Here is a 131,501-nt window from a genome sequence, read left to right on the forward strand (position 1 = left end):
GGTGAAACAGCGCTGGCAGCGGGCAGAGTCAGTGCCCTAGCCCGTACGTACGTGCCCAGGGTCAGGGCCATCCAACATCAATCTCTGACCACCATGTTTATTATTACACTCCTGCACTCACTTACCGTGAGGGGAAGAGAACTGTTGACTTATGCTCCCTGAAACTTTTCTTCCCATCCTCAGTGATAGCCAACACTTCCACTGTATTCTGCCGCTTTCAACTCTTTATTTGGCTTAAGAAAACCCAACTCAATCAGATATTGTAGTATTTCTCTCTGTCTCGCTCTCTCTCTCTCTCTTTTTTTTTTTTTGCTCCCGTTAGCAGCTGGTGAGCATTGCCAAAACTGTTGCTAAAATATGCTCCCAACAACACCTGCCAAATTGACCTTGACTACAGATACACACTTTCTTTTTCTTTTTCTTTTTTTTTTTTTTTTAAATAATTCTTTCTCCCTCCGTTCCTGCACCACTCACATAGTTACACTAAATCAACAGTGGGGGGTTTAAAGAACTACAAGTCAAGTCAAGGGTTTTCATAAACGCACTGTATTTGCAGAATACCTGCCAGTGTTTTCACATACTGCCCTTTTCAACTTTGAACTGAGTCTCACCTGTGGCCTCTCCCCTCTGTTTTTCGTGAGGAAACAGGAAAGGAGAGAGGGAAGATTGCACTGGAAAGCACAAGGTTCTCATCCAGTGTCTATGGGAAGTGCAAGCTAAAGAAATGTTCATTTTGACCCAATGAGAACTCACTGGGGAAGCGCAACAATCTATCAAGGGTATGTTACTCATAGTTTGTAACTCAGAACAAAATATTTTCCCATAGATGCTTATAATCCTTCATCAAATCATTCTTTCTCATTCTAAATTAAGATTAAGATGTAAAATACACATGTACATGAGTGTGATTATGAGAGAAGATTACTATCGTAGTATTTATCAGGCTGATGAAGTCTGATGACAGGCTTACAAATGAAATAACCAAAGAGCCATCATGTTAAAATTGCCACAGCAACCACAGCTGCTACTCAAGAATGTAAATAAATCTTTCATCTCTAATGTCATTAAACAATTGATTTTATAGACATACTGTTTAAGTTTCTGATTAAAAATTCATATTCAGGTTTTCCTGTATGTGATAAAAGAGTTTGGGGAGATATAGTATCCTACAACACGTACGCACACACACACACAAGACACACTTTTAATGCAGCACCTGAAGACAAGAAAGAAAACTCCAAAGAGGAAAGGTCCTATGTTCGGTCCCATGAAATGATGATCTTATGTGTTGTTAAATCCATGCTAGTGCCTTCATTTCAAATACACATACATTTCAGTGTCAGTACACTTACATTTCTGTGCTATTGGGATAAACATACACCTGTACACACACCATGATGGGTCTGCCCCTTATTGATTCTCTATGAGGTATGATATTGAAACGTGATTCAAGTATAAGTGTGAAATTATTTAACATTTGTAAGGGTATCCATACACTTAGGACGCGACTGTGCTGAGAGAATGCTGCGTCCTCAGTCATTTTGAGTATGAATTCTGGTACAAAGAGAGAGAGAACAGTGCAAAGTTCACCAGTCTGTAGGCTAGTCGGAAAAGTCTCAGAACATGATGATGATGATGATGATGGTGGTGGTGGTGCTTAAGGGAATGTGGAAAGGGCATTGTGGGAGGCAATGACATCATTGTCCTTGCAGCCTAGCTTCCAGCAGCAGCTCTGGAGCCTCCTATCTGTGTTAGCCCTATTGCTCCCTCCTCTGAAAAACAGGCCACTTATCATACCACTAACATTTATTTAACCCTTTTCTCCTGGAGCATGGGGAGCTAGTGGGGGCATGTGTGTGTGTGTGTGTGTGTATGTCTGTGTGCATGTGTGTGAGCATGTGTGTGAGCATGTGTGTGTGTGTGTGTGCGCCTGTGTGTCTGTGTGTGTGTGTATGTGTGTGTGTGTGTGTGTGTGTGTGTGTGCATGTTTTGGGTGCATTGGGAGGGAGATTGACTGGCTCCACAATCCATCCGGGAGAAGCTATCACATTTCCTGACCATTACGTCGGTGCACCCAGCCCAACCTCTTCTCCAGGCCCCCCAAAAAACACTCCCACTCAAGCACAGATACACACGTGCATATGCAGACAACACCAGCCTGTCCCGTCCCAATTCTCATTCAGCATTCCTCCCTCATCAAATACAAATACACACCCTCTTCCGCCCACCAGACTCAAAAATGGGCCCCCAAAGCTTTGTTCTACGCTCCCAAACAACTTACTGCTTCTCTCCCTTGCTTGAGTCCAAGTCAATCTACTGGGAGTCTAAAATGAAACAAAGAGTGCCGATTTCACAGTGGTACATGATTCTCAGAGGCGTTTAAGACAACCTGATCTGGATCTGCAGACGGGATTCTTTCTCTCCCACATATCCTGTTTTGGGACACTTTCTGATTCATTCTTCACAGGAATAAAAACACTCCAGTGAACACCAAAATAAATAACAGTCCTTTGGAGTGGGCATGGTTTCAAAGTAAGATAGCTCTTAAATATTCGCTTGTTTTTCTACGGGGGAAGATGGGAGATTTTATCTGGTTCTGGAGAATGTCTCACTCACTATTGTCTGCTTGTTCTCACACTTCGGGCCCCTTGTGACACAGAGCACATTGTTTTGACGCACTGTTGTTACACAAATTATCATTTGCCACCAGCACTAACTAAAGTAAGATTTGTATGATAAAAAGGTGTTTTATCAGGACTTTGTGATCACGGCTGAGCAGTAATAATGTTTAGTCCATGGGTCACGTGGTGTTCAATCCCTCAGAGAAAATGGTAAACTGGTACTCAACTGAACATTTTGAGGACCCAAAGCTGAAAGTATTTTTCATTCATTCATTCATTCATTTAGTTTCAAAGCCGCTTATCCTAATTAGGGTCGCGGGGTACTTGATCCTATCCCAGCAAAGGTGGGGAAACACCCTGGACAGATCGCCAGACCATAGCAGCGAAAATATTGTGATTGGTTTAAATACACAGTATCTTGTGGGGTTGATTAATTTGAAGGTAAGATATTGTAGAATAGACAGAGGAAGTGCAAAAGTGAAAATTCATCAACTAATGCTTGATAAATAGTAATTATTGTGAACAATGTCTTGCCAATCCACTGGTTGAAGCTCCATTCAATAAACAAATTTTATAAATTAGACCCTAAAAATCATAACCTATAGCAAATAACACAGATCTTTGTGTTACACTAGAAGCACAAAATCTCTCTTTTCCTCAAACAAAGCTCTGTCAGTTTCTCTGATCTCGTCCAGAACTTTCCCACCAGTCTCGCTCAGCTCTCCACTTGGTGTCCTCTTATTTCTGTTTAACTCCGCTCCTAAACACTTGTCACTCTGTGGCCATGGGGATGTGTTTCCCTGTGTGAGGTCCACTTTCACAGCCTATTGAATATTCCCTCACCCAGAGAAATCCCCCCCCCCCCCACCCCACACCCCCCACCATTCTCTCTGCCTCTTGCTCGCAGTGCTTTCGGCAGGCCGCCCTGGCCCTGAGTCACTGGATTATCAATGATTTGTTTATAATTAGCCCTGGCACCTCCTCACTACTTGGAGAGTGATAGTCTTTTAAAGCAGTCCCAGAAGGGGTTGGAGGGAGCTCTGGAGGGAGGTGATGGATAGCCAGCGTATGGGCTCTGTGTGAACGGGGGTGAGGAGACCGCAGCAGTGCCTCGCCATCGCAGGGCCGCATTCCTGACGAGCCGCCCCAGGAGCCAAGGCTGACAGCAGCTCCGATAATGGCCACGGGGAGATAATGGCACAGGGCATGGGGTTTGGCTGAGCCCCTTCAATCGGGATGACTCAGTTGAGAAGCACACAGATGGGGGGGGGGGGGGGGGGGGGGGGGGCAGAGAGGGGTGGGTGGGGGTGAGAGGTACTGAACCACCACAGACATGCAAGAGCCACGACTGCAGCTACACAACGAATGCCCAATTAATAAGAGGCCAGTGTTTATGTAGAGAAGTGAGAGGTGTAAATACGCAATGTGTGGTCCCACAAGGTTTACTGGGCTGATGGGACTCAGGGCAACGCTTACAAATGTCACGACTGCTGTTCTCTGGTTGTTTAGCGGTAGGGACAATATCCATGGAAACACCGCGCCGGAGGCCCCATCAGCTTTGTAAAATGAGCAGAGCACTGGAAAAATAAATCATTTAGTATTCTGGGCACCGGGTTCGATTTTGTTTTGTTTTTTTATGTTTGAAGGTGTCACATTAGTTTTATATACAGTAATACGATATTTAATCTCAGTGGGACTCTAAGCCAAGATGTACTGCTTTTTGAAACATGGATATTCAGTACTTTTCGAAACACAAATTTTCAGTACTTTTTGAAACACGGATATTCAGTACTTTTTGTGCTTATACCACAGGAATGATAAAGGACAGTACTATGCAGTCTGGACTTCTCAGGATCTCCATCAAATGTTCCCATTTACTGAGTTGCTGATAAAAATGTACATTCAAACAATGGAATGAAGTATATTCACTCTGTCCTTGAATATTCAAGCTTTTTACAAAGTTAGGCAGGTGGCTTTTGTTTGAAATTTGTGGGAAAAAAATTGAACCAATAAAATGATTCAGCTTTATTATGAAACAATGGGTGTGTCTCAGAACTTGGTGAGCTGTCTTACTCCCTACTACCCGAGACAGCAGCATTTTGACCAAAATGGAAGCTTATGAGACAGGTTTACTGAGACACTCTAGTTAGACAGCTATTACCTCACTAATCTTTCCTGACCCTCGCACGCGACCGATGTTAATTCATCAGTCAGTGTTCATCAGACCGTATCAGCCTCCAAACCTATTCTTGTGGTTTTCACTGGAATCTATAGGAGCATCAATGAATCCTCATGACTCTAGCTAATTATCCAGACATAGACAGATTACCACACATAGCTGAAACAGTTGGCTAAAGTTACCCAGTTTTTAATATTGGACAAAAGGATTGTAAAAATCTAGTTCTAGCCAGCAAAGCAAACAGAGTAGTTAGCTTGTAGCCCATTTGAAACAATAGCCTGAGGTGACAGAACATGTTAACCTACTAATTCCCTCTATGTACCAAAACATGTGAAATGACCATTGACATAACTATAACCTTAAATAAAATGACATTCGTACACCTTTATGAGAAAAACACAAGCAAAATACCACACACTGGTTGAAATAACTTTTTTTAAAGACGACTTTGCCACTCACTTTATTGCCTGCAACTGCCATCTTGAATGAAAGTTTTCAAGAAAACTTGTTGATGCATTGCATTTTGGGATTCCCTTATCAATTAACAATACATCAGATGCTGCCTTAAAAATATTCAAGCTATCTAAGAATTGGGGCAGCCTTCATGTCCGGGGTAAGGATTGACCTTAACTTAAAATGCTGTCTATGTAGACAGCCCACTACATTTATAATCACACTCAGCATCTCTTGACTAGCCATATCATCAGTGTTGACTGTCAGAAGTAAAAAGTGATGACTTCAAATCCCTAACACCATCACATGTCTGATGTGAGTGTCTGAAAACCCCCAGTTAGACAGCCTGGTCTGAGTTACACTTTCATGCGTCGTTTTTGTTCACATTACCATATAATTGGTGACTATGTTTATTTAGCAAACCCTCACAAGCCTAAGAGGTTCTGTTTGACTTCACTGTTTAACCTCTGTGGGGCAAGGCCTTGTTGTGCTATCCACAGTATATCATCAATCCACAAGTGAGCACAGCGTGCTGAATGTTTGATCTGGGATCAGGCCACTGTGTCGCATTATTCACTCCTGTTATTTAGAGGAAGAAACCAAAACTGATCTCAGATCAGGGTAGCGTCCACTAGACACATTACCACCTTCACCTGCATAGACACATTGTTGCGCTGGACGGCCTCTCAAGTCTCAACCTTTATTGACCTGCTCACCTGTAGATGACCTCGGAACCTCTTTGATCTGACAAGAAGGCGTTTGTACAGTAGAGGTCACAAACACACACACTTACACACCTCCTCACACACTTTTTTTGTGACATGAATCTTCCACACAATAGACCATTTTCCTGTGTTGTCTGAGCCTGAATCAGGGATTAAACATTAAAGTCTAGTAGGTGTGAGGTAAATATGTAGAAGCCAATACAGCTCTTCCAGGCAGCGGATGTTAGTGTCAACACGCCCTGTTTTGAGCTTGTCACCTGATATTTGCCCATACTTCAGATCTGGGAGCGGACAAATGGCTAGACAGAGGGTTGGTAACTGTAGGTTCTCTATTTGTGCCTGAAATGCACAACAGAAATCTCCAAGTCTTGGGCATTCACCTGAAGGCCAAAACAAAGAATCTCAGCAGGAGGAAATAAGGGAAATCTGGATATGATTCCACAGAAGACTTGTAGGGAGTTGCTAAGGAAGAGGTTTGGTGTTTTTACCTCATAAAGCAAAGTGCTCATAAAATCCTCCTTTTCGTCATAGCTCATCAACCGTTTACTCAGCAGAGGTGGATTCCAAAGAAGGGTGTTTGTTTGAGGTAGATCATTAGAAAGGAAATTCAGAAAGGTTACTGAAGAACCACTATTCAATGGTTCTCTACAACAGTTGTTATAAGATCAGAACATCTAGGGGGATAACAAACATTTTATTAAATGTCTTGTCAGTTATCCACAACTTTACAAAAAAATGAATAAATAAAATCAAGAACTATGTCACAGTATTCCACCACTTATTTCATTCCTATACACTAGATGAGGAAATGTTTGTGTGGACAGACATTCGGTTCAGGAAAGTGAAATGAAAATGTTCCCAAAGCATTTGGGAATCTGGTTTCAACTGTGCTGTTATTCTAGTGTACATTTAAACAAGAACGCTCTCACATGAACACTGTAATTCGTTCTCACAACTGGAAAGGAAGCAGTTACTTTGAAAGTTATAAATCTTTCCTTAAAAGCTGTAATTCCTCATGGTGACAAGTACAAAATATAACACAGAAACAGTTATTCCTTCCCTGGAACACATAAATAATGAGTGGACAACAAAATTCATATCCCAAGATGATAAAATATTAGTCACCTCCCCAAAATGGAGATCTTGCTCCTCCAGAGCTATCTGTATGCCAGAGCTATCTGTATTGATTTTGGACTCCCAGTAACATTCAGCGATGAATTGAAACTGATCTCAGGTCAGCCTCTGTGTTCTAAAATATTGGTTAAGCTATTGTACTTGACACCCCTTAGACGTAACCCTACTTCAGTTCTCTAGTGTGTACAGTTCAGATAATGTCACATGTATTCCAGGAACAACAGGCCAAAAAACAAAGCTATATGGCAAGACTGAAAAACAACAAAAAAATCATTAAGAGAAAGATTGTTTTACCATACAGTCCAAGCCTTGGGAATTGAGTAATTAAGTCTGTCATACAATCATGCTCAAATTTCAGCACGTACATTAAAACACCCAACATGATCACCATGGTCACACCCAACACACACACACAACAGCTAAAACTGAATTACACTGTCAAAACATTAAACAAGGAATGCAGAAAACAAGTCGCTGGAGCTGAGTTATATTCCCAAGGCACATTCCCAGAGAGGTTTCAATTTGGCAATTTCTTTCTTTCTTTCTTTTTTTTTTTGCTTCCTCAATGCCTTGGATCCTGGGTGGAATCTTGTCGCTAACAGACTGAGTGCTAATTACGGGCTCAAAGATAGTCTCTTTGGTGGATACATTTCCAGTGTTTATCTGAACAGGGTAACAAAGGATAAATGTATGCACTGACTCTGTTAAACAATGGCCATTTTGGGCTTATTAAACACTCACATGCTGTGTGTCATTTCTCAGATGATGGTGATGGAGGATTGCCAAGGCATGTGTGTAACACATATACCGAGGGATTAGCCAATACACTGCTTCATATTCAAACACTGCCTGAAGCCACCCACCACCACCACCACACGCACACACACTCACACACACGCACACGCACATGCGCACACACACATACACACACACAGAGACACACACACACACACACACACACACACACACACACACACACTCACTTCCACCAGTTCAGTTAAAAATGCCACAGAAACCATTACACGTTTGACAATAATACCTATTATGAATTGTTGTTTTACCTTCAGCAATATATTTGTAATTTCTTTATACTAAAATATATTTGGCGTTGCCTGACCCCTTTCTGGGAAGAAAAACATAGAGAGAGAGAGAATGTTCTGATGTATCTGAGTCATGTCAAAGACTTTTTGAAGCGTGCTATATCATGCTGAGTCATTTCTTCTGACTGTATAGTGGGTGTATAACAAAAAGGCCCATCTTACTCAGCGTACTGAAATTCCCATTAACCACGCTGTACTCAGGTCACACAGGTAGAATGGGCATTAATCAAAATTTCTGCGCATTGAAAAAAAAAATCACAATATAGCATGAGTTTGAAATGGAAAAACAAAATTTGGACAGCTGATGATTTAAATACTGTAAAAATGCATGTGGCATGAGGTGATGGAGCAGTTGTCAGTTGGAGGCAGGCCCATATGATTTCCTTGAGACTGATTTTAGGATAATGCAGAAATAGGGTATGAAATTATGTTATAACACATGGTCCAATGAGGTGGTGACATGCCTCTATGTAGAAAGTATATAAACATATGGACATATTGAAGTCACCCCAAACATACTTCACAGATCTTTGCATTGCAGTATACATTATTGCATGAAAATGCATGAGGTTTTGGTTGAGGCTAAACTTTATGTTTTGTTGAGATAATATTCTGGACATTTTGACGCTTAGCGCAAGTTTCACCGATACGAAATGGTAGAATGTCAGCCAATAGAATTGTTCATAACTTTAAAAATCCATCATCTAGGTCATCCAATTGGGGCCCATTAACACTCAAACAGATTTTCATTCATCACATGTACAGTTCATTCTTTGGTGAATTTCCTAATTCCTAGCAGCTCTAGCCAGACAACACTGAGAGGGGCACACAAGGTTATTCAAAGAACTTATTTGAACAACCAGAAGATACAGAGGTTTTTTTGAGGGGGGGGGGGGGGGGGGTGTTTTTTGGGAAGAAGGAGAGATCAGATTTCAAAGGGAAGGGCTCTGATATTTAGCAGAAGTCAAATACTGGTTATGAACCCATGGAGATATTCCACACTTTTCACTCCCACTGGAATGTGATGATGAACTGATCCCTGTTCAGACTTACTGCTCCTTGTGTGTGAGCCAAGCTTTCTAAGGCTTCAGCCTGAAGGATGACTGCTCAAGGACCGGCTAGAGAAAAGATGTTTTCTGAGAGAGCGCAGAGAGAGCTAAAAATCTTAAGGAGTAGCCTCTACTTTAATCTAAAATCTAAAGTTCATGCGGTGGAGACATCACCAAAACATTAAATATGAAATATTAAATGGAAGGAAGCTAGGGTTTCCAAATGGCACAGCTAAGATCTAGTTAGGGTCTTATTTCTCAGACCATATAACCAGCCTGTCCTGTATCACAGATTCCACGGTTCAAAGTCCAACCGAGCTACACTTATTTTCGGTGCTAAGGGCTCCACAGGAACAGGGAAGAACATGTTCTTTAGGTGGCTGACTTAGCCAGAGTTATTCTCCCCCACTTGCTAAGTACTGATCACTGATGACCAGGCTTCTGTATAGTTGTCAGTAAAGTTAAGCAAATAGCACTCTCCTCCATCATATTAAATCACAATACTACACAACTCATATAGCAAGAAAAAAAAAGAGTGATTATTGGCATCTCATCTCACACTGGAAGTGAGTATTCACCTCAGTTACCTTGACTGAGGTGACTGCTGTGCAATTTTACTATACTACAAGTATTGGGAGGAAAAAAAGAATTTAGGTGCCATTTATAAGAAATGTCAATCATGGAAGGTGCCATGCCACTCATCAGATCATAAAGAAGAACAGGCCTTTAGAGCTCAAAACAAATCCTGAACCTAACTTTTTTATATTGATAGTTTAACTGAGTGGTTTAGCTACCACATAAAAAATCTAAAATCTAAATATTAAAAAAAAAGGACTGTTCTACCCACCACTAAAATATAAATCTAAAATACATGTACAGTAGGTTCCACCTAACTTTGAACATAAATCTCAGAACTTGTAGGTGTCACCTAAATATGTTTGAAATTAAATATCCATTTGTGTCAAATAAGCCATGATTGCTTGAGTTTAGATGCCAGGATACTTGAAAATAGTGACAAAGCACAGTGACAAAGCAGTAGCTGTTGCCAATGCCTTTATTTAGGTATCAGACACGGCCTCGTTCTGACGTCACCCAGACCAGCCTGTGCCATATCATAGAGCCCAGTCTGTTTTCCTTTGACCTTAACAGAAAACTGGGCACTCTACTCCCCTTCAAAAATAGACTGCTCTTCTCTCCCTCCCCCCCCCCCCCCCCCAACCAGATATCAAGATATACATTTTCCTTTAAGTTTTCAGTAACTTACTCTGTTCCTGAGATTAGCGGGGGGGGGGGGGGGGGGGGGGGGGGGGGGTTTAGAGCCAGTCTTTCACATACTGTATCTTTAAAGACTACCAATATGCAAGCACAGAATGTACTGCGGGTGCAAACTAATCTGGGTCTGTGTCCAGCGCTCTCTGTTGCATCTAGGACCTTTGGATGACAACTTGTCAACTTGCCAAACTGTGATTTGTTCTGCTGCTGGATTCATTTCCTGTTTTTTTTTTTCCATCAGATTTTGCACAGCTAATTTCCTTGTGTTCCTTGAAGGATTCCTTTTTTTTTGTGGGGGGCTGAGCCAATGATTTCTCTTGTGGATATATTAGCTATAAAGATGAACTTACAAGATACATGTCTGAAAAGTCTCAAAGAACACTCTCTTTATCAAAGCTAATGACCTTTGAATATACTCAGACTGGTCGCAAGGATAAAAATGAAACCCAAGCTCCTCGCTTGCAGAAAAGCATTGTCTGTTGTCACCATTCCCTCTCAACACATTCCATTAGAAGAACAGCTTCACTTGAGTTAAGGCCCTCTTTAAAGGAGACCAATGAATCAAAATGAGATTGACCAGCCAAGTAGTTGCTCACTGTTGCATTACAGCCAATCAGCTCTTTGCCACTATAAATACTCCCTCTATCAAGCAGATGAAACCACCAAAAGCCCAATTAGGTGGACTTCAAAGGGACCTTTTTTTGAGACTTTCCCTGGCATTTAATGTTCTGCCAGTCCTTTCATCTAACCCTGTGCCCCCTGGAGGTCCCCTCTCCCAGACTATGTCAGGAAGTCATTGGGAACGCCTGGCACCTTAAAGCTCCGAGGACAGGGGCTGCCATGGTCATAACTACCGCTTTCGCTTAGGGAGAGGGCATTTAGTTTTCTAAATACTTTCTGGAACATATATAATCGACCTGCCACAGTGTCTACCGTTCAGTCAAAAAAAAAAGAAGTTCTGTCAAAAAAGTTGAAATGTCCACTCTCCAAGTATATTAGCATATTAATGGTAAAAGAAGACATCTTGATTTATTCTTCTTCACCCATTACTCAGGTAATTATGAGATGGCAAAAAATATGGTGATGAAGTTCTGGAGAAAGTTTCAAATAATGATCTTCTCAAAGAGTAAAACCCGTTTTTTATACAAACAGTCAAATGTTGTCAGTATAAAGTGGTTGAATAGTAGCCCTTCTCTCCAAGTGGTTGTTTCATCTGTCTCAGTGTTACTATTGCAGATAAACCTTTTCTTGTCAAAGGTTTAAAGACCACAAGTTACGTCATAGTCAAGTTAAACACTAACACCGATCAAATGAAACCGCGCTAACACACAGTGTATTTGGATCTCCTCCTGTGGATCCAAGGCAGTAGAGATATGAACAGCACTGGTTGTATTCCACTGTAATGATAGTGATGCTGTTGTGCCACAGTTTTAACAACCACTGATCATTAGAAAAAGGAATATCAAAAGTATTTAAAAAAGAAATCAGAAAATGGACTGAATGGACCAAAAGGGATTCAGGCAGCCTTGGAGACTATATTTAATTAAAGAATAATATTTAGATGTAGTCATCAACTAGGCTGTATTTTCCAACTTCAGTATCTTCCAACTTTCCAACTTTTTTCCAAAAAAAGGGAAACTTCTTACTCGCTCATCTGCCTCTGATTTTTTCTATTCTGACAGAACAAGATATTTTCAAGCCTCTCCACAGTATCTGTCACACCTTATGTTCATCTTCATCTTCACAGGTTATCTTTTTCCCACACAGTCAACACACACTTTTCTCCCCTTTTGCTTTCAGTGCTGTGTAGTCAGACGGAGTCTCAGAGACAAAAGCCCTGCGAAAACTGCTGATGCTTTTTTTTTTTTTTTAAGAATTGCTCAGGCGTCGTTGCCCCCCCCCCCCCCCCCCCCCACTCCATTAGTCCCACTGAGGGAGGGGAAAAAGGAAAGCGACGCAGCCCTGTACTATGCATCAGCTTGTCTAGGACCAGGGGGTGACGATAGTTCTGTTGGTGCGACACGTGGGTGTGTATGGCATTGCAGTGGTGTGCTAGCCTCACGCCGCAATAGCACCGGCTTCACGGGGCCCATCCATAGACCTCAGCAGTCACCCAAAAGTGGACTACTACTCTGGCAGACAGAGTGTGGGATGTTGTGGAGTATGGAGGCTCGTGGCGGTTGGTGGGGGGAGTGGGGATGGTGCTCCCACTTGCTTCTGCCTTGCTGCCCCTTCACTGACAGGATCTGGTCAATGTCCTGTTGGCGGGGGAAGGGGAGCAGGGAATGGGGGTGGTCACAGCCAGAGCCTTACAAACACAAACTTATCTTCAGTACATCTGCCTGGCCGCCTGCGCAGTCAGCCTGTCTCCACAGCGGACTGCGCACTCTTTCCTGCAGCGGGGGGATGGTGAGGGGAGGAGGGGGAGCACTGATTGGTTGATGGAGGAGAGAAGGAGGTGGAATGGGAGGGGAGCAGAATGGGAAATATTGAGGCTCAAGCTCCCTCGCCAAGTCGCTGACTGAGCTGCAAAGGAAAAACACAAAGTGCCTCCAGGGCTAACAAAACCCACTTCACTTTAAAACCTCGATAAAGTTGGATACAGTCCGTCCCTCAAGCACCACTCGCTCTTCTCTGTCTGTCGTTTGGAATTCCCACACGTCGCCCCTCAAAATCTGTCCCGAGCTTGGGCCTTCTATCAGGAGTTCCTAATTTTCTCCACCATTACCCAGTAAAGGGACGAAATTTAATAATTCATCTTGGCCCTGGTGTATTTATCATTCGCTTTCTCTGCGGACCATGATGACCTTTGAGTGACCAATGGCGGAGCACATTTCAGGGCCCCGTTGGCGAGTTATTTCATCATTCTAACATCGTGTGATTAAATTCTCATGACCTCATGCAGTGTAGTATGCCTCAGAATTTCTCTTTTCTTTTTGGTTTTTTTTTTTTTTTGGTTATGAGGAGGGGTGGTTTCTTCCCACTCTTTCCACACAACAGAGCAAAGCTGCACAGACTGTACTTGGCCAGTGGAATATGACAGCTTTCTTATTTGAGCTGCTTGGATAAAGTTGAAAGCGGGATATGAAGAGGTGTTAGAGACACTAATGAACTGAGGTGATACTCATTCTGAGGGCTTCAACCACCAAAACAGACTGGCAGAAATCACTAAGTATGAAACAGAAGAAGACAAGAGAGGCTCATGTAATGTGTTTTATCTTGAGCAATGGTTCATGTTTTAGAGAACATTCTAGATTCTTTGGAGGAGGTTTTCTCTAGAGCTTTGAATCTTTGAAAGTCTCATCTGGAATCCTCCATAATATTAATAAACACTTAACAACTTCAACCCAGACAGGACTAGAAGATCCATTGCACTGGCAGACAGAAGCAAAGTCCTTCAGATCCACTTAAACTCTTAAAGTGTCACCTAAAAATGGCCCATACCCCCACCCCCTCAAAGGTATGACATATTGAGATTAAAAGCAATATTCTTGGAAACGTAGTAGTTGTGTTTAAGACTCTGACACGATCTTATCAGGTCAGAACATGCCCCTTTGTTTAACCAATGGGCATGGCTTTCTCTTTCACTCACAGACAGTTATGGTAGACAGAGAAACACGGCCCTTCAATTCAATAAATGTCTATCTCTCAAATCTGCTGCACTGTTTACATTTCACTCAACGACTTAATGCGTTCGATCGCCTCGTGAGACACAGCGGTTTCACAAGGGGTTTTCCTGACCTATATCTCTACAATACCATAGTTCTGTTTGCCTAGTCAAAACCCATGAATCTCTGGACTGGGTCACATGTTAAGCAGGACCTTGTCCTTGGCTGTAAGTACACCGTGTCATCATGTGACCGGAGCACTATTTGAGAAGGACGACAAACAATGTAAAAACTCTCAATGAAACGATGTGAAGGATTTTGCTGTGTCATTTGTTTCTGTCCTCTTTTCTGTTAGAAAGATGCTAGATTACTATCATTTAGTCAACGTACTGCAGGGCGACGCAGTTCGGGATTTCTCTGGCAATGCGTCGCCGCTGTTAACGCAAGCTGTCTTAATGTTTTATTGTTTGTGTCGCAGTTACCACAACATCATAAAAGCCATGTGTTTTTTGACGCTAAGGATGATATCAGTGTGCATGTGTGGGCCTGTGTTGTCTATTTTATGGCATTATTATTAAATAAAATTCTAAACAGCCTAAACTGGTATTGTGATGTCACAGTCCGAGGATGACCTATTTCAATAAAACTACAGCAGTGCTTTTTCCACCAGACTTTTCCTTTCTGTTACTGAGTCAAAAATATGGTCAGTTTTCACATTTCCCTGACAAGTACAAACAGTTTGCTTCTACAAAAAACCCCAACATTTTTATATGATTGACTGATCGATTGATTTTTCATTCAATAAATCATTAATTTGTTCATTCAATCATTCACTCATTCATTCATTCATGTATCTTTATTTTTTAAATTCTGTGTTATATGACAGTGAATATTTTATCTCCTGTGTCACATTATTCACGTTGTGTTGCTTTACACCATACTTACATTCTACATCTCTCCATAACTAAAATACTTCAGAGCCTTACTTTTTTACATCATGATTAATTCTGAATGTAGATCGCCCTGAGCATGCAAATATTACAGAAAAAGTGGAAAGGGTCATCTGTTTCATGTCTCTATATGAGACATGCAAGCAAGATCAGGAAGAAGATCAAGCAACATCCAGAGAATTCCGCAAAGAGCCATGGAAACTGCTGTGGATTTTCCATCCTAACAGGAGCTTGAAGTGAACACCAATAAAACTACAAGTGAAACGTCACTCAGGTGAGCTTCACTGCAGCTTTAATTGATTCCCTGTGATTGTCAGACAAAATCTCACTCACTTTCTCTCTTAACCAGTGGACTTTCTGTGCTGACATCACCATTTCAACGCAATTAAAGTCTCATTTTAACTCCTGAGCTGTGCGTGATGGGACAGCAGATGATCCAGGATCATATGACACAGGGGGTTAACTAGGCGTGACACGGAAATTGTGTTACAATGCTTTTTAGAGTTTTAAGACCTGCCACAACCACATGTTTATGATCCCTATGTTCCAAACAAATGTTCAGCTTCTACCTCATAATGAATAAAAACAAATTATACTTAGCATGTCTCTTTGAACCCCTCTCTTTAAGTGGGTGTGAACTACCTTATGTCTCCTGTAAATATCCCCAGTATTTTAAAGATCATACGATATTCACCAAAGTGCAGGCATTTTGTGGCCTTTAAGGTCACAATGAAAGTGTTTTAACAGTAAAGTTACAGCAGGGTCATTTAAGTTGTACTTCAACATGACTGCAATATTGTTCTGTCTTCCAAGGGACTTTCCGTCTATCCATCCAAACTGTATTTTCTGGAATAGGTAGTTAGTAAAGTGTCAAGTCATCTATCATGGCAGAATCACCAAATTATCACACCAGAGCTGTCAACCCAGGTAAGAGATTAGAGACACCTGATCGGACAGTTATAAGTCTTCAGTATCAAAGGATTTTTTGTCCAAATAAAAATGGATTTCCTGCAATAGCACCCTTTACAGTTACTGATAAATGCAATCAATATTATTCCTGAATTAGGACACAAACTTTTTTGTTCAGTCTTTTGGTTTTGCTTGACTCTTATCTTATCTTGTCTGTTTTGTTTTGCTCATTTTGATTTTCAAATTTGAGATGTGGACATGTCAAAATAAAAGACCCCTTGCATTCACAGTTCTGACTCTTGGTCTCCTGTGTAAGTGTTTTGACCCTCCTTCCCTGGGTGTTAACACTGTTCCTCCCAATTTTTGCATAATTTTCACAAACATAAATGAGCTTCAAACACTGAGTGCAATCACACATAGTTCCCACTCTGCAGGAGTTGAAAACCAAAAAGTTCCTCAAGTGTTGCTCATCTATTGTGACATACTGTAGCGTGGTTTCTCGTAATACGAGCTGAAGAAATGTGAGGCAGAGGTGCAGGGAGGAGAGGGAGAGAGAGAGAGAGAGAGAGAGAGAGAGAGAGAGAGAATAAGGCGTTTCTGACGATAATGTACATTCTGTCCAGGCAGCTTCTCTCCTCTCGAAGGCTGGTTGGGGTGTGTGTGTGAGGTGCGGTTTCGTACCAGCAGGTGCCAAGCACACTGAGAGCAGAGCAGCCAGCCCGTACTCCTGCAGCATTGACCCCAGACGGCCGGAGAGAGAGAGAGAGAGAGAGAGAGAGAGAGAGAGAGAGACAGATAGAGAGAGAGAGAGAGAGAGGGGAGAGAGAGACAGAGACAGATAGAGAGAGAGAGAGAGAGAGAGAGAGAGAGAGAGAGAGGGGAGAGAGAGAGTGAGAATGAGAATGAGAATGAGAGTGAGACAGGCATGATGGATTTTCTTGTCCTTTCCTCTTGTCCTCCTCCTTTTACTTCTATATGAACACTCCTCTGGACTAAACCATGAGCTGTAGGGGTGCAGGATCCAAAGAAACATACTCACACACACACACACACACACACACACATACTCACTCAGTGAACATGAGATAGAGCTGATGTGAGGATGACAATGAGCTCTAAGCGCCGTGATCTTTCCAGCTGAGGCTGTCTTTGCTAATGGGAACACTGAACCCATCAGAAGCAGAACTGTCTCTATTTTTACAACCCTTAACTTTAAACAAACTGTCTTACTGATCTAACTTGTCTAATTACCAGTCATTTAAGAGAACAGGTATAAAAATCAGCATATGTATTTTACTATGACAAAGAGACATTAAAGCCAACCCACAAACCCCCTCCATTCCACATAAGCACTAGAGGATACAGCAAAACCCATTTCAAAATTACTTTGATTTTAGCATGTTCCATGGTATTCTTATCTCCACTTAGATCCCCTCAAGAAGTTTTGCTACACTAGTCAGCGTTAGTGAACTACGAGTATACTGTGGGAATTCCCTCTCTCCTTTCCTTTTGCTGCAAGCCTTCCCACTTTGCTCACGTTTCTGACTTCCTACAGTGCTTCCTAACTCTATGGTCTCTAACTTACAGGAGTCCCCAGTCTTAAAGTGCGTTGGACACTCTAGAACCTTCCGCTCCACACTGACCTCTCCATGAATCTGGTCCCACCTCTCTGTCCTGGCTTCATAAATCCTGAGGTGGGTTTCCTGTAAGGTTAACCCACTCTGGAACTGTATTCAACCCCTTTCATTGTTTTCATTCTGTTATCGTTATCCTGCTTCATTTCTCACGTACGAGAATCAAAATATCCCCTCAAACAGTAAAAATCGCAGCATTTGTAAAACATCAACAGGAGCTCTGATGGTTTAGTGGTGTGTGGAAGGGTAGGGAACTTTGTGGTTGATGGTTCTGTAGTGGTTCCGGCTGTAGTGTCTGACCCAGCTGACACAGGCTTGGAGAACTGTTCATTACTTCACATTAACAGGGATGAGTGTGTTTTTTGTCCCCCTTGAACTTCTGCCAAAAAACAAACAAACAAAAATCATCTGAAGCAAAATTTTGTGTTTTAATACAATAAGAGGCACTGAAAGAAAATGAAAACCAAATTTGGTGAGACATGGGTTTTTTTTGTCAGTGACATAATATTCCCACTCTACACACACACACACAGACACACACACACACACACACAACACCGTCACCACCACCCTAAACTCCCTCCTCTCTAAATGAATACAAATGAGTGTTTTCGTACTGAGCTAGACAGTAAAGTATGTTATCACAAGCCCAGATATTTTCCCCTGCTTCTTCTCCTTCTTCTTCTTCATTTTCTCCTTCGTCTCACACAGGAGAAGAAAAACAAACATAAAAACTTTCGAAGATGCAATCGCAGTATGATAAAGTTGCCCTGCGCTGTTCCAAATGGAAGGAGGGAGTGTTTGATTAATTCAGTCAGTCCCTCACTGACAGCTTTATGAAGTACCCTGCTCACCAACAATCACTTAAGAGACCATAATCTCACACACAAAAGCTAAACCAAAACCAATTTAAGATGTCTATGGCATGCCCCTTCATGTGTGCGTGTGTGTGGTGTGTGCGTGTGTTTGGTGTGTGTGTGTGGCATGTGTGTGTGTGTGTGTGTGTAATTTTGGATTACATGTTCTTTTCATCCTCTGCAAGCTCTTTAAGCCCTTAAAGACTGTACATACAGAGTCAAGTTGCAAAACAAGAGTAAAATGCTGTACAATATGATGACTTCGTGTTTTTTTCTCAGTGAATATGACTGCAACATGACTCTGGTATTCAGAAACTGAGAGCTTTAGATGTCTTCATTTAATTGGCCACTGCCACATTTTGCGAAGAAGCAGAGGTCTGATTGAGTGTTTACATTCATGAGCTAAAAGGGGGATTTTAGACAACAGTTACAGAGAAGTAAACCTAATTTCCTCACTTCTGTGGAATTTTTACTAAAGCCAAGAATATGTCAGCTGAATGAAAGGGAGCCGAATAACTTTTGTGCGACCTCATTGGCTGGCTACAATGATTCACTAATGCGTCTATGTTTCTGCTTACTAGAAATTGACTTAGTCAAACGGAAATGGGAATTAATTTTCATTAACCTGTATTCTTTGAATATTGTACCATATATGCACATACACGACCAAAATTAACCAGAGATTAATTTTATGTTGCTAATATTGGATATGTCGCAAGTGTATGCGTAAAACTATTGACAAACGTAGGTTTATTTTGGCGACAAACATGGATAGGGTTGATTTGGTCGCAGCTTTACGACATAGCCTGGCTTGAATCATGAGTGAAAAATAAATAACACTCCTGTTAGTCTGTCGTCATAGCTGATGACCATCATGATCCATAACAACTGAGAAATAACCTATTTCAATCGTTATGCTATAGGCGATACATAGTTTCAAGGCACTGAGACTCAAAGAAGCTCGGTGTACTCAGTATAGTATACTTGTTTAAGATGAGCCACTTGAAGCCTTGCCTCAAATGATTGTTCAATATCTACGGCTGAAGTGGACATGTATAATTCTCCGCAGAGTGAGGGCCTGGAGTGACCCGTAGCGCTGGCCTCGTGAGCCTTTGTTTGGCAGGCGCCTCTGCCCCTCTCTTTCATCTTGTGCAAAGATAAATCCTTTGATGGACCTGGCTCGACTCTGGCTGAAAGTGCGGCGCTGCCGCGGCAATTCATCACCGCAATGCAGCGCCCCCCCCCCCACCCCCCCCCCTTTTTTTTTTTTTTGATGTGGGAAGGGAGGGGTGCGTATCACGTGGGTGGGCTTCCTCAGACCTCAGTACCACAACTATCAATCCTTCTGACTGACCGCAGACCCCCTCCACCGCCTAGTCACCTCTAGCCTCTTGACCAGAAAGAACCGACAACAGAGACACTTGGCATGGTTCTGCATGATGCCTGGCTGTTGCTCAGCGGTGAGCGACTGGTTATTCTGCACACTGAACGCATCAATCTGGACGTCCGTTGAAATTAACCAAAGAGAGAAAAGGGGAAAAAAAAGAGTTCAGACACTTTTGAGGTCCACCAGTTTTAGTCATATTTTGGAACTGAGGTAGTTCTCCTTGTGCTCTGTCCTATAACGGTGGTGGTTATATCCATTTAAATGCTCACTACTACATTTAGTGTGCTCTGATATAGGTTTTACTGAAAATTAATAGTGTCAGTTAATTATGAGTGGACCATATGTTCAGCTTTTATGTGTCAGCCAGGAACAACGTGTTGTCATTATTAGCAGCACTGTCGTTATTCAGCACTTCGAAAAAGTAGTCTTTATGATGGCCTTGTCTTTCTTTTTAATCAAAGTGAAGCAATTGCGGACTCATGTGCATCTAGGCTTACAATGAGGTGCCAAAGCACTTCAGCCGTAGGAAGCTCCACACAAACACAGGAAGCGCTGCGTTTCAAGCTGATGGAATGGGAGTCATAGCTGTGCGCTTTGCGCCACTGATGGGCACCCCTGATTACTGAGGGTGAAGAAGTCGTCTGGGCAGACTATTCATTGTTGTTCAAGACGCGTAGCCGCAAACACCTAGGCCGAAAATCTGCAGAACACACTATATTCAGAGTATTAATGGGCATAGGAAGTAATAAAACAACCACGACACTCATGGGACTAATTCAAAACATAGTAGAAGGCAGTTGGCCATAGTATCTCAAATCTTATGCAAACTCCAAATGGACTGTAGGGTAGAAACGTTCTATCTGAATCAAATGAACCCCAGGTGGGAAATGTGTCTCTCGTATTATTGTAGTTGCACTTGTTCTGTTCACAAGTGATGAATAACAAGAGAAGACAAAAATATTCATGTAACGCTAGACTTCATAAGAACAACAGAACTTTGAACCTCATGTACAATTACAGCCACCACTAAATAAGTATGTCTGTCACTAAGAAAACATGTCTGCCCTACCAGATGTTAGAATAATGTCACTGACCTCAGTGTCTTTGACTGCGGGGGTTATCTGTCGGTAAGAAACTGCGTTTTGCGTTTGAATTTTGGAAACTAAACCCAGTCATTACCACTGAATTGCACAACTGTCCTTTTCATTTCTTGACCATAAGTAACTACCCAGATTAAAAATACTGAAATGAAAATATGATGAAAAATAATCACATTAAAACATGTATGAGTATGTATTTTAGAGTTAAACACAGTACTCATACGTGGTACTACTTTGGCAGTATTGCACATGCTTGTATCTGTTCCAAATACAGTTTAAAGTCGTCAGTTCCTTCGGTTTAATTCCTTACATTTTCATACACAATCTGCTCCAAATCTATTGTTCAGGTATTGTCGCAACGTAAATTGATGTGAGATCATTTGATTACTTTTACTACGGGGTCATCTAGTGGACAATGAGTATATTGCACTGTCTACTTTCGAACAAGGAAGGAAAATTCTTAAGAACTGAAACTTCGCGCGCATGTCCTGTTGGCGTTCCTCCGAGCCACTGCTTTTGAACGTAGGTGACTCGTCAAGCCAGCAGATGGCGCAACTATGTGGGATAATAAAAGTCATAAATGTCGTTGTTGTGGGTTTTCATGGTCAGTATGATACCAAATTTGTTATAGGTAGATCCTATGACGGGTAAAAGGTAAGAAAAATGTGATAAAAATGGCCTTTTACTAGCTTAACTGTATTTTATGTGCAATGTAGAAGCACCTTTGGTTAGCTGTAACTTTATTTAAGCTGCCATGTGGAGATCTGACTGAACGGCTGATTTAAACGTGTACCATAATTACATTGAGGTAAAGAGGGCAAGACACCACAGTATTTAATAAAAGTAAAATTACTTGGCTGAAGAACTTAAATCGACGTGTCATTCAACAAGATCACTTTTAAACTGTTCTTCTCTTAAAAATAAGGGTGTTTTTAGAGTCAGAGGATACATCTTAAATGTTGCCAAAGAGTTATTAAAACCACGAAAAAATGATTACATTAAAAGGATACTCTCGCTGCATTCTAAAAACCAAAAAAATCGAACTTTGCACACAAGTTAGTTCAGTGACCGCATTACACTAGAGAGAATAAAAATATTACGAAAGAAGAAGAACAGAAACTTATTTTTACACGTCTACTGCACATCAAGATGTGTTAAAATTGTTAAGAGTGCCTGTAATTACGGATCGCAGTGTCTGGCTGTTTTTCGCAAACTATGATCGTTTTTACGTAATTTTCGGAATGCTCCGTACCAAAGCCCAGACTGGGGGAACAGGCATGAAGGCGATAAAAACACCCTTTCACATGTATCCCAGAAGCTGATTGGTCAGACCGTTTTTCCTGCTGCCACAATACTGCACACACGTGACCCACCTTTTTGTACACAGTGTAACGCTGGCACTCAAAAGACAACGCCATGGCGTTTCAGAGCCCAAAATTTGTCTTTTACCCTTTATGATACCACTCAGTTGAAAGCCCAAACACTATTTGCCCGTTTGAAACCATCTCGAGAGGCAGACCATGGCGGCTGCCACAAGCAGCAATGCAGCCACAACCACGCTACAGATGAAGCACTCCAGTATGGAGCATACGCGGAAACGCATAGACCCTCGGAGGAGACAAGCTGCGCTCTCATTTCTGAGCAATATTTCGCTTGACGGACGACCGGTGCAGGATGACGGGGACAGTAACATCGACGAGGATAATTCAAATGAAACGAGGACTAGACAGAGCCTGGTTTCTGCCGCAGAGCGTGCTCTGTGCACGGCTGGCGCTGCGGCCGCTGCCACGGCGGCCCAGGCATTGGTCGCTGCAAACCAGGCTCTGAACCACCGGGCTAGTTTTGGGATGGGTTCCTTGCCTGCTCAGACGGATACGGAAGGCGACGCGTTCGCCTGTGGGGCTCAGGTGGCCCCGTCTGTGTTTAGTTCCCCCTTTTCAGCAGTGCCAGCTGCGACCAGAGGGAGACTACAGACGTATACTCAGGGAATTCTACCTGTCGCCTACGCCAGACAAGCTTCTCAGAACTACTGTCTGGAGGGGGGACAGATAAGCAATTCTGCACTGGAACTACAGAGATCCAGGTAACATTCCCCCTCAATTAAACTGTCACTCAGTGATTTGGGAAAGGCATTTCTTAATCGTATGAGAAAAGTAGACTTTCTCTCCGAACCAGTTTTTCAAGTTATTCAGCCAAGTTGGAATTAACAGATTTATAGTGGACTAAGTAACAACTCAAAACACTTGCAAAATAGGGAGCATGGTACAGCCCGAACGGACCCAGTGCTCAGAAAATTCCATGCTTCACATTGTCATAGCATATGAATCTAATTTTTGCTATGGATGGTGATGTTACAGTTTTCACCAAAGTAGTGCCAACTGCAGTTTGTTAAAGCTCACGTGCTATGTAGTACCTAGCATATCAACTGTTGTAGCATAGTAACTTAAATTCTCCAAACTATAACGGTACCATTGTGACTGATATCTAGTTTTAGTTTTAGTAAAACACCAGTGCATAGTCACAGAAATGTTATGGTTGAGATTAATCAGTTTAAATTTCGCATGACGCCTGGAGGTGTACAGCTTCTGCATAACTCCACGTGCTCATGTTTTCATGTAGAGTTTTGATATAACGATTAACACGTATTCACTGTTAATGTGTTTGTTCCTCTGTATGCGTCGTGAGGTACTCTTTCATCGTAGAAGCCATAATATCTACAGGTGTATACGTTGCACATGTTAAATCCAGCTTTTGAGTTTTATTGATGGCCATTAGAAATAATCAGAATCGACGTGATAAGGGCTAAGTCCAGTGTATGCTATGGTAGTTCGCACGGTCACCCACATCCACAAATCTCCAAACTTTTTCTAAACTGCCTAGTAAGTTGTTTTTATCAGCGAAACTGCTCCATAAATGTGAATGTGCATGTGTTTGTGTGTTGTTTTGATATGCTCTTCTTTATACTCTCTCTCTCTTTCGTGTGGGACTTGGCCTCTCAATCCTTTTACCGTCTCTAACAGTCACCACAGGTGTTCTGAGTGGTCGCTAAAACGGAGTATATCCCCAAACATGATGCAGTGTGTGTTCGAAACATCACCTGATTAATTCCCTTTTTGGTCGTGCTTTGAGTTTTGAGTGCTTTGAGCGCTTTTGAGCATTAGTTTACACAGAGCTGATTCTCTTCCATCCACAGAAATGGGTTACATGTGACTATTTCATTAACCGACTTCACGGAAGAGTGACGGTAGTTGTGGAATCCTCAAGTGCTAATCTTAATCTGAGTAACGGCTTGTTAAGGGTCCGAGGTGTTGCAGTTGTGAGAATGTACGCGTATCTGTTGGTTTTATCTGCAGTTTGAGGTGAAACCAGAGCATGGACCGCTGAGGAGAGATTTAACACAATGATTCACGAATAGATTCGTCAGCGTTAGGGCACGACTAGTCGAGCGTGTACCTGCATGAACGTCCACCTAGAGAGAAACAGGAGGGATCTGTCACGATCTGTCGCTACTCGCACACCTCCCTCCCCATTGAGGGGAAACATGTTTGTTTCTTATGAGTGGAAATTAGGTCACTCTAGCTACTACCTATGACACCCGTTTGTATGCACAGTAAAAGAGAAATTGAGAAATGATAGCGGTGTGTTTTTACAAACTGGACATAGTAACCCTTGAGGGTATGAGAGAGTAAAGCATATGTGGAATATTTGGGGTAATGTTTTATCACTGAGGTAAAGATCTATGTTCACATGTGTTTATGGTGCTCAGTGCAGTCCAGCCCTGTCTAACTAAACACACTCATGTATCATACATATATCTTTGGCTATCTACATATATACATTCTCAATCTTTTGCACACCATTGGATTACTGACTCAGGTTTATAAAGGGCCCACAGTTTGCTGTTGTAATGCCATGAGCAGTAGTTACGCATAAGAACAGTTATATGTTTGGGCTCAGTTCAGTTTTATTTGTCACTCAGGTAAATAAATTGAAATGTGTTTACTTGTAAATCATGCAGTAAATTCCATGAATATTCATTTCATTCAGCAATTAAATTTCAGCTGAGGGGGGAAAAAACAGAATTTATCCCAAGCCTGGTTGAGAACATCTCAGGATTGACAGAAAAGAAAGTGTTGTCCTCCTCTTCCTCTCAGATATCCGTGGCACATGCTTCTCACCTACTGTCTTTTATTAATGCGAGGACATAAACGGCCTCTTACTTTAGACTCCAGGTCTAAGCATGCCAAATGGACGTCCTCTGGCCAGTGTGTCAGTGTGTTTGTTACTGGGGCATGGAGAAATCTGAGAGTGTTTTGTGAGTGTAGGCTAACAGTCTCCCTCTCTCTTTCTCTCTCTGTGTGTGAATGTGTGTGTGTGGCTGATTGTTTTCCATGAGGTCTCCACAGAGTCCTTTGCTGTTTATTTTGTTTTTCTTTGGTATCACATATCGGTTCTCAAGTTATTTCACTGCTTTTAGATGACACAACTTATTTTCAGTTTCATTTATTTTTGTTTTTCCAACAGTGTTTCACGATTCAAACTTTTGATAGTAGTTTGTGAAATCTTATAACATAAATAATACAGTAAAAATAACTACAGCGAAAGTCTCACTGCACCGATCTTAACAAAATGGTCCGAATTGTACACAGACCTTAAACTGTTTCTTTTCTACATCTACAAACACAGCTGTTTATGCTGTCTTAAGGAACACGGAGCAGCTAATGTCACAACGTTAAGTAAACACTGCCTGAGTTCAGAGTGTACAAAACCAAGACAGATTTGTCTTCATGTTCTCTGTGCAGAAAAAGCAAGGAGCTGTACAATGCTTGAAAACACAGAACTCTGAGGCGTTGGACCTTATACTCAAAACATTTAGACAACAGTGTTTGTACATTGTAAAGATGTTTCCCTAAATGACGACATGGTGCTTTAGAAAATCAGAAGTATTTGGCATCACTGAGAGGAATGCTATGTTGAAAGTAAAAAAAAAAAAAAAGTTTTGAAATTCGTTTAAAGGAGAGCTCTTTTCACAGAGCCATTGTCCCAAAGGACAAACTGGCATTTGATTATTCTTACCTAATAGATTACATGGTCATGAGCTTGTTTGTTGAATATGAATAGATGTTCTTATTTAAGCTGACCTGTTAATGTAATCCCACATGCCCCCCCCCCCCCCCCCCCCATGCTTGTACACACACACACACACACACACACACACACACACACACACACATTCAAACACATTCAAACACACTCACAGTACATGGCTTGTTCTCTAAGGAGCAGCTGGTGGAAGCAGTGGCAGGTTCCTGGAGGTGTAGAAGGGCAGGATGCCCAGTCTGTGCCCTCCCTCCACCCTCCGTTTCCTCTCCCCGCCTGCCTGGCCACTTTCAGCCAGGAAGAACAGGGTGCTCAGATCGTCTGCCAAGAGGGTTCAGAATGGGAGACTGAGCATGACTTTCCACAGTTTAGACACACACACACAAATGCACATACTTAGAGACGTTTCTTAACCAGCCTGTTCTGAATGGCTCGTACCTTTTGACTTTTCATATTATTGCACGCTTGGTGCTTTTAGTTGAGTGTGAGTGCACCGTCAGTGAAGTGATTATTACAGACAGGGGACCAGCTATTTCCTGTTAGGGAGCACTCCCGGTTTTCCCATCGATACCTATTGTTGTGAAGAATGAGGTTTATCTGGGGGCGTTGATCAGGTGGGATGCACTAACTCATTACAGTGTGCTGTAGGCCGCTTTGCAGGATAGGCTGAAGTCAGTGTGCTGTAGGCTTCTTAATATTCTGTAGCATGTGTGAAACAGGCTATGTTGAATTATAACTGGTGTTTCTTGTAATTGAATAGTTCACAAAACCGTATTCAAAAATTGAACGTTGTCCATTGTAAATGTTCCCTCCATTTTGCAAAATACTTCATACTGTTTAACATCAGCAGCACCCATTGCTTGAATTGCACCAGAGTAAAGGTGTAGAAAGACTTTAAATTGTCCTGTGATACCCTCTAGAAAGCCATAAGTCAGGTCTTTTTTCTTTTTTTTCTCTTTTTTTTGGAAGTGCAGGCAAAGTGAATTTTTCAGCACTTACTAAATCCCAAAAATAGCAGCAGATTACAGATGTTTCATCGTTGTGCAGTTCACTGAAGTTGTATTTGGTAGAACCATATGGTTACATAAGCACCTTCAGCTTTACCTCAGAACTTGAGAGGGGGGGGGGGGGTCCAAGGATTTAGTCCAAAACAGTTTTTGAATCTAAAGGAAACGCTACCAGGCATGAGTGGGTGGGGTGGGGCTATGTTCTCATGAGCACACAGTTCATGAACCCTCCAAAATGATATGTTGAGACCTTGACTGAGGAATTCCTCAACGCCATCCTGGGCTTCAATTCAAACGTCTACTCAACGTTATTTTGAGCTTAAGAGGAAGGAAATGTTGTTGTGTAATACAGCCATGCTACTGGGATGGTTAACTACGGTTTTTATTTTAGCTCTGCAGTTTCACTGGTAAGCTGTGGTTTTAAATCCACTGAAAATACCATGGAAACTGATACTGGCATACATTTAAGGATCCCTGTGGAGAGCTCTAAGTAGGTGAGCTTTTTTTTTGTTGTTGTTGTAAATGAAAGTCATCAAAAGTGTCACTTTTCATCCCTTCATTTCAACCGTTTCTGTTTTTCCTCACATTCCAACACCAGACTAGAAAGACGTGGCAAGCCGCCAGTTGGCCCAGCACAGAATGCAATTCGATAGTCATGAACACTGCACCCCGTGGCAAATTGATCGGAACATTTCCAATTAATTTTACCAAATGTTCTAAACTCCGAACATTATTCCCAGCAGTGTGTATGGCTCAAATGCGTCGCAGAATTTTTTCTCACAACTCCTTTACATCATCAGTTGGGCTGCACCAGAGCACAATTAGATGTCAGTGTTTATCGGAAAGTGACAATTAATAGTAGTGAGTGTCTTTGGTGTAGTTGGCTGTGCAAATCAATGTGATGCAGTAGCTAAAGCTTTTAGACCCATTGATCAAGCCCTCCACTTAACATCAGATGTGCTATGGGGTCAGAGAGGTGCCCAGAGTCAATGAGTTACGCACCTGGTTTGGGTATTTCTTTTCAAAGGTTTCCGTTGTTTAGTCTGGTGCCGTCAGAAAACATGCCCCACTGTTTTTGATTTGACTCAGAAAAGAACAAAGTTTTAACCCACCGCAGAGTCAGAAATGTTTTAATACACAGTTCATTTTGAAAGATTCATAAATCTCTGCTTACCTCCCTGCATTGTGGTCCAAAAAACAAAAGCAGGGAGCCCTGAAATGCATCCAGAGTTTAACTTTGTTATGAATGACCTTTCAGCTGCTCTCTGAGAGGCTATTCTTTGCCTTTTTTTTAAGATTTAACAAAGTGTGAAAATATGGAAGGAAACTGAGGATTTTAGAGGACAAGCTGGATTTTCTGCCTCAAATCTATTTGACCTTCATTCTATTTTATTGTTAAAACACAAACTAGCAAAAAAAAAAAAAAAACTTCACGGCAGTCATAGCCATCGTATCCCCATCACATTGAAAACTAAGCGTAACTAAATTAAGTGTGTTGTATCTGACAGACATCGGTATGTCTACGAGGATTAAGTCAGGGTTTGCTGTCCTGTTTCGTTTGTTGTGGGCATGTAAAGCCTGTTTTGAGACTTTCAACAGTGATATTTGGCTCTAAATAAACTCGAAACTTGAAACGTCGGTAGTGACTTCCTCTGTTTTGACCGTGGCTACAGGGTGTGCAGTCTAGAGTGTCTGTATATGTGACATAATGGAGTGGAGTTAAAGCACAGCGCTGTCTAATCAAAGAACCAAGCATTTGCTGACAGATGTGTCTGAGTGATCCAGTCTGTAGCCTACAAATTAGCTTGGATAACTTCATTTGACTGGCCATCATTTACGTGTATGAGATACTGACCTTCACATTCAGGTCAGGCCCAGTCTTACGTGTAACACATCTGTCTTTTGTGTTAATAGTTGTTTCTAATCGCGTGTCCTTTATGCTGTGTACTTCTGATACTAAACACATGTGTTAGTCACGGTATTCTGAAAGCTAGAGTTCCATGAATTTAGATTATTGTGTCTTTGGGTAATGTTCTATTTGGCACACTGTTAGACAGCTCATTGCATTGTCAGGAATTCACACCTGCTCTGGTCTGGGTTTTTTTCCCCCACTACAGTGTTTCTGTAGCCAGTATTGTTCAAGTTCAGCTAGCAGAAAAGTTCCCTTCTGCACATCCACTTTCTTATCTCTCTCGTTTGCTGTTAGTAGAAAAACGACTTTGTGCTCCAGTGACAGCTTGCTCTGTTACGTCTTCGTCCATCGGGACTGTTTTCTTTACTCGTTGTCTGTTATGTGCTGATAACAAGGTGGCAGAGATGACTTGGCAGGGATAAGACTGTAATCAGCTGTATGTTCCTGGTCCAAGAGCTCATTTGGCAAGCATACAAGCTCCACATAAACCCAAACAGTACACATGACAGGCATGTGCTCTAGGCCTGGCTAGACCTTATTACTAATGATGACAAAATATGAGTGACGTCAAGCGTGGTGGTCCAGGAATAAATCAGTGTGCGATAATGTATCAACCAATTGATAATGGTAAAGCTCATCGGACTGACTTATAGAAAATCAGTGGTGGGTAATACCAGTAGGTTATTAAAGTTGGCTCATTGTCTATGCATGAGAAAACGCATGAAATGAAGGCCCCAATATAAGAAATGAGTATTATTTGGGAGCTTAAATTTGAGGGCTGAAATTTCCACCAGAGCCTAATCTTATCCTCTTAAAATGCTCAGCTTGATGTTGGAACAAACGGTAAGACCTCATTTTACCCCACCATTACTCAAAGGTGAATAATAACCACAGTTTGTGGTTATGCACTGTGGTATGTTTGATATCAGTGGCAAACACAACCTATGCTGGATCTGGAGATAGCGTGCTAACTAACCCGTTGCTGCACTTAGTTACTTTTTTGGTGAAGTCTTAAATTTTTAATATTTTCTGAACCTTAAAAACAAGCTCGCTCAGCTCATATGCTCTAGCAGTGTCATGTGGGTGTTTGGTCATGTTTGACATGTTTGGTTGTGTTCCCTGTTAGCAGTTTTGATAATTATGGTTTTGCGCGAACTTACTGGATGTAGCACAAAATGACATGGTTGTGGGGAATTCATCGATTCCACTTCAAGTTAAGAACACATTTGGGGGGGGGGGGGGGGGGGGATTTGTGATCAAAGTAAGTTGAACTGAATTGTGATAAAATTCAGTTAGTGGGGACTGAACAGAAGTCCAACGCATTTTGACCCAGTATGGCCATTTTCAAATGTCAGATTAGCATTTGCAGTTCTCTACAGTGTTAAATGAAAAGAACTTAAAATGAATCTGGTATAAAGTAATCTATAAAGTACTGAACATAATATATTTGAATATGAGCTCATGCATGCATGTATACACAGCCCATTGAGAGACAGTTTGAAGAAATGGTGTTTAAGAGTGTTCAGCTCATGTTTCCACGTTTAGGGAAGGAAGCTGGCGTGTTTTCGTCCTCTCCGCTGTATTCGATCACTATCTCTTAACCCTTACGTTTCTCCTTTCTGTAGTTTCTGCACTGTTTTTTTCTCTCTGTCATTTCTCTCTAATTTATCTACTTTGTGTTCCTACACGAAATATACTGATCTGATTCCACTGGTCTCGTAAAAGAAAACAAACAAAAAAAAAAACATAAGATGGTGATTGTGCCTTAAAATGAGAGGGCATGCGTTTTACTGCTCTCTTTCTCGTTAGTTCATTGTGGCTCAAAAAATGAACGTTAGCAACAGCATGGCAACTACGTCTTATGGAGGTTTTCCTCCAGTTCAGATAAACTGGGAGATAACAGACAAAGTGGGAGATATTTTCCAGAGGCATCATTAACGTAGTTCAACATGACATAGCTAAAGAACATTCTTTCTTTTCACTGTAAACTTGTTTATGACACTTTTGGCTTTTGGCCTCTCTCTGTTTTGCAGACGAAGACTCATCTCTCAGCGCTCTTCTCTGGAGACTCTGGAAGATATAGAAGAGAATGCTCCTCTACGCAGGTATGGCCAGCACTGTCATCAGCCCAGCACAGTTCACTGTCACAGTGCAGTTAAGAAGCAGTACCCTTTCACGGCATTTGATCTAAACAGACGTTTCCGAATTTACGTAGGTCACTAGAACCTTGGTTTAGGTATGTCAGAGAGCATGTAAAAAAAAACAAACAAGTGATCCGTTGACCCTGAAGACATGGGAATAATGAGATGTTTTGGAGTTGATGATGAAATTGTGTTGCTTTTGTCTTTAGGAAGAGGTTTTTTTTTTTTTTAATGTTTAATGCGTGCCCACTTTGTAGATGCCGAACCTTATCGGGTTCACCAAGACCAAAGAGCTTCAAGAAGGTCCATTTCATTAAGAACATCAAACAGCATGATATGCGCAATGGAAGGTATGCATCAAGACTCCTCCTCCGAATCATACACAACCTCTTCATTTACCCAAAATAGACACACACACACACACACACACACACACACATATATATATATATATATATATATATATGTATATATATATATATATATATATATATATTTTTTTTCCAATTCAACAATCTGAATTTGATTGCAGGCCCTGTTACTTTGATTGCAATTTGACACATTTTCCTTTTTAAAAAGAAAAAAAAACCTGAATTACCCAATGACTGAAATGCCCTTTTTCTTTTTTCCAATGTTAATCAAGGAGCACAATTATTAATTACATGTCCACGTTATAACACTTACAATCGTGCAAAGATTATGCATGCAACACTTGAACAGAGGAACTGAAACAGAGAAGGCACAGTTGAGGTTTGTGTAATTTGATGGTAAACTAGCTTTGATTCTGCTATCTTCAGGTCGTTTCAAAGCTGAACTGTGAAGATGGCTCAATTGTATATCAAGTCAAAGCTGAGCTGAGTTGAGTTGCAGTTGTCGAACGTAGCTGTGGGAAGCTAGAAACCTGAATATTTACTTCACCATCTTCTCTGATGATATTGTGGGGGTTTTTTTCCACATGGATCTTAACGGAGAAAGACGGTCCTTGTTTAGAGAGAGGGGCTTGATGAGCTTGAAGTTTTAAAAGCCTTTGGGGCAAGTGTGAGTGCTATTCCATTTCAAGTGTTGCTTTTTCCTATGAACACGCGCACACACACACACACACACACACAAAATAATTCAGTGGTGATGTTCTCTTGAAATTGCTGCACAGTGAAGAAAATCTCTTCGTGATTTATATGTTTAGGGGATGAAAACGGAAAGTGTTAATATAGTTTAACTGCATAATGGTGAATTTGGTAAAACAGATATTTTTTTCAGCATGTGTGTGACTGGCTGTTTTATCGCTGCTGTAACTTCGTGATCTTAAATGTGTGATGTGTTAATTAGGCACACTGACACCTGAACAGAGGTAGACAGTTAGCTCTGTCTTACAGATGTTCACATTTTTTCAGTGCTGGCTTTTAGCTCCTTGTATTGGAGTTTGTGCCCTCTTCCATCTGGCATGAGCTGCTTTTTGTTGAGACTGAAAAATCTAGGCATTCAAAGCAGGTTGTTTTTTTAAGCACATTCACACACAACACCAATCGTCATTTTTATTTTTTCACACTGTTGTGCTCAAACACTTTTTTCTTTTTAATATTTTTACACCTACACTATTTGCCATATGCCCATTTGTTTTGACAATGTACCCACCAAAGATTTTTTTTTCCCCCTCCTTGAAAACAACATCTTCACACTTTTTGTGTCATTGACCTAACGTTCTTTTTGATGGTTATTTATTGGCCATCTCTCTTCATCTGTAGCTCTGACTGTCATATTTGACATAGTTTAACTGAATTAGTTTATGTATCATTTTGTCTTTATAGGATAGTCCTTATCAGTGGCAGAAGATCCTTCTATAGTGTATTTTCTGTCCTGCCCTATCGAGATTGTAGCCCAGCAGGGTATGTATTCTTCAGCATGCAAACCTTCTCTTCTCCATCTGCCATCCCCTCTTCTTCCATTTCTCCTCCTCAACTCTCATCCCTTCATTTTTTTTATTACAGCTCTTTGTAAGGACTGGACAGTACTGTAATATATAAGATGACATAAAATATCTCCTTATGTGAGAGCATAGGAGTTTTGCTGTGGCACAGTTTTTTCAGCACCTGTGAAAATGTTAAAACCCATTTCACACAGTATTTGCCCGATATGTTTTCTTAACCTGGAATTTGAATTCTCTGAAATTATTCTTTGTCGTCATTTGTCTGTATGTTATAGTTCACAACTTGTGAAAATGTTTTCTAGAGTGAAAAATTAGAGGCGTGTAGTTTTGGTCAAGACGGGTCCCAAGAGGCTTTTACCAAAGAGAGGTCAAAAAGACTGCTGCCACAGGAGCCCAAATTAAACATAGATGTAAAGAATATAGAAATAATATAGAATAGAGAGGTATTATGTCTAAATATTCTATATAGGATATGGAAGTAAATATGGAAGTATTGTGGTGTAATCACTATTAGATTTGTAGATCTAGTAAATAGTTGTGTATTGTATTGAGACAACCAAATTTGGCAGGTATAATCCTACATGCATATGTTTTAGTCTTTCTCTGACCGGTTCTGTGTATTGGTATGTTCTATCAGAGGACAGGTTTATCTTTGTTTCCTTTTTTTGTGGTTCAGTGCCACTCTGTTCTCGTTTGCCTTAATATATTTGCTCCTCTGGAAATGCGATCTGTTATAGCCATTTAGTTCACTCCAACATGCGTATTTTCTAACATTTGAGTCTAGCATAGTTTGTGCTCAAGGAGAATAACATTTAACTAAGGAACTTGTCTAAGGTCAGTGAACTTGCCTTGCTTTTTGGAGGGTTCTTTTTGTCCTAGCTGAGATTAAATTTTAGCTGGCCTGCAGTTAAAATAAAGCTGTGATAACATACTGTTGGTTTGTGTTGCAGCTGCAGTGTTTAAAGGTCATAAAGGTTCAGTTAGTGGGAGTTATTATTGTCCATACTGAGCATGCTCACTACATCCTGCTTTACAGAGCTAAGGTTAAGACATGACCTTGAGACTAAAGCTGTGTCTGTCTCGTGACACTGTCGTGAAGTTTTCCAAAAAAGTCTCAAGAGAGAAGGAGCTTGGGGTGAAGACAAAAACAGATAACAGGGCCTCCCTTTAAAATGATAACACACTGCTCAGCATGTTATTATTTGTTCATACAAATATGTTTTAGATTCTCAAAAAGAATATCTGTTTTTAAAGAACTGTTCTCCTTGGCACGTGAAGTCATGAATTCCCATTCGAGTACATTAAAACGGACAATATTATATTATGTATTTGTATTAGTTACCAACCATGGTTCTGACATTAAGACAGTCTTGGGTCTGTTTTAAAAATGTAGCTGATTGGCGTTGAGATATAGGTAATTCCTGCTGACTTTAAAGTCTCTCTGGGACTTGGGACTTGACACACACCTTTGTTGTTTTGTTAGTTATTAATTCTAGGTTATGTCCCATAGGTTGATCTAGTGGTCCTGGTGCTTTGGTCATGGGGGGGGGGGGGGGGGGGGGGGGGAATTAATCTCTTTCCCTGTTAATTGGACCAGGTCTCAGGAGGTAAAACAGTTGGAAGTTGCCACTATGTGTGCCACGTTAGCCTTTGAGGACTCAGTGTATGACATCTTGAAGGACTTATCTTGTTTTTTTAAATGACGGTAGCACATCACATCTGTTCTCTAGAATCCTCTAGAGTCTGTGTAGTTTCAGGGATTTAATATGTAATACTAGTTTGTTGCTGCGTTCTTTACTTTTATGTTCCTCCGTCCCTCTCTCCGTAATTTATTCTCTGTATGGTAGGATCTCATAAAGGTGGCAGTTCAACTGTCCTCTGAATAATGCCAACATTAGCATGTGTTGTTTTGAATCCAGCTGAAGCAGTGAGACAGATTAAACCAGTGTTTACTCAACCATACACTCTTTAGTTTTACTGATAAGGAAAGAGTTGACTATACACCACAGGCAAGAAGCTCACCCAAAGTCAGCGCTAGCCTGTTCGCAATAGCTGTGAACTGCACTGTCTGTCTCTCCTTTCACCTTGGAACGCACTCCCCTTTTCCCATTTCCATTCCTTTAATCTGCAGGTGGTTATTAGGAGAGCTTTCAACCTTTTCATTTTCATTTCTGCTTGTGCTTCCTGCATAGCTACCTAACTCCTGCAGTCTGAGTTTTGGTTCTGTCTCCAGCGGCTGTGTTTGCCTCACTGATGCACAAAGTACATCTGGAGTATGATGTTTAATAGCATGACTTTTTTTTGTTGTTGGTTCTTTTTTTTTTTTTTTGCTTGAAAATAGGCCTCAAACTCATAACCAGGAATGATCCTTTTTGCACTCTGACTTAACATGATGAAACACACACACAGCTGTTCTGAAAAACAACTACGTTTCATCCTTTGTGGCCAGTTATACAATTTTTTTTAGGATTTTATCATTAGGATCATCTCCAAACTTTTTTTTTCTCTAGAAAGAAAAAAAAATTCGAATGGATAGCACACAGTGCTTTTTGCAGGTTTCCGAATATCAGCAGATTGCTTTCTCTCACACTCCTGGACTGTAGCCACACTGAAGCAGTCCCCAATTTCCTGCTATCTGGAATTTCCTTCAGCGGTCTGAAATGTCACACGTTGGTGACGCAGTCTACTCAAATGTAACGGCATGCGCTCCTGTGGACCCACTTAAGCCAGTTCAGACGTGCTCCTTTTTCTCACTCTGCATTTGCTTTTTTCTCGTGGCGCATTTGGGCTTTGTACTTCTTTTACTTCATGACCAGAACGAGATCCTTTCAAAACCCAATTTCTGCTACTCAAATCAAGCAACCTATCAGCATTCACACTAATGTCTGAGCTAATGTAACCTCACGTTTTGTATTTCCCACAACTATGGCAACTTCTCTATAAAACAAATCGGGCAGGAAGCAGGTTGCTTTGGGACTGGACTCTAAGCAGCTTTTGCGCATGCATGTGCTGGAACTGACAGAACAGAATTTGAAATGGAGGCAATGAGGGAGGACTTCTGATTGGTTCTCTCACCCTTTGGCAGGGATGTGAAGGCAGAGAGCGGGCGACAACGACACCCCTCGGGTGGCGTCAGCGCCAAGGAGATGGTGATTGGCCTGGAGGGCGTGGAGCTGGGGGCAGACGGCAAGGTGAAGGAGGACTTCAGCTTGTTTGTTACATTACCACTTATGATCAACATGTGGTCTGCTACATTTTCTTACCATAGAGGTTCATATGTTTTATAAAGGCTCAGCCGTAGATGGTTCCACAGTGTATCCGCTATGATTAGTGCTGGGTACCACACTCCATATGAGTAATCATATACTGCTCTATTGCTTTTGTCTCTGTTCATTAATTCAGTGCATTCAGTTTAGTCGTAGAACAGAACACAGGTTGTATTGGGGTCTGCAGAGCTCTGAAGTGGTTAATTTACATAGCTGGACGTGTAAAATGTGTGGTGTTTTTTTTTTGTTTTGTTTTTTTCTCCGTAGACTGTATCTTACACGCAGTTCCTTTACCCCACCAACGTCCTCGGCCGTCGAAACACCATCGACTCGACTTCATCTTTCTCTCAGTCTCGGAACGCCAGCCATCGCAGCCTCATCCTGGCACGTGCCAACAGTAACCAGAGTAGCCTTGACACAGGTCTGTGCCAACGTTTCCCGTCAGCGTTCTTTCATTCACTGTCATCTTCCTCAACGAGGGCCGCTCTGTCTGTGTTTTAATAGCTGTCTTGTTTTGTTTCCTGCTTTTGTGTAGATATTGATCATAGTAAATACCTAATGTTTGTTCATGGAAAGGGCTTACTGTTTGTTCCAGAAAAGAATGAGCAGAATACTTTCGGGGTTTATACATAATAACTCAATGCCCTAACATTACAATGAGAAAATGGAGGGGGGGCTTGTCCTTGCCCCAATGGCAAGAGTCATAATATGTCAAAGTTCTATTCACTGGTGACTCAGGAGAATATGTGCAACTCAGTGATGTTGATTAGTGTGGTCATAAGCATTTAAAAAGGCCCTCCTTAATCAAGGCTTTTTAAATGTCTATAAAGCCTTTAATACAAATGTCTGCAACACCAGAAAATGCAGGCACAATGTCATACATGGACATTCCACTCAGAATGCTGAGCCCAAATATTATGGCCTGTGGGTGTGCTATGCATCCACCTTGTCCCGATAAAAGGCTTGTCCTTCAGGAGACTCTTCACGTGTGGATCTTTGTGTTTATGCAGCTGAGACAGATCAAAGAGTGTTTGTTCTCTTCTGTTCTCTGGTGACCTGCAGGGAATGACTTGGGAGACTACAGGGAGTATGATCCGAACCTGCTGGATGACCCGCAGTGGCCGTGTGGGAAACACAAAAGAGTGCTCATCTTTCCCTCCTATATGGTGAGTTTTCATTGGTCAGCAGTTGGTCATAGTTAGCCAAGCTAGGGCTATGGTTTTATTGTACTCTTTATTTTGCAGTAAACTTCACTTTTGTGTTTACTAGATCCTCTTTCAATCTGAATATTTTTATCCATTTATATTTTTATCCAATGTCTTAAGGTAGCTTAGTGTATTTTTACATGTATCATGAAAATCAAAGGACCAGTTACGATCCATTGTGCTCTTCGTAAATATTTGTGCGTTTTATATTAGGGTGTGTATTTTAGAGCCCTTCTCAAATGCAGATGTGTCCTTTTCACCCAACCAGTTCCACACAAAAGCACACTGTGTCTTTGTTTATCTTCTGGGACACTGTTAAGGAATGAAATCCCCTGTTGTCAATGATTTATCGCGGAATGTCTGTAAGGCCTGCTAGCCAACCTGCTAGGACACTCACCGTGTGAATATTTGTGTCATTTCCAAAAGCTCAGACCTGAATAGCTGGCACTAGCCTTTAGAGTGCTCTTCACTCCATCACAGGAGTTTGTTTTACGTTCCACCCTCTCTCTTTTGGCTGTAATCACTTTCTCGTGCACTAGCGGAGAGAGCTTTTTCGCCGTGTTTACATAACAGTGGACTCCCTGTTCATTTCCCTCGCGGTCTTGTTTTTGTTTTTGTGCAGAACAGTAGACACGTACTTCAACTTGAACAAAACTTCCACCCAGGCGACACTTTCATTTTTTTTCCCCGCCCTCCTCTTCCTTGTATTGCTAAATTCAAACTTGAAACAATTGCTATTGTGTTCTGTAAAGGAATGACACAAGTAATAACAGAGCACCGCCATTCTCCCACTTTCAATAGATGTGCCATGTTCATTTTGGTTCATTCATACTTTTTTGTGTGCTGTAATATTTTTATTGATTTTTCAAACCAGATATTTTACAGACTAATATATCCAAGACGAAATAGGACCACCACTCTCAATGCAGTCCATCCTCATAACGACACTGCCAGTCGATAAACATTGAACTCCATGAGTCATTCAAAGGGCATACACTTTGACAGTACATTGTGGGTTACTGTAGGGATTGCTGCTTTTGTCTCCGTAGCCACAGGGATTCTTACTCCTGCTTGCATTGTTCAGGGTTTGTTTTAGCAATTTTTGCTCTCAGGCATTCCACACTGGCAATGTATTGGAAGTCTATTAGCCACTCTCTCTTTACAACTTTTTTTTACTGCCATAAGTCCAGCACAAACAGTTTTTTCAATGATCAGAATGCAATCTAGATTGAAATTGACATTTTCCAAGTACATACAGTGCTTTGGCATCATAATACCCTAACCGTTTTTTCGAAAACAGTACAGGTTTCCAAATAGTATGGAAGACTGTCCCAGTACAGTTGGCCTGATGTAATGTACAATGAAAAGGGATTTAGAAAAATGACTAATATAATTGACCCTGCTGCTTTGCAAATAAAAATGTAAATTTCAGCGGCATCTCTTTGCAGAAGAGAGCTCTTTTTGGCAAAGCGTTATCTGCTGTTTGCCACGGAGCTCTTCAAGGTCAAGTTTTCATCTTTTCATCAGGCTGTTTTTCTCAAAACAATTCATACAAATGGAATTTGATACAAACCACCACTGCTCACTTCCTTCCCTTTTCTGCACTGAAAAATCACTGGGATTCGGACTCTCTTTAAGGCATAGTGCTTTCATGCATCCTGACCACTTCAGACTAACCATGACAAATAAAGATTCTCTCAAAGGCACAACCTTCCTCTTCTGCTTTTTTGACATGAAATGAATACAATAATACCATAAAAATGGACAGCATTGCCCATAATAATATAAAAATGGACAGCATTGCCCATAATAACATAAAAATGGACAGCATTGCCCAATGCCTAGTGGTAAAAATCAAAGTACTTAAAGCTAATGCTTTGGAATGCTGTCTGTTTTGATGCTGCAGTCTGTACCTGTGAGAGGGATTTAATGACCAAACCCACATTAAACCCTGAACGTTCAGCTGAGGGCTGGCACGCGCAAAGTAATCTTCTAAATCTACCACATTAACCCGTAGTGTGGCAGTAAATATAATCACGTTCTTTCAGCCAATCACAATTACAAAGGTCTATATCATTCAGCTGGTCTAACGGGTCACTAATCTTTTTTGAACCATTGGCTCCAATGAATAGTTATCATAGCAGGCTCTGTGAGAGGATCCTGGGAGATGAAGTTATCTTGAAAGCAGCTCTAATGTATACTGTTTACTGACAGTGATACCAGACCTAGGTGATCTTGTGTTCTGACACCTGGGAACTCTGTCAAGTGACGCAATGGAAACCAGCACCACCCGGTTCTCGCCACGTGGCTCGCCCCAGTCACATGTAAGGCCACACAATCTTATTAAACATCCGCGCTGTCTTCTTCCTTACAGACTACGGTCATCGAATATGTCAAGCCCTCAGACCTCAAGAAGGACATGAACGAGACATTCAAAGAGAAGTTCCCTCACATTCGCCTGACCCTCAGTAAAATCAGGAGGTAAGACTAACCGTCTCACATGCTCAGGAGGACCAGATTTCTCTAGGGGCTGTATTACATAAACAACCTCAGAGATTAGATCAGTGCAGGTGACCAATGGCAATGTGTTCTGGCAAAGTCGCTAAGAATTGAGGGACCGAATTCGTTTATTCTGTGGATCTATGAATTTTATTATAATGACAACATCAGGTGTGCATGGTTAGAATAGTAGTGTGAAACTGAAAGATGATTTCAAAAGTAAACCAATGCAAAAATGTAAAAATAAATCAATAAAGTAATAATGATTAAACTAGTTCAATGGGAGAGATCATCAGTTACACTCTGAGCACAGGAAACTTTCCTACCTTTTTGCATTGTACGTAGTTACACATACACAGAATGCTGTGTTCTTTACTTGTACAGTGATAGCAACAGGCAAAATGGGCATTTACCTCACGGTGACCTGTTGGGAATAATGATACTGATGTAATGAAAAATCTTACTCAACCAGCCATGTGCAGAAGGCACGTATATTTTCTAGCTAATCAACAACTGCTGGTTACATCAAAACTCAAGTCAAATATGATTCAAACATACGTTTAACATGATATACAGTGACATTGGCTACCACGCCATAAACAAAACAGTCTGCTAACTGTAGAACAGCTTGTTAGTTGAATAATAAAACTAATCCCCAAAGTATATTACTGGTTACATCCACCAGTGCTTCAATTTCAGTTATCAGATTAATGGACAAGAATAAAGAGAGTAACATGTTCAAACTTGAACAAAGATCTCGAGGAGGGAAAACTAAACTTCAAGATGTGTATGCTTTGCAGGAGAAAAGCTTTTTGCCTCATTTGTGACCCTTAATTTCATGCAGATTGGAACATCTGATTAAAATGAAAGTGGTTTTTCGCATAGTTACTGTAGAAATGAAAGGTTCGGTACTCCGTTAAACCCAAACTTGACTACTAAAAGCGTTCTTAGCGCCAGGATATTAATTCATCACCTTATGGTGTTAAGAGTGTGAAACAGATTATTTAAATGAGATCTCGTAGTAATCCTAAAACACACAGTGCAGCTGAAATCACCGCTAATGCTTTGTACCGTGATTAAGATTATTAGGTCAGCACGTAAGGATAGGAAATGCATTTAAACATTACGACCAGGTTATGCTGTAATGGAAAGACTGAGTGCACAGTGTGTTAAAGGATACCGTGCATCTGGTTGATAATTGTAAAGATGCTTTGAATAAGTAAATAAAATCACAATAATTAAGGCAACCTTAAAGGAAAGTTTCACAAACCTGGAGTCATTTATTGAACACATTCCCTCCGTGCACGGTAATACTTTACTACATGGGGACAGTTTCAGTTTATGCTATCAGCTGTTTTGGAAGACATGTCCTTTAAGTCTGCAAAGGTCATGAAGTCCTTAGAAATGTACAGGTTTACATGACGAACATCTAAGTGATATATATGCTATAAATGATATCGTTCTTTAATGGAAAATCTTACAAGCTCAGTCTTTTTTGTTTTTTAATTTCACTTAACTTTTCACAGCTGCAGTTGACCCAAACAGTGTTTAAATGACACAGACTGATGTTCTACACGGTGAAATCACTGTAACCACTGATTTTAAATCGTAACTGTGGTTAGGTCTGTGGTCACGTATGGGAGTTTTGGGATTCTAATAACGGCTATTTTAATTCCAGTCTGAAGAGGGAAATCCGTAAACTGGCACAGGAGGAGTGTGGCTATGAAGAACCTACTGTTGCCATGGCTTTCGTCTATTTTGAGAAACTGGTGCTGCAGGGCAAACTAAACAAGCAAAACCGAAAGCTGTGTGCTGGTGCCTGTGTCCTTCTCGCAGCCAAGATTGGCGGAGACCTAAAGAAACACGAGGTCAAGCTACTCATTGATGTAAGTACACCCACATAACTACACACGGGTTATACAGAGTTACTGATGATTTGCATGTTTACATCAGGTCAATATGAAATTTTATTAATGTACCCAACTCTCGACAAAAAACAAGACACGTTTTGGCTGTGCAAGCCAACGGCTAAAATGTATGTAAATCAGTTTTCCCAGCTTATGTGTGGTAATGGACTCTCGCTTGTCAGCAACACAACCTTTCTTGTTTGTTTTTTTTTCTTTTTAAGTTAAGTAAGTTAAGTAAGTTATCCTGACAGGTCTGTAGCCCTCCACCACGACATAAAAGTGCATATGTGCCCTGTTCCAAGACTCCTCTCAAACTGATCTAACTCTGTCAAAGTTTTTAAATTTAACCTGATATGAATTTAAAGGCTAGGAGGCTAATTGAAGGGCAATTATCTTGGGACCCCACATGTTGTCTTAGAAGTATGTGCAAGACTTTATTAAACTTGCGACAGTTATATGTCATTTTCATGAGTCTGTGACGTTCAGGAGTGTTTGGTGACCGGTCTGAAACAAACGTTGTCTTGCTCCAGAAACTGGAGGAGCGGTTTCGGGTGAACAGACGGGAGTTGATCGCCTTCGAGTTCCCAGTGCTGGTGGCCCTGGAGTTCAACTTGCACCTCCCAGAACACGAGGTCATGCCCCACTACAGACGCCTCATGCAGAACTCCTAGCGACCGCCCCCGGTCAGGAGAGAAGCCTCTCTCTCCTGATTCTAACCCCGCCTCCTCACCGAAGAACCGCTATGCACCACAGAGACGTCGGTTCCTGCCCGTCACTGGAATCAAGACACTATATCCCATTTTTCAAAGACTCGTTATCAGCCAAAGTGATAAACACATACTGAGTATTTGTTTCTACGACTTTAAACGACTTATCTTTAAGAGGAAGCGTTCGCTCTTCCTCAGACCTTTGATTTTTTCGACAAAGTACGTCTGTTTTAAACGTTCCTCTTGTCTTTTTTTTTCTCCTTTTTGCCTGTTTTGTGGGTTTATGACGCAGGTCCAAATGTTAAAGGGTTCAAAGACACTGCTGTGTACTCAGAGGTATTCTGTTTGTATTCAAGAGATTTCCAAAGTGAATACGAGACGGAGCACATTTTTACTCTAAGCAAGCTTCGGCTTTTTTGGATTGTGCAATGTTTTCACAAATTCCATTCTTTTTTGCCTACACTCATCTGTTTTCTACCTATTCCAAAGTATAGCCATTGGCCCAAAGTTCTTAGTTTCTCTCCTTTTTTTGGCTTGTTTTTCCTATTGTGCATGTTTCATAGCCTTAATATATGGAGATAAAATGGACCCAGATTTTCCTGGGTCTGGTTGGGACACGACTGTTATCTCTTGAAGTAACTATGCTCACGGAAAAAAAAAAAAAAAAATCATTCCTTCATTTCTAGAAGTGCACTTTCATTGTCTTGGGGACCGCAGATGTCTTAAAACATCTGCACGAAAAAAAAAAAGGGTGAAAATCTTTCATCTCATTATGATTCCTCACTTCAAATGTTCTGTTTCTAGCCAGCATTCTTGCATCTCACCATTACCACCCAAGCAGAAAAAAACCTGTTTCAGACAGAATAGAGCAGTAGTTTTGATGGAAGTTTTAGATTTTTTATATAGCTGTATGCAGTACACTGAAATACTGCAGTTGCTTTGTTCTTGTTTTGTTTTGTTTTTTGGGTTTTTTTCTACTTTTGAGTGCCGACTTGGAACATTTGGTAAAATTAATGGACAACCAGAGGTTACTACTATCCTTGTGCTCTATGTTAGAGTGAATTTTGAGCACATTTGTAGTGCTGCACTGGAGGTGAGGTAAGGATACACGGCCTATGATCACCAACATAAAAGGCACAGTGGTGGGACGGCCTGGTGTGTGTCTCAGATGCAACAGTGTTGACACTATTTGACAGACTGTAAAAGCAGTGTTAACAGGTGTGTCCCTATTATTGATCTGTAAAACAATCACGTATCATCCCTCAGAATTCTTTTCTCTCTTTTTTTTTTTTTTTTATAGATAAACATGGCAGTTCATTTTCTTCCCCCTGGTGTAATGTCAATGTGTGGAATGTAATTTTTCTTTTTTTTTTTTATTGTCGAGGGATTGGGGGCGGGGTTAGTAGTTTCTTTACGATTTGAATCGTACTCTGCATCACACCAAGTCTAAATTTAAGTGAGATCATTGATGCTATTCACCAAAAAAAGTCTTAAACCCCAGGTTTCTTAGGTTACGTTCCTCACACATTTACCAGTTCATCCATCATTTTAAAAACCATGACAGTTTGCCAGTAAAGAGAATGAGGTACTTTGGTCTAAGGAAGAAATCTAAACCGGTCATATATGACCAGGATGGCAATGTTCACTTCTACTGAGACATGGTTATCACTTTCTGGGAAGCAATTAAAGATCAGACTAAACAAAATAAATGCTGGGGGGTTGGAGTGGGGGGGGGGGGGGGGGGGTATAAACGGGACATGCACTTTAGGCCTTGTCAATTAGTAAATGGGATCTAAAAAATATTAAGGATACATTTGTAAAGTATGATACACACATGTAAATATGTTGCCTTGCTTGTTCAATAAAAAAATGACTTTCATGTAAGAGTGTATTTGGACTTTACTGTATGTATCCCTCTTTTTTTGAAGTCAGGGGAATGTGTGTTGGAGTTGACTGTACATTCTTTGTTATGCCCTTTTTTTAACACAAAAACACACTTTAAACAATCTGTAAGATTATCTCTGAAGAAATTACACAATCACACAAAAACTATTTGTAAAAATACCATCTAGATCTCATCCAAAATGTGAGTGGGGTCCACACATATATATTGCCATGTGAAAATGAAGTTTCTTCAGTTTGCTCACAAACTGAAGACAACAACTAACCAAACAAATAAATATATAAATTAAATAAACAAACAATTAGCTCAGATCTTGTTGACTGGTACTCAAAAATACACGGGGGGTGGTGGTATTCCAAGCACGTGGTTTAGTGACTAGCCCGGATAAGTTAACTCAGTGTAAGTAGTAAACCTCAGAGGAGCCTTGAAGCTTCATTGCCCTATTAGTAGGTTCACTACTTACTATGAGTTAACTTATCGGGGTTAATCACTAAAACACGTACTTGGAATAGCCCGCAAGGCCCTGTTTCAGAAAGCGGGTTTAGTGAAAACTCAGAGTTAGTTAACTCAGAGTAAGAGTGACTGGTCAGTGTATGTTTTATACGTTATGCATAAATGATGTCGGTAAATTTTGCTCAACATAAAATAAAATGCATATATGTGTTTGAAGAGTTCCCATCTAGATACACACAGACGTCTATTGTACGATCGGATCGTAGATGATGGAGGTTTCAGCAGTACAGCTAAACACAAGCCCACGGGATCCGTAGTTAAACTGAAACTCTTTCCCTAGCATAATTAAACTCAAACGTGGCCACACTGTTTACTGCATTTCAGATTATAGGCCTAGCAGGCCTTTACAAATCTTTGAATCTGTCGATTTAGTGACAAATTCGATGAAGTGTTAAATTTAATATACTAGCTGTGAATCGCTGTAGTTAAACCGGATTCCCTCAGTGCTAAAATACATCTGCGAAGTTAACTTGTGAAGACCAACAGGTGGAGAGGGCAAAAAGTGGACATATTGTTCTCATAGCTCTGATGCAAACGAAAGGATGGTTGCAGAGACAGATTTCTGACATAGCTCCAAGGTAAACAACGCCAGCGGTCACGCTAGTCTCGTGCTGCGATCAAAACAAACAGCCTGACATGAACGTGGACGTGGAGCGCACGCAGCTTAGCCAACGCCATTGATCAACTAATTCCCCTTCAGCGCGCTATAAAAGAGCGCTTTTGACGGCCTATCCTGGGTTGTGGTTACACATCACTGACCTTCATTGTGGAGAGCTATGTGACATCGATGGGGCATGCTCTCGTTTCTGTGCTTCCTTTTTTTGAAAGGATTGAATCTGGCTGAGCCTGCAATTTTTCTCCTTCCTCCTGATTCTGTGACTCAGTGTTTTTTTCTTCCATGCTTTTTAGCCATTATGTGGCGGTTTGTAAACAAGGAAGTGCTCGGCGTAACTTTGAATGGGCCTAATTGAATGCGACATTGTGCGGCGTGCCAAGCTAGGAGTGGAGGGAGATGAGCAACTCACTTGTATGATGTTTATCTGGTACTGGAGAAAGCAGCGCAGATGGTACTACAAATTCGATCTCGGCCGCAGCGCATTCTAGGCGGTTATCTAACGCCCCTCGCCTCTCTCACAGCATGTTCCCCTGTCAAATGAACTCCGATAATAGAAAGCCCGTGACGCAAAGAGTGGACATTGAATGCCCCGTTGTCTTATTTATTAATGGGGCAGTGAAACCGTTAGGCATGTTTAAGGTGCCTCTCTCTTTTCCATTCAGTACAGGCTGAACGAACTCTACAGAAAGAGTGTTAGTAAAGGGCAGCCTAACTTCTAATGGGCTTTCATCCTTATCTTTTAATTACAGGTTAAAAAATAGTGAATGAATGGCAACAGAAATGGCTTATCTTACTGACATGTCTGTAGACAATGTAATCATGAAAGTGTGCGAAAGTTAGGCTTTTTGTAAGTGAATGATTTATACTCATAAGATGCAGACATACACTTGTGTTCTTCTCACAGAAGCCTAAAGGAAAACCTTTCAGTCATATTTTTTACATTGTATGGGTAAAGACACTTACTTACTGTTCAAATTAAAAAACAAAAAACAAAACTGCATATCCATGGCATTTCATTTCATAAATGAATTTAATAACTGAATAAATTATTTTTTTCCTTATAGGTTTATGTCGGGGGGGGGGGGGGGGGGGGGGCTGCAACTTACTGAATAAAGATCTTTTACTTAAGAGTGGTACACAGTGTTGTGATCTACAGGTGGTCCACATTTTTGTTTGAGTGGAGTATTTTTATGTAATAGCTTGAATGGAAGTTTGCTTTGATACCTCAGCTTCCCTTGGCGGCCCCTCAGTTCTTTGTTTAAACCTTCTAATGAACTGCACATGAAAATACAATGTCTATCAAGCTTGCATGCTCTGGAGAGAGAGAGAGTTTGTGTATGTGAAAAAAGAAAAACACCAGCATTTTGTTATTGTGAACTTCTGGTTTTCAAGGTTAGATAGGCCATTCTAAGTCCAGACATTTTCACAACCCTTTGTTTTAAGTAAATCATTTTGCAACGTTTTTGTCTCTGTAATTAGGAGAGACTGTATATCTGACAATAAGAAGTGAAGCTATGCCAAGGTCGGAGACAGGGAGTAAGGGCAGGAATTCAGACCTCTCCTCCTGAGCTCTTTATCTCTCCTCACCCTCCCAGCGACCTTGGGCCTGAGGCTCGGCCCACTTCAGTCTTTATTATGGTCATAAATTAATCCTATGTCCTAGAATCAAATTCCATTTTTTTTTTTTCCATAACCGATCCAACACCCACTTTCTGGAGGCAGACGAATGAAAACACAGTACTGACACAATGTATACTTACATTGTCTGACCACTGAGTTGGAGATTGGAGCATGCTGGTACAAAAAGTATGATTCCGGACACAAAACACTGACATTTTAAAACAGAGTTGACCTTCTGAGTTAAACAACTACCGTTTCGTAGGTTTCCATTCAGTGTTGTATGAATGACACTTGTCAGTCTTGGTTAGGACGTGCGGTGGTGGGGGGGGAGTCCAGTTTAGGGCAAGCCAAACAACTTACATAATGAGAGAGAACCTTATCTCTCTCTCCCCTCCACTCAGCCAACGCCAAGGCAAATGAATATTTTATCCTCTCTCTCTGCTACATACACACACACGCACACACGCACACACACACACACACACGCACACGCACACACAGAGAGAAAGACTTAACCACATGAATTAATGATGGTGTAGCAGCTTGTATGACAACAGCTTTTAACAGAGCCAACCAACATAGGCAGTGGCTTTGCATGGTGTTTTTAAGCCTGTATTTGTGTCTCATTTGAACTGTCATTTAAGTTGGGTGAAGTGGTGCTGTATTGTAAAGCAGGTGATATATATATACTGATTTTTCTAAAGCCTTTGATGGGTGTAAAAGTGTTTTGGTTCCTTAAACCCCTATAACAATGCAAGCGATCTGTGCCATTTTAAAGTACAAGTCATCAGATACCTTCTCAGTTTATCATGTGTTGTATAAAATAACGTATGCTGTAATGTAATTTGTTGCTTTTTTGTAAGCATGGCTGTAAAATTTTATGAATTATATGAATTGTATGAATTATATAGTGAAATCACAGAAAATGTCATTAGAATCTGGAGTATGACCACAGAAATATGAATAAGAATATTTGCTGATTAAAGTACTGTGGATTCTTTCTGACAGTTTGTCGACATATCCAATAACAGGACCACCTGGTATTTAATCATGGGCTTGTTATCTTCACACAGCAATGAAAAGTAGGTCAATGCACCCCAGTATAGACAACACAATCACTGCCCATCACAACATATTAGCGTTCCAATAATAGGCTACCTACTGCCATCTAGTGGTAGATTTATTATCAGAGACTGCGCCTCCGATTTAGCTGGCGATCTGCCCATTAAAATCCGTACAATATCTTGATGTAAAAGCATTTCTGCAGAAACCACTAAAGTCCATTGTCAAAGACAGTATTTTAAATTGTTTGAGATTGCAGAACGCAATCATTTCTGTTATGTTCCCAGGCACAGTGGTGAAGTTTTTTTTTTTCTTAATCTATAGTCATGTCATTGGAACATAAATTCTCCTCTCCAAACCAGAATCAAAGTGGTTCATTCAGCTTGACTATTAGTGACCAAGCCCTTGACTCCTTGACTCGGGTTTGTTATTTTTGTCACGAGACTCTGAAAACAGGTGGTCAAATATGTCCACAGGGCTGAGAGTGGAAAACCTAGGAGTCAAACGATCGTTGTGGTGCACCATGTAAATGTTTTATCAAGTTGCATTCAGTCATCAGCCGTTTGAGGAAGAGTGCTGTGTTATAACAGGTTTTACGGGACATATGATAAAGGGAAATATCGAAGTACGTATTTAGTTTCTCTCCCATAGCGTCTGTAAGTAATCAGTGTTGGATGGGTGTTCACTAGCCTCTCCTTTAAACACAGCAAAGGTCGATTAAAGAAACTCCAATAGTCACGAAGACTACTCGTGACTGCATCTCCAAGCACCTTAACAACCTTTAAATAAATAAATAAAATTTTATTCGCTGATAGATGGTATGAACAGATAACCGCATACTGAAGTGTAGTTATTGTACACACAGTCTGATGGCGTTCAGTGTGTGTTTGTGTTTGGGAAAGGATGGTGGCCAGGTGGAGTGTGAGTTACTTTTGAGAAAGAAAACACAAAAGAGTATTTCAACCGCATATACAAATTTTTAGTTCTTTTATTTCAAAAATCATACAAATCTAGGATTAGATTATTTGCCACAGAATGCACAGGTGAGCGGTTTGACAATGTTCGAAAGTCCAGATGTGATATTTCAGTGGTGAAAATGAAACACTAACTGTTCTCACATCTCACCTCGAACGTTTATTTTAATGCTCAAAACTGCCAGTTAACCCTGTCTGCAGCATTTTACTACATTCAGCTAGTGAGGAACATCGTAAGCACAGACACTACTGTTCTAGCTAAGACACACCACTTATTAGTAACTGCAATGTCTGAGCCATAAAATGCCTGAGGTAACCCACTTCAGTTTGTTGATGAATTTCTGTGTAAGTTTACTACCGTCACCTGCGAAAGAGCTTTCACCAGTGTATATGAGAATGTGTCATGTTTTGCCCTTTTTCACTTAAAGGAATGTTACTTCTCCCTATCTCCACATATAAATGAAGATGCTTTTGAAAGAGGTCGCTTTCGTTTTTAGAGGTCATTTATAACTGTCAAGCAAAATATCCACCGCATTGAGAGCCAGAGTATGAGCTGATCTGAATGAGGCTAAATATCAAATCAACTCACAGGCAAGGTTATTTAACAGCCTCGATGACATCATTGTCCTCCAACTGATAAAGATTCAGGGCTGCTGGGTGGGCTGAGGTTTTACACAAGATGAGCAAGTTAAAACCACTTGCACAGAACACAAGGGAGAAAAAAACAAAAGGAGCTTTTACACACAAGTCCTGATTCTGACACCTATGACATCTTCCTCTCAAATGTTCATATTTACTCCACTTAAAACTGCAGTTAAACAGCACCAGGGTGTGTGTGTGTGTGCGTGTGTATGTGTGTGTGTGTCTGTGGTTGGGGGGGTAGGTAGTGTGTAACAATGTGATCGAATTGCACATCATATTTTCTCTATGCAGGCTAAAAGCTGCCTGGTTTTCCACAGGATGATCAGAAATGATCAGAAATCATATCCATAACCCAAAAATGGGTTCACTAATCTTACGTGTGTGTGTGTGTGTGTGCGTGTGCATTGTGCTCTAATGCGTGCAGTGGATTCGATGACGGAGGGTGTCACTTGAGGTATCGGTTTTGAAAGGGAATGTTCTTGGTGACAGCAACCGCTTAACATATTAAGGTTTTTCAGTTACAAAATTTACTTCATTTTTGCATGATCCTTCTGCAGTTACCACCATATAATGCATCCACTTTTCCCCTCATGTAAGAAACTAACAAAATAGTTAACTCAAATAAATAAAAAAAACAAAACAAAAACAAAACAAAAAAGATTAGTCACACATTTGTTATTCACAAATCTCGAATCAGCACAAAAATGCTTCAGGTTCAGTCCCATTGTTGCTTTCATACCACAGACAACCATCCAGATGCATTCCAGTTAGCTGAAGGGAATAATGAGACTATGTCTGCGTACTAGTAGATGTCAGCAGGTCTTGTCTTCATGTTTATTGTGCTGTTTAAGGAAACGGTCCAGTTCTGTTCAGCAGCGTTTGGGGCGACCGAGGGAGGGGGGGGGGGTGTTACCGCTTAAATGCCCATATTTGGAAGGGGGGGGGCAGAAAAGGCCATAAGCTCCCCCAACAAGGTCTCCTGAGTTTTGTTTCTCTGTTGGGGTGTGTTAGTGTGTGTGTGTGTGTGTGTGTGTGTGTGTGTGTGAGTGTGTGCGTCATTCATCGCTTAAAGAATCTGTCACCACACCCCTCACAGTTCTTGGCGCTTTCATGCTCGGCTGACATGGGTAGCAGTTAGAACTTGAGCAAGCGCTCTCTCTCCGTGCCGACGAACCGTTCATGGGCGGCTGCTACTTTAGCTTTATTTACAGACGGACCTGTTGTTAGGGAACAAAACACACACACAAACACACACATACAGGCACAGATTAGTCTGAGGGCAGTCGTTCAGGAATACCAATTCCTTGACAGCAGTCAGATCTCTGTTGTTACTTGAAGAAAACAAACAACAAAAAAAAACCTCAAATACTGCCCCTAGCTTTTCAAATAATTGCCATTATGTAACATATAAGTGCTACAACAAATAACAATTTTATGTACTTATTTAAAAAAAAAAATTAAACTATGTTTTATTTGCCTGGCACTTACACCTGGTATTTGTACTTAGACCAGTCAGAAAATACACACCTCTTAGTATGAGTTAAACTAAGATCAGTCAATCAGCTATCTTTTTCCCCCCTGCCAATCCAATGTAAAAAGTCTGTGTATGTGATTATGAGAGCAGACATACTGTGAGTGGGCAGCAGGCAGGGATGTGAGGGGGGGGCAGGTGCAGGTGTGTAAAACATTACCTGCATAACTGAGCAGTACAGGCAGGAAGATGAGGCCATGGGCGGCTCCCAGCAGCACTATGGCCAGATACATGCGGAAGTAAAAGATCTGAAATATCTGGGACTTGGAAAGAGCCAGGATGAGGATCCCTCCAAATTTGGTCAGAGTAATGCCACTGAACACCTGAGAAAAGACAGGTGCTATTGAGTTAAAGAGAGAAGACATCAACTGCTGGGAAAGTATGATGCTACCATTTGGATTGGGAGATTGCTTGAAATTCATACACACATCCACAAGAGACCCTCTCAGTGGAGAGAACTACATATATTTTAAAGATCTGTGTAGCTTTAACTGATGCTTCAAAACACTTCTGTAAGGATTAAAAAAAAAAAGAAAGAAAGAAAGAAAACAACAACAACAACAACAACAAGAGACTAGCTAACTGCCAGATGGCTCATAGGCTTTAAGATAATTGAAATTTTCATCTGGGGCAGAATCATCTCCAGCACACCACTTCATTCCAACCAGTACAACTCCTAACCCAAGCAATCGACTTTCTTCTGTAATGCAAAACAAGTCACTCAATGTGCTAAAGTAGCATTAACAATCAGTGGTTGCGGTGTGGCTGATTGATGTGATGTGACGTCACTTACCGAGCTGCCCATGTGAGCCAGCGCATCCTGAGCGCGCTCCACCCGAGTGCTCTTGGTGCTGATGGAGAAAGCCCGCACAATATGACTGCAGAACTCCACTGATATACCACAGCTCTGAAACACAAACACTCCAGATGTCAGCAGGTGCCCCCCTCACACTCTGCTCAGTCCACACAGGGACCAATGAGCTTTAAGAAACTCTCTCTCACACTCATTTGCTGACTTCACTCGCCAACAACAGAACCAAACCCCTCTGCAGGTAAAAAACAAACCTAAATAAAAGGAACTGTCAGGCTGAGATGCCTTCACCATCAGTATTACTGCACTATGAGAGTCCAGGGGACTATAAAACAGGATTAAGTCAGAAACACTGTCTAAGGATCTACAGGGTCATTCACACTGACTCCTGGCTTAGTATTACTGCAGCCAACTGGGAGAAGCCAATTCACAGCCAGACCTCAAGGCCTAAGCCACTCTAACCATAAAACTTGGATTTTGAATTCACATGTAATAACTGTATTTTCAACAACAACAACAACAACAACAAAAAAGCCCCCAGATATAATGGACAGACACTCTATTCACAGCAGGGGTCTCTCTCCGGGTTTTCCACTCACCAACAACCACATTCAGAGGACAAATTCATTCACCCACTCTGTCTGAAGCACTTCCACATTAGTAAGGATAACAACAACAACAATAGTAATAATGATAATGATAATAATAATAATAGTAGTAGTATGTGTGCGTGTTCCTCACCATGACCAGGTTGACCAGTGATACGGCATTGAGGCTAATGCCCCAGATCCACATCACCCCGAACATGTTGACCAGGATCATAGCGATGGTAAGACACACCAGTATGGCTGACCACAGCTCAAAACCCAGCAGAATCGTCGACACCACAAAGATGGCCGCCAAGGACACACCAAGGTTAAAGGCCGTGTCATGGGCAATGGTGAGGTACTGCTCATAGAAAACGTAGAACACGCTGTACACACACACACACACACACACACAGAGAGAGAGAGAAAGAGAGAATGTTTTGTGAAGCTACTGGATGAGTGAGGAAAAACACTACAAACAGAAAAGAATTTTTTGCCATTACCATCTTATTGTCACCATTTACGATGCTATTATTATCACTGAACTGCACTTGGTGACTTTACTACATTATTTTTGCACCACCCACCATAGTTTTATAACTCTTAGTCACATAACTCTTCTAGGCACTTTTTATTGTATTTTTGCTGTATTGCACTTTTACTGTCTTTTACTGTACTTTTTATATACTTTCTGTACTTCACATCATGGTAAAACCTTTCCTGTAGTAGTCACGATCAGTTTCCCAACTGGGAGCTGAAATGTGTTGCTTGTTGGTATTTCAAAACTGAAACCTGTTTAATTTTTTTTTTTTTTCATGAAATATTCAAAACAGCTAGCTCATGACAAATGGGAATCTAAATCCAATTTCACTTAAAAACTTTTTACGACCTTGTAAAGTGTGGTTCCTCTGAGAAGCTGACTGTGACAGAGGCCGTGACTGTTTGTTTTTTTGGTTTGCGTCCATGTTAACAGCATGTTCTGACAGGGTTTATAACCCTGCATGTAGCTGGGCTGGTCCGGACAAACCCGTAGAGTTCACAACCTGAACTTTGCCCTATAGTTCTGCTAACTAAACATACAGGGGAAATAAAAAAGGCAAAATATCAAACGTTCTTAAAAAAAAAAAAAAAAAAAAAAAAAAAAGGTCGGTCAAGTTAATCGGTAAGTTTTCTGACCGAAGTCTTGTTGTGTAAAGAGGTCATGACTCTGTCCTGTCAGATTATCTGGATGTGCCACTGAGTTATTTGTAGAACTGGTGACACGTTTGTCTTACATCCTTAACACATACGTGCTTCACGAATTACTACCACTCCGCAACAAAGATAAACTGAAAGCAAACTTTAAACGTGTTTTTATGAGAAAGCACGAAGGTAGAAACAGAACCTGTGAATCCACTGAATCTAATTAGAAAAAAAAGAATGCATCTCCCACAAACTGCGACAGGAGGTTCACGCTGAAGAACCATTCTTCTTTGGTAGCCACCACTGACGAGAAAAAAAACCATCCCTAAGAAAAAGCGTCGGTGCATGGGGGTGTGGGGGGGGTCTATGGTCAGTGACTTTACCTGTAGGGGAAGACTTTATAGCCTTTCCCCTCCAGTTCCATAGAGTGCGTGATGTTGTCTGCGAGCTCTCTAGCCATCTTCATGGCGTCTATGAAGTCTGCCGAGCTCTGCAGGATGGTGTGGTAAGTCATGAAGTACGTAGCTCCCACGTCCGTGACGTTCCCTTTGAGGTCCACCGCAGTGCTATAGGCAGCGTGACCACTAGAGGAGAAGAGAAACTCTTTGCGTCAGTCACTTCACACGAGTGAACCTTCACACGATACGGTAAGGCTTATTTTCTCACGCTATATGCCATCACTACATAAAGTTCAATGGTTGCCTGTTCAGCGCATATTGTGTGCTTGCCACACATAGTTCATCTGTGTTCAGCATATATTAAGTGAGTATCCGAACATGCAGTAGATGATAAGCCACCTGATCAAAATCATGTATTTGGTTGGCCAGATCACTTGACTATATTTTGTTGAACATGAATGCGCAGCCGTCAACAAAACATGAAAGGGCAAGTGAAGATAAATCAAAAACAACATAAGGGCTGTTTACCACTACAGTCCAAACACAAACAAACTACAGGACAATGCGATTCCTTTTACATCTTCAGTTAAGCACACAAATACATAATTAGTTCAATGCATTTCTTAAAAATGTGTTTGGCTGTGGGAAGTATTTGACAGTATTTTACAACATGGTGACAGCGTGTGGTTTCTCTAAGTGAAGCAACATTGTTCTTGTAGGACAGGCAGTGTTTTTTCACACACACCCTTTCCCACATTTGGGGTTGGGATTATCCATAAGGAACATGGGCAGGAACTTCATGAAGTCCTCTCCAGTCGGTCTCTTCTTCCCACTGGCCGTCATGGGTCTGCAGTGAATGCAGGACTTGTCCACCACTATTGGAAAAAGATAAAACAAATAAACAAACAAACCAACAAACAAACACACACACACACACACACACAGAGGGAGAGAAAAGGAGAGCGAGAGAGAATGAATGAATTTCCATCGCTCAGACAATGGTAATAAAAATATTTCTCCATGGGCCTTCTTTAAAAAAAAATATATACCCTCACACTCAGTTTATAAAGAGCAGAACTACACATTTGAGTTGTTTACTCACATACCCTGTTAGGAAATAAAAACGCAGCACGGCACATGATTAATAACATGATAGAATAAGATGCCCCTAAGGCATTTTGATGGCTTAACTGAATGTGTTGGTGTCTGAAACCATCAAACAGCGTGCACATGCAGTGACTAACAAATCTCTCACGGCAGGCACGACCCCTCTCAGCAGACCTCAGCGTGTGGTATTGACTCAGTAGCTAATGGTTTACCTGAGGCGTTGCAGAATGCTCCGGTAGTGTTGTAATATCTGCAGCAGGTAGACTGAGGTTTCACCCAGTCAAAGTAATCATCTAGCCAAGAGGAGGGCGTAAAAGCAATCCTAGTGCTGCAATCACAAATCATATATCATTAGAGTCAGTTGGGTACACAGGCAATATATATATACACTTCTATGCTACTATTGTATTGTGTAGGTTATTAGATTTCATATTTCTGACCCAAAACAATGATCACGCCTAGTGGGGGTTTTTTTTTCTACTATAGGTCCAGACACACTGAACAACCAAGAGATGTGATTTGGTTTAAAGCAGGAGGCGATGCTTTGTCTACGAAACGTTAAAAGCAGAAATCCAACAGGGTTAACTGTGCAGTGGTCGCCATGTTTTAGTACAGACACACACCATTATCACATGTCAACCATTATGGTCATCATGGCAGTATCTCAATGTTATGCAGCACTGGGAAACAGAACAATGTACCAAACAGTTGCTGTTTCTAACATCCCTGCCCATCCTCTGACTGCTACAGTAAGGCATTTAGTACCCATTAGCTCCTAGGGTAAGGTATCCCCAGCTCCCTTACCCCACTACCCTGGCACGAGAACCTAGACATAACAGGCCTGCTTTATACCTCTAACCTCAGTTAGAACAAAGTTCATAAGGAGTGTGAGTTTAGACCTTAGAGGAGCATTTACAGGGTGTGGGTTGTAGGGGAACTCACTAGTCACTGATGAGAGATGCTGAGTAGACTTGCTGGACCAGAGAGTCATTGTTACAGCCCACCCCTCCACACACAGCGTTCTGTCCCTCCAGGGTCCGGTAATCGTGGCCGTCCTCCACCACAAAGTAGACAGGAGCCCCCGTGTGCAGGTACTTACTCATGTTCCGGAAATAGTCCAGCACATACGAATCCTACACCGCACATAGAGAGAAAGAAAGGGACATGTCAAGCTATTAGCTGGAGCAAGGGTGGAACTGGAATCATCACCATTTTATCTTCACAACTGCTTCCTTTCCTCGGTTCTGCTGACAATTATCAAAAGACATGTTTCCTTCTGTAGATAGGTCTTCAATATTTATTTACTTAGTTTTTTAACACACATTTACAAATAACTACTAGGGCAGGGTACTGGCACAGATGCTCCGATTCGATTTGATTCAATTACGATTCACAAGCTAACGATTTCCATTCAGTCTGATTCCATTCCGATTCGATAGGAATGAGATATGAAATACTATAGAGCAGCTTTCCCTATTTGGAGAGATGTTAAAAAGCTCTAAAGGGAACACAAATTTACAAATGCAGAGTCACTGGAAACAAATTGTGAAAACTGCTAAAGGCCAAGGGCTTGGTTACCAAAATCTTTTTATTTGAGGAACACATGGGTATGGTTCCTTAAAAGCAAAACCAAGCTGTCTCTTTCAAAGCTTTAGACTTCTGACTGAAAAGAATAGCTGAGAATAAAAATGGGCAAGTCTAAAAGTCACATGTCATGTTTCACAAGGACTTTAATTTACAGATATGTGCCAAAACATCAATTAGAGTTCGTAATTAAACTTAAATATGAACAACAACTCAAATATAAACTTATATTATACAAAAAGGTTGGTTTTGCCTCCGCTGTTACGACAAAGAGAGATTCACTGAGTGTTTGGTCATGTGACTAAGCATTGTGTGAGATCAAAAGCCTATAGCACGCCCCACACACTCCATAGCAACAGCCCTGTGCTTCAGCTCAACTCCGCATATTAGCACGAATCCGGAATGTCAAACCAGACATCCCTTGGCAAGCGGGAATTCAGAATTTGGACCAACCAGCCTATTATTTTATTTTAGACGTAATTGCTTCTTTATTTAGCCTATTTTCAAGTTATTTAATTTGACAGGCCAGGAATGCAAAGAAACATACATTTAATGTAGGCTAATGTCTTTATTTAATTAACAACAGCAAGGCTATTTGTTTTATTTTATTGTTGTATCCTATATGTTCAGTTCGCAAAGTTTGCAAAGAGTTGAAAAGAGTTCATTTGTGCTGACTACTTCTAATGAATGATCATAGCAAGTAGGCAGATGCATTTTGGTCATTTTGCTAACAAGGGGGATGGCATCCTCCCTCATCCCCCTACAAATCGCCTACTGACCATACTGTTTGTGTTTTACTGCTGTTTAAAGTAGGCTATTATATGGCTATTTAAAACATATGTCCGGTAGTTGTTCTATATGGCCCAAATTCTGGAATATTAATGGCCATATTGGCCATCAAAAAAAACTCTAGCGTCAACTCTGGTATGTGTGTAATATATAGGTTTTCCTCTATGCGTCCGCAGGTCGTTAAACGTTAAAAGTTAAATGAGAAAGCAACAGAGCCCTTCTATTTAATTCTCTGGCTATGTTTAACCATTGCAGAAATGAACCTAGAAAACTGAGGAAAAAAATGCATTTTAGCCTAGAATATCAATTCATAAATTTTACAGATCGATATCGAATCGGATGAATCTTAAAAAACACTTAATTAATTGATAAATTATATTTTTGCACACCCCTAATAACTAGTGTAAGATTATAGTGACATCTGAACAGACATGGTTCATGATAGGAGAACTGTTTAACCTGATGGTCTTATTACCATAGATGCAAAGAAAGCTTCACACCTTTGGCGCCGCATTACTGTTGGAGCCAATAGCAATTGATAAAGGCAGAATACAACCGGTAATGGGCCAATGGCAGCCATCACAAACAAAAGGGGAATTTAGCATTAACACCTAGATTCTGGTTTGCATCAAGCAACGTTGTACACCTATTCTCTGTTTGCTTCATGGTATAAAAGGCTGATCACGGTAACAGTTCTCTGAGTTAAGCTGCGGCGCAAGCTGACTTGCTGCCGGGTTCCACCACCACCAAATAAAGCTTTTCTCCAAGCGCGCTTTTGCTCCGGTTCGTTTACTTGTAAAATCACAAGAAAATCCAACACTAGCCTACCCTCACATTCTCCGAGTTCTCTAGATGTTAAATGCAGAACTTTTTGTCTGTTCTGTTTGAGTTGATCGCTAACACTGGAGATGATTCTTTACCCACGGTTAACTTTACCATGGTTACTTTACCCAAATATCAGCTTTACCCATATTTCAGAGGTGGTTTTCACATCAGTACAAAATATTTTGGGGCAAAAAAATGAAAAAGAGAGGATAAATATTCAAAGAGAGTCTGCATTTGAAAACTAGACTTACATCAGGCATGGAGAGCGTCTGGTCCAGTCCGATCTCAACTTTATTAGTTACTGCTATGCTGAAGGAAAGGATACCCACAAACACAGCCACCTGAAGGCAGACAGAACAGAGAAATGTTTTAATCAGTTCCATCATCTCTGTAATATAGCACACAGCTGTAACTGGATTCACGGGGCACACTCCTCTGCCAAAAGTGTGGCTACCCAGTGCAGGAAGACCATCAAATAGAAGGCTACCCTTGGAGCAGGTTGGCGTGAGAAACTCGTGGGGTCTGAAGTTCTATGATTCAAATGAATGAACGATAATGACACAGACAACCCTAGACCTACCACCAGAGGGCGCATCCAGTCTGTCAGAACAAAGGGCGCGTAGACCTTCTTGAAGAAACGGAATAGCAATCCATCTGTCTTCTCCTCTTGGCCCTCAGACAGTTTCACACAGCAGAGGATGTCCAAACGGTTGCTCTAAAGGAAAGAAATCAGTGAGGCCCTACACACTAATGATTTAGACCAGTCCAAAGTTATCAATCTTTCTGAAACAACCCTCTGGTCTAAATAGGGTTTTTAGAGGGATGTTGTCTTTTCATAATGAAATCCATGTCAGGAGATGAGGTCTTGACAGGACTGTGCAAATGTTCATCTGTTCCTCATCACAGCACTGACAGATTGCTCCAGTCCTCTTAAAGGTGAACACACCTCCCAATATCAGTACGACTTTTTGGGTACATTTGCTGCTTAAAAATATTTACTCCAGTTCTATATACAGTTCTAAAAGTACTTATGCCCATTTCTGATTGAAGGAAGTTCTGGACTCGTTAAAACAAGCAGGAAAGCCTTTAGACAGAAAAGTCAATGAGTGTATCAGTGCAGAAAAGTCCAGGCTAGCCTTGAAAAGCCAGCGCAGCCAAACTTAACCCCCCCCACCCCAAAAAAAAAACCAAAAAACAAAAACTCGAGTTTACTCCTATACAAGAATTAAAGGTCATGACACTTTTCTGGCTGGGTTACTGTAGTGCTGGGTTACAATTTGGAAGAAAATAATCATCGCAATAACATCACTCCCTCATTTCCTTCCTTCTTCCCATTTTCTCTTCCTCCCCCTCCTCTGGCCTCCTCTGGCCTCCTCACCTCTTGCCTCTTTACGTCCAGACCCAGCAGTGAGACGAAGCAGCTGACTTGTAGCAGGAAGTCGATAAAAACGGCCAGGCCGGCGAAGAGAGAGAACGTCCTCACAGCGGGCATGTTGGACAGCGCACCTGGTAAGGTGGAGAAAGAGCGCCAGAGAGAGCAAAGAAAAGAAAGTCTGAAGACATTCTCAGCATACCGGAGAGAGCAAGACAGGCAAACCCTACTGTAAGAAACCAGAGAGTCTGTACACAGATGTGAACTGACAGCAAAGCACACTGTGCAAACGCTCCATCTTTGTGACTGACTGAAAGTGTGTGTGTGTGTGTGTGTGTGTGTGTGTGCGTGCGCGCATGTGAAAGCTAAACTTCGTTTTCATTTTGCTGGCTTTGCATAAGACACACAGCTGATGTCTGTAATATCAGCAGCTGATTTTTTTTTCCTTGACAGTTCTGAGCCTGTTTTTTGTGAGATATCAGTGACCCAGGTCAAATGATCAGGTTTTACAGAAGCAAAACAACAGCCACATGGCCACAATAGCAGCAGGCATCACACCCGCAAAGGGGGTGTGTGTGTGTGTGTGTGTGTGTCTTTTTTTTAATTTCTGGTTTCCTGAATAAAGTGCTGAATGAACGTTTTTTCCTACTTAAGTCAGTAAGCATGGCAAATCCAAAATAAAACCCTCGTGGGAAAATATGCTGTCATACAGGACATGGCCCTGTCTAAAGCCCTTACCCAGAAAGAAGGCCACAGTCTCAGAGAAGGAGGAAAGAAACATGCTGGGGGCCACGTCTCCAAGGATACGGCCAATCTGCTGGTGGAGCTCTTCCTGAGGCATGCGCACGTCCCTCTGATGAGGTAACAAAAGACTCACAATCAAAGCCAGAACCACAACAAAGTTTCAGTAACACTCACACGTACAAGTGCATGTGTAGGTAGTTAAGTGTTGTGGGAACTCCGGTGGAAGTTTAATTCTTCTACTGATATTGTACAAATACGCTACATTATATATTTCTGCCATTTCTTCTCCCCTCACCCAGGAGATGTAGGAAGTCTAAGCCTCTTCGTACCTCAGTTTGGCCAGTTACCTCAGTTTAGTCATGTTTCCATTGACAGTTGTAAAACCACGGCCAAACCTGTTGCTAAGCATCCCCCAACAGCATAACAATGCATCATAAGAGAGTGCTACTCATGTGACAAGCCCTTGCAAATTAGGGACCACTGCAAAGCAGTGAGAGTGAGAGAGGAACAACGACTGCCACACCCACTAAAGTTTGCCTGGTCCTGTGTGGTTTGATTGGGATTTGTACTCTGTCACACCGGTGAACTATAAAACTGCCTTACTCAAGTCAGCCACTTGGTGGCACTTTTACATGGTGATTAAAAGTAATTATCTGGTCTAGAGAAGAAGAAACTTAATATTTTTGTAGGTTTAGGCCTATAAATACTGACATGGTAAACAGAAGTTCATGCTAGAAATGCTCATTTGATGACGGGTCTACATCAAAAGCCCCTATCTTGGCCAATCTGGTTAAAAGTGGAATATTAACAGACAGGGGGGTATAAAATGCTGTCAAAAATGAGTTTAAATAAGAAGCGCTATTTGAAAAGACAATATATTGTTGATCTCTTGCTGATATCTGAATGTTCATATGTGTTTAAACATTAATATCCTGTTCGAATTGTGTTTTGTTCCATGCAAACACTCTGCAGCACTGTGTGTGTGTGTGTGTGTGTGTGTGTGTGTGTGTGTGTGCGCGCGCACACACGTGTGTCTCTGTGTGGATACGCACTGACCTGATAAGTCTGCACGATGATGAAGATGTTGTCCACGCCCACGGCCAGGACAAGGAAGGGGATGACCTCGATGACGATGAGGGTGAGGGGTACACCAGCGTAGCTGAAGATGCCAAGAGAACATGCCACCGAGCTCAGGACGATGAGAATGCCCGCGATGCCCAGAGACACCTTAGAGTCCACCTACACCCCGTCAAACACACAAACCCACAAAAATCACCTTTACTCCATTCCCAGTCCTGAGATGGCCATCCCATACACTGACCAAAGACAGCCGCTCTACACACTGACCAAAGACAGCCAGTCTACACACTGACCAAAGACAGCCAGTCTACACACTGACCAAAGACAGCCGCTCTACACACTGACCAAAGACAGCCGCTCTACACACTGACCAAAGACAGCCAGTCTACACACTGACCAAAGACAGCCAGTCTACACACTGACCAAAGACAGCCAGTCTACACACCGACCAAAGACGGCCACCCCACACACCGACCAAAGACAGCCACCCTACACACTGACCAAAGACAGACAGCCTACACACTGACCAAAGACGGCCACCCTACACATTGACCAAAGACAGACAGTCTACACACTGACCAAAGACAGCCAGTCTACACACTGACCAAAGACAGCCATCCCATACACTGACCAAAGACAGCCAGTCTACACACTGACCAAAGACAGCCGCTCTACACACTGACCAAAGACAGCCAGTCTACACACTGACCAAAGACAGCCAGTCTACACACTGACCAAAGACAGCCAGTCTACACATTCACCAAAGACAGACAGTCTACACACTGACCAAAGACAGCCGCTCTACACACTGACCAAAGACAGCCATCCCATACACTGACCAAAGACAGCCAGTCTACACACTGACCAAAGACAGCCGCTCTACACACTGACCAAAGACAGCCAGTCTACACACTGACCAAAGACAGCCAGTCTACACACTGACCAAAGACAGCCAGTCTACACATTCACCAAAGACAGCCAGTCTACACACTAACCAAAGACAGCCAGTCTACACATTCACCAAAGACAGCCACCCTACACACTGACCAAAGACAGCCAGTCTACACATTCACCAAAGACAGACAGTCTACACATTCACCAAAGACAGCCACCCTACACACTGACCAAAGACAGCCATCCCATACACTGACCAAAGACAGACAGTCTACACACTGACCAAAGACAGCCGCTCTACACACTGACCAAAGACAGCCATCCCATACACTGACCAAAGACAGCCAGTCTACACACTGACCAAAGACAGCCGCTCTACACACTGACCAAAGACAGCCAGTCTACACACTGACCAAAGACAGCCAGTCTACACACTGACCAAAGACAGCCAGTCTACACATTCACCAAAGACAGCCAGTCTACACATTCACCAAAGACAGCCAGTCTACACATTCACCAAAGACAGACAGTCTACACACTGACCAAAGACAGCCAGTCTACACACTGACCAAAGACAGCCGCTCTACACACTGACCAAAGACAGCCAGTCTACACACTGACCAAAGACAGCCAGTCTACACACTGACCAAAGACAGCCAGTCTACACATTCACCAAAGACAGCCAGTCTACACACTAACCAAAGACAGCCAGTCTACACATTCACCAAAGACAGCCAGTCTACACACTGACCAAAGACAGCCAGTCTACACATTCACCGAAGACAGCCGCTCTACACACTGACCAAAGACAGACAGTCTACACATTCACCAAAGACAGCCACCCTACACACTGACCAAAGACAGACAGTCTACACATTCACCAAAGACAGCCACCCTACACACTGACCAAAGACAGCCATCCCATACACTGAACAAAGACAGACAGTCTACACACTGACCAAAGACAGCCAGTCTACACATTCACCAAAGACAGCCGCTCTACACACTGACCAAAGACAGCCAGTCTACACATTCACCAAAGACAGCCAGTCTACACACTGACCAAAGACAGACAGTCTACACACTGACCAAAGACAGCCGCTCTACACACTGACCAAAGACAGCCAGTCTACACACTGACCAAAGACAGCCGCTCTACACACTGACCAAAGACAGCCATCCCATACACTGACCAAAGACAGCCAGTCTACACACTGACCAAAGACAGCCAGTCTACACACTGACCAAAGACAGCCAGTCTACACACTGACCAAAGACAGCCAGTCTACACATTCACCAAAGACAGCCAGTCTACACACTGACCAAAGACAGACAGTCTACACACTGACCAAAGACAGCCGCCCTACACACTGACCAAAGACAGCCAGTCTACACACTGACCAAAGACAGACAGTCTACACACTGACCAAAGACAGACAGTCTACACACTGACCAAAGACAGACAGTCTACACATTCACCAAAGACAGCCAGTCTACACACTGACCAAAGACAGCTAGTCTACACACTGACCAAAGCCAGACAGTCTACACATTCACTAAAAGCACCTGAAGGAAGGCTTGAGGCCATGTCTCAGCCTCTACACCAAATATTTTCAATAAAAAAAAAAAAACACCTAGCCACAGCTGTGACAACCACAGGTCCAAAAGGTACCTCGTCGAGGGGGAAAAAAAGAAAAATCTTTTAAAGCAGCAGCTCACCAGTTGTGGTTACGGACGCTCACAGCTGTGCTCATGTTGACTCTCTCCCTGTTCTCACACACCTGCCTTGGTTACTCACGTCTCTGCTAACCAGCTCTGAAAACCCTGATAACCATGTGCAGGGACAGATCCAAAATGTGCAGCGTGGTCTGTCTCCAGGAGCCCTGGAGAGCACAAGGCACTCACCAGAATTCTCCGGAAGCTGTGGATGTGTCCCAGGGCCAGGGAGATGTAGACGAACATGATGATGTAACTGATGACAATGGTAGCAATGTCGCTGTTGCTCTCGCGGTCGATCTCATCCTCGATGCTTCGCTCGGCGCTGAAGGATATAGTGATGTTTGGATTACTGTAGTTCTTCACAAAGCTGATGAACCTGAAACACCGATGAGAAGACAGGTGTGGGTCACCACATATAATGTAAAACAACTGTAATATTGAGTACATGCAGCAGACTATCAAATGACTATACAACCACCTAGAATGGGTTTGATAAACTGGCATTTACAAAATGCCGAACCAATGCAAGACCACAAACTCATTCTGGAATGTACCATTATTCAGACAGCATGATGTCAGAACATTACAGTTTCTCTACAGGAAGTGTCCCCACGATCAATGAATTTAGTCTCATGCAAAAAAGGGGCAGGCATGTATGTTAAGGGGGGGGGGGGGTCGACATGGTGAAACGATACACGATATAGCACCAACAGGGACATGCTTATGGGCATGATAGAGGGAGAGTTATACGAGTTGAGGGAAAGGGAAAACATGGTTCACTCACTCTTTCTCCCAGGCCAGAGCCTTGCCTATTTTCTCTGTGTCATTCAGGTAGTTGTTGACAGGGAAAGTGATAACGAGCGCTGTGGCGTTGTTGTAGTTTGTGCCTGTGGACGAGAGATGACAATTCCTGTAAGCAAACACGGAAGACAAAAAAAAAGACAAAAACACACAAAGGAAACCACTGGGGGAAAAAACCCCCCAGAAAACTGCGGTTAAGCTGGCCAATGTTCAAATGCCTCAGGTATGAAAGAAAGCTCTAAGTTCATCGTTCAACTTTGACATAATCAGAAAAGGTTTCAGGCGGTGCGGTTTTTCACTGACCGTCGTAGCCCCCGAGAACCAACCAGGGAAAGATTGGCCCTCCATAGGTGCCCAGACAGGGGTCATGTAAGGGGCCTGTGTCGTTCAGTGATGCCGGGGCACTAGGACAAAGACGCAGATAAGAGTTTGAAAAGAACACACTGACTGTGGAAACAAGCTAATGCAAACAGGTCTGATAAAGCAAGAGGAAAAGAAAACGCCGATTCTAAACCTATCTGTTCTTTGTTAACTCAACAATCAAGGTGCAAAAAAAAAAAAAACGCTTTACATGTAATCAGACACTGGGAACAATACACGTGGGAACAGCAATTCAAGTGTAATCTACAGATTATGTTTTCACAATACATAATCTTAACCAAAAAAAAGAAAATGTAAAGATTAAGGAAAAAAACTGAGTCAGTCTAGTAACAGAAACCCACTTAAAAACGGCTCCCTTTCCAATTTTGAATAAGTAAAAATTAAGAAAAAAAAATGCCACCACAGCATAATGGAAATTCAGTCCAGATGACCTACAGAATGAAAGAAGCATATGATGTTGTTTGTATATTATGTATTGCTCACCTCACACAGTAGAGGAAGTGACTGTGGTAGTCTGCATAGACCAAGAACTCATCTTGGATGATGTGGTCGAGAACCTGGTGGCTGTTCTGGTAGTAGTTGAGCACGCTCAGTATGGTACAGTTGTCATTATAAGGTGCCAGAGGAGCCAAACAGATGTCCTTCAGTTTCACCGTCTGCCCGTCATACTTGGCCTCCAGATTCTCAATGTCGGTCTGCAGATCCAACACCTGAACAACAGAGTGGTCGTCAGTATGAAAACAAGAAGACATGCCAATCAGACCTCTTCTCCACGTAATATACAGCAAACTCTTGATAGATCTTAACTTTGTGTCTTTACAGACTTTATATTGTTTTGCTTTAAAAGGTATTTTTTGGCTCTGAGACAAACTAGCCAACAAGAATTTTAGCCAACAAGAATTGGTATATGGTATATTGGTATATGTTAATGTTCCTATGTATCTATGGTCTAAAATACATGTTTTCAGGTTTGATATGTTCAAGCCTTATGCCAAGTCAAAATTGATCAATTCCAAGGTTCAATGTATGGGCGTTTCCTCTTTTTCTTTAAACCCAGCTAGCAACTTTTCACCGTAAGGATGTCTGGTCAAGACCACTTCTTTAACTACTGCAAAGGGCCGTTTCACTGGAACTCAAACCTCAGTTGTTGCTGTCAAGCAAAGATTTATATCTAAGCCCTTCAATTCACATGGCAAAATCCACTCTGACCACTGCTTTGCCTAAAAACCACCTGGTGGAGAATGTCTTTGGCCAAAGGGGGTCCAAAGGGCACGTCAGGCCCCATGTTCGGCTGGAAGGTGTCCCAGGACCCATTGACAGTGGTGATGATGAGTTGTTCAGTACGGTAGAACGGCCCAAAGTGGCTATCAAAGTAGTCCTTCTCCTGCCGGGCCTGGCTGGAGGGGGAGGACCACAGTTGCACCGGGTCCGTGGTCACCTGCATGTAGACCAGACCCGCCGAACAGCTGGCCACCAAAACCAGACTGGACAGGATCACGGGCAGCGGATGGCGCACGCACAGAGAGCCCCAGTGGCTGAATAGCTGACGGAGGGCGCTCTCGAAACGCTCGCCGACAGTCTCGCAGCACGTGGCGTGAGCTGTGGAAAAGGAACGCGAGTGGGTTTTTTTCGCTTAAGGGGAGGAATTGTGCCATTCTGACTGCTTAGTGAGAGTAAATGAAATGACAAAACCCAGTGGTATGGATGTAAACTGACTCTCTGTGTGCACCAAAGACACCAATCACTTGGAAAATAATCTGTGTACCAGCTACCAAGTCAAAATATATTTATACCTTGGAAGTGAGTTTAATCTAGAAACCACAGATTATTTGAGAGGTCCAAATTGCACCCAATTGCTCAGTTGCTAGTGTAATTAAATAAAAAGAAGTGAAAGTTTTGCATAACCATTTTGACCATCTGACTGTAAAATTAAAACAAGACTAACATCCAGAGAAATACAGGTATACAAGCACTTTGCTGACATATGACATCCTACAATATCCTATATATCTAGTTTCCTGATAGCAGAACTAAAATCACAAGTTAAGCTTGAAAGCACAACTTAGCGACCAGCCAAGCAAAACAACCAAAACCAGTAAAGTGGTTTGTACATTCTCCAACTGCAATCTGTTTCCCCAAATGTGCGTTCAAAAGTACTGTAAAAGAAGCACACGTGTGGAGAAAACAGCTTTATCTGTGTAGGGAGCAGAGGGGGCAAAGTTCCTGAATCTATGGTGTCCCTCTTAACTGAATGTGGATGGCAAAGTTCCTGGGCATATGGTGTCCCTCTTAACTGAATGTGGATAGCAAGGTTCCTGGGTCTAAGGTGTCCCTCTTAACTGAAGGTGGATAGCAAGGTTCCTGGGTCTAAGGTGTCCCTCTTAACTGAAGGTGGATAGCAAAGTTCCTGGGTCTATTGTGTCTCTCTTAACTGAGTGTGGATGCTAAAGTTGCTGGGTCTATGGTGTCTCTCTTAATTGAGTGTGGATGGTAAAGTTCCGGGGGCTATGGTGTCACTGTTGATTGAGTCTAGATGGTGCAGTTCTTGGGTCAATGGTGTCACTGTTAACTAAACATGGATGGTAAAGTACCTGGGTCAACTGGGTCATTGTTGATTGAATGTGGAAGGTTGCTGTCTTGTATGGGGCCATATTCAGACATGATCCTTCTCTTTCTAAGAGGGAGAGAAAAAAAAAAGAAAGAAAAAAGCAGAAGTCAGTATCACTCATGTGAGACTCACTAAAAATGAACATCCTCTCTTGTTCCTCTTTCATATGTTTATTTTCAGCAAGCCTATCTTATATTAATCTTTCGTGTCTAAGTGACAAGAAGTCTTTACTTGCTTCACTCATTGTAACCACACACGCAATGCCAGAGCAGATTAGCAGTCCCACTTCATCACATAAAGAATGAGAACTTTTTCTTTACAAGCATTGAGGACTTCCTGAGTGCACATTAACGCTGAATATGAGAACTGAGAGGTCGTTTTATTTTTGGCTTCCTTGCCTGTAGCACCAGGTTCCAAGAATGGTGCCGATGAAGAGGAAGAGGAAGGCCACGTAGGACAGCCACATGATGACGACCATGGCGTCCTGGCCCAGGATGGTCCAGGGTGGAGGGACGGGCGGGGCCACAGGTTTGGGCCCACAGGCTTGACTGCAGTCCTGACAGGAGCAGGGTCCAGACCCATCCTCAAGAGCCTCTGTACAGCCGTACGTCTGGTTATCCATGGGGGTCTTCTCAGACACAGGCACGTCTGACAGACACAGAGGAGAGTTACCAAAGCATAGTCATGTACATGCATTACTCTAACGATCCTAACTGGCCAATGAGGGATAAAAAAAAAACCTGCAACAAGCAAAACTTCTTACAGAAATCCTCAAAGCATGTCAAAGGCTTTAATATTAAATATGGAGAATCTAACTTCCACCTTAAAAGAAGGTTAAGAAACCAGTACGGTTGAAATCACACTGGGAAAACCGAGCATTCTAACATCATATGTGTGTTTAGAAAATGACTTAAGGGTTAGGAAAAAAACGAACCATAACTACATCACTTCTCATGAACGTCTGTGCTGTTGCTATGGTGAGTTTTGTTGATGTGGTTTTACAACTGTTTTCAGTTTTGTTTGGGGGCTTTTTGCTTCATTCATTTCCTGTATTCTGTATCATGTATCCACCCACAATGAATGTGTACATCAGTGAGGGACAAAAAACCCCCAGAAAGAATGACTTTGTGTAATGTCCATTAAAAGAGAAAATTTACCAACAACTACTGGTTATAGATTATCCCTTCTGACCTTCATTCAGCCTATGTACAACCCCCAATTCAGAGAACAGTTCTGAGGATTTGATAATGCAGAAAAGTCCAAAGGTTTCTGGTGTGTTTGGACATCACTGACAGAGCAACAAAGTGTTGTGGTGTGCCCGCTCTCTTTCTGTGTGTGCGTGTGTGTGTGTGTGTGTGTTTGTACCTGTGAAAACGGGATCAATAGCAAATGGTGCCTGTCCATTGTTGGGGTCGAACATATACTGGATCCAGTTGGTGGGTGTGCATTCGCTGGCGTCCCGCCCACACAGCAAAGACAAGGCTTTGACATTGCTGGATGGAGCCTGTACATCCTTGCAGGCATTGTACATGGCTGCCAAATAAAAAAAAAATTAAAAAAAAGGAAGATAACAAGATGAGATGTGCAAATTAAGTGACATGCGTGCAGTCACCCATGATGAGTTTTTAATCATCTGTCAAAGGTTTTGAATTGTTCTTTTACATATGTTTAGCTTTAATAATAAACTTTCAGCTCATTCACAGCCCCCCCCGAAACACACACACACATGCATACACTAAAAAAGAAGAGCCATTCATTTTTGTGTTTTTACTAAAACTAAGTGAAAGTGTTCTGGTTTTGACCTTTAGCATCACCCTCTCACTGCTCACAGTCTATGTATAGACATGTCAGGTGCTAGCTAAACATCTCTGTTCCTGTTTAACCAAAGCTGCAAGGCCCCCTCCACCTGCCCCGGGGGAGGGGGGGGGGGGGGGGGGGGACGTTCCCACATCCGTGTCCTGAAGTCTGACCGCGTGGCTCTTCCTTTCTGCGCCTCCCAGGAGCACCGTCTGACTTTCCCATTCCTCAGCACGGCAGTTTGAACAGAGAGGGAGACGGCACTTAAAGACTCACCGTTAGCGAACCTGTTGCTGATGTAGTAACTGAGCTCTTTGACATTGCTCTTGTTGTGAGCTGGGTCTGGGGAAAAATCTGTGGGGTTGAGGAACTGGCTTTGCCTGGGACTACAAGTCAGCTCACAGAACAGGCTCATGAGGTTGTAGAAGCATGCTGGACACCTGGACAAAAAGGGAAAAAAAAAACCAAAGGAAAAGGTACAGAAAGTAGGGGAAGTTAGAAACATTACAGCACCAAAGTCTTGTGAACTGTCTGCTTTTTTGCCTGTGACAGTGAGTGTGAAACAATGTCGTTTCTGTCTCCAGGCACAAGACAACAAACGATGCTGTTGGAATGGGTGATACTAAGTTTAAACAGACAAGGTCAAATAACCACACCAGAGTCATTTTAACAGTCTGACGACACATGAACAGTTTACAATAGGCCTCCTCTTTCTCAACTGAAACAAACTTCCGCCATGAGCAAAATAACTGACATTTTTAAGACTTAGGCAGACTCCCAGAATGCCGCTGTGGATGACAGCATCATGTGAGTTCATTACACGTTCAAACAGTAATCAAAAAATGAGTCTCTGACTTCTAATAAACATCATTAAAAGTAAATAATTACAAGACAAAAATGTTTTACCATGCCACTATTTAAGTTGAGTGAAACAGGGGTTCAAATATATCTCATACAGACAGTAGGGTACAGTAAAAAGCAAGAAGGCAGAATGTTGAATTGAATAAACCAGAAAGGTTAAAGGTTAAGCCTACAGAGTATAAACCATCATTACTTAAAGCAAACAAGGGTAAAAAAAAGTGCTCCACTGAAAAGCCCTCTGGGAGCAAAAACAAAAGGCTGCGTCTGTGTGTGTGTGTGTGTGTGTGTGTGTGTGTGTGTGTGTGTGTGTGTGTGTGGTGTTTGGACCGGCACCTGGATAAGAACTGAAGAGGTAACTGAAGACTATTTTTGAGGGTCTGCAACTGCTGAACATCACAACACAGGCTCCTGTTCCCATAGTCAAAGCCTGGACACAGCTCCTATACACACATACACATATACACATATACACACATACACACATACACACATACACACATACACACATACACACATACATATGAAGTCTGAGTTGTGGATCATAATCTTGATGATTAATCAGGCCTGATTCATTAACTAATCTTCACAGATCTATTTAAAACCATTTTCAATGGAACGGATTAAACTATCTAGCACAAATAACCCAAACAAACCAAGATTGGTCAAATCATGGCACAGTATAATACCAACAAGATGCTGAGGGCCAGCTGGGCTACCCCCTGCACGAGGGATGCAAATTACATAAGAGTGGGGAAGGCTTTTTAATTTAATATGACTATATGCCTGGAACTTTCGGGAAAATTCTAATTTCATCCATCTGATCTGAATAACGCCATTCAAAAAACACTGACCAAAACTAAAGGACAACCACAAAATCAAACCAGGTGTTGGAGATCAACATCAAGTGACCGAGACGCTAGATTTCCACAAAGGAGAGTTTGTTCTCACCAGTAGCAGGTCATGACCTTCCTCCGGTAGAGGGATGGGAGGACCCGTGTAGTTACAGTTATACCTTTTCCCAGGGACCAGCACCGACTCCCCACATTCTCCATACCACACACAATGCTGTGCTTGGACCTGGAAACACACACAGACCTGGCTCAGAGGGACAGAACAGCTTCCCCACATCAGCTACACTGCAAACTAGACACATCACATTTCAAATGAGCTTGTTTTATAGTACATGCTTTTTGAATGAAAAGGTTTGGGAGTTGAAACTTACTGCTTGTTAAAAAAACCCCAAAAAGAACAGATAGACCATATAGATAGACAGACAGACTTTATTTGTATGAAAAAAAAAGATTGAGAAAAAAGGAGGCTTGATATCTGAAGCTGAGTTAAGGTTAGGGGAGGTAGTCAATTCAAACAGAGCTTGGACATTCATCCTTTTGTGCTTTCTAAGTCACCAGGGTGAAAACAGTAAATAACACAAAATAATAACCCTGAAAAAACCCCTGAATCATGTGTTTTAGTAAAAATGCATCATGAAGCCACAGGGAGAAGAAACCGTTTCCTAAATAGGAGAGCTGTTTACACTAGACACTTGATTTAATCATGTGGTTTTGTTAAGTAGTCAGCCAATGTCTGCAAAAAGCCTCCATCAGACTTCCTTAGATTTCTGTACGTTTGGGGTGAAGAAAGAAACTCTGTGCAATGACTGTCTGTTCTCTTCTGTCAGCTCCACAAAAGCAGCCAAAGCAACCAACAGCTCACCTTTAACCCAGCAGCATAATACGTATTCTCAGTTCTCATTATTCAAATACGGTGGTCAACTTCTTCCTTTTAATGCCACACTCAAGCCTGATGTGGTTTTATTCCAAGAGAAACTGTAACCATTTCCCTCAACGGGCATCCACACCTTATGCTGGAGAAGTGAAACTGTAGCCCTTTGAAAGGATCATTTAAAACATGTTATCCTTTGGCACCGTTAGCTAACCACTGATTATATACTTGACATTTTATACTCATTTTATACAGTAAGTGCAAGACTGATTCCAAGTATAAATCAGAGTTTCAAAACATTCAACTGAATCTTCCTTTCATATGATTCTAACAACTTTATTAATGTATGAATTTAGATTTAAGATTTTTAGCATTTTATAGTGGAAGAGTACTCCTTAAATGATCTTTCCTTTCAGTGACTTAAAACCTTTCACTGTATTGACTTACCATTAAAAAGTTGCTACAACCTATGCATTTTATTCTAAATAACTTTTCAGCCATTTTAGAGATTCTGTTACAGGGGTCTTGCGGTCAACATGTCACAGCGTGCTTATGTCCGTGTTTCACTTGGCTTGCTACAGGTTCATACGCGTCAAAAAACAAGAATAACTGACGAACTGACATCTCCTGAGGCGGGAACATCACCAAACTGACATTAGGGGACACGCAAATAACAATAGCCATTACTGATTCCAGTTGACAAAGCGTGTGTCAGTTAGGACATAAGATTCATATGTTTTTGTGATCAGTACAGAAGGTCAAAGGTCCGCGATCACAGCATGACACTTGAGACCTTTTCATTCCATAGTTCTCGAGATGCCATTTGGTCTTGTGACTGGAATCTGCAAACATTGATAAAACACTTATTTGACAAGCCACAAGAAACAGACTCCTTCACAAGACTACTAACCTGGTTATGAAGTTCAAACTGAAAAGCTGTTAAACATAAAACTATACTAAGTGACAACAGCACATCCACTAATCAATGTTTTACGTCCATAGTGTCAACCTTAATGTTGCCATATTCACGTTTTAATTAGATATTACCAATAATCGTCACAGTGAATGCACACTGACAAGACACAGGAGATTACTGCACATCCAGCAGTTTCAATAGTGGCAGCAAGTCTGTGAGCACATGAGCAGTACCACAACAGAGCTGAGGTCAAACTCACACAAGACCACATGATTCAAGATCAAGCTCTCAGTTTTTACCCTGACTCATCAACAACAAAGACCACGCAAACGAAGTAAAACATTCTGCCTGATCTGAGTCAAACCACGTGACCACTCAGATCTATGCCAAAAGCACCATATACAGGAAACTGAAGGAAGAGATGCTTGTGTCAGTGATTGGTTTTTTCCCCTCTTCTTAACTGTCTGTAAGAGTTTCTTCAGCCTATCTTATGGCTGTCTTTTTTCTGCACACACGCACTGAATCCCTCAGTGACTGAATCGGATTCAGTTAAGTATCATCTGAGAAGGACAGTTGTGGCCTGAAGATGCTGCACACCAGGAAACATCCTGAAAGGAGGCATGAATGGATGTCTGCAGAAGCATACAAGCTGCTGAGCAGAACAGATACCGATCGGGATAATAAACGTGTCACCAGAGGGTCAGAGAATGACTGCACAAACTGATGATCTTAGGCTGAGCTTCATTCTCTGTTTCTGAGCAGATGCTGCATTGAAACGACATTTGGAGTTTAGTACTGTTTACATCCACATGTATCAAATACCAGCCAGTCTTCCTAACGAACCACAACAGAGAAGAGCACTCTTCGCGTGTTTGTGTGTGTGTGTGTGTGTGTGTGGGGGGGGGGGGGGGGGGGGGTTGGGGCATGATGTAAAACGAAATGCAAAATATTCGGGGGGGGGGGGGGGGCGCTCCAGAATGTAAAATGAAATGCAAAATATTTCGCAACATCGCTTCTATACGGAGTCTTAATCATCGCTTCCCCTCGCTTTAAGAAGAACGTGAAAATCGGGGTGAACCCCACCCTGCTCTGACTCATAGGTCAGAAATCTAAGTACAATTTACCATAAACTACAATTACAAAGTATGTCCGTAGACATTAATGAGTCAAGTAGTGAGCATGTTGGGAATGGTAGATGTAGCTAACTAAATTAAATAAGTACAATATTATGAAGAGCGGGCAGCTGTGCTTACCTAAGTTTTTGGCCACAGATTAAAACATGTATAAATATATCGATGTTAACTGAGTGTACTTATTAAGTCAAAACTATGTATGCCATTTATGAGACGTAAAACTCCACAGTTCTAGTTGAATATCAATAAAATTCACATAACTCAAAAGATTGTCCGTTCAAAGTTGCGAATAAACGAGGCCGGTGGTTATACCATATTTCATCGCGCTGACGCAGCCTACGCAAGGACGCCAGGCACGGGCGATCTATGGTAGAGTGATTCATTTTGACAGCCCTCTCGAAAGCTTTTCAATGATTCCTATTAGCAGTTATTTCGAGGGCGGTACTCGCGTGACAGTGACGGTGGGAGAATTTCGAAATACGATTTTGCTCTGAATTTAGACAGCCTCGTTTTCCCCGAGTTAGAACTCAATGTTCTAGATAGGAATTCTATGACCAGCTTTGTTGTGGGGTAAAATAATGTTAGATGACTTTGTAAAATAAAGAGTTATATAGAGGTTCGGTCTAAATCGGAAAGATTCCTGTGATTCAGTAGCACAAGTCTCACAAATAAACATTCTCAAAAGAGTTCTGAGAGCAAGCGAGGGCAAATGTTTGACCCAATTTCAAGCACACGGTTGAACTGCGGTCTGTTATGAGTTAGTCCTGTTTTCCAGTCGCCGTTTTTAAACGCATTGTCCAGCTCAAGAAACACAAAAAGACAAGAGTTGTGTGGTTACTAGTAAGATGGGTCCATAACGACAAATAGCTACAAAAATGACAGATCAAGTTGAGCCAGTTGCTATGCTAACTTCGCTTGATGTCTATCAGAACTTCTGACACCACGACACAAAAAAACAGCAGATAGATAAAGCTACTTACCCATTGATTTTGTGTCTCAGATAATACTATAAAGAGACACAGCAGCCAAAAGATTGATTTTCTTTCAGGTTGTTGCTGCATTCCTCCTCCTACAGAATCATTCCCGGGTTTGCCTGTCGGGTGCTCAAACGCTGTTGTTTTATTTCCTGTTGTGATCAGCCGGGACACAGTCCTCTTCTTCATTACATGAAAGTAAAGAATTGTTGTTCCCTGCTGCCACCTACCGTTCAGGGCTGTGAAGTATGAAGAGTATAGGAAAACAAAAGTCCAAAGGCAATGAGTGCAACATGACCTACAATATTATGGATCACTATTGAGGAAGAAGAAATGTGTCAGTGAACAGCTTTATTGTTTTGTCCAGCAGCGTTCATGGGAAAAATCATATGTGACAGAGATCGTAAAGGGAGTTTACAGTCCGACAGATAGATGAGTGAAACACGACCACTCTAAAAGGTAAAGATTCTGCTTGCATCTTTGACTGTTTCTTGTTACACTTTAGTCCAAATGAAATTTATGTCAACAGGGTGTGTTTCAAGTGTTTCTAATACGTAAATATACAAGTGAGTTTCAAGTGTTTCTAATACTTAAATATACACTCAGAAATGGTTTGCGACAGTGTAACAGGCATTTCTTACACTTCAGACTGAGCAGCACCTAAATACATAATTATCTCTCATACATCTGTGAATGAGACAGCAATGTGCTTATTCTTGTCTTCCAGTCCTCAGCTGATATAGATGAATCACCAATAACTTCACATTTAGTCTTTGTGTGTTTAACATATCATTCTGAGGAATATCATGACGATTTCATAAGCGATAAATAAAGTCATGGTATAAACAACACATGGTATAAAAACATGCGCACAAAATTCCAGTATCCAGGTCAGTTAATTACATACACTCATTGCTTTGTGAAGAACATAACTCATAGAGCTGCCATGACAAACTGTTTGTTCATGCTCGCAATAAACTGTTTTACCAGACATGGGATTGGATTCTATTAGACTTTATAATTATTTTTGTTTTTTACAGTGTTTGTCCAAATATAAAATGTTTAAAGTGTTTCAATTTAACAATCAAATCTTATTTGCTTAAATTCGCTACTCAAACTATGAGTGTAAGGGTTTTCTTGCCTCCTAAATTCAGCTCCTTAGAACCAAACGACAACTCAGTAACAAATGGCAATTCAGAAACAAATGCAAACTCTGCCCTGTTGAGATTCTGTATTGTACTCTTAAACTGACCATTGAGTCAGATATTAATGATCTGACACGCTCCCATGTTCCTGACAGTGGACATGTTGCTGCGTGCCTTGGCAAAATAGTAAACTTCCTGTTTAATCTCATCAGCTCTATTGATATCATGGGAAAGGTTTCCCCTTTCATCACATCAGGCTGCATTGTTGCATGTAGACCTTAATAACAAAAGCATTAAAAGAGAATCCTCACTGAGTTAGCGCTGGTTCAACTAGCAATCCGCTTCTGTGTGAGAATGAGCTATGCAAGGAAACATTGTGTATTTGACAGAAAAATTAGCCAACATAAAAAAAAAACCATTTTATTCAACATACTTTCTAAAAGTAATAATATGAGAAAGTTGAATACAGCACAAAAGGGAATTCATTTTCCGCTATACTGTAGTTGTCAAGAAGTAAAGGCGTAACCTCTACAAGAATTCAGAACTTTACACAAAAACCTTCTGGTTTCCATGTAACCCTTTGTATAGCTCTGTTTTCAGGCAAAGTGTCTCTGAAAAATCTCTGAAGGTTTCTCTGAAGGAACATGCCGACTCTGAAACCGTCCCCTCAAAATTCATTTCAATATATTACAGTAACCATAAGCGTGCAAGTATCTACAAACATTAGAGCTATTATATTCACAGATAAAAAGGGAATACACATGATTAACCCTGTACATAGTTTATGTGTGACGGCGACAAGAGTTAAAATACATTTCCACATATTTGTAGACAAATAAACAATAACATTCATGTCTCCTGTACAAGTACCATGTGGGTGTTGGTCTTTATCTATGCGTACCAACACTTCCAGCGTAAAAACCGAGGCCTTTTTCTTTGCTTTCACAGTGAGGAGGCGTTTCCATTCTCTCTGTGTTCTGAAACCCAAGTCTTTATCTTTCAAATCACTGAGCATATCCGCATTACTTCCTCCAGAACTGTCACTCGCAAAGGGAAAAAACAAAGGACATTTTTTAATCTTTTGTCACGTCGGTAGTGGAGATGCTCCATTTTCTCTTATTCTCGAACGAACGATGCAGTGACAGGATAGTTTGTTTGATAATAAAAGAACCAGCCTTACTCAACGGGCCAGTTCAACCAATATTAGGTTTAAGACTAAAGGAGTACAATGGTAAAGAAATTACATTTCAAAGGTGAACACAGAGCGCATTTGTAGGACTCACAAGCTGTACATTAACTATACAGCAGTGAATCCCTCACATTCTATGACAGCGCAACACACAGCACTAGGCAGTCTGTGTTTCTTAGCCAAGCATTTGTCCTTGAAAGACAATTGTCCTTGAAAGTAAATTAGTCTCGTTCTTTTTTTTTTTTTTTAAATATCCTCCAACTGTGTGAGCAAAGCTGCAGCTAGTGCACCTCCAGGCCCATGTACTCTACGTTCTCAGCAGCTGGGAGATGCCCGTTGGTCTGCGGTTTGATCTGTAGGGGGCAGAAGTCTTGTTGGTAGTCAGGGTTGTCTATGCTGTTCTGTGGGTGATAGCCTTGGCCTTTGAGGAGCGACGTGTCTGAGGAGATGGAGCACAGGAGCTGTGTGTGGGAGGTGTTGATGTACTCTGGAGGAACGGCGGTGGCAGCGGCAGACGAAGCAGACGGGCTCTTGAAGCAGTTGAGGTACTCCTCCTCGGTCTCGTCCAGGGCGGAGGCAGAGAGGGCGGCGCGGGGAGGTCCAGGGTGCTGGTAGATGGGGTTGGCCATGTCAGATACATGGCCGCCGTTTTGGTTCATGTATTCTGCAGGGAGGAAGTTTACAGTATTGGCCAAGTGGGAAAATTCCATTTAATTAAACTTAGTTCATGCATTTAGTCACATCGTTAACTTCCGCATTAAAGCCTCTAATGGAAAAATACTAGATTGAATTGTTAGTGCCTACTGCAGATGGGCGAATGAGTCAACATAAGAGACAGAAATACAGCACACAAGAGAAAATGACTAATAGAGGATCCCATTTCACAAAAGTGACATTTTAAAGGGGGAGTTTAATAAAAGGAGAGCAATATTTACCATGTCCCAAGAAATATATTTAATGAATGTACTTTGGGATGTCTGAGTTCTGATGAAAATAGCATTCAGTTTTAGAAAAGACAACATCAATTGCTTCATTTGTCTATATATCAAATCCAATGTGTCAAAAGGGAAAAAACACACAAAAATGACCCAAAATCATTTTTAACCAGTTCAGTTACATCAACCAGTGATATATTTGAGGGTAAAACAGACATGGAGTTCACAAGATGCAGGGGTTTTTTTTTTCCTTCAGATGGACCAGTAAATTGACAGGTAGGAGACGCTGATAATTTTGCTCCTGGGTTCAGGCATGTAGAGGCACGCTCGAGGCCCAGGACTGTAAATGTACCCAGTGACCCTTACCTGGAGCAGGTTGGAAATCACCGTCCAGAAACCGGTCTGTGGGGTCTGGAATGTAGCGAAGAACGAGGCTGTTCTCCCTTGCTGGGCAACCGTTCTGAACAAAGAGGAAATACCGTCTTACTCAACGAGATCATCGACTACGTCAAAACCCAGACATACCTGCGTGATTTCCTTGAAATGAAACGAAGACAGTGGTTTTGCCCTTATCGTACGAAACACAGTGATTCAATTATGTCCCAAATCACATTAGTGAGTGAGTAAGTCATTTTGTCAGCGTTCGATTGCATCTATAAGTTCACGTAATAACAGATTTGTTAAAGATCACTCATGACAGCTTCATAATAAGTGGAGCGCTGTGTCACATCCTGCTGTGGGACTTACTCCAGGTTTCAGAGTCTCTCACACAGGACATAAACAGTAATTACACTTTTGGTGACACGCTCACAGTACAATAGGTTAGCTTTACAAGAACAGGTAATAAAACAGGGCAATCTAACAGTGCAGGAAGTATTCCTTAAATATTGGGTAGGTTAGTTCCCTCAAAGCTAGCAGCACATGTTACAACAACCTAAGGAACAGGAACAGGATTTTGTTCAGGATGAACAAACAGGATGAAAAGATTGTTCATTCATTACATTTTAGTTTGTGGGATCTTCATTACTGCCAGTACCTGGACCTTTTATCTGTGAATGCTAATTAAGCCAAATGTATAACATTCAGCTCACTTACAATGAAGGCGCACAGAAATCTAACTTCAGTGCTTGACTGAAATTGTATAATATTACTTTCATTAATCACTTACCCCATTTCTGTTCTGACACGTCCCAATGCTGCTGTTGAGGCTCTGAAACAGAGAGGAAAAACAAGGTCAAGTCAAGGTCAAGTCGGGAACTCAAGTCAAAACACCGCCAGAGAACAGCCTGGACGCGAGCCCTGAGCTAAACTACCTTCACCTTCAATTTCTCCTCACATAAAACCTGATCCGGTAACATCACTGCAAAGTGCTGACATTGTTTCCACATGCAGACCAATGACAAAACCAGGGCCTGGTACATTACAATTAGCTCAGTCTGTCACTGTCCATGTCACTTACTTAGCATGAATTGAACAACATGTTCACACCAAAAGCTACAGAACTATGGGACTTCTGTGTCTCATACTGTGTTGAGTTATACTTAAGACAGACACCTAGTATTAAAGAGCATGTAACAGAAAAAAAACATACTCTCTTTAGGAACGGGTACAGCTTATTCATTTTTTTAAATATGCCTTAAAAAGAGTGCTAACAAACTGTTCGAAGTTTGATGTGACAATGAATCACAGAGTCATGTTATTCTGGCTCTGAGCTGGTCCGTATTACACTAAACCAGATCCCCAAAATAAGTTTCCAACGACAGTCAGGACAAAAGAAGTACTGTCTTTTTACAGCTGCTCTGCTGAATCTGTACAAAGTTAAAAAGGAAAAAAGGACCCCTGACTCCTGCATGTTGTTTTGAGTAGCATTAAGGGAAAGCTTGCGTGAAACTGCTATTTTTAAAGTTTAAAAAGGTTCGTAAATTCTGCTGAGAAACATTCTCTTTTAAACAAGTGTGAAAAAAGAAAAGATGAGATGGCTAAGTAGGCTACCATCTGTCTGTAACTCACAACCCTTAAATGGCTATACCCTGATGACTGTGTTATATAAGACGCCGTTTGAGCTGTGGTCCTTTTCTGCCAAAAAAAAAAAAATTAACAAGATGTGTTCTGCCTGCAAAGGCAATCAAGTCGAAAAGGCTTTTGCAGGGTTAGCCTGCACTCAGCGACAGGCACTTGGCCAAGAAAAGAATCGCGGACACTGGAGCTTTCTTCAGTCCTTCGACAGACGCATCACGATGGCCATTAATCAGAGGGCACCTGGGAGGAAGCGAGGATGAAGGGAGGGCAAGCGAAAGAGCAAATCCTCCTCCTCTCACACCATCCATCCAAACCCAAATGACAGTCCAATAGAACGTGGGCGATGAAGGTCAGTCAAAAAGCCGGCCAGGTCTGTAAACCCACAGATTTTATACCTGTCTACCTCTTTTGTTCCCCGACGTGAAATATGTCCTGCTGTCTTCAAGAAATATATCTAGTAGAGACACTGAATGCTTCTATTATAGTACATATATCATATCCTGTCTTTTTGCTGATACTGCTGCAATTCCTAAACCCTAACAGAAGGCAGATTCATAAGGTGCATTTGTTATTTCAAGCCTCTTCAACATTTGGGATTTCCAATCAACCGTGGGCTATGTCTTCCTTAGCAACTGCGGGCTTGGTGTTTGACCAAAACATAGTTGAAGACTCAAAGAAAATGATCTAACTCATTGTCTACTGCCATGATATGTGTGGAAGATTGCTGGTGTGGACTGGGTAACGTAGTTTTTAACTGTCGACATGTTCATACCACGCTGTGCAGCAGTTGGGTGCGAGAGGTGCTTGGGCTGCTGAAGAAGCTATGGTTGGGCACCAGGTACTCGTCCGCATCCACCGCATCCTCCAAGTCCACCTCGCTGATCAGAGTACGGTAAAATTTAGAGTCTGTGGGGCTGGGCAGGTGCATCCGTTCATCGCCCTGAAAGCCAAAACAAATAAAACATCATCACTTGTCTAGACTGCAGAGTTCCAGGAAAAGGACAGCTCGGAAAATATTCCCACATGGAACCTGGAATCCTTAGAGGAAGTCCTCAGAGCCTGCCTTTGTAGAGACAGATTTAATTTCTTTTTTTTCCTTTAGAAAATCTACATTATTTTTGAGAAAAAAATCATTGTAGAGAATAAATAAGATGTTGTGTTGATATTTGAGATTTGTTCCAAAGATTTCCTTTATTCCTATATGTTTCTGATTGTCACCTGAATGACAAGGTATCGAGGCGGATCCCGGGCCATCTTGGAAAACTCGGCAATGAGCTCCCGAAACCTCGGCCTGCTGTCCGCATCGATCATCCAGCCTTGAGGAAAAAAAAAAACATCAAAGGGAAAAAATGAGAGTAGAAAAAAAACAAGTAACAGATGAGATGACGACAATGACAATGAACACAAGAAAAAGGAGAAACGGAGCCATTTGTTTTGTTAAGGACTCGTCCAAGTGTTAATGAGGTAATAAAACAACTTACATTTCACCATGATCATGTAGACGTCAATGGTACAGATGGGAGGTTGAGGAAGCCTCTCTCCTTTCTCCAGAACCCCTGCTATCTCACTGGCTGGTATCCCGTCATAGGGCTTGGTCCCAAAGGTCATCAGCTCCCAAACTGTGACTCCTATGGAGGGAGACAAAAATCAGTGCCGGTCAGCTAAATCAAACCAAGTACAAAAAGGCTTATGAAAACAGATAATCAATAACGAAACTTAAGGAACCTCAGGATATGCTTGGATATCCTGCTGTGAAAATAACTGACATTCATGTGTTTAGTGATTCCTTTCTCAGAGTAACAGAGGGTTCTACATTCCTCTGTGTTTGGCTGGAGGAATCTGACTTACCGTAACTCCAGACATCACTCTGATGTGTGTAAGTACGGTGAAGAATGGATTCAAGTGCCATCCATTTGATTGGTACCTATGCAGAATGATTAAGACATATATTTTAATTTGTGACCTAAACATATTCAAGAAACCTTAAGTCTGTGGAGATCATGTAAACTTGAATAACTAACATCCAAAGCTTTTTAAGAGTTATAAACTATCTCAGATACTTTAACATCTTAGGTGGTATTCAGATGTGTTGTAATGCTCTGAAATCATTCAAATTTTCCAGCTTTCAGAATTTCACAGCACGAGTACAAATAGCTCCTTTTTTTTCTCCCCAGAGTAGGTACAAACCTTCCCACCATCTGCGTGATACTCCTTTTCATCAGGGCTGAGTAGCTTGGCAAGGCCGAAGTCTGTGATCTTCACATGCTGAGGAGTCTTCACCAGAACATTTCTGGCAGCCAGGTCACGATGTACCAGGTGGCGTTCTTCTAAATAATTCATACCCTACACAGTACACAGCCAGGTGGTTAAAACTCAGACCTGAAGTATACAGTTATGTGGTTAAAACTCAGACCTGGAGTACACCGTAAAGGGTTAAAACTCAGACCTGGAGTATACAGTTATAACTCAGACCTGGAGTACTCAGTTATAACTCAGACCTGAAGTTTACAGTTATAACTCAAACCTGGAGTATACAGTCATAAGTCAGACCTGGAGTACACACTCATAACTCAGACCTGGAGTATACAGTTAAAACTCAGACCTGAAGTATACAGTTATAACTCAGACCTGAATTATACAGTTATAACTCAGACCCGAAGTGTACAGTTATAACTCAGACCTGGAGTATACAGTTATAACTCAGACCTGGAGTATACAGATAAAATTCATACCTGGGGTTTACAGTTATAAATCAGACCTGGAGTATACAGTTATAACTCAGACCTGGAGTATACAGTTATAACTCAGACCTGGAGTATACAGTTATAACTCAGACCTGGAGTATACAGTTATAACTCAGACCTGAAGTATACAGTTATAACTCAGACCTGAAGTATACAGTTATTACTCAGACCTGAAGTATACAGATAACTCAGACCTGGGGTATACAGTTAAAACTCAGACCTGGAGTATACAGTTATAACTCAGACCTGGAGAATACAGTCATAACTACAGACCTACAGGACACAGCTAAGGCTTGACTGACTGGTGTCTGAGTGGTGTTTGGATAGCTTAATGTTTGGTCCAAGTACTCTGTATGTCGTTTTTGTTTGATCACTGCAAGGGTTTTTGTGTGTGTGTGTGTGACCATATGGAAAGTGTGAATTTCATTTCATTTCATGAAAACTCTGGTTTAAACTTTTGTTCAATGCCAGGACCCTTCACATTTCCAAAAGTTTTTTTAATATGAGTGTTAAGGTTCAGGCGACATCACATTACTGCATCCACACATTCTGTGTGCTAACTTTATTACATTTGATACACTCCAATAAAAAGTCTGGTTAACATTAAGATGCCACCATTTAAAAAGAAACAACGAAAGTTAAAGTTAATCAAAACTGTATCTGTTTGTCTCCATTACTGTGGATAACAGCATTGGAAAACCAAGGGATACGAAGTGATATGTGTGGCGTCTTCCTTTGTCCATTTTTTTCCAACTCATGTAAGAGCTCAGACAAACTATGATTCATATTTCAAGGCTATTTCCATGAAAAAATAGCACACTCTGGTGCAAAATATTCGATGAACTTCCCACCAAAGTTAATTAGTATTTATTGAGGCATGTAAATTAAGAAAGTAAACTCTAAGCTCATCAGATAACTGCACATCTGGGATTCTAGAGCATGGGAAGTCTCTGAACAGGCATTACTCAAGACTGCTTCAATATCCTCTTTTCCTGCATCCGTTCTTCTAATGAACTCCACAGTTTTTCATTACAGTTTTAACAAAACACTCCATGATGATGCACAAATATAACCACCAGAAAGTGTCCAGGTTTTTGGAAATGGACCATTTGGATCCCCCAGTATCTAGTCAGGTGTGTATCATGCAGGGGTCCACAAACGTTTAATGGAAGAACAGAACTAGAGTGGCCTCCATTGTACCAGAAAGCAAATGTTCACTGACAACTGAGGTATATTTGCTTTACAGAACAGGATGTACTCTTTTCTAACTGTTATTTGTCCATCACAGAAAATGAGTTCCAATGTCTCACCTTGGCAATCTGCACACACCAGTTGAGCAGGTACTGGGAGCCGATGTTGTCCTTGTTCTCTCGGACGTAGTCTAGCAGGCAGCCATAGGGCATAAGCTGGGTGATGAGCTGAACAGTGGAGGTCAGACAAATGCCCAGCAGTCGACATACATGAGGGTGCTCCACACTGGCCATTACATAAGCCTCCTGTAAAACACATGCATACACACGCATACACACGCATACACACACATCTGAGTTAGAATATAGCAACACTGAAGACTCACATAGATGGATTGCTAGATTCCACATTTTGAAATGCTAGATTAAGTGATGCCTGGGCTATAAACATAACAGAAATGTCCAGTAAACATTGAAGTGTTACCATAAAATGCATAGTTTTGTGATGTATCTCACATTACAAACCTCTTTGTGTTGAAGGGCAAATCAGTTGGTGAGCTATTTTTTAATTAAACAAATGAAGTATCTCTATCCTGGCTTATTTTGGGTCTAATGCTTGGCAAATAGACCTTTTATCAGCAGTCAGATATCTTCATCAGTCTCTTACCACTGAAAAGCAGACATGTTTACATTTTTGACTTCTTCCGTACAACCTTGAAGGGCAACCTACAGTCACAGATTCTTTCAGCCCAAGACTTTTTTTTTTCTCAGTATGTTCTTTCAGGTCGAATTCCAAACTCAAACTGTTAACCACCTGACACACAACACCCCCCCCCCCCCAACCCCCAACCCCCAACATTCCTAAGAGAGACGCAACATCTTGTCTGTTTTCACGCACCAATACTACAAGAGATGTGTTCCTCTGAAACACTTCCATCCTACTTCCTAAGACACTATAAACAAAGACTGACCTCTGTCAATGGGTTCTAGTAACCCTCTTTAAATGCTCAAGAACACATCTCAGATGTTTTGTTGTGTATTCTTAGCCAAGTAGCAATCAAGGTCCTAGCCCAAACCACGGGCTAAACTCATTAAGTCATTTAATCATTAAATCATTTGGCAGACGCTCCTGTCCAAAGCCATTTTAAAAAGAGCATAAAGGAAAGGCTTGAATCAAGACGTCTTTATATGTAGAACAAGGACTGTGTGTGCTTTTAGTGCTTTATTGACCTAACTATGTGTTTTTTTTTTTCTTGTAACTAGAAAAATATATAGACAAGAGCAGAGGGGTACCAACATCCATGAAGTGCTATTAAGCATCTATCACAATTGGAGAGCCCAGGGCAGAAAGCAAAGCAGGAAATTTGATTTCAGACGTATTCATAAAATCTACTGCACTTGATGCATTTTAATTCCAGTAATGGTGAGTGCATGGGCTAGAACTGATTTATAAGCATTTGCTTATTGCTTTAAAACGGGACAACAGAATGCCTTGCTATAAATTCTGTCTTTACTCTGACAATAAGATGTCACAGGGATGCTGCAGCAGAATCTTCATCTCATATAATCAGAACATACAGTCAGGAGGTGTGTGTAGAAATTCCCGCGTTATGACCTAGTAAGCTAAGCGTTTGCCAACCAATACATTGGGGACAAGGACAAGTGACCTTCAGAGTAACTTTCAGACTTTCAATATGTAATTTAGTAACTTTCAGACCTCCAAAATGCAATCTAAGGTTAATCCCTTGTCCTGAATATGAGTCCTTTATGATTGTCATTGCATAGTGTTTCAATTTTAAATGACACATACATTTAAGGCAGAACAAAAGTTAAGTATGTTGTGAGTCAGAGCTTAAGTCTCTCACTTGATTCTATCAGTGATTAAATCTGTGATTTGACTCAAGGCTGTCTAAGGAAAACCATATGTGTTTTTCAGACAAGTATGCAAGCTACCAGTAAATCAAAGCTGACAAAAGCAAAAAAAAATTGCTTCTCTCAACTTTTCATTCCTGAAAAGGCTTATTAAAAATGATTCATATATTAAAAAGCATTAATTGAGAGTTTAAAACCAGAACTCACGTCCAATATCTCCTTGTTGGCTTTGGGAGATGTGGCCTCTCTTAAGACCTTAATAGCGACTGGAATCTTCACATCCTCCCCCTCAGGAACCCACAGACCCTGCAGGAGGAGACTGGTCTTAGCCTTTAATAACTTACACCGTTCCCTATGTACTGACTCACTGAACTCAGGAATTTTTGGGAGTTTTGCCAAAGGAATTCCACAAAAAAAAAATCACAAATATTAGCAGCTCATTTGTTCTCAGTGTAGAACTGGTTGACTTAAAACAAATATCTTCAGAATGACTAACCCGAGCTTCATAAGCAGAAAGCATACGCCAGTTTATCACTTCGCGAAATAAACTTCTAGTGGTTTCTACTTTGCTTAAACAAGAAATGAAATACAATGATCGTATACCACAACAACGTCCTCTCCGTTAAAACCAGAAATGCTCATTAGGAGACTTCACCTTGTAGACCGTGCCAAATGCTCCAGATCCCAGAACTTTGACCTTCTTAAACTCCGTCTCTTTGAGGATACGAAGCAAAGCTTGGTTCGGGGCCTCTCCACTGGGTGTCAATGGCTCCACCAGCTGTAGCAGTAAAAACAAATTACGTCCAATCATCTACACAGATAACAGAATCAGTGGCACCCTATCATTCATAACTACAACCTTACAAGAAACAGTGGCAGCTGAGTCAATAACTAACAGACAAAAAATTACTTTGAAAAGCATTTTTAAATATATTTTTGGGACCTTCCATGTACTCTGAATGTTTTTCAATGTATTCTTAAGTATTCCAGCAGAGGGACTGCTGTATTAGCCAATGGCTACATCCAAAGTCCTGCATGTGGTTTTCAGTGTTGTAAAATATTTACTATAATGACGTTAAACTGAGCATTACATAAAACTTCCAACCCTACTCTACAACGGATCTGTGGCTCTCTTGTGTGCATATTAAGTATGTTCTATTCTTTTGTTATCTGATATTAACATAATGACTGCTGACCTAAATCACATCAAAACTAACTTTGTCATCTTTAATGAGAAGCCCTTGTGTTTCAGTTTGCTCATATTGCTGAGTCATTCTGTTCCACTGATGAGGCAGTGCACACACACACACACACACACACACTGTCACAACAGGAGTAAAGCTCACACGCAAAACTGCCTAGTAACGCTGATATTTACAAACCATCACAGAGAATCCACGTCATGCTATTCCTGGTATTCTAAATAGTTTTCTTTGTTGGATCACTGCGTTTTGCAGAGCAAACCAGTACACAGTGCAAAAATGCATCTTAAAGTTTTTTTGTTTGTTTGTTTATTTGTTTGCTTGTTTGTTTTAATATTGCTCAGAAGAGTAGTACTCTTTCCACAGCTCAGCTGTCGCCACTTTGGAGCTTTTCAAAGGCATTCATTTAACCACTGAACCGTAATTGTTTGGGGTTTTTTTATCTTGTGGGTTTTGAATGGTGCTGTGTGGGTGGCAGGTTCGTATTGTGGGCAAAGCGGTATTATATCAGGAGAGTGGTAGACAAGTAAGGCGAGGATACAGATGTAGTAAAGGATGAGTAAACAGTCTGACCTCTCTCTCCTGAAGGAGTCGACGGAGGGTCCTCTTCCTCTTGATGTGTCGCCTCCTCAGCAGGACAGTCACGCCCAGAGCCAGGATGACAAAGGCCAGCAGGCCACCGACCACGGCCGCTGCGATCATGGACGTCCCCGTATTACTGTCAGATAAACAATGATTAGATTACAGGCAATTTCAGCCCAACAGATTTAATTAAAAGCGGCAGAAGAGCGTAGTGTGTGTCCTCCACTCATCTTACCACCATTCTGATTAGAGTTTTGTTGTTGTGTCAGTGTTGAAAAGATTGTAATGTCAACACTCAAAATGCAGTGGTGCAAAAATTTCAGTATTACGATAGATATGGGACAGAACAGGCATATTGTCAGTGGGTAACAGTAAATGGGTCAAATTAATTGTTATCGTATTTCGATCCAAGTCTTCAGAACTCCAAATGTGGGTTTATGTCGGCTGACATTTAACTCTCCGAGGAAGGAGCGACATAGTTTCAGTACAAACGCAGCGTTTTACACCAAAACTCCAAAATGGAAATGGTCGCTCACCTTTTGAAATCTTTACAGTCTTTCAGACCAGGTCCCGTACATCTGAAAAAGCAATTAAAATACATTTAGAGTCTAAGACAGACACAAACACTCTCATCGTCCCGTGCATCTGTGCTCATGATTTCTGCGGCTTTTTGTCGCTCTCTCACCCTTGGGTGCAGTTCTTGTGACAAGGTTGGCACACCCTCTTACTGTCAGCGTACTTCCACACGAGGCTGTCCTTCTTTCCTGGCACCCCATGAGGGCACCGTGGCACGCAGTGCTGGCCGTCTTTAAAGTTGGCACACGCCACACATTTGTCAGGACCCTGCGTTTGAAAGATTGACCCGTTCAGATAATCTCATTTCTGCTTTCAAAGTCGTACGAACTTCATTTTTCTTTCAAACGGTGGCTCTTAGGCGGGAATGAAATTTGCCTGAGTGTTTCTCCATTCTTTAGATCAACTCAAGCAAAAAACTTTTAACCAAACAATGAAGAAAGACAAAAAGGAAGAAAGGTAGCAAAAGCTATATTTTTCAAGCAAAACAGTAACTAGATTTGCCCGATGACACAGTGACTCTTGTGGTCCTCATAAGGACCTGGTTTAAAGTAATATATTAAAATCCATTCATTATACAATATTCATGGACATTTGTCCTCTGTTTCCAGTCTAGTGCTCTTCATTGCATTAAGCAATGCTTTGATAGATACTTTAAGCGTGTAAAGTTTGGGTCTGCTGGAGCTGGAACGGATCAAAGGCAACAGTGTAGTAGCGGGCTGGTGACTAACTGAATAAGTGGGTCTTGAGAAGATGGATGTGTGTTTGTAGGAGTACTTACAGGCCCGGTGCAGGTCTGGGTTCCGTTCATGGGCAGGCATTCAGGATCACATTGTACACATGTCTTATTCACCTCACACTCGCGCGGATCCCTGGTAAAGGAAAAAAACAAAACAATACAAAAAAGACAGCATTTCACAACTTTGTCATCTGAACTTCATCGTTATCATCCAAATAAATACACGTGAAATTGAATCTAAGCCTGTAAGATTCTACTGGTGAGATTCTTTTGGTAAGGTGCACCGTGTCCTTCTAAACCATTTTAAAAAAGATGAAAAAAAAGAAAGACTTTGCGGTACATTTGTATTTAAGATTCCACAGCGCTCACTCCGTGGCAGGAAGTCTGTGTTAGCTTTAGTCAGCATGACAAACAACAACTATTCAGGCAGAGTAAGCTGTGAGGGCTTTTAATGAGCTCTAACCAGGACTCTGTAAGTGTTCCCGCCAATGACTGTAAACACTCCTGTCCCATTCCTATTTTATAATGTACCACAACAGTGTCCTCACACACTGACATCAAATAAAAAGCTTATTTATTCATTTACAATGTCACCATCATCATATTAGGCCCTAAAGATAAAGGCCACATAAGGGAATGATCATTAGCATTTACAATATCAAATAGTTCTATACATCCCACAGAAAAAAACAGTTCATTCAAAACCAAGTCATTGCCTAAACATGATCAGAGGTTTTTGCGTTTCCACTGAATGTATGTAGAGCACTGACCCTTCCAGCAGGTTACAGGAGGCCACACAGCGGCCCTTACGGCTCAGGTGAGTGCAGGCAAAACACATGGTTGGACCTGGACCCCAGCAGCCCTCACCCGTACACATCTTGTTACACGTGCTGTTCTTCGCAGCTGTACACACACATGGGAGGGAATTCAGCTGACAGCCAATATTAAAACATGTGTACGCACACACAAACACACACACGCACACATACATGCAAACACACATACACACACACAAACACACACACACACACATACATACACACAAACATCCACACAAACACATCCATAATGTGTGTAAAATATAAAGAATAGAACACACCAATAGAAGTCTGTGTGACTTAGTTTAGGATGAGACACTATATCAGTATGTAGGTACTGAAGCAAACAGAACTAGACTGGCCCACGCTCACTCTGGGCTTTATGACACAAACAAGTTGTGAGTTGCTGGGAACATTTGAATGAGCCTGTCCTGTTTTGCATTGCTCAGTCGTGTCTGGAAACACTTTGAGGCTTAATAAAATGGAGCAAAATAAAATAAAACAAACATTCTCACACATAGGCACATTCTGCCCCCTCAGTTTGAGGTTTTAAATGATTTTCTGTGCAGTACTAATGCAAGATACACTTTATACAACAACTGCTTCATTTCCATTTCCATTCATCATTACATCAAACTAATTAATTACAAGTGATTATGATCGCAAATGGCATTAAAGCATTACTTATACTTAATAATTCCATGTAACAGCAAACCATGTGGTATTTACAATATTCATCATATTACACAGATTGTTACACAGTGATGTAGGCACAAATGCTAGAAGACAGAAGCAGTCCAATTCTCTCACTGTGAATTTTTTAAAGATTTGTTAATTGTCAAACCACAAACTTAACTTAGCCTGACTGTGATTTGTGCGAACACTGTCTACCTTCATAAATCACTGGGAGTGGATGTCAAGCACTCACCGCACGTGGCTGCGTCTGCATTCTGCAGAAGCCGGACAGACTGTCGGTCAGACTTAAAGAGCCGTTTCCAGTGCTCCTGCTTAGTGTAGCAGAGGTTGGGGTTCTGCATAATGACCACCTCCCCGTCGCTGATCTCCCGCAGGGAACGCAGGCCCAGGTGATTAATGGGAGTCTGTGTGATGGCGAGGCTAATCATGCCTCTGAAGGGAGAGAGAGACAAACAACGCAAATATTTTTCGCCTTTCCGCCGCCACGCCGAACATTAGCTCTCCTGATTCCAGGCCTATCTAATGAAGATATCAATTAGCTAAAGATCTATCTCTTTTCCAAGAACCACTCCTGGAAGCGATAGTCCTGCATTTTTATTTGATTTATTTTTTTAATTTTGCACCATAAAAGGGCAAAGCTTAGGGTCAGTTTGATTAAAGCTTGGCATCCTTGTCAAACTACTTTTAAAAGCTGAGGGATGAGTCTGGACAATCATAATTACCCTCATGTTGGTTTAATCCCTCTCCCTGACTGGTCCTCCTAAATAAGTAAGCTTTACCACTGCCAGTCACCAACTTTGCACATGCTATGTCAACAACAGTAAACACACCCAGTCACCTGAAGTCAAACCAGAGGCGCACTGGTAAACTTACTGGTGTTTGGTCCGTCCACGGATCACCTCTAGGTTTTCAAAGGGGCTCAGGGAGGGCATGCTTTTGGGCCATTTCTGAATCAATAGGAATCCTGTAGAGTGGGATATCTCAGTCAGAAGAAAATTTAACACAGATTTGAAGATTGATCATATTTCCATGTGAAACGCTATGTTCTTATGGATATTCAAGAATAAAAAAAGAAAATTGTTCAAACAGATTCATGACCAAAGCAGAGATAGCGAAGATTTTCTTTATAAAACTGTTCTTCAACAAACTATATTTGTCTCTGATATTATTCACTGATAACATGAAACGCTGTATTTTACCCCTAAAATATCATTAAACACATGAAGATTAACCTACAAACCTACATGACTGATCTTTTGCTATGTCAATGTTGAAGAGCTGATTCTATCTCTGAAACAGGTTTTCCTTACCAGTAATTTCTTTGACCGTTTTAAAAACATTGAGTTTCTCAGGATCTAACTTTGGCGTTTTAGTGTGCTTGTCTCTGCAACATCAAAAAAAAAAAAAAAAAAGAAAACGGTTACAGAATTCCAAATTGTCACACATAAGACAATACTTATCAAACCAAAGTTACTGTCACTATGTAAAAGAAATTCAGCTGTGGCATGACAGGCACAGAAGACATAACAACAGACACATTGTAATTGTAAAAAAAAAAATTCATGATTCAAATCAAAGCCCTTTATTCAAATGATAATTGTGGGGGGATTGTAGTATCGAGGAAAGTTTGAAACAGATCATTTATCAATGTGCAGATGCTGTTTTATTCACGCAACACATTTCGTATGTGACACACTTACCCGTTAAGAGTTGTATGTAGGATTGCAACATCGCCGTTGATTTTTGTGCAGTTTTGAAATGAGTCGATGTTGCTGGCATTGATTGACAAGATACCTGAGAGATGACCCATTCCAAGTCCATTACAAGCTAGAGAAACATTGACAAAATAATAAAACGTTAACACTTTTTTCTTCTGGGTTTAAAAAAAACCAAAAACATTTAGAGTGTGAGCAAAGAACATACAGTTGTTATAAAGCCAGAGTTCTGTGCTGTAATACAAACTCACAGATGCTTCTCCTCACACAGGAGCGAATGAATGGAAAGATGGCTGCTATAAACTAATAATGTAAAATCTGGAGCAATCAATTCATGGTTTTATTGCATAGTTACAAATGCTAATAATATTTCACAATAACTGATAGACCGCTTATTTGCAATTTATGAATAGTTACTTGCGAAGTCTCTGAATAAAAGCCTGACTGACAGGTGAAGGGGACTTAATCAGAGACGTCTGGGGTAAGGTTTTACCTTTTGGACACAGGCCCTCACACTTTTTGCACTTCCTCATGCCTCCCTCGTCCACCTCGTAGGTTCCGGCACTGCACGCTCGAACACACGCTCCATGGTCAGTCACCACGTAGTTATCTGAGAGAGACATCAAACCAAGCGTCCACTGTTTACTGGTTCATACTCACCAGCTAACACAAGATTGAAAGGCTTGAACTGTGGTGATTAAGGAAGTCTCCTGGCTGAGGATTATTTCAAATTGCAAATGCAACTATAACTCAGAAACCAAGAGAACGGTTGAACAGTCATGACTCCTGATTCAATCATTGTCCCTGCCAAAGATGACCTGCTTAAAATTTAACCCTGAAGAAATGGAGCAAAGATCTGCAGACCTAAAAATTCAAAGAGATAATTCTCAGCATTGACTAAGGTCTTGAAAAAGCATGGGTTTCATTTGAAAGTGCTGCGCGTGCAGATGACAAAAAGATAAATTGTATTCAACATTTGGTGGATGTTTGCAAGTTGTAAGTACCAAGGTCCACTCATATACATTGAAAATGCTTTCAGTTTACCAACTGAACCCAAAGCCATTTTAAACTCAGGACATGAAATTTGATGAGCGCTCCCTAATGACTGAAACATAAATTAATTTTATTCAGTGGGTCTTACGCGGGCAGCTTTTGACACAGGTGGCCCCAAAGTTGTACTTCCCATCTGGGTTGACAGCAAGCTGGTGTGTGTTGGGATCGTAGAGCATGAGCCGCGGACACGCGTCCTTACACGTCCCGTCGTCCTGAAAGTCTTTACAAGCCTGTAACCCAAACAAAAACCCCTGTTAAAGAATAAAGTGTTTGGAAACCCTGAACAAAACAATAACCTAGATTCCAGGTTAGCCTATTGTTGCGTGAGGACACACCTTGAGAGATTTACATAGAGACGTTAAATGAAACCATCTCCGATACGTGCTCTGATACGTACGTTCAGGAGCTTTCATGGTACACATTTAAAATATCTTTCAAAGCATACAAAGAAAAACAGATAGGATTCTGAGGTATGGTTTCCAAACACTAAGCCTTTGCAGATGCCATTTGTAACACAGCCGCCACTCTACAATGTGAATGTAGGGGTTTGATAACAGTTTATTTTTATACACCGCCAAACCTCCCATATCCAAACTGTGTGGTAGGTACGATGAAAAACAAAATCTCTCTGAGAGGTTTAATCTGCAGTAAGACTGTACGATTGACATCTATTTGTATTATAAAGACGTTAGAGTAACGATGTAATGTACGCTGGCTGACAGAGAGAAAAAAAAATTCTCACAAAGCAGTCGGTGGGTCTGGGGCCCGTACAGCCGGCGGCACAGTGCTCATTACAGCAGTCAATGGGTTTGGGTCCTTTGCATCGCCGCGAACACTGCTCCGCACAATTCAATCTGGTCACTGATGAAACAAACAAACAAACAAACAAATAAATAAATAGACAGGTAGACAGACAGACAGACAGATAGATAGACAGACAGACAGACAGACAGACAGACAGACAGACAGACAGATAGATAGATAGATAGATAGATAGATAGATAGATAGATAGATAGATAGATAGATAGATAGATAGATAGATAGATAGATTAACAAAACATTTAGGGAATTTAAAGACAGAGCACATCTTTGAATTAGAGACATATGATACATAATCAATAAAATAAAACATCTCAGCCGCCTAGAACAGATGCTTGTATTATGTTGTGTAGCTCTGGAGTAAACCTAAGAAATATTTCTTTATGCTGCACAGTAGACAAGTATGTAAGGCACTCAAAAACCATAGCCAGCCAGAGTTCCAGCCAGTAATTGTTTGTTATATTACAGAAGAGGCGTCACCATTCAGGTGAGTCTAACTGATGCTGCTGATCTTTATCTTTACTGAGAACCTCATCTCCAGCGCTGCCTGTGGGAGTGTCTGCTGATACATTCTTAAGGGTGCGTTTTTTTTATTCGTTTCATAAATTAACTAATATCTGTCATGCAATACTTTTGATGGAGGACATAAACTCTGTAACAGTTAGAAACATCAAAATATAAGCCCCACAAGCAGCAGCGTCTCTCTAAGTTAAAAAAAAAAAAACATGAGCTGGATCACTGACCTATTTGGTGGGGGTCCACTAAAAATACAATTCATTCTGCACCCCCCCCCGCCTCCCCCCGGCAGTTTAAATGCTCTCAGCTACAAAGACACTATATTTGATATTACATTCTGCTTTATGAAAATGAATTCCTGTTCCTATTACAATCTAATGGGGTGTTTTGTGCTGTTTCTATAATATCCATTTGATTGGCGCACAGTGGAGGCTGTAAAAACAGATTCAAAGTGCAGACATTTTTTCACCATATTTGGAACAGACTTTCTCTTTTCTTTTTTTCTCCACATAACTTTCTCCAATACATCAGGCACTTCACCCAGAGTGATTCAGGAAAACTTACACGTCTGACAGTTTTCTGGGCCAGGGGCCCAGCAAGAGCCATTGTTACAGCTCGGATCACATTTTTTACCTGCCAGGAAACAAAGTTGTTACTGTTATTCAGGTTAAAGCATAACGGCTGAAATCAGTTGAAATCATTCAGTCAAAACAATGAATCAGATTCAATGATCAGTCATGAATTGTAAGCGGAGTATTACACATGTGTTTTCATGGCTGTCAGGTGAACAGACAACGGGCTCACATTGCTTGTCTGGGTTCATCACTGGGTACATCATCTGCGGACTACTCTTCATGTTCACAATGTCCGGCCACTGGATCGTCTCAACATTGCACAAGTGATGGTTGTTAGAAAATTTCACTCCTCCTCTAAGTATTTCTGAAAACAATAAACAAAGACAATAAGTTCTCAACATGTCACTGATTTTTTTTTTTTTTCATATTTATCTTTAAGAGAGTGAGAGACTCCCACAATGCGTTGTCATAAACGAGATTTGTTTGAATTTAATTAATGCAACCAAAAAAGGAAATTGGAAGACATAAAAAAGCAATCAATAAACCCACACATCATCAGTAGAAAAGCAGACTTTTACAACATTTGGCATTCTTAGCAAAACCAAAAGAAAAGCCAGTAAATGAATTTGTGTGACAATTTAGCGTTTAAATTAAGCAACATAGAGCAGGTTTCTCTAAAGTCCAGTCATGGAGGGCAAATATCCTGCCGGTTTTCATTGCAACTGACAGCTATAGTCTCTGTTTGTCAGAAGACCACACAGATTTTTTTCCAAGCAAAAATGAACCTTTAGTTGTGAGCTGAGGTCAAAAAACCAGTTGGATGTTAGGCATCAAAGAGTAGGTTTGGGGAAACCTTGGCACACATTCGTTTCCAGGTACAGAGAAATACCAGAGCACTTTTTCTGCTGCCAGATACTGAACATGAGAAGGACTCTAATGACGCAAACGCCTGTCAGATGATTTTATGATTTTTGATTCAGTGGGTACTGGTTTGCTGATTTAGGTGGGATGATCTCTTACCGGTTAAGCTGATGAGAGGCAGCTCTCTCACACCTTTTCCAACGGTGTTGTTGTAGTTGGACATGACGACCAGTGCGTACTGGTCCTCATACAGAGTGTGTCCTCGGATGATACGTAGGTTGTCCAGGGGGATTCTAACCCCTGTGTTGACAGCGATCAGGACATAGCCTCCAACTTCATGAATAGTCTAGACATGCACATACACCCAGACACACACACACACAGACATACACACACACAGAGAGATAGTTGTACAAACCACAAGGATAACTGATGCTTGGTACCAGTGGTTGGAATCACATTAATTTTCTGACACAAATAAATAGAAATGCAGTGGAGGAGTGGAAAGTCCAACAGGGAAAAACACTCTTGATCATTTATCATCTTTCTCAGTAACTTATCATAATTTCCAAACAAGCCGGTTGCCTAAATACTGCAACTGACAGTCAAATGCCACTGAAATAAGAAAAATAAATATTATAATCCGTATATTGCTACATTTTACTATTATAAAGAATTTTTTACAGTGGTTTAAGTCTGAATTCTTGTATGTTTTGGCTGCTGTTTCAAAGCAAAACGGTCAAGTAATACATGTGACACACTACACACCATATTGTTGGTTGTACTCTATTCTAACAAAACCAATCCTGAGGGGATTTTACCTTGAGGAAAGACAGGTCGTGTTCCTGTGTGGTGTAGGTAATCTCCAGGTTCTCCAGTATCACAGTGCAGTTTCCATACATCTTAACCAGAGCCTGGTAGTGGTCATCTACAGTTCCCAGCAAGGCCAGTTTGTTGTTTCCACCCTGACATACTGACAGGAGAAAGAGAGAGAGAAACAGAAATTTAATGCTTAATGTGAACACATGAATTTGTTCTTGATAACCACAAAATAGCAGTCTGCTTGTGTTGTGATTGTGAAACAGCGACACACAATTTCAATCAATGAGCTGTTTTTCACATCTTTTAAAGAGAGGAAAAAATAGCACAAGTATTGAGTTACAGCACATATCAAAGATCATTTAAGTCATACATGACTCACAGTATAAGACCAGTATTATCCACAGTATTTCAGGCGTGTGAAGGGAGCAGGAAACTACTAATAACATGTATTGACCATGCATGGTTTTGCCACGAGATGACACGCACACACCAACGAGTGTGACAAAACAGCCCCCAGCACCCAAGGAAAGCTGCATGCATGCACACACACACATACACACACACACACACACACACACACACACACACAAACACACACACACACACAAACAGAGAGAGAGAAAGAGAGAGAGGAGAAGAGAAGCGAGGGGGGAGAGACAGAGAGAGAGAGAGAGGGAGAGAAAGAGAGACGGTGGGCGTTTGTTTTAACTTGTCGCAGAGGCAGCGGAAAAAACTCAGCCACAGGCCAAGATAAATAGCGTCAGTTCAGAGACACACTCTGACTTCAGAACGAGAACACACACTGCTGAGAAAGATTCTCTGTTTTGATTAGATCCAGACTAACTCTTTACAAAGCAGTCCTATCAAACTATGACTGTGCATGAATATACAAGCAAAGACAGACGAACAAAATCATTTCAAATACATCATCGGTGATAAATATTTTTACAGTTCAGGTAGAGATATGTCATACTCCATATACTCTGTAGTTCTTCCAAAAGATTATGACTTGTTCCCTAAATTGAGCTGGTGCAAGTCTGAAAGCCCTAGAACTCAAAAAAATAATTCAATGATATATGGTTGTTGAAGTGCTATCTTTGTTTAGTCTGTTTGAATTAAAAGTCATTACTGCTTCATTTGGTTTCAAAAGGCCTGCTGCCAAAGTGAACAAACCCTTGTTGCACCATTCAGCTTAACTGTATATTTAAACAAACAAGGCGAACACACTGTCAGCCCCGCCTTACTGAGAGACTCCACACGAAAAAATACGGATCTGGAACAGAGTGGGGTTTTTTTTTCTTTTTTTCGTGGGGGATTTAAATGTCACAGTGTTTTGATGTATTGACGGTAACAGAAAATGGCAAGAGAGAGAGTGATACAGTGTTGCAACATTGCAAGAAGTAAATGAATTTAAGCATATTCTGCATTCATGTGACAGCTTACTGTGGATCAAACGTGAACTGCGATGGTTCAGCGAATGCTGAGAAATGAAGAAGAAGAAGAGGTTGAAAAACGTTATTACACACCCCAGGTCACTCACAGCTCAAACTTAATCTTAACTTTAACTTCTCTTAAAATTTACATTCCCACTGCTCCTCTCAGAACTCCACCCTAACCAAACCCCCACCCCCACCCCCACCCCTGCCCCGTATACCTCAGTTGCAGCAATCTGTCACTGTATGGGCTCTGACTTGAGCAAAAGCCTTATGAGTGGTACAATACAAACAGACTCAGGGTCAAGGTTGCTCATATTCTTTCTTTGAAGCGTTATGTAACTTCATGTTTGGATAAGCCAGGCTCCACTCCGCTTCAGAGACAAACGCACGTTTACGGCGAACATTTGGACGAGGTGAGAAGAGCATACATCTCAACACGGCGATAGCTCTAATCCCCTCTTTGTCTTTCCAAGCAAGACAGACAGGTTCAGAGTTATAGTCTGAGAATGCTGTTGGTTATGGTTCCTTTAACACAGAGGCGCAAATGAGTTTTAGATAAGTCAACACTGAACTATGTCCCCAATTCAAACAAGCCATGCAACCTACAATTTTTTTTTCCTCTCTCAGTTTGTTGCTAATTAAAAAAGAATGAACTGAAGCCACTTTGGTTTCAGGGTAAGCTTATGACTCTGGATGCAAGTCACTGGACAGCTGATTTTCCCGTCCATTCCTGAGTCATTGAATGATACTGTTCGCTTGATTACTGGAATCAGTTTCTCTGGACCCTTTTTTGGACTGCAAGTCAAGTCAAGTGATTTTTATTTAAAAGCACATTTAAAAAGAATAGGAGTTGACCCAAAGTGCTTTCCAGTCGAGGCAGAAGGATTATCAGTAAGAGCATACGTGGATAAGAGGAATAAAGAGTATGTATAGAAGCAGGACTAAGAGAGAACAGATAAAATAAAAGCACAAGAACAGAAAGAAATGCCAGATAGAAAACAAAAACTAAATAACCAAGATAAAAACAGAGATAAAACAGATGAGTGAAAAGAATAATACATAAAAGGCAAGATGAAGATGATAAATACATAAAACAGGCAAAACAGGTAAAATCAGAATCGGGCAAGACTAAAATGAAAAATACATAAAATAAATAAACTGAACATAATCAAGATCAAAGTAAAACAATAAGAAATTAAGAAAAACTAAAGTAACTCAGCAGACAAATCCATAAAACTACAAACACGCAGGGTGGATAGAATACTTTCAGTAGATCTGGAAGAATTGCATGACTGTAAGGCCACACACTCATGTTACACAATTTGAACCCTGCATAGGTTTACTGTGTTATTGTGCCAGAGATCACAGGACAATTATTGTCTATGGTAATCTAGATCAGTGGTTCTCAACTCCACTCCCAAGGGCCCCCTATCCTGCACATCTTTGTTTTAACTCTTCATTATCACAGTTAATTGAGTTAATCAAGGGCTTGATGACTAATTGATCAGTGGAATCAGGTGAGCTCAGAGGAGTTAAAACAAAGACGTGCTGGACAGGGGGCCCTCAGGACTGGAGTTGAGAACCACTGATCTAGATGAACCATGTGAATTAGGCTTGACACGCTTCAGCTAAAGCTCTGTCTAAACTCTCTGTGCACAGTATTACAGGTCTTTGGTTTTTTGTTTTTTTTGCTTTGTTTTGTTTTGTTTTGTTTCCTGTTCGACTCGCAGATTGCTGTGAAGTTTGTTGTGTTGCATTCCAGAACGTGTCTGCTCTTGACACTAAACGGCTTAATACTGACAACTCTCTGCTGCTTGTGCAGTAGAGAGATCAAGATAAGCGAGCACAAGCTCAGAGATGGGTGATATTAGTCATACATTTTTGCAGTTATCCGTCCAGGAGAAGGAGTGAGTGCTGGGAAGACAGATTTTTGGTTTAATATTGTTAGATTTCTAGTCATGTTGATATGTCAAACAATGGCAACAGAAAGCAGGTAGTGTCAAAGTCGTTGTCTAAATATTAAACTATGCACGACGCTTACTGCAGTCTGATTGGGCTAGTCATTGATTTGATTTCCATGATCCAATTACAAATTCTATTATCTTTTTTCTTTTTTTTGGCCTTGGTATGGCTTTATGACCTTTCTTACACTCCATTATGTAAAAACAATTTCTAAAGACAATAAACAGGTAGAATAGCTGAACATGCACATCTCTCTCTCCCTCTCAGTCAGAGTGTTTCGATCCTGTCCGATAGTCTAACCCCCCCTAAAGACTCACCAACACAGACTGACACAGAACACTATGCTAATGCCTTAGGCAAGGCTACAGGGGTGGGGGGCAAACCGCCCATTTAAATTAGGCCATGAGGGAGATGTAATTAGCGTTGATTAACTAGCTGACCCTGATAAAACACACTTGTTCACTTTGCGAAGACTTTTCCGTAAGAAAACATCTTCCAAGTAACAGCATCTCCCCAGAGCACAGTGCCCAGGTAATGATGACGCTATAAGCTCTAATTAGGGCGATGTCCTGTGAATCCGACTGTGAACTCACCAGCTGCCCACCTCTCTATTTCCAATACCACATTATTAACCTTATTGTCTGCTACCAGTCCGAAGTTTTCATGAGTGATCTTTGGTAACAAAGTCTTCACTCCCTCGGAAGACTGTAGGTAGTCTTGTATGCTTTTTGTTTTTGTTTTTTTAGTTTCTTCATCATGTTGTGACAGAAAACACTGCATGTTTCTTCAACTCATTCATTCAGGCACACTATTAAATTCTGTTACTGTCTGGGGGAATGTACATGCCCGTGAGTCTGGAGATAAGTGTAAGTATAGGCTGGGAGTTCTGACTGAGTTCAGTGTTCTTATTGCCCAGGCCAGCTGGGAGGAGACGCTCAGGTCACAAAAAGAAGGCTCCTTATGCTCCATGGTTTTGTGTTTGGAGTCGTAGACACTGTCAAACTTTACTGCCCAGTGTAAACCTCAGTCCTTCTCCCACACACAGGACGAGATAAACCCATATACAGGGTCATACTGGAGTTATCTGTGATGTATGATAAGAAATTGCTCCCTTCCGACAGCTGACAGTCAGCTGAATGAGGAGCTCCTCCTGGGGAGCACTGAAATCCCACTGAGGCCACTGACAGCTGAACTCTCCTGTCAGAAGGAAGCGTTTTGCTTCTTTTAAGAAAAAAATCAACTGGAGATAAAAACTCATCTAATCGAGGACTCCACTGTTGCTTCTAAGTGCTGTGTTTGGCTAATGTCATCCCTTAATCTCAGATGGATTCAGATGTCTACACTGAGATTACATTGGGAGCGAATGTTTGTTGTCTGTGGTCATGTGTCTCAAGGGACACACCTGGCCACGTTCCCTGCTGTGGGTGTGACGGAGAGAAGTTCATTCTGTTTCGAACTGGTCAGGACAACACACTCACTCTGTGTACTACGCAATGGCAATGTACACACTCACTGTTCTCGTAAATATGGACAGTGTCACGCACTGTGTATTTGTAATAAAGCCTAAACCCGTACTGTGATGATTTCCTGTTGTAGATTTTGTGACAAACACCACATGACAAGCATAGCGGTGAAGGCAACTCATTAACTTCTTGTGCAGAACAAGAAAAAAAGAAAACTTTGTCTGATTGTCTCACTTCCTTCAGGTGTCATGCAACCCTGCTGGCCAAGTGCCAAGACAGGGCAGCCAAGGTGTGGCTGTGGTTTCCTGGATTCCGCAGGGCGAACAGTCCTTCTCTGACTGTGATGTAACAGCCAGTGTGTCACACCATCAGCTCTAGGAGGTAGGTGTGCAGAACATTTCCCGTACTGTATATTATGACCATGCAACAGAGAGAGAATGGGCGAGACTCAACCAACCATTAGTCATCTAGTCTATGCAGTTTTTTACACAGTACTTTTCACAGCACAGGCACGTTAGTCCATTTCACCACTGTGTGCAGGAATTCTGAGAGATCTCTGTGACCGAGTTTCTTTCTGAAGGCTAAAGGTGTGGTCTCGTAGTCTAACAATGTCTTGGAACTCACACAGACAATCAACTGATTTGTATGGGTATGTGAGCTGCTAAGTACAGCAAAGCTTTCCAATTGCACTCCATGCTAAATTCAGTTGGTCGATTTAATAAGGGGACCATTGGTTGGATAAAGTGGACGACAGCGTTACAGTGTTGGACTCTGAAGTAACTGCTTTACCAGTCGCTCTTCATCTGGTGGTGGGAACTCATACGTTCACTACCTGCCATATAATTAGTTTCCACAAAGGGCCCATTCAGCAATGTTGACTGAAAGCACATCCATGACAACAACTACAAAAACAACAACAACAACAACAACAATATGAATTATTGTTGGGTTTTTTTCCTGTTTATTACTATCCCAGGCAGTAACAGATGATGATCTTAAATATTCAGATTGTTTGTTCGAAATCAGAGACCAACACATTATCAATAGAGTATGAGGATCCACCCATGAGGATGAGCTTGTCTGACTCATAAAATAAAATTAGCCCAGAACACAGATCTGTTCACTTCAAAGAACGCTTTGCGTGTCCAGTTGAGCTCATTTTTTTTTGTTTACTTTTGAAGATCTAAAAGTGTTCCTCTGTTCCAAGGCCTTTGTGTCATTTTTCTGTTATTTCTCTACCAGAGGGCCATTCATTTTTGTGCTTGGAAAAAAAACAAAACAAAAAAAAAAAAGAAAAAGAAAATGTTATTGTAAGGAAGCCGAATTCCTCCACACTCAATCCGGAACAAAGTTCAATGCCTCTAATTGGCAGAGCCCTGGTTTTGAAGCAGAACGTTATAAATCTCAGAGGCTCACTATAAGCTAGTGAGGAAAATAAAGCACTTCCTGGAGTCTTCCTTAGCAGAGAGCCCACGCTCCCCTCTCCCGTTGGGTCCAAATTGTTTGGAGGTTTTGATGTGAAGGAGGTGGAAGAGGAGGCGTATTCAGTTACACACGTCCACTGTGCAAACAAAGCTAATGATCTAAAAAAAAAATAACGAGATAAACATCTGTGGAATGGGACATATAACACATTTGTTGTTGTTTCATCAGAGTCACATGACCAAGCTTGATGGGTTGAATTTTTGAAGTCCCACCTTCATATGGGAAACGCAGCAAATCTTGAGGGAAAAAGTATGGGGGTGTTTTAAATGAGGAAGTAAGATGGGGTGGGGGGTGGGGGGGGGGGGGGTGAGGGCTCAAGGATGTCTCCCCCTCTCCATTCTTCTCTGCACACACACACACACACACACACACACACATTTTGGCCCTTCTGATATTTCAGGAAGTTCCTCGTATGGGGCCGGACAGAGCGTTAAGCTACAAACCCAGATGCCTGTGGCCCCACGGGAGAACGGAGGAGGTTTTGAGAGGACTGGAGGTCGGAGCTGAGGAGGAGAAAGGCACGTGCTTGAGCAACGCCAGATGCTGAGGAGCTTGCTAGGGCACTGCCACTGAAGAGCATTAGAGAAGTGGCTGATAAACAATGCTAAAGAGGCAAGTAAACAAAACCGAGGAAGTATGAGCGAATTATCATCACCCAATATGGGAATATATTATACGCTCACAGAGGTTGAAAAAAGACCCTCAAGATGATAAAAATGCACTAAAAGTCTTTACTTGGTTTACTTGCTTTCCTTTACAAAAGTGGAAGTATTTAAGATGTTCTTAATTGAGGGAAACTTGTCAAAAATATTCATTCTGAGCTTATAAGACTTAGTCTTGTTTAATTTAACCAAACTCAATGAGCTTCCTCACTAAAGATACTGGTTAAGTAATTAATTTAATGACATTCCTCTCTAAAGATGCTAGTTAAGTCATTATTTCTTTCTGCCTCTTTGCCCACAATTTAAAAGATCCACATGCGTAATCAAATTGCTATGCCATGAAAAGGGGGAGTGAGCCACTAAAAGGTTCATGCTTCAATGGAAACCCAGATCTAAGTGGCTGGGTTTCCTTTAGCATTTGGTATCTTCTCCAAAGTGCTGTCTCTGCTGACTGCGTTCATTCACAAGAAAGAGAAAACCAAGAAAGACTAAAAGTAAAGGAACCCGAACTGTTGGTCTCTTTTGGATAGGCCTCCACAGTAAGTAAGTAGTCCACTACATTCACAATTTGTAGAAGTTTGGTTGTTCAGTACTTGGTTGTGTCTGCTGACGGGTTGGTGATGAAACATCTTTTAAAACCATGCCAAGTTACCACTGGTAAAAAAACAGTGAGTGACCTTTTCTGACCGAGCCTTGGCAAAAAGCCGAGACTGTCTCTACCTTGTGGCGATATTATCGTATTTCGGTGATGTCACGTCTTTTTCAAATCTTAATTCAACAGAACGCAATGAAAGAAACACAATGCCATTATTCTGGTCTGGGGCCGCGTTTGTGCTAACAAAAAAAGGGCCCTTCTGCCCAATCAGCTTAGTTACCCTTTGAGTTGCAAATTCGATCACTAGAGTCAATGTAACGTCCGCCTCCTCACCTTCTTCACTACAATGTGGGGAAACAGGACAAACAGTGGATTTATGACCATGAGTGATGCCTTCCTGTGTGTCCTATTGAATGGTGGCAAAAAAGGGACAAATAAAAAAAATGAGGAACTATTCAAAAAAAAAGTGGGAATGATTTTATTGTTTTGGGGGGAATGGAAAGCTATTCAGCTCGCTATTCAGAGTGTGCGCTATGGAACAATAACCAATGGAACCCTCTCACCTCACGCCACCCCTACCCCCGAATTCCATCAATCAGTGATTTGCAAAATGATGTTTGAAATATAGCAGGGCTTTAGCATTGGTAGTCATGACATTAAAGCCTGTCAGAATTGTTCCACAAAGTAGTTTATAAAACATTATAACAGGCATAAAACCACGAAAAATAAAAGTATGATTTTGAACAAGTTGGCCAGCTATCAAGTGAACTGAGCAGACATTCTGGTTACATGCTAGGGAATGTTTCAAGAAAGTGTCAAGCTGTCACCATGTGAAAGTATCTTAAAAAACAGTTGGATGAGGTGTTGTCACATTATTGTCGGACAATTTACATTGGCTTTGCGTCAAGAACATCGCTGCCTAAAACTTCTTTCTGTAATAATTCTATTAAGATGGCCCTGAATCTGGGCAAGTGGATAAGATATTGGTCCACAGGGAAGCGTGTCAGTACTAGAAAGAATGTCTCTCAGAAACAAAACATTTTAGCCAAGAAAACATATGGGATATTACCACGTCTTAAATCAAACCTGAAGGTTTACTGTTATTTAAATCAAACTTAACAGCTTACTGTTACTTGGATCAAAATTTCCAGCTGCAATGCTTAAAAAGACTTCTGTGCAGGACCCAGCCTCCTGGTGAGTAATCTAAAAACTACTGCGTGTGCTTAGTCAACCACACACCACTGGATTGGCTAACCCTAATGAGTCAAGCCAACAGTGTCTGAAGGCGATGAGGAGCTGTCCACACATACAACCAACACATACCATACATACCAATACAGGCCATCATTTAGAAAAGAAAACAGAAGATAAAGCTTAACCATAGCCTCCTCCTTGGTCCCTCCCCACGCTGCACTACCCTGTCTTGTCATTCACGCGGGAAAGAGGAAACTGCCCGTGGAGGCGGTGTGTGGGCAGAGCAGGGCAAACTGCCGTGCTCTTTTCCTGCTCACCACGTTGTCCTAACTCTGCAATAAAAAAAGAAAATGAGAGGGGGAAAAATTCTCTTGGACCACAGACTGACTAACCCACACGTTTCACACATCAGTCCAGCTGGAACAAGGCAGCTGCAAATCGGGAATCCCCTACTGACCCAAACGCTCCCAAAGTTTTCTCTGTTCTGAAGCCTCATGCCACACAGCACAAAATAAAGATGAAAATGCAATTCAACATGAAAGGATGTTGAAAAGAACAAAAACAGAGAGAAACACAAACTGCTGATACAAATACAGGTAAGAAAATGACCCCTCTCGGATCTCTTGGGATGAAACGATTAGGATCGTCAGTCGCTCTTGTTAAAAAAAAAAAGAACACCACCCCCCCCCCCCCCTCCTCCAAAAACCTTTTTTTTATTATTTAATAGTAGCAGTGTTTCATGTAGTCATAACTGATTTGACACACTAGGTTTTAGTCAGTCTGAAGAAAAGCAGGTTTCTCTAAAATAACACAGATCGCCCTCCAACAGAAGTGGGTTATCTCAGGCTCTATTACACTGAAAGCAAATTAAACAAAACTGACAAAAGGAGAGACTTGGCTGCCTTTTAAAAGAATCCCAGTAAGACGTGAAGTCCAACAAAAGGATGAGATTTCCGTGAGCTGCCGGCACACCGTTACTCAGCACTTACTCACTGTTTCTCTCTGGTTTCTCCATCACGATCCGACTCACAGCCTTGCCCTAAGAGAGGAGAACTTTCTTCCTCCCCCTCTCTCTGGCCCGGGACCCACTCCCCACGATATATGGGCTGTGACCCAAAAGGCTTCTAGTCAAAAGCAGACGCGCGAGGACTATTGCAAAAGGTTTCAAACAGGGGCGTAGATTCTGTGTCATTCTGGCCGGTGTTTACTAGTGTAGTATGACCAATTGGTTTTTCACACTGAAACTCTGAAGGGCTTGTTACAGCTCGTGTGTGACGCATTAAAATGTAACTCCAGAGACGTGCAACACAGTTAGAGCCAAGAGCTCGAGTAAGACCGGTGCTCCTCGAATTTTAATCTTCTTAAAATTCAAATAGGAGATGAATTAATCAAACCCAAATGTCAGGGCTTCCTGTGACTTTTTAAAAAGGAGTCTTAACTGGTGGCCAGGATTCTCCGCCTTATTAAAAAAACTGAATGAGAGGATGTTTTCTCCATCTAATGGAGCTCCACTGTGGATAGTTTGTTCATGGTGAGTAATAATTGTCATTGTTTCCACTGACAAGACGAGACAGCGCTCTCCAAACACAGTGGGATCTGCCCATTTGAAGTTATCACCACAGCAGAAGCATATTTGATTTGAAGTCACCCACATACTCCCCAAAAAACAAAGAGACTTCATACAGCCTGTTCTGCGTCACTCAACATCAGAAATTTTGGCTCAGAATTTGGTTTTCCCTGCCGCATTCTAATTCGGTTTACGAGCAGTCTGGACCAAAATCAAACTCTGGAACATCAAGTGGTGTGTGAAGATACACGGACCTACACAGAGCCAAAAGTAGACGACCCAGAGAACCACAGAATCTCAGCATCTCAGCGAACACTTCAGAATGTAATCTCAAATCCCAATCACGCAAACTTCTCAAAGATCAAACGCTCTGAGTGGAAGCCTAAGTTGTTTGTTTGCTAATGAGTTTAACTTGTCCAAAAAGTGCAAAATGCACGTGATACTCAGATTTAACATTCTGTTTTGTTATCTGGAATGAAATCGCACAGAACTCAGATCATCCATTCGTGACTGAGAAAAGTGCTCTCTGAAGCTTCCCATCACTATTTCTATATTGTTTCAATAAACAAATAGCAAATGATCAGTGGGAAATAAGAGGGAAAAAACAGGAAAAAATAAAACTGCTGCACAAAAGCATTCAGAATCATTCAATATTCAATAATGCAATCCACAATGCTCACTATGAGAATATCTAAGTGTACATTGCTAGATTACAGCTAACATGACAGAGTCTAATGGAGAAGGACCTTGCTAATCAAACAACAGAACCAAACAACGCTGGCATATTGTGGTATGATGACATCAGCAAGCTACTCAGAACAGATGTTCAACTCTCTACAGATGTAGTGATATTTCCTGTTAAGAATGTTCCATGTTTCCATGTTGGCCTGTTGTGTTTGGGGATAAGAAGCAGAAAGAACCAGAAGTTCTCAAAAAACTCAACCCAGAACATTACAACATACAACAGAGGCCAAAACGCCGGGTAGTCACGAAGTTTGGCAAGCCCCTCGCGTTGGAAATGTGAAAGATATTAACTAATGGTAGGAAACAGGCAGGTGCTTAAATCAAAAGCAATACCATTAAAAAATCACACAGGAAAAAATTAACTGATCATAGCATGCTAGTTTGAGTTAAGTGCATCTGTCTGCTGGCCAACAACAGTTAACAAAGTCATTGAGAACTTTCCTCAAGAGTACCTCCGCTGATATTAAACACAGGCAGAATGTGTCAAACAAACCACAGGGCAAAGACATTTAGATAGTTTTAATCCCCCAACACAGACTGTAAGTGCAAGAAATACAGATTTTGTTGTCAAAAAAAAAACAAAAACAAGACAACCATCTGCATATTCTCCACAGCAAAATTTTCCATCAATAACCATATTTTGTTTCATGGCCACAAAAATGATCATACTAACCAGTCCCTGAGTCCCAGTGCTGGGACTGCTGCACCTCGGTGACGGCTGACCAGAATTCCCGTCATAGCTTAAATTTGCAACCATGCAAACAATCTCCCTTGTTTACGCGGCCTCTGACCCCCAAAGCCCTCACGCACACTCTGATCTCTGAGTAATCATATTCACCCAGAGTGATTAGAGGCCCTGCAGATCATACTGTCATAATACTGACAACAAGTATTAAAAACTCAGAGTATCCTGTGTGTAATAAGCATGAGGAGGGAACTGATGCGAGTGAATCCTGCCACCGGCTTTGTGTGGGAGTTAATCTGACTGTCTGGATGGGTTCTGGTCTGTTCTTCAGGGAGATTTTATCATAGCTTCCACACCTACCACGGGGGGGGGGGGGGGGGGGGGGGGGGGGGGAGTATGCTTGCTTTGCTGTGTTGTAAGACACAGAGCAATTGTTTTAAATAAGGCCTGTTAGGTGAAAGTCTGAACTATGAAACTATGAACTAAGTGACTTGTGAAAGTCCATGCTAAAAAAAAAAGCTACTAAACAGATCTAATCAATAAAATCAGGCATGTGGATGCTCACATGCATCCAAAAATAGCCCCATGGACACAGTGTGCTATTGAAGGAGACCTGCAGGACCTCAGAGATGGTGCCTTCAACAGACCATCACAACAAATCCCACTTTTCTCCTTTAAAATGCTTCATCCTCTTATTTCTCTTACTCCTGAAAGGAAGGTGACAGCTCGCATATATAAACTTGAGTGGGGAGGGTTTCCAGCCAAAATCCCATCACTCTTTTCTCCTCTCTGACAAAAAAAGAGAATATTTAATAGAACTGTGGAGTAGGTCCAAAGACCCGAAGATGTTTATAAAACTCAGCTGGCTCCAGTCACCATGAGGATAATAGAGACATTTAGTTAAACAGATAGATAGATAGATAGATAGATAGATAGATAGATAGATAGATAGATAGATAGATACTTTATTGATCCATATGGAAATTTAGGCATCCAGTAGCTTATACGACACATACAGAACACCAATACACACAAGAATAGCAAAAACATAGCAGTGAAGTGATAGTCTAGTCACCAGAACCACTGATATATAACTGACACAGAACCACCGATATATAACTGATACAGAACCACCGATATATAACTGATAAAGAACCACTGAGCACACACAAATAATGTGCAACTCAACAAAAATTCTTTCGATTAAAAAAAAAAAAGCATGCATGAATATGAAATGGCATTTTGTGATTTCCTCTCTGGCTTGGCAAAGTTTATTGAAGTTTATTGTCTCAGGCCGTGAACTTTCCGTCTGATGACCTTCACGGTCTAAAGACCAGATACAATGGCAAACACAAGATATTTATCTGTTGATTAAAACTGTGCCAACAGTAACTTTTCTTGGCTTTGGGCCATTATTCATTTGTTAACTTCCTCAATAGTGAATACACTCCTATCGCTTGCAGTGAAAACATGACCTGAGTATCTCAAAGGAAAGCTCTGGTAAAGTTTTAATCAGATTTGCTTTTAAAGCAACCTCTCTGTTAATGAGAAGAAAACACAAAAGTTAGAGTAAAACTACAATGTTGAATCAAATTCTTACCTTCTGGGGTTATTTGCTGAACAATTAAAAGGTTGTGTGCTGTACCCGCAGGGTGTAATATGAATTATGTTTGCAAATTCACACCTGTTTTCAGGTTTGCTAACCAACAGTGCACAGTCACATCAAGGACAGAACACACGCAAACATACACTCACACACACACACATACACACACACACACACACACACACACACACACACCATTCAATCCTACTTAGAGGTCAGACATATTATTCATTTATTTACTAGAATAGCTGCTTGTTTATTTATTTGTCATAGACAGAGTTAATGACAGATTTGCTAATGAACACAGGGAAAACAGCTTAAACCAAGGCAGTGATCGCGTAATGCAAGAGATTTTTTTTTTCTTGGCGAAGGTTCAATCTCATTAAATCTGCGAGCGGCTGTAATTACTCTCAATTGAATGAAGACCTCTGCCTCTCTTTGTTATAAGGAGGAAGTCCGTCTTATTACTGACTCTCAGCTATCTTTGCAATCCACAGAGGGGGAGAAAAGGAGCACACAGAGGGACTCAACTTCCCGCTCCTGGAGAAACTTAACAGATTCCAGAGACAGCTGACTCTGAGGAGCACGTTTTCAGAGCCATAACCCGGTACTTTAGCCTTTTAAACATGCTGGATGTTCTTTATGGTCCGTGGATGTGTATTACTGCTCTCTTAACATCGTTCCAATATGCCTCTTCACCACAAATTTAACGGTGAATGCAGGTAACAATGCAAGACAAAGTCATGTACAAACACAGCATAATACAGCTACCAGTAGAGGATAATCCTGTCTCAAAGTAGACATGTAGATCCGCAAATAAAGACCCTTTGTGTGACAGGTAACCGTTTCCATGGAAACGTGAGTACACATTCAGACATGGACTCAGACTAAGCTTTTGTGAGGCTGTATGTGTGTGAAAAGCCAAGTTACTCAAATTTCCCTGCTGCTTTCTTTCTGTCTAAAATAAACTCTTTCTTTCATTCTCTCTCTCTCTCTACTGCATGAGTGTACCATGATGGTAGAAAACACAGCACTTCCAACATCACTATTTTTGGCCAGGTCAGCTTAAAAAATTCCTGTTTTTTCTTCATCAGCACAGAAGGTTTATATAGTGAAATTAACATGTCTGAGAAAACTGAGGAGGGTGTGTTTAAAACACAGGTTTCAGTGGTTTCCACTTTGATGCCATTGCAGTGATTTTGATATTGCATGCAAAGCCACGGGGGAAAAAAACTTGAGTTTCTAGTGTAAAGTCACTGCTGAAAACTAGTTTGTCCAGTGCTAAATCCTGGAAATGCAGCATGTCGCTACAGTGTATCAACAGACACATTCCAAAGAAACGTACTGTGCATTTCCATAGTAAGTAAACTGTTAGGCATTTCTTCCTGAGAAGTATTAGTAATATGTTAACGTCAGTGTTGGCTTGTCCAGATATAAGCCTCCAGGAAATTTATACCTTCAGAGAGACCTTCGTCTTGAGACAGCTAATCTCTGCTTAGCACTTTAGAGATACACCTCTAGACAAAATATGGAGCTCTGTCTCCATTATAGGGATCCTTTTTCCTGACCGCCATTATACGTAGGGCATTTAAAAAAGCCTTTTATGGAGGTTATTAAACTCTTAAGCTTGGCTTCACCATAACAGTTCGGCCATAAGGAGTGTGTAATGTCTGGAAGGCAGAAAAAATAAGCAGGGAGAGAAGACCTGTAGAGGGAAGATATTCTGTTTGCCATATTAATATCCGGAAAATTGTTACACATGATATGAAGTACAGTAGATCCTGCAAGTTTGAGAGTCAGACAAAAAAAAAAAAAAAAGTCAGTTGTCTCACACCCAAATGAATTTTGGATACAGTGAAAAAAAAAAAACGGTTACGTCTCATTAACTCTATCAGTGATGGTTTAAATCCACTTCAGTAAAAAGTAAGAAAGTTGTTTTAAAAGACAACTTGTCTTAACAGGTCTAAATAGTAGAACGCCCGGGGCTGGAAAAACCAAATCCAGCATTACACAATTCCCAGTTCTTTATCAGCACAGATTGCACAGAAAAGAAAATTAAAACTGACAAAAACCCAAGGGTCAGAGCAACCTGATTCTGTTTAGGTCATACCCTCTCATTCATTTCATGTGTGTGCTTGACCTTACAGTTTGTCTTTTCCCAGTTTTGAAACAATTTAGTGTCTCCATAATCTGCATACCGTTGCATATGGTCACAGTACAGTCAAAAAAACAAAACAAAACAAAACAAAAAACACAGAAGAGCTCTTCCAAAAACCACAACATTGATGCGCACTGTGATTTACAGATGAATGTGGGTGTGTTATCTCTCATACATATTTTTTACACTCCCAGAATTCATGTTTGAAGGAAACTTGAAGGAAAGGAACCTTTCATGTCAATATTATAGCTTAATATTGATCAGAAGTGGACTTTAATATTGGATCTTGTACCGTTCAATGGCCATATTGCAGTAAACTGTCCTAAGGCTCTTCTTAGAATTAAATGAATATAAAGTAGAAGCACCAGTTACATGGGGGCCTAAGCTATTTCACACAACTTGTCTTTGCAATGAAGCGTATGGGGGAGGGGGGGGGGGTAGTGTTTGTTGAGCTGTACCTCAGTTCCCACGGGAGGCAGCCTGTTTAACTTGAGTGCTATTTTGAAATTTGAACCACCGAATAAAATACAGGAAAGAATATTTCTGCGCTAGACGAGAACTGATGCTGGAGACTGGTGGAGCCTCTCCACATGTTTGCACCTTAAATGGGATGTGAGGAGAGTGTTTGGGATTTGAATGGCTGTGTGTTGGTCTTTTTTCTTCTGATGGTTGAATAAGGACAAAAATCACAGGTACTGAACTGAGGAGACAGCAGCTGCGGAGAGAAAGTGGCCAAAGAATACAGACATCAGATACATGTTCCATACATGCTACGTCTTTAGCCAACACCTCTGTTTTGAAAAGAAACGTGTTTGTGTTTTACTGTTTCAGTGTTCTGGGGCGCGGGAATGAATTCTGTTCCTGTCAGCTGTGAATCGCGTGCATAGGCTATCGTGGGCGACTGACCCAGAACTGTCAGACTGTTTCTAGATTTCTCTTCTCTAAGACGTACACTTAAATATAGGTCTATACACCGTGGCACATCCAAATAAAAGCAAAATTTTTCTTTTTTTCCCTGTACTTCAAATGTCTGCAGCACTCCAACAAAGCTCTTAGTCTACAGTAAGTTGCCTGCTTGGATTGAAGTGTAAGCTGTTCATTAATGTATGTGTATGTATGCAGAGAACAGTCAGGAATCTACTCACCACTGTGTGGGCCAAGAGGAGTAGCTTACGTATTACCATAGCAGACGCACGGCGCGGTTAACCTGGTCAAGTCAAGCATTATCTGAGGGGGTCTCGTTTCTACGTTATTAAAATGCAGCAGAACAACTGGCAACGTTTGCTCATTTACTGTGGTCAAATATTTGGCTTTGAGTGTTTAACGACTAACGCAGACTTAGAGTGTGTATAGTCTGTTCTATTGTTGCTCATTAAATTTCACTTACTAGGCCACCAAATTAAATGACCGTGGGGTTTTCAAAATAAGCACATACGAGCACGAATAAACAAGACGCGCAGAACCTCGCAACTGAACGGAAATTAAATATTTCCAGTTGGCTTAATGTCACATGCACCAGGTCTTCAACTGGTAACAAAAAAAAAAAACTCAAAGAATATTGTCGAATCCGAGAGGGTACCAATCTAGACCTGTTTGCTTTTGGTGGAACAAATCCTAGCAAGATCTAAGGAGTGACAACGTTTTTTTTCCGGCCTATACTTCCAGTGTCTTTCCACAGTGGGCATAAGTGGCCTCCTTGATCATGGAAACGCTATAAACTCCATGACGCCCACCACCAATGCCACATTACTCTATTTTAGGGAACATGTCTGGCTTTAATGAACAAGATCTGGGCTGCCCAGTGAACCTGGGAAAGAAGTAGTTGTACATGTTAGTGTCAAAAAATGGCAAACAAGTCTGCTTAAAAGGTAACTTCCATCACAGAGGAGAATACTGTTCTTTGCCCCTGGGGATTTAAGTGTGAGGGAAAACTGATCGGTATAACACACACACACACACACACACACATATATATATAATTTTAAGAGTGTATGCACAGTGTATATAGGCTTGATGAATCTAAAGGTACATAACCATTCAGCACATCTGGGAACCTAAAGCCAACAGTGAGCTCAAAGAAAGTTCACAGAAATATGAGGTTTACATGCTGTCACGAGATCTCATTCACCTCCCTTGCCTGCTAGCTGTCATTACGGCTCACAAATAGCAGAGATCATCTGAAGGGCTTTAATAAACGGAAGCAGCACGGGCCAATCCAAACAGGTGATTTTCTATGAGGCCTGGGCCGTGCTCTTTAAGGACAGACGACGTAGCAGCAGTGCTGAAATACAATGCACACCATTCATAGAACCCTCATTGTTCTTCATGGACGAGGAACCCAGTCAGAGACACAGGGAGAAAAAAAAAAGGAGAGGTCTGTGCCAACTCTAGGTGCTGTTTAACAGTTTATCAAGGCTGGAGGTCCTGTTTCTTTTTTTTTCCTTTTTCTTTTCTCATTTTATTTCCTTCCAGCAGCATACTGGAGTTCACAGTAGATCTGGGCTCTTTCAGCAGATGTGATTCTGGGAAGGCAATCATCAAGGGAAGGGCGTAGAAGCCCAGAGACCTAAGGGATTGGTCACATTGTGCTGCCTCTCAAAAAACAGTTTAGGTTTGTGACCAATCATACCTTTGGGATCTAAACATACCGGACAATAGACTTTGGCAACAAACCTTTAAAGAGCATTTTCGGGGGGCGCAGGGTGTGAAGGGACAGATAGCATAGAGGCCAGGCAGGTTTAAGGGAAACCAATGTATAAACTGACTGAAATCACAGAGCAGTGCTTGGGACACTAATAGAGCTGCTATGTGCAAGGTGTGTGCAGATAGTGTGGGAGGGAGAGGACCAAAGCTATAGAGCAGAGGTTGGCAACCCCCTTTCCTGAAGAGTCATACTCCAGAAAGGCTCGGATCCTGTCATAATCTAACGCATCTGATTTTACAATTCAGGGACTCCACAGAACGCTGTTTAGCTCAATCAGGTGTGTTTTTTGTGGGACTGGACTAACAATCCCTCTGTTCTAATATTTGCAAGGGGAAGTGCTGCCTACATCTTCTTCAGAGAAAGAGAGAGAGAGAGAGCACTTTAAAAGCCTCCTGAAGATTTCACTACTTTCTGTTTAAACAAGTGTGTTTTCTGTGATCATCCAACTCTAAACTCCCCAGAGCAGCCCCAACTGTTGACTCCGTAATGGCTGACAACGGCCACATTTGTTTACTCAAGAAGAAAAGCCAAGGTCTTTCACTCTAGATACAAAACAAAGAGCAAAAAACTATTTTTTAAAGGGGACAGGTAATCTTGGAAACTTTAACTTGTCTTCATTCCAAGTTTCACGATTAAACTGCCATCCAGAGATTAAATTACAGACACGTGAAATTCACTGTTAAAAAATATAACTGCAAAGAATGTTTGGACTTAGGACCTCATCTTGAGGAACTCTGTACCAAATGTATTTGGAAAACATTCTTCTACACTGACTTATGTCAAGTCTGAAGTTATAATTTACCCCACAGATAGAACTCTCAAACTGTCCTGACGGCATGTTTGGGCAACGTGACATGAATCAAGGCGCTCTGTAGCTTCTCTCGGCTCAGTGATTAACTCACAAAAGCCACCGAGGTGTTCCACAGAGTCCAGTAAAGAGAGAGGACTTCTGCCATTTGCTTAAGATGACATCCGGTGCGGAGCTCAGCTGTAAATGACATTTCGGGGCTCTCTGAGTTAATCTGCCATGTTAGGACACAATGATTCAGATTCCGGTAATGGGGGCGGAAGGTAATTGCTGAAAAACGTATCATCCTTTCTCCGGTCGGTCTCACGGAGAAAAGCAAAACAGAGTACTGATGTATTCTCCATGCAGCATAAAAAAAAAAAACCTCTTTGACTCAATGAATTTCAGTCTCCTGAGGTTGTCCATGGCAAGACTTTTACGTCCTAATGTGGGAAATACGAGCGCTGATGGCTTTTCAGTCAAAGAGATGAGATACAACCTGAATGGAACTAAACTTGATCAATATCCACTAAATAAAAAATGGCCAACATTACTCGTAATGAAATTATTCTGGATTTTCATGTTTTTGTCAAATCAACCTGAAACACATGACGTCTTTATCATATCTTCACATTTCACATCCTTCAAGTTAATTAATATTACACACAAGCACAACAACAACAACAAAAAAAACACTGAAATGTGGATTTCAACAACTAGGCAGACTTGGATGTGTTTGCCAGGTAAGCTGTTTCTCTTTTTTCCTCACAAACTGTTAGTGTTGGAAAGACCATTAGGGTGTTCTTGGGAAACGAGCTCGTGTCTTGAAGAAACCACGCATAACAATAACATCTGTTTCATGCCCCAGGCAAGAGAAACAACAAAAACAAAATTATATAACAAACGTGTTACCCCTGTCCTCACAAGGTCTTAGGTGGAACCAGGATTTTTGAAAAAAGAAAATAAAACAGATGCCTACAAAAAAAGGGGGGTTCCAGAGAAGTAACATTAAGAAAATCCACACTGCTAATAAGGACTTAGACTGGAGCAGAGGACATTCAAAAAAAAAAAAAGAAACTGCACAAAGTTGTCTCTCTTTCCTCTTCCATTTATATGCTGTTTCCCAAGTCTGCTCACTGCTTTATAAGCAAAGGTCTCCGGTGTGCACTCTCTGTTTTGTTTAGCTGTTCTGAAATATTTGGGAGATCTGTCTTTTGGCTCACAAACACTGGCGACTTGTTATGGTTTTGTGAACACCAGCTGAGAGGAAGAGTCTAGTCAAAAGACACACAGTTCTTGATTTAATTTGATTAACTCTGTAAGGACCATACTGGGTGAGGAACCAGACCTTACAGACTGGTCTTTACCAGAACTGGACCTAGTTCTCATTTACGTGAAAGGTAAAAGCAGATTACCTAATCTGGTCGTACTCTTCAGCTCCAGGCTTACTGTAAATGGACAGAAGTTCTGTTTGCTTTGGGAGGTGAGCAGACTGTAAATTCTGGTCTTGGTTTTTAGATAGGACGGAAGCCAAGTCTGTGGAAAACGGTTTAAGAATGATGGAGCTTGGTCTACTCAAGCACTTTCTGTGTACCGAGGCACACATAGTTCACCCTGAAGTGTGTGGACTCTCGCAGTGAGGCGTCCTTCCAAAAATTTAACACATAATCGCTATTGTTGGCTTCCCAGCCGCGGGAATATACAGAGAGCACTGTGAATGTATGCTGTCCTCACAATACGAAGGTCAATAATTTCAGCATTTTAGTCTAGTAAAGCACAGACGCCGGTAAAAAAAGATGATAAACTGTTGTATGGATTTAATCAGTCCAATGCTAATCCACCGGATGTACACTCAGTGAACTACGAATCACCTCAGCACAGCCCAGAGACAGTGAGTCAGATTTGAACTGTGTGATGTGCACTCTCCCATCTAAATGTGTGTGAAGAAGCTTTGAGTAAACGTTTGGTGTACCCCAGCTCAACGTCACACAGCTGGAAAAAGAAGAATGTGCTAATGAACAGACCAAATGACTGAATGCTCATTTGTTTGACGCCTGACCTCATAAAAGCAGTTTTTGCCCAAATGCCTTATATGAAGGGTGAAATTCCTTTTGATGACAATTCAAATGGTGGTTTTCCCCTTCTTTTTCTTACAAGGAAAGCCTTACTCTATAGACCACACCAAACGCTGCAACATGAAAGGTAAATTTACCTTTTCAGTCAAGCATAACACTAGCATCAACAGCTCCGTCAGCGTGAGTGAGTCAGTGTCATACTGTACTGGAAAAGGCCTTTGTTCGTTTACAGCAAGGAAAACAAAGAGTGAGATTTATCAAAGGAAAAGAATACACTAAGGGCTTAAGGGAGACATTAACAGCTTCAGTAATCTACAGCTTCTGATAACCAGTGATCTTCAGTGACCTACATACATCATAGACTTTCTCTCTTTAATGACCCCCCCCTCTCTCTCTCTCTCTCTGTATATATATATATATATATATATATATATACACACACATGTTAGTATGTGTGTGTGTGTGCTTGTGTGTGGGTGTGAGTGTGTGTGTTCTAAACCCATTTATATTTATGTTTATTATGTATTCAAGGACTGAAACAAAGTTTTCTTTTTCAGAGGAGCCCTTTTTACACGCACAATTCTCAAAACAAAACAAAAAGTTCTCAGTTATATCGGTTTAATATCGTTTTTTAAAAAAATCAATGGTTTTGTATCTGTGCGGCTTTGCTTGCACCTTAGCACAAAAAAATTGCCTTCAAAGTGTTCAAAGTGCACTTCAGGTTATTTGGAAGTCTGTTCTGTGGGGAGCTGTCAGTGCTCAGGTCATAAACATAAAAGTTTTTGTTCTTTTCCAACTGCATCATACAACAGCTAGACCAAAGGCTTGTCAAACAAAGTGACAACGCTGCAGTGTTGAAATTAAAGTTAGTGTCTTTAACTTCAGATGGGCCTGTTTTTGTGAATTCTGCACTGATTAACACCTCTCTACACTCGAAGATTGCTTCCTCACTAACAAAAACAGTGCAAGCATCTGAACGAAAACTACTTTGCACTTTCCTGTCAGTCATATCTGTGTAACTAAAACAAGGCAGAACATTAATGCAATGCAGTTACATGTTAATGCATAATCCAATTATTGGTCTCTGGAACAATCTGATCAGACTGCTTTGAGAAGAACAGTGTGAAGAATTGCCAAAAGCAAAAAATATATTTCCACTTAAGGAGCAGAACTTCTCACGCATGACTTAGAAGCATTATAATGCAAAATAAATAAAAGGCCTTTCCTCCTTTACTCCGGAGCGTCGCTCCAATGAGGAACCAGACTGTAATAAACTGATTTGTTTACATCCCATCTGTCAATATTGGCACATGTAACTATTTGTGTACACAAGATGTTTACTACAACCTGTCAAAGAGATAAAGGCAATCAGAGACACTCTAAATAGAGTAATAGTCTGTTTTTCTCAAACGAAGGCATGCATGAAAATGAATCCATGTTATTATATCTATCATAAATAATAACGGAAAAGCATCCCACTCCTTTGTCACGTTGTTAAATCGAAAGCGAATGAAGATCCTAAAGTAGACCCTCAAGTTTCAAGTGACTCAGTCTTGCGCACAGTCTGTTTTAGATTTAACCATCTTGTTCTTGTGGTTTATCTGGTATAGTCTGTAAACCATCTTTCAGTGTAGTTATTTATAATATAGTTGCGGTGTAGACAGTGTAACTTGGTGTAAGGCAAAGAGAATTGACCAAAAACTTCAAATCCTCTTTCACTGAATATCCTGTTCCTGAAATGATGCCGGCCAGAAATGTGTATCTGACAATAAGCGAGTCAGATACACTGTAGAGAAATAGGCCTGCTAATAATTTAGGGATAGGCATGAGAGAAGATTGTGCCCACTTTACTTTAATTTCTTAATTTCATGGACTATTATCAGTTTCAAACTGGGCACACAATCCCAGCTAGAACAGTCTTTACACAGGCAGACTAGATACTGTTTCACGACAATTGTTCCTGACAATTCTTTCCAATTTTCGCCTGGAATACCACTCATAGCATTTAATCACTAAGCAAAATATTTTCAGTATAAACGTATATACTCATTGTACTAAACGGGTAGTGCTCGTTCTTAATATAAATTATGATTCACAAAAAAAAATATATATATATATATATATATATTCGGTATTCGGGAGTTGAAACAGAAACCAGGCAGTAACTTCAGCACTTTTCCCACGCTGACTGAGATTTCACAAGACTGCACATCTCCAAGGAACGCCAGACACCACTATGGCATGTCCGACTTTCCATTCCATTCCTCAGCGGGACAGTGCATACGTCCCCCCAGCTTTCAACTGCGCTCTGTTCCACTAAGCCATCTTACCTTTCTTTTCCGCAATTGCACACGAACCCAGGGATAGGAGTAAGGTGAAAAGGATCCCCGTCACCGTTTTCCTTGCCATAGTTTCTCAAATTGACGTTTTATCGTTTCTTCCTGACAGTTTTCTTCCTTACACCATAGCTACAGCTCCGTCCGAGTGTTGCGATTCACTTTTGTTTTGATTTTCTGTGTAAAGTTGCTTATCCTTGGGGAACTTTTTCTAACTTAAAGTTCCAAGTTTGACAGTTTCTCCTTCTCCTGCGCAAATCCCGACAGTACTATGAGAACACTTAGCTCTAGGCTGGATAACGCTTCGAGTATCTGACGTCAGCAAAAGGGAGGACCGTTGCTGTAAGTGAAATGTTCGGATAGGTGAGTAACCAGCATTGATAGAAGGAACGTGTACTAGGTTAACACATCGCGAGTTTTGGGAAATAGTCCAAAAGCGTGATTAAGTCTTGTCTAAAGCTTCAAAAGAAGAAGCTACCAAAGACAATAATTAAGGGAATGAATAATACATTTGATGTCTACTTTATCGTTTCATCTTGTGTTATGCGTCTTCACAGCAAAGAGAAAATACTGCTAGGACTAACTTGTATGGTAACCACGGGAATATGTGTTGCGAAATATTTACGGTCATATTCTGAAAGTTGCTAAATTGCTCGTGAGGTGTTTTCAGTGTTATTTTGAGCATGGCACGACTAATGATCTTTTTTGCGTCTGGTTGTCTTTAGTGTTGTCACTTGCCTCGAGCGATGACAGTGTCTCGATTGCATTGATCTGGAGTATCACCGTGGCCCGAAGTTTCGAAAGGGAAATTCTCCAGGAAGTTTGTCTTCCCACAAGTCACCAAAGTCTAAACCACTAACCAGTAGAATCCCAGAATCCTTCAGTCAACGTCCTTATGCGTCGACAGTCTCTGTGCATTGTAAATTTTGTCATGTATTCATACTGTTGATACTGATGAAGCTATGAATGTGCGCAAATATTTGTCTGTTCTTGGTCATAAACACATCACTATAGTGGCCTAATGATGAAATAAGCCTCCAACAGATGCTCAGGAAAGGGTGGTGGAACAATTCAATTGCCAAGGGGGTTATTATTTTCTTTCTTTTTTTCTGTATTCTTTTTATATCAACATACAGGAAATATCTGGGTGTGTAAATGAAAGTCTTTAGCTTAAAAAGACTGAAAACAGTTCTTTGAGTTATGTGAAACTCTGAGATTCATTAGTCTTAATTAAGGCATGTCTCAATTTTATTAAAGTTATGGGTGATTGGGGATTAGGTAGGGTAGAGTTCATTGTTCTCAGTTGTGCGACACCTCTGCAAACTTAATGGAAACTCGGACGCAACATAGTTGCAACCAGTCGTGAACAGTTCAACGTAATGCAACTGACTGAATGCAGTCAGTTGCATTATCAGAAAACATCAATCAGAAACCAGATGCACTCCAATCAGAAATCAGAATCAGATCAGAAAACAGATGCCCTGACCATGTTTCTAAATGTGAAACAGTTCTTTCAACGGTTGATGTTTGCTCACTGTTCACTCAGAATGGTTTACTAGGAAAGAGGTAGCCTGTGACTTCAGAAGGAAGTAATGTTAGTGTTTGTGGTTGTTAGTGGTTCAAAGGACTAGCTAGTTGGGTAGTAAAGGTGACGTGTTCCATTGTGCTCTGTAATCCCTGTGATCGCACACACACTGTTGTTGTCCCATTTTACACACACACACACACACACTGTTGTTGTCCCATTTTACACCAGAGACTCCCCTGTTTTGTATGGGGATGTGGCAGTGCAGCACTTTACACCCAGTAGTGAACACACACACAAGCAGCACACCTGCACATGGGAATCAGTTGGGGGTTAAGTGCCTTGGGTACTTCAGCCATGGATGTTGAGGGAAGTTCACCCCTGACCACATTTTTTCTGCCAGACCAGGGGATTGAACCGGCGACCTTTTGGTCACAAGCCCGCCTCTCTAACCATTAGGCTCTAACCAAAATTATGTTGATTTTTAACAGAGTGAATTGTGTAAAGTGTAATCACACTCACCTTGTGGATGCAACCAAAACTTGCGTGAACAGTAGGCCTAATTCGCGGAACACCGCATTTCGGACACAAGATCATCACAACCCTCCAAAGTTTTAAAAAACAGTGCTGACGATGCTAGAATGGATGTATAGATCTACACAAAATGTGGAGAATTTTTATTAAAGAGATTTCAGAACTTCAGATGATAATGTTAGATGTCAGGTTAGACATCATGTATTCAATAATTAACTTAAAGTGAGCAATACGGGACATAATAAACTGCTCCTCACACTCTGCCATTTTGCAGTGTGGCGTAAACCTTGTCCTTACTCTCGCAACTGTGTCTCAACAATTCACAAAACGCAACACGTTGTGAAACAGGTGTTTCTTACATACACTTACAGGCATTCAAAGAAAAGATAAAGAAACTAAAAACAAGTGTAGTCTACTGCAATTGAGAGATTTATGGCTGCACAAGGTAGGTTGCACAAAACATATACTGAAATATTCAAATATTACAAGCTGAAACTTTAACTTTAACATTAAATAACATCTGATGTTTTCATATGCGTTATTTTTTCTGATTGTTTTAGAGCAGTAATGACTTATTCCAGTAAGTTATTAGCTTCTTACAACTCCACTCTATCAAGCTTAAATCTTTCAGATGCTTATCAATAGCAAACTGGCGCAGTGTTAATTTTTCGTTTCAGCAAATCACTTACATTTCAGCAATATACATTTATTTGTGAGGTCTACATCACCGGTGAACAGCAATGATACCAAATCTTTCCAACAATAATGGCCAGCATCAATCCACATTAAGGGAAAGTGATCATTACAGCAAGCTAAGAAGGCCAGAAATCATGCTAATGACCGATGATCAGACTCTGCGGAGACCTATGTGAAAGACCTCATATGTCACTCAGTGTTTTTTACAAAGGGTTATTGCATTACAGCCAGCTAATAGCCAAGCGAATGGTGTTCATAAAGGATGCAATGAGTTTCGGTGACTTTTGATCTTCCGATAATGATAGGAACACATCATAGATCGATAACAAAGAGAAGAGGAGAGAGAGAGAGAGAAAGAAAAATGTTTCAAAATCAAAACACACAGTGTTAAAATGCATGTGACTTTGTAAATAGATGATGCTAGGCTGACACCTGAGCAGGGAGTGACTGATATTTCTAAAGACTTGTGTGTCAGGTCTTGGGAAAGAGGAAGTTTCCAGGCTTTCTGTCATCACAGCCAGCGAATGGAAAATATGTAAACAACTGCTTTGGAAAAACGGACGGGGTCTAAGAATACCTCACTGGGGTTGCCTGGTGATATCTCAGACCCTTCCCACTGCAGAGATTTTGGAAAGTTTTAATGTCAACATGCATCATTCCAGCATTTTAATTAACCAAGGGGAAAGGTGAGACCGTCCAGGTTTAACTGTGATACTTGTGGTTGCAGACAGGTGTCCGTGTCTGAAGTGAACACAGGCTGGAGGATGAAGTGCCTCTTCAAAAGTCCCTCATCCAGATCACTTGACGTCCTGTGAATTTTATATGCCTTACACTTTGATGGAACTTGAACTACTTGAACCAGTTATGCACTTCTATATCTAGTTAAAGTAGGCTTTAACGTATTTTATAACTATCTATTACAATTATTTAGGGGTCTTGAGGGTGCAAATTAACCATCAAGTTAATGAATGAATAACCTTGCAATGCATCAGTAATTTTTTTCCCCACATGCTCATTGATCTATAATCTTCAAAATTGAATTTCTCTTGTACAGACTTCTACTTACTGTGGCTCAGAAAATTCAGACTGGGTGAGGAAAATTAAAGCTGTAACATATGTGCTTGTTCCTTGAATCAAAAAGATTAAAAGAGAAAAACAGATTATTTTTAATCCGCTGAGAGCGAGCACTGATTAACTCCTCTGTGTGTCTCTCCACTCCACTCCCTCTCACTGCTCCCTGTCACAGCATGCCCCACTGACCTCCTCCTCTGCTCTCCCTAGCCAATGTCCTGTCCTGACTGAGAAAAACGGAGCCTTGGAAAATGTTTGGACTGGATGCTGAAGAGAAACTGAGGAATTTGTAGTATATTAACTAAATAAGGGGGTGTCTGAAATGACCTTTCACCTAATGCAGCTTCTTGAGGAATATGCCAGTTTTAAGTATTAAAGTGTAGGCACATCCCATACAGACATACTCTGTCTATCTGACTGCCTCTCTGTCTCTCTCTCTCTCACACACACACACACACACACACACACAGAAACACACATACACGCCCTTCAGAGGTCAAGAACAAGTTCAAGGGTGCCATCTGGGCTCACTAAATTATTAATGATTTTATTCTGTCAATTACATTATTTTTAGACCACAACACTAACAACTGTGATGCAAGCGTAAACAACACATCCTCAACGTGTCAGGAATTCTAACAACAGCGGATTCTTTTTTTTTCTCCTTTTCTTCCCTAAGAGAACAGCACAGACTAGACACTAGACATTCATCGGGACTTGAGGTCATTAGATTGTTTATTGAGGCAGAAGGAATGAAGTGTGATCATGCAGTGCAAACGCGGTGTCAGACACAAAAGGCGAGCTTTGATCCAACATGACATGCACCAGCTGGACAGAGGGGGAATAAAACCCAGTCCAAATCAGAGACATAAGGTATGGCATATAGAGTGTCATCAAAATCAGGCAAGATCTATCTAAATTCCTAGATCAGCAAAAGGCAGTCAGTGAAATGAATACAGAAATGAGGATATCAACAAACATAACAAAACACAGTACACCACACACAGCCTTACTGGACCACCTGGGATTCAAGAATTTATTCATATAATTTCTCTGTTTTTTTCCTCAAAAACTGTGCCATTGTTCTTTGTGACTAACACACTGGGTCTTGGAGGGTAAGAGCCTTTTCTTTTCTTTTTTTTTTTAACAAATTTCTGTCACAGAACAGGTGATATTGCTCTGGTCTAGCTCAGGGAATATGACTAACAACTTGCAGTTATGTTTCATCCCAGTTTGTCATGCTGGGTTTTTTTTTTTTTTACGGCCTCTTCTGAATCGAGGTTTAGGTGTTGCCCTGGCAGCTGGACTGTTCTCTCTTTAAACCAAGGATTCACAGTCACCACTTTGTGACACAGACTAATACTGTGTCAAGACTGACTCCATTAAATTGTTGGATAGATCTTTCAGAACGACCTTGTGTGTCAGCCACTGGATACTTCAACCAATGGAAACCAATCAAATGGTTATGTCTTTTCTCTGTGTCTGTTATCTTTGCAGGGTAATGTGTTACTAATATGTTGCACCATACATCTTCGTGATAAATGTTATGTAATAAATGTTTTGTATTTTAAGTCTTATTCACTCTTGGACCCAAATAAAAGTGCTGAAGGTCTACATATGTCCAACTCCCATCACTCTCCTCAAAATCTGTGAATTTCAGTTCAGTCAGTTTGTATTCACAATGTAGGTCTATAAATGTTTAATTACAGCATAATACAATTTAAATACACACATACTTATGCAATGATTACAATGACTTCTTTTTTTTTTTTACAGTTATGTTACAACAAAGTCATTTCCCAGAACTCTGCTTCAAACGGTTATGATAAATATTGCATTAGCCTTCATAATTGACCTTCTTCTAAGCCCAATCACTGATTTCTTAATAAATTATGATTAAATACTGTTTCCGCTCCAGCTTTTCGTGTAGCACTGACACACTCACTTTTCATGCTGTTCAATAACAACAGCTCTGCTGAACAGGCCTGGAGCTAAAGCGCTCTCTTGACGTTCTGATGCAAATGCCCACAACAATGCAGACACAAAAGAAGACTAATTAGTCCTAATTAAAGAGCTTGGTAAAAATGCAGCATTCCATAGCAGATGTTTACCTGTTGGCTGATTTAGAAAAATAGTTTCATTGTGATGACTGAAAAGAGAAAGGTAAAGAACGCATAACTCTGTAAGAGCATGATGGGGGAAAATACACTGTGTTTAAGCCAAATTTCAAATGAGGGTTTAATGCTGAGGTAAACTTGAGCTTTGTTACAATTTTGTTCAACCTTTCTGCTGACTTTGTTATGATGCTAGGCAATTTTGTCTGTATTTGTTTATGTGCAGTGTGTCTCGATGTGTCAGAATGTTTGAAAATAGACACAGAGGGAGAAAGACAAAGAAACAGATGGATAGTTAGAGAGAGAGAGAGAGAGAGAGAGAGAGAAAGAGAAAGAGAAAGAGATTTTCTTTGTTGTAGGCCTAAATGTATTTGCTGGACAAAAGTCAGAGTACAAGTAACCCTAGCCTCATAAACGAAAACCTTTTTTTCCCCGACCAGATTTAATATTTCCCAACAGTCTCATCAGAGGACTGCCAAGACCATGCCTGTCAGAGCTTGTGTGTTGCCATGACGCCAATCTTGGTTAAACAAAAAATACCTCAAACGCAGAGTGAATGAATGGAAGAAGGTTCTCATATTCCAAACTGGTCCCTTTCACAATCAGGAGGCTCTGCGAGTCTCATCATGTGCAGTTGGCAAAAAAAAAAAACTCATGACCCAAAACACCGATACGTCTCAGCTACTTGTCACAATAATGTCTCAAAACGTTTCCCACCTTTACACGCAACACCAACACCACTAAAAACGACTGACGAATTATGACGTTATTTATTTATATATTCATTCATTCATTTCCAACTTGACGCTTTATAGTTGTTTTATAAATTTATGGACAGGGCCACATGCAGTTATGTACAATCCTAATCTTACATTCAGTGGTGCGAGGTTCAGACATCTTTTATGCCAGTTTGTCAAACTAAAAATGCAAAACCGCTCGAGTTATTGGACCTAGCTTTGATTTACTGGACCTTGAGGTCAAAAACAGTCTCATGTGTAGGTTATACTCAGTGAATCAATGGGAAGCATGCAGAAAGCTCCGGTTGAACTGGTAATTAAAGAGCCTTTGTCTTTACATACAAGTATCAAAACTGTCCTTTGACCTCTCCTGTACTATGTCGTTATATTAAGCCATATCAAAGATAAAGCTGTTTGTATTAACCTAAATCTATTGCTGTTCTGCGGAACTTGACGGAAAATTCAAAACGATCTCAAGCTGAGCATGACACGAGAAAAATATATCGGCGCTCGAGTCCTTCATCAGAATGTTAACATCGAAACTGCATCGCCCATCGGCGGCTCTCTGTCGTTAAGGACTTGCGCTGAGCGAAAATGAAAACCTCTAGCATTTTTTCACTTTTAATGAACGGTATAAATATCTCACAGAGCCAAGGCCACAACAGACTCTTTGTCTCTTATAGAGGTTTAATGAGCGAGATTGCTCAATTAGTTTTCCCCCGAATGAATTTTCAAAGTGTTTGCAAAGTGTGATTGATTTGTCTTTACTCTTCTCCCTTATTGGTTCGTTCCTCGCTACACTTTAATCCCTTTCCCCATGTCTGCGAATGTCTAAATCGTCGCAAATTTTGTAATCACTCACTCAACGTCATTCACAAATTACTATGGTCGTTTGGAAACATGTGCAGCCTGTGAGGTTTGTTGCGCTGCGGTTACTTAATCTATTTAGTTCTTAAAAGCTTGTAGCCTTAGAACAGAACAGAACAGAACCTCAGTGCGCCCCCTCCCCCAACCGTAATTGACGTTCAGAGCGTAGCTATATTAGTCTGCATGGTAATACTAAATGAGGCATTTGCTCTCTTAAAGCCTCCAAGTTGGAGGACAATAGTGTTTTAGCTGTAACGTGTACAGATAAAATTAAAACTTTAATTATACGACTAAGATCACATTAATTTAAACACTGAGTATACCAACTCGCAAAATTTAGAGTCATAACCTGTGTATAAGTCGATTTGTGGGCGTGTTAGCATTTAATATAATGAAACAGTGCCACCCTGTGGAAGATGTTATGTGGGCAACACCTGACATGGCCTTATTGGGAGGATGGATTGATATACTGTACTTTCCGCAAAACGATTGGCAGCTTCTAATTTTGGTCGTCGCTGATTTTATGGTGTCATATAAAACTTAAAATTAAACACTTAAAATGAGGAACCATAAAATGTATCTGCAAAAATGCTAAATCGTAATGTCTTACGGAATCTTGTAGTGTCAAATGTAGACATAATACAAATAATGAAATTAGGAGGTCACTATTTTGGTAAAGCGTTCTTTATCATCTGTATTTGTGACAATCCGAAAGTGACTTTTAACATATAGCCTATAGCAACCCTGTGAGACGGTTGAAAGTTTAACGGTTAAATGTTGGCAGCCACACTTCTGGATGTAATTTGCATGAAATCGTCGCGAACTGATATATGTCGTATGACGCTAATCTTCACGCAGTGCAGGAGGAGTGGCACTGGACAATATAGAGCTGCTTGGTAAATCAAAGCGCAGGCGCCGACTCCTGGATATCGGAGCTTACACGGAGGATGCTGCCTGATACAGAACATCATTCTGTATGTTTCAAAAGGTGACAGACAGAAAAAGACAGACATGCTCTTTCAAGAAAATAGTACGAGACATAAAAAATCCGAATGTGGATCATCCTCCAGCTGCTCAATTTTACAGATCCGTTTCCCATCACATCTTCGCCTGGGTCGTTCCATCACTGGACTAAAAATGCTTATGCTTATCTGACGCACAGGAATTGAAAAACAAAAAAAGCATTTGGTCCACTGGTCTCCAAATACATACGAAACAGGCAGAAATGATGGTGGTGTTTCATAAAAGAAGAAGACTGGAATGTTTATACGTAGGAATGTTATGGCTGTGGTCCACCCTTTGGATGTTGTGCACGGCGTCAGAAGAAGGACGTAATTTCAGCGTAGAGGTAAGACTGGCCTAGCGGGGCTTTAGAACAGAGCATCTCCTCAGTACCCCATCACTATTCGATCAAATAAAGCCCCCTGTCTGTAGTTTATACTGAGAGCAGTTTCACAGGGTGCAGCAGTGCAGGGTGGCTGAGGAAACACATGAATGGTGAAAAGAGAGAAACATTGTTTTCAAGTTTGAACGATTTGTTTTCTCTGGTTTGACAGAGACGTCCTCAGAGCCTTGTCTAAATGTATTTCTGCAAGGAATTGTCACGAACAGTAACCAATATAGTTTGTGTTTTGTCGTCCATTCTATTCTATTCTATTCTATTCTATTCTATTCTATTCTATTCTATTCTATTCTGCCGAATTCATCAGCTGCACTGTATGTCCAACATTGCGATAAGTAGTCTTTACGGACCTAGTAATGTGTTCGCTTCGCACAACCCGTAATTACACATATGTATGTAATTAAGTTGGAAGATAATGACGGATACCAGGAATGAGAGAGCGGGAGTTTTTGCTCGAGTGATCCGGTTCTGTTTCTCTCAGACATCGCGGGTAACTTGTGTATTTTAAATGCTATCTGAATGTCTCGTACTTTAGGAAAATAAATCAATACCTGGATTTGAACAGAAAAAAAGCCATTTTTTACAGTTAATGGAGCTTTTTTTTGTTGTAGTAGGATAGTGTATGAAAGATTAAAAGCCTAGTTATTCACATAGTTATGTCATAATAGCAAAATTGGAAAATGACAATGGCTTCTGTTGGTACTGTTTTGATTCTGATGAAATCTGTTTGTATTTGTCTGTTCTGGAGGACAGGAAAGTGAAGATAACAAGCTAATGTTTGAACAGGAGTCACCTGTGCTACTCCAATTATATTATGTTCAAGCCTATGCACAGCAAATTTATGTATGTATGTTAAATTGATATACACCATAAAAAAAGTAAAATAGGTCTCTAAATACAGCCTGCCAGGTTGGTGACATAACGTTTTGAGTCCTTGAACATACTTTTCTCCTCTAGTCACTTGGCTATTGTGTGCAACCTGTGTTTTCTCAAGGCCTTTCTGTGGTGTGACATTTGCCTTAATATTGTGTTGTTGACCTGAGCTGAAGTGTTTCAGTCTTTGTTACAGTGCTTATTGTTATTGTAAGGGTCACTCGAGTTTACGAGGGTGGGGTGTTAATGAATAATGGAGCTACCTGCTAGTGGCACTGGCAGCTGCCACCTCGGTCTAGAAATAGACGAAAGAGAACAAAAAAGACTGTTGAGGTGTATGGAAAACAGTCACAGAAGTGCGAAGA

General features: G+C 41.1%; 4 protein-coding genes across 5 annotated transcripts in view; 2 read left to right on the plus strand and 2 right to left on the minus strand.

The window, feature by feature from the left end:
- Nucleotides 1-22,408: 22,408 nt before the first annotated feature.
- cables1 (Cdk5 and Abl enzyme substrate 1) lies at nucleotides 22,409-44,345 on the plus strand. 2 transcript variants are annotated; one of them, XM_030775677.1, is made up of 10 exons: nucleotides 22,409-23,061; nucleotides 31,031-31,102; nucleotides 31,396-31,488; nucleotides 32,944-33,021; nucleotides 36,148-36,253; nucleotides 36,596-36,749; nucleotides 37,391-37,494; nucleotides 39,908-40,014; nucleotides 41,711-41,918; nucleotides 42,470-44,345. In XM_030775677.1, the coding sequence occupies exons 1-10, from the start codon at nucleotides 22,499-22,501 to the stop codon at nucleotides 42,608-42,610; spliced, it is 1,626 nt and encodes a 541-aa protein (XP_030631537.1). In that variant the 5' UTR covers nucleotides 22,409-22,498; the 3' UTR covers nucleotides 42,611-44,345. The 2 variants fall into 2 exon arrangements, with proteins under 2 accessions (XP_030631537.1, XP_030631538.1); XM_030775678.1 differs by lacking the exon at nucleotides 32,944-33,021.
- A 4,993-nt stretch (nucleotides 44,346-49,338) lies between these two features.
- npc1 (Niemann-Pick disease, type C1) lies at nucleotides 49,339-75,977 on the minus strand. Its single transcript, XM_030773112.1, has 25 exons — nucleotides 75,799-75,977; nucleotides 71,996-72,124; nucleotides 71,381-71,487; nucleotides 70,463-70,626; nucleotides 69,755-69,922; nucleotides 68,788-69,037; nucleotides 68,373-68,455; nucleotides 67,013-67,380; nucleotides 66,265-66,491; nucleotides 65,704-65,804; nucleotides 65,384-65,486; nucleotides 64,786-64,975; nucleotides 61,963-62,145; nucleotides 60,901-61,015; nucleotides 60,169-60,296; nucleotides 59,371-59,505; nucleotides 59,042-59,131; nucleotides 56,535-56,725; nucleotides 55,805-55,920; nucleotides 55,231-55,360; nucleotides 54,471-54,671; nucleotides 53,060-53,291; nucleotides 52,301-52,414; nucleotides 51,668-51,830; nucleotides 49,339-51,193 (listed from the first exon to the last, which is right to left on the minus strand). Exons 1-25 carry the CDS (start codon nucleotides 75,877-75,879, stop codon nucleotides 51,111-51,113), a joined length of 3,852 nt encoding a protein of 1,283 aa, XP_030628972.1. The 5' UTR covers nucleotides 75,880-75,977; the 3' UTR covers nucleotides 49,339-51,110.
- Nucleotides 75,978-77,369: 1,392 nt separating this feature from the next.
- On the minus strand, nucleotides 77,370-121,510 carry egfra (epidermal growth factor receptor a (erythroblastic leukemia viral (v-erb-b) oncogene homolog, avian)). Its single transcript, XM_030773594.1, has 28 exons — nucleotides 121,312-121,510; nucleotides 97,858-98,009; nucleotides 97,196-97,382; nucleotides 96,405-96,539; nucleotides 96,165-96,233; nucleotides 95,007-95,125; nucleotides 94,353-94,494; nucleotides 93,705-93,821; nucleotides 93,197-93,323; nucleotides 92,807-92,880; nucleotides 92,370-92,460; nucleotides 91,729-91,928; nucleotides 90,753-90,885; nucleotides 90,025-90,115; nucleotides 89,356-89,513; nucleotides 89,207-89,248; nucleotides 88,662-88,806; nucleotides 87,542-87,664; nucleotides 87,094-87,192; nucleotides 85,135-85,320; nucleotides 83,268-83,423; nucleotides 82,929-83,004; nucleotides 82,562-82,708; nucleotides 82,299-82,396; nucleotides 81,853-82,020; nucleotides 80,230-80,271; nucleotides 79,428-79,521; nucleotides 77,370-78,790 (listed from the first exon to the last, which is right to left on the minus strand). Exons 1-28 carry the CDS (start codon nucleotides 121,388-121,390, stop codon nucleotides 78,408-78,410), a joined length of 3,633 nt encoding a protein of 1,210 aa, XP_030629454.1. The 5' UTR covers nucleotides 121,391-121,510; the 3' UTR covers nucleotides 77,370-78,407.
- An 8,606-nt stretch (nucleotides 121,511-130,116) lies between these two features.
- Nucleotides 130,117-131,501, plus strand: part of mmp16b (matrix metallopeptidase 16b (membrane-inserted)) — a 15,597-nt gene continuing 14,212 nt past the window's right edge. The window contains exon 1 of the mRNA XM_030774316.1: nucleotides 130,117-130,209. Within this exon, the coding sequence (XP_030630176.1) occupies nucleotides 130,138-130,209 (72 nt within the window). The 5' untranslated portion in view covers nucleotides 130,117-130,137. The remainder of the gene's footprint in view (nucleotides 130,210-131,501) is intronic.

This window comes from Chanos chanos, chromosome 5 (genome assembly GCF_902362185.1).
Source record: "Chanos chanos chromosome 5, fChaCha1.1, whole genome shotgun sequence".
In the NCBI taxonomy this organism is placed as follows: domain Eukaryota; kingdom Metazoa; phylum Chordata; class Actinopteri; order Gonorynchiformes; family Chanidae; genus Chanos; species Chanos chanos.

What these genes read in the sequence shown, in the direction of transcription:
- npc1 (XM_030773112.1), bottom strand. Translation starts at nt 75,879, where the DNA reads ATGCAGCAACAACCTGAAAGAAAATCAATCTTTTGGCTGCTGTGTCTC. An exon ending in CTGAGACACAAAATCAATGG is followed by an intron (nt 72,125 to 75,798) that starts GTAAGTAGCTTT and finishes GTGTGTTTCCAG; the next exon opens with GTCCAAGCACAGCATTGTGT. An exon ending in ACTGGATGCGCCCTCTGGTG is followed by an intron (nt 59,132 to 59,370) that starts GTAGGTCTAGGG and finishes GTCTGCCTTCAG; the next exon opens with GTGGCTGTGTTTGTGGGTAT.
- cables1 (XM_030775677.1), top strand. Translation starts at nt 22,499, where the DNA reads ATGGCGGCTGCCACAAGCAGCAATGCAGCCACAACCACGCTACAGATG. An exon ending in CTGGAACTACAGAGATCCAG is followed by an intron (nt 23,062 to 31,030) that starts GTAACATTCCCC and finishes TCTGTTTTGCAG; the next exon opens with ACGAAGACTCATCTCTCAGC. An exon ending in ACCCTCAGTAAAATCAGGAG is followed by an intron (nt 40,015 to 41,710) that starts GTAAGACTAACC and finishes TTTTAATTCCAG; the next exon opens with TCTGAAGAGGGAAATCCGTA.
- egfra (XM_030773594.1), bottom strand. Translation starts at nt 121,390, where the DNA reads ATGGCAAGGAAAACGGTGACGGGGATCCTTTTCACCTTACTCCTATCC. An exon ending in GCCTCTCATCAGCTTAACCG is followed by an intron (nt 96,540 to 97,195) that starts GTAAGAGATCAT and finishes TATTGTTTTCAG; the next exon opens with AAATACTTAGAGGAGGAGTG. An exon ending in TCCTGTAACCTGCTGGAAGG is followed by an intron (nt 90,116 to 90,752) that starts GTCAGTGCTCTA and finishes TTCCTTTACCAG; the next exon opens with GGATCCGCGCGAGTGTGAGG.